This window comes from Coturnix japonica, chromosome 12 (assembly GCF_054131305.1).
Source record: "Coturnix japonica strain WE chromosome 12, WE-NBRP24, whole genome shotgun sequence".
NCBI classification, from domain to species: domain Eukaryota; kingdom Metazoa; phylum Chordata; class Aves; order Galliformes; family Phasianidae; genus Coturnix; species Coturnix japonica.
The window spans coordinates 12366172-12505684 of NC_140674.1; the positions used below are offsets into that span (position 1 = coordinate 12366172).

A 139513-nucleotide genomic window follows, 5' to 3' on the forward strand; every position below is an offset into this window, starting at 1 on the left:
TGTTGGAAGAGCCGTCATGTCGATGCAGAGCTAATTACACTGACACCTTTCACTCGGGATGAGGCAAATCTGGAAAACAAACTGCCAAAAAACCCCATGGCTGCTCAGTGCTCCTGCGGTGCCTCCTGCGGCTTCATCCGCCCCGTGCACTGGAACTGACCATGATGGCCGGGAGCTGCTTTGCACAAGCACAGCACACAGTGCCAGCCCGTGTCACTGGGCAGACCCCATGCAGAGGTGGTTGAAAGGAGACATTACTCCACCCAGCAGGAGACCCCACTGTGGGGCAGCCATGGGGCAGCACCACAGTACAGCACAGGCCCCATTCAGTGCCCTTGAGCACACTGAGGGTCTGTGGGATGTGGGACAGGCTCTGTGCAAGGCCGGCTCACCCAGGCGCACAGTGATGGGGCAGTGCAATAGGGCTGCTGTGCCTTCTGCGGGGTTCCCCCTCCTGCTACGTGCAGGGAGCAGAGCAGAGTCGAGGGGTGCTGTGTGCATGGGTGAGCAGCCAAGGCGCAGCCCATCCCTGGCCTCGTACCAGCTGCGGATCCAAGGCAGCTGACCGGCCCTCCGCAAAGCAAAACACGTCCAGGGCCAGGGAGTGGCTTGTGCCGGTGCTGTATAATGAGAATCCCGGCACGCTTATAAAACCAGGGGCGGAGAGCTCCCTGCAGGGCTGTTCTGTGCCGACCTGGTCCTCCGCGGAGCATCGCATCACTGTGCCTCGTCAGCCAAGGTACGTGTCTGAAATGGGAGATGCCGTGTGTCCGCAGACGGACCGTGCCCTGCGGCTGGAGGCAGACCGGGATCATCCTCAAAACTCGGGGAAATGCCGCTCCTTGCTGGACGCAGAGCAGCTCCGTGCCTGGAGCATGTGGGCAGGGTCCTGGGGCCAGGTCTGTGTAGGGTGGGTGGCACAGGTCTCACCCTGCTCTGCACTGGTCAGCACATCACACAGCTGCATCATGCCTGGGGGCTGTGCTGCAGGAAAAGTACCCCCTGCCTCCTCACGGCACACCTCGCAGGGGGCAGATCACATTTATTTGGTGTTAATGAAGCTGTGAGCACTGGGGCACCTGAAGATGCACTGTCCCTCCTGTCGCCCCTCAGGGCCAAATGCAGCTGTTTTCCTCCTTCCCAGGTCTGTTTCCCACCAGCACGGCCATGCTGGGAACAGCAGTGCAGCTCTCAGTCCTGCTCGGTCTCCTCGGCTTGGGGAGTGCACAGATGTTCTACATGGGACCATGCCCAGACCCACCAGTGCAGGAGGACTTCAATATCAACAAGGTGTGAATTGATTCTAAAGCCTCACAGCAGGCGGTGAGAGGGGTTGGGTGGCACAGGAGCAGTGGCACAGTGCTCAGCTGTGGGCCGGTGCTGCCCTGGATGCCCCATGGCAGCAGTGATACTAATAACGCCCTGCTCCCAGTCCAACCCAACCCCGTGCAGGAGCAGCTGCCCTGCTCACATAAACCCCATGGGCTCAGCCGTTCCCACTCCAGCCCCTGTGCTCCAAGCTTCTCTCTTAACTTTCTTTTCTCAGTATTTGGGAAAGTGGTACGAGATAGAAAAGCTGCCCTCGAATTTTGAGAAAGGAAGCTGCATCCAGGCAAACTACTCGCAGAAGGAGAACGCCAAGTTTAAAGTGATCAACAAGGAGTTGCTGTAAGTGCCGGTGTGCAGCCTATGCCTGTATTGGTTGTGCTCCCACCGCCCCTCCTCCTGTCCCAGGGGGTGATTTTTCTCCACATCCCCTGTTTATGGGGAGGCACAAAGATGTTGATGTATCAGGCTCCATGGTAGCCCTGGTGCCATGGGGTGCCAGTGACAGGAGGAGCACGTGAGCAAGCAGGGGGGATGTGCCGTCCCTGCGCTCCCTGGCATGGCATGGGGACTTTGTTCTGCCTCACAAGAACAGCAGTGTGGCAACAGGCACCTTGTGGCCGGTGGGGAGCTGTGCCCGTGCCGCTCTCCAGCTGCACCACATTGTCCCTGCAGCTCCCATGCTGGCAAACAGCTGTGTGCTGTTTGTGGGATGCAGGCGGGTTGCCAATGGGGCTGCGCACTGCTGTCCTGGATGTTCCTGTTTCACAAGAAGCAGTGAAACTTTCCTGCCCCATGGGCAGCACACAGTTCCTGAGGTACGTGGCGGATAAAGGCAATTATCAGATGGGTGGCCAAGTGGCAGAGCTTGCTACCAGCGACGGGCCACTGGTGTGTGAAGGAGTGCGCTGACCTGGAAAAAAGGCAGGTGGTTAAACAGAGGTGAACACACACTAACAGGGGCTGGCAAGCCCTGGCATGCTGCTTAAAGTGCTGGGCTCTGCCTGTCTTGCATGGGGAGGTCTGTATCCTTGGTGTATTCTGTGCACAGGACAGTAGGAGGGGTCTGCCCCTGTTGGTAGGGGAGGTTTCTGGAGGGGAAATGTCCTGCCCGCAAAGTCAGGAAATTGAAATGTGATTTCAAGCATATCTGAGATGATTTCACACTGCACTGTGTCCTCCTGCCCTTAGTTCCAGTGGCAAAATAAATGAAATCGAAGGAGAAATGCTGCACACAGACGTGAAGGAGCCAGCCAAGCTGAGCGTCCGCTTCAGCTGGTGTAAGTACTGCTGATGTGAGTAGGCTGAGCTCGCTTGTACCAGAGGAGCAGAGCCACAAAGTGAGGGGTGAGCCTGCCCTGGGGCCTGGCAGCACAGTGGGGTGAGGGCAAGGGGCTCAGAGCAGGCAGGGGCCTGAGGCACTTAAGTATAGACAGCATTCTGCCAGAGGACTGGCAAGCAAGTTGGGTCATGGTGTGAACTCCCAGCCACAGCTTCCCGTGCAGGGCTTTGTGGCATTCTTGGGTCCCTCTGTGCAGAGCAAGGAGTTCCAATGGGGCTTTGTCAACAAGACCGGCAGTTTTACAGCTCGGCAAAAGGGTGCAGGAGTAGCTGCCTCCAGTGTAACCGAGCCTCTCTCCCCCAGTTATGCCCCCTGCCCCATACTGGGTCATCTCCACTGACTATGAAAACTACGCGCTGGTGTACTCCTGCACCAGCATCTTCTGGTTTTTCCACTTCGAGTACGCCTGGATTCTGTCCCGAGCTCCTGACATGCACCCAGACACCGTAGAGCACCTGAAGAGCATGCTCCGGTCCTACAAGATCGACACCGACAAGATGATACCCACAGATCAGCTCAACTGCCCCGCCGAGATGTAACCGCAGCCCCGCACAGCAGGACGGCTCCCAACTGGGTCGCTTCCCTTATTAGCCAGTAGTGTCTCTGTGTAAGTGAGCAAAGCGATGTTCCCTTTGCTCACAGTAGTCTGCCAACCCCGGGCACCCTGTGCATCACTCCCGCTGTTGCTGTTCCTGATGTTCCTCTCATTCCATCTCATCCCACCTGACTTGTGCAGCGTGGCTGACTGCAGGCTGATGGGGGAAGACAACCAGCCCCGATGTGCAGGCGTGGGGCTCAGCTGCTGCCATGGGTCCTGCAGCACGTGGATGCAGAAAGCATTGAGACGCAGAGGAGACGAATCATGAACCCAGTTTTGGTTCTGATGCTTCTAGGCCCGCTGGGAGGACAGGGGGGCAGGCATTTTGAGTATGCTTCCTCTGCAGGCTGCTGCCACATCTGAGCTCCTCCCTAGAATTCAGATTTCGTCTCTTGTATTTAAAGTCTCCAAGTGCCCCAGAACCTCATCTCAGCTCCTTCCCGTGGTCTCCATGTGTCCCCATGTCTCCCAGAGCATCAGGTGCAGCACTCACGTTCTGATGCACATCCCATAGCAGCTCCTACCTGTACCGTGCCATACCCTGCTTCTGCACCCTGCCCTGCTCAGCACCTCGCTCCCCCTGCAGCTCTGCTCGCATCGCACCACAGCAACTCATTAAAAATGAAACCAAGCACCCTCTCTGGGCCCTCTGTGCTTCCATGCGCCTGTGTAGGGGCTCGGATAGCCCCTGCCTCCCACCTCTACCCCCTTGTTGCCTTGGGGTCCTGGGGGCACCCCACAGCCGTGTAGGGCCGCCCCCCACAGCCGTGTAGGGCCGCACCGCAGTCCTCCGACCGCCAGGGGGCGCTGCAGAGCAGGCGGAGCGAGACCTGACCGCCGCCGGCGGAACTGACGCAGCGCAGCTCGGGGCGGGCCCAGGCGGGGAGCGGAAGGCGGCGGGCCGTGCGGCCATGGAGGCGCCTTCGGTGCCGGGCGTTTCGGCGGAGGGAGCAGCGGGGCGGGCTCCCATCAAGGGCATCCTGAAGAAGGGCGGCAAGCAGCCCGCCAGCGACGGGTCTGGAGCCCGGCCGGCCAGCCCGGCCCGCGATGACGACGAGCACGGGTGAGGGCCGCGCCCTGTCCGGCGGTGCGGGGCCGAGCGCGCTCCGGTGTGAGGCGGCTCGGAGCGTGGAGCTGCGTTGGGAGCTGCGGGGAGCGAGGGGCATTGAGGGGTATTGAGGGGCACTGAGGGGCATTGAGGGGCTGTACGGGCCGGGGGGGCCTCAGTGGGGCCTCAGTTGTGGGTACAGGGCCGTAGCGCACAGGGCTGCCCGATGTCCGGCGGTTTGACGGCTGAGGTGGTTCTTTGGGCGACTTAATAGTTGCCGCAGCTGGATGTGTTGTTTGGGAAATAGATTTCAGTGGGTCGGGTTTGTTTTCAGCCTCCTTTCAAGGCACCTGTTGGGCTGTAACAGTGTCTGTGGGGCTGGAGCGCAGGGAGATTCCTGGTGCTCAGCAGAAGCACACGCTGACATCGCTCCCAGACTCCCACGGGTTCACCTGCACCCCATATCTATAAACAGACTTCACTGTATCATAGTAATTCCTTTTCCCCTTTGGCTGGTCAGTCATTAATACAATCCGAGTCTGCAAGGCAGGACAGAAAGCTTTTCGCTTTCTCAATTGCTCTTGCTTTCCAAGGATAAATTATTGCAATGGAAGGAATGACACGATGTTTTGGAGAGCAGAATTAAGTGTCAGTAGGAATTACGAGCAGTACTGCAGTTATTTTCCTTTAAGACTCACAAATGGGCTCATAGATTAACGTCTCTGTTTTCTCAGTGCGGCTCTATCAGCTGCCTCCCTGCTTCTTTCTAACATTGAAATTCAAATCTGAACGCCTTTAAAAATAGCAGTAGATAAAGGAGCTCATTGTGTCAGCTGTCATCTTTTAAAGTACCGTGTTCTCGTGTACTTTCATCATCAGCCTTGCACTATTGTTAGCAGTGCTAATGTTCTTTGGAAGATGCCCTTAATGAAGATATGACTCAAGAGAGAAACTGGCAAAGTTGAGACATCACTGGGACGGCATCTGCAGAGCTGAGATGGTGGCTCAATGGTAGAGACGTTCTTAGCAAACCAGAGGTGAAGTATTTCTTGCCTTCACACTCCTGGCAGAGGTTCAGTGGGGTGGCACTGTACAGAGTGGCTCCATTTAGCTGGATGCGGTTCCTTGGCCCTGTTTGCTGGGTAGTCCTGCAAGTAACTGTGTTGGAGTTGGAGTAAGAGCCAGGCAGTGTGTTCCTTTGAGCAACGCTGCAGCACAAACCTCTGAGCTGTTGGCTTGTGGTATTAAAATAAATGATTTATATATTTGAAGACATGAAAGAATACAAATGAACACTCGTGGAATGTTTTGTCTTTTCAATCGGATTTTACTAAGGGAGAGTGTTTCACATATAGAAATGTGAACCTGCCGCTCTGAAGGGATGTCAGGAAGTGTTTAGTGGTGATGGTCCTAAGCTTTATTGTTAATGCTGGGCTGCTCTGGTGTGTTTAAGCACGTGGAATTGGAGGCAGCCAGGGGAGGTGTGTGTTTTTAGAGCACTTAGTCACCCTCCTGCGCTGCTGTTTTCCATAGAGGGCTGAGATGACATGATTGTCTCTTTGTCACTCATGATCACTTTATCCCCAGCTGAATCTTAACTTTTGTTCTGGGGTGTGTGTTCCATAGCCAAGGCTTCTCCTGTTGAAATGTAAGTTTAAATATGTGACCGTGAAAAACAGGGCCACTAAAATCTCTTTCTGTGCTGTGTTTGTGAGTTACTGAATTGCTGGCTCTGAACCATCTCATTTCCAGGCTGGTGCATGAGACAGAGATTGGGTTTTGTGTTGAGAACTGGTGCAGGTTGTACCTGGATGTCCGCTGGGTGAATGCAGTGAGCAGTCACTACTTAAATATGAATACATGAGCTGAATTCCTTCAGCCAACTGTCCCTATACAGGGAGAAGAAGCCTGGAGCGGAATTCAGTGCTGTTCTAGGGTTACATTTCTTGGTTTAATCGAAGGGAAAGGCCACCTCTTGGGAAGGTTGTGTTAATGCTTTAGGAAGAAATGTGGAACCTGGTAGGTCCTGTTGGTTAAATCTTTCATAGAATGGCTTTGGTTGGGAGGGACCTTGAAGATCCAAGCCCTGGTGTGGGCTGGTTGCCAGCCACTAAATCAGGCACTGGATCGAGTTGCCCAGGGAACCTTTCAGTGGCTTCTAGACCAGCAGAGCAGGGATTTTTCCACAAGGCAGTTGCTTCCCTTGTGGCTTCCATGTTGTGTCAGTCTGGGGAGGCTTTTGTTTCTGCAAATACATATAGAATGGTCCATTCTCTGACTAACTGAGGAAATTCTAAATAAAGCAGCACGGCTGGTGGCTGCCTGTGTAAAGCACGAAACTCCCTTTGCTTAGTTACAGCAGTGAGTCAGTTCTGTTTCATGGTTCCAATTCCAGATGACAAAAGCAGTATTAATAACCACCTTGTTCACTCCAATTAGTTTTAGTGCAGGAAGTTGTTTGTTGGTCGGTATTGTTAGTGCAGTGGTTCTGCAGATAGGCCCAGCAGCTCACTGAGCAGCGGGGAAGTGGAAGTTGGTTATTTCTTTGCATCAGGTGTTGTGGGCTGTAATGATTGTTGCAATAACTTGTAACGAGGAGCTGGTTAATGGGGCGGTGAGTGGCCATGACTGGTAGTCTCTTAAAGATATGCACAGGTATATGGACAAATTTATGAGCACTGGGTTCATTTAAATACTGTGACTTGTTGGGGAAAGGTAAGTCACGATGGTAATTTGTCATGACACACAGAAGTTTGTATGAGGTGGTGCTAAATAACCACGTTTATAATTTGAATGTGCCCCTGTGCCTTAACAATGTTTTTTTTCCATAGTGAAGAATAGAGGCTGAAAGTCATCCTCAGTGTTCATTTTCTGTGGCTGAACACAATGAAGTGATTTCAAGGGATTAAAACAAAACCACTTTGCTTTCTTGTTTCAGTAAAAAATCTCAGAAGTGGGACGAAATGAACATCATAGCTACGTACCACCCAGCGGGCAAAGATTATGGCTTGATGAAAATAGATGAGCCCAGTACTCCTTATCACAGGTAGGTTCCTGAGTTGCCATGTGACATGAGGCAAGTAGCAGGGTAGTTTTGCACTGAATTAGACTTTCTGCATCATGTATTATTTACCGTGCTGTACTATTCAATATGTGCAACGTACTAGTTTTATAGCTATCAAGAAGGACTATCAGTACAATTTTGGAGGTCTGTGTGTGCTGGAAGGTGTATGTATCCCAGCTTTCACTCATGTAATTAATGTCTCATTTGTTCTGTTTGTTTGGTTTTTTTTAATAGTTATCATCTATGTTCTAGAATATAAATTGCCACTCGTCAGTATTTAAATAGATTTGGGAAGCTTTCAAAGTACTACGGGAGTCTTTTAATTGAGCACTAGGATGTTTTGATTGTTTCATCAATTGAATTTATGCAACAAATGATTGATAAAGGCTTTGTTTGCATTCCAAGCATGGTAGGAGACGATGATGAAGATGCAGTGAGTGATTCGGAATCAAATGAGCCCTTAAGAGCAGATGTGTTGAGTAAGAAGTAAGTATTGTCATAGAAAATTGACTAAGTGTTAGAATCGTGTTCTTTCTGGTGGGGTGGTTTGCTTTTTGGAAGGATATTTCCTTTTTATCTAGATGCCAAATTTTGGCTGTTGTCAAACAAAGTGGTTTTCTGGGTTGACGGTCCCACTGGTACTTGAAATCTCTTGCAGATTGTTAATATACATAAGTAGAGCAAAAATAACAAACCAAATTTGCATGATGTTCTGAAATCCCGTGCATTTTATACAGTGGTAAACTGGATAGTTCACGGTGTTGTGCTTTTTTTTTTATCTTCATTAGGCTGGCTGCTGCAGCGGAGGGTAAAGGACCCAGGGTTATAGCAAGGCAGGAGGAAAGCAGTGAGGAGGAGGAGGAAGAAGAATTAACACCTGAAGAACGAGGTGGGCATAAGTCGGTGGCATTTTTATTATTATACATATATATTTTCTTGTTTCTGTTGTTGTTGCTGGATTTTTTTAATGCATGCAGTTTCTGCCATTCAGTAGGAAGGATTATTGAATAAAAAGTACTGTCCAAGGATAATTTTGTGTTTTGTAAATGGAGGTTTATAGTCTTTGAAGGGTAAGTAAAAGATTAGAAGCAAGCAGATCAGTTGCTCAGTCAGAACTGTTTGCTTTGGGATTTACATGAGAAGGGGAGTCGAATGTAACGAGCATAACGTATAGGAATTCCTCTTGAAACCTGGGCTTCTCAAATGGAAAGCTTTTCAGTTTTGGGGGTGAGGAAGTATTTCTTAATTTTGATATATTTCAGGTAGACATAGCAATTTAATCAGTACTGCTGCAATTAAGACTCTACTGATTGCTTGCAAATAATACAGGTTTGGGTCGGTTTGTTGTTTTCCTTTTTAATTATTATTTTCAAAGCAGCTGGTAGATGGGTCCAGCAGGATATCAGTTATCCCTAATAAAATTCTCTCGTGGATCTTCAACACAGCAGTAATGTTACATTAACTTAGAAAACAATAAAGCTAAGTTCAACGATGAGACTTCTAAAGTTTCAGGTGTGTGTTGTTTAGCTGTGGCTTCTCATCTTTCCTGACCTCAGTCAACAAGTTTGAGTGTGTAACTTTACAGTTCTAGAGGAAGAGAAAAACAGTGTTGGGGTCACCAATAAACAAAGTTTAATTATAAAATTTACTTTGGGGATGTTGGATGTACGAAGCAAAGATAAACTTCAGGCTTACAGGGAAGAGGAGAATATTTTCTTCTATGTGCAGTAAATGTATCTCTTACAACTAGCGTTTGATAGCTGGCCAGGAGCCGTGTTTGGGCATCTGCAGAAGTTGATTTTCTGTTCCACCAGTATGTCTTAGTTTGCCCTACAGTTTCCTTGGAAACAAGGTTTGTGAAACTTCAGAATTTTTTAGACCATTACTGCTTACTTCTCTTGATTCAGACTTCCTCATGCTCGCAGGCAGTTCTCTTAAGAGCCCTTCAGCCATTCCAGTCCATTAATTACTACATTTTTTTTAAAGTCAAACTCATTTAACAGCAGGGATTGCTTGGTCATACAGAGTATATGCTTTCATGGTAGGAATAAAACAGACTTACAAAGCACTAGATACTGGTATTTCTCCAGAAGCATAATAATTGATACTAGAAGTAAAAAATAACTGTACGTATTGGCTTTATCCACAGAAAAAAAGAAACAGTTTGAAATGAAGAGGAAAATGCACTACAATGAAGGACGAAACATCAAACTTGCAAGACAGCTAATTGCAAAAGAACTACAGGGTGAAGATGAAGAGGAGGAGGAGGAAGCGAATCAAGAAATGCGTGATGCTGCAGATGAAGAAGCGATGAATACAGAATCTATCGAACATGGTGAGGTGCTGGTTAATCAAGTACCACATATAAGTGTTGGTTGTCCTTTTACCTGTTGGGATGAATACACTGAAGTGTTAGAAGGAACAGAAAGAGTGAAGTATGTATGTAATGCTGTGTGCTGTCTTGATAGGCAGATCTGTAGTGTGATACCAAAACAATCAGTATTGTTAATTAGTCTGGGATTTCATTTGTAATAGAATAGCACAACAGAGAAACAAACACCTCTGCTTCAGGCCAGTTCTGTCTCCACAGCATTACTGGCATCACTCCACAGCATAACAGTGAAGTTGCCGGCATCCTTTTTAAAGAGACGTTTGTCCTGTAGAGGATGCTTAAAGCTGTGGCCACATGAGAGAGCCTGACCTTGTGTCATGGTGCACTTCCCTTTACTCTCCCAACTCATGCTGTAATCAGCACTGGGAAACTAGCTTGAATCTTTCCTCCCTATTGAGAGCAGTGTATCTAATGAGCTGTTACCTGTCTTGCTATAAGTTAAAGCTGTTTAAGAGTTCAGAGTGCTTTTGTCCTTAAACAGCAATGTTAGTTTCTATATGGGATGTGAACCTTTTAGCACAGCTGCTGGAAGAAAGTCTGGGACCCTTGGCTGGGAGCTGTTTCTGGAGCTTTCTCTGCCATCTTTAAGCTTTTCTCTGGGGCTGTATAACAGAAGTGTGATTTTTGTGGTGGCCTTCTGGTGAATAACTACATCTGTTTAGTACCCACATCTGTTTGGAACAGCACATTGAACATATCTGGTTTCTTAATGCCAAGAAATATCTCTTGTTTATGAGACAAGTGGTGATGAATCTGGAATCTGTAAACCTCATCTGTTGCTTGGCAAGGCTATGAGGCATTAGAACAGCACGCAGACTTGGGAAGATGCTGCATGGGTTTAGCTTTGCTCACATTTGCTTTTCACAACCGTGTGAACTAGAAATTCTTCTAAAATAAGTTTAAATTCCACCAAACAGAAAGGTGATTTGCCAAATTGACTTTTAGTATTTTAAGCTCCGTGAATTGCACGATTTACCTCCGTTATATCCTACAGGAAGGCTCATGCCTGCATAATGGCTTTGAGAGGGTCTTTCCATATGTGAGTCTGAGACCCATTCATGGACCAAATTTCTATGGTAATTTATCATACGCCTTATGATGGCTATTTACTAGAACTTCACTCTCCAGGGGAAAGGAGTACTCCAGTAGGCAGCATTATGACCTTTCTCCGTGGCTTGAAGCTGCCATCTGTCTGCACTGTGCTGTAAAACAGAGGCAACTCCGCTCTCCAGCTGCATTCTCCAGGGAACAGAAGGCACACCTTTGCAGTATTTTTTCCATCTCTATTGCTGAAGTCCATTCCACCTTGGCTCATAAACAGCTTCTGAGCCACAACTGGTAACTATCAATTTTAGGCTACTTGTGGCCAATAGATTCTATGAATATGACTGTACGCCAGTTTATCAATCTGTTAACTAACTGGTTCACTTCAGTGACATGGCATATAGAAACACTCTCCATTAATTTGATGTGGTTCTCAGTTCTTCACTTTTGTTTTATGATGCTCTGCTTAACAGGCCCTGGTGTTTTGTTATCTCCTAATCTCTGTGTCAGCTGTCATAACGTCTGGTCTCTGTATTTGATCAGGTCTTTACAGGTCAAGTACTGGGCTCACTTCTGTAATGGCTGATGAACTATTTGCCCTCAAACTGATTACATGCAATTTTTTTTTTTTTGTGGCAGGGTTGCTCTAAGAACAGTGGAATCTGCTAAGAACTGTTGATAAACAACTGTCTCCTGCCACTGCCCATGCTATAAGAAATTCCTACAATGGGATACGTGTTCAGCAACATAACCATTAAAGTAGTGTCAAAAATTGACTAGAATCACTTATTCCCAGATGGTATCTTTTGATTATTCTCTGACTTTTATTCAGGGGGTGCAAAAGAATCTAAATTATCTCTCAAAATTTAGTTCCTTTTGATTCATTTATTTTGGCTATGGAGCATTTCAAATAGCAAGTTTTAAAACCAGCTCCTTGGATTCATTGCTAATCTGTACTACTATATATATATATATACTAGACCATGTTAGGCAATCGGATATTTAAACACTGATGCAGGTTTGTTGTTTCCTTCATGGAAGTGGATCAAATGCCAATAATGTTCTGGTTCCTGAAGTTCCTTCCCTAGGACTGTAAGTGTGTCAGGATGTTTTTGGATCTTTCTGAAGCTACGTGGGAAGTTTTAAATTCATTTGGATGGCTTTTAAAGAGTCCTTTGACTCTTATAGAGTTTCTCATACAGCAGAGGAGAGTTTCCTTCACTCGGTGTGTTGGATGTTGCAGGCAGTGACTCTTGTGGTGGCTTGTTTTGGCTTCCTTCTGTTAAACTAACAGCTCTCACATTCCTTTTAACTGCAGAGGAAATATCTGTTTTATTCTGCATGTAGGTACAGTTTAATAATTCCTTTTCCCATTGACTTCTGAATTTGCAGAGATCATGTGGGGACATGACTGCTATTTGTTAGAGCTGACATGCAATGTCTGTTTATTCCAGTGGAATAGCATGGCTTCCCTTGCACCAAAGATAAATCCAGAGATGTGGCATGAGACATTTCTTGGTAACTGCTGTGACTCCGGGGCTCCTGAGAAGCTTTGGGGGCAGTTTGGGACCCCCTTGTCACTTGGAAGGTTTTAATCGGTGAAGATCCCTTTGTGGTTTTTTGCATCAATGCTCCTGTCTGCCCTCTAACTCTTACCTTTTTTTTGTTTCCAGTATAACTAACAGTACTGTCTTGATCACTGCAGATTTTCCTTTTTGTTATGTCTCTGTTGAGGAAAGGGCTGAAGACTTGAGATGGGATTTTAAGAAGTTTTCTGTCAGGTACCACAGAATCTGCTAATTTAAGTTGCGCTTCTTGATTACAGACTGAGATTTCTTGCTGATTGAAATGAAGATGGCCAGTCCAGTCAGTAATGGTGAGAACTGTTTGCACATTTATGCCTGTTTTCGTCTCAGGCTACCAAGTATTTTAAATAGATGGGTCGTTTCTTTCTTGCCTTAAGTAGTTGTACCTTATCTCGTACATGTGGATTCTGCCAGCCAAGCTTTTTGGAGAGCAGGAAAGTTAAAGTTAAGGTTGCTTGCTTCAGCATTTCAGCTTCTGTGGCGTTTCTCTGGCTACTCCTTATTTATGACTCCACGAACAACGTGATGGGCTTTGCCAGCAAAATAGTGACATTTGTTCCTCTCCAGAAACACCTTTCCTTTAAAAATTCAGTTTGAAATCACTGAAGGAAAGGTTCCGCATTTGCATTGATTAAGCGTAAGGATTTCAATGCAGACGTGTTTTGTACCACACAACAGAATCTCTCTTCAGGAAGTACAAGGTTGTGATCTATAGTAGATCCACTGACAAGCAGAACGACTGTTGTTCTCTGCTTATTTAACATTCATTGCTATAATAACCTTGCTCAGATACTGTTGACCCATTTAGCTGTCAGCTGACTGGGTGTGTTCTGTTGGACTTTGACATACAGAATGCATTGTGTTTTCCTAACTATAGTGAGCATCACTGTAAAAATGACTTATGTCAGAAGACTGGGAGTATATGCAAATCGTTTCTGCTTGTCAGACGTGCTATTTGCTTGTTAAATTGCACTTGGAACCAAGTCTAACTCTATGCATAAGCCTAACTGGCTTTCTTTAAGAAGGACCAGACATGACTTTCTGTGATCTTTGATTATGCAGCTAATTTATTTAGAAATAATAGGCAGAGTCAGTGGGCTTTTTCATTTGAAAATTGATAAGGAAAAGGAATTTTTTCTCTGACTTATTAAAGTTCTTTGATTGAGAGCTGTGAGTGGAAGGGTGCGTCAGACTGTGCTACCTCATTTATTGTTGTTTTGTCTTGTTTTGAGTGCCTCATCTGGAATTGAAGCTTGGCCTGAAAGGTGCTGAGCTTACTGGTGTTTCAGGAACCTTGTATGTTAGTTCTGCAAACTGATCTCTCAGGTCTTGGGTTAAGTCATCTCAGTTTCAGGGGTAGCAAGCAGTCATGTTGGGTATGCAGAACGATAGCTCTATTTCTTCAGAACCTGAGGGTGAAATCATTACTCTGAAGGTATCTGCACCCTGAAACTGGAAGTTGCTAAAGTAGGTTGCAAGCATTACCTTTGTGGAAGCAGAAGTGACTTCCGGAGTATATTTTAGTGATACGTGGGGTTTGCTTTTTATACAACAAGTGTGAATAGTTAACTCTTTGTAATCTTTCTTACACAGCACATGCTACTCATGACCAGCTGGAGAGCAGAGCACGCAGCATAGAAGAAATCTGTCCAGAACTGTAACTGCTTGTCAGAGACACGAACATAAACACTGCTTCATGACTTTTGCAATTAAGCCTCTTAAATATTAAGAAGCATATCAGTTACAATGTTGTGTTGCCAAGATTGTTAATTTTAGACTTGTCCATTAGGCAGAAAAACAAACCTGTCTAATTGATTTATTCCTGTGCCTAGTATTTCATGGAGAATACTGCTTCATAATCTGTTCAACCAGAATGGCATTCCCTGTGTGTATAACGCTGGTTATCTCGCGTAATGTACTGTTACTCTTCATGCTTTGAAACACAGACAGTCTCTGTTTTTTCACTATTTATTTGACAGTGCTCTCAGTGTGGTATCTCTTATGGAAGAGCTTGAGGTTCAAGAGCTTAACGGTACAGCATATATCAAATTGACACACAAACTGTCTATCAGGTGTGTTAAGCAGTTGAGAAAGGGATTCGAGTTTTACAGTTTTATAAGACGTTGACCTCTTAAACTAGATTTCAGTGTGTTGTTCCTTGTATTTTCCTAGACTCTAGAAGGAGAGTTGTGTTATTTTTCAGAGCGGTGTTTGGAACTCGTTCTTTGCTTTTGTCTAGAGGCAGTACCAACATCTGGTGGAGGGTTTTACACTGGAAACATGCTGACTTGAACTTGGAATTTAACTGTCTCTTTCTCTTCCACTGGATGTTTTCTTTTCTTAAAGCCACATCAGCTGTTATTCTTCAGGCTCGTTTCACACTTTCAGTCTTTTCCAGTTGCATGGAGAGTGCCTGTGCTACCACAAACAGCCCAGGAGGGAAATCCACATCGGGACTGAAGCTGGGCTGTGTTGAGACTCTGTGTGAGGAGCACCGCTGGTGTTCTGTTCACTTGAGGTTTGTCAGCTGCAGACTGAAAACCACTGGTCTACATCTGTCTGCATCCAACCAGACATAGAGCAGCTGCTTTCATACAGCGAAGGTGTTTGAAGGGATATAGAAGGGAAACTGCCTAATTCACATACTTGTTTACAGTGCAGAGAGTGGCTCTGAACATCCACATTGCTGTAAACAGCAACAGGATTGACTGGTGAATGTTCTAGTGCTCAAATAGTTCCTGGGCTTTATTACACAAAGTAATTACACAAATATACACTTCAGCTTCAGCTTGGTTATGAAATACAGTGTATATCTTCATTTTAGTCCGAATTCGGTATGTTGCAAAAACTCCATATGAATAAATATGGATCTATTTTAAAACGTTTTTGTCCACTGTACATGTGCCGTTTGAATAAAGGAATGGAAGTTATTTTACAGATACCCACGTTCTCAGCTGTGAGCTTTATGGGAATGACTGTGAGTAAAGCAGTGATGGGGGAACACTGAGGCTGTGTGTATGGCCGCGATGTCAGCCATTGTTGTTGTGCCATTGGCTGACCTGCCTGTCACTGCTGGAGCCCGATGCGGAAGCGGCGGTGCCGTCAGTTCCGCCCTGGAGCGTGAGGCGGGGCCGAGTGCCGTTCTCTGAGCCGTCCCCGCAGCCGCCGGTCCCTGCGCTCCGCCATGAGCGTTTCTGCTGCTGCTGCTGCTGCCGGCACCGCCCCCTCGTAGCCCAGCCCCGCCCCGCCCCGCCCGGCCGCCGGCCTCGGCGCGGCCTCGCCCCGCACTCCGCAGCGCAGCCCCGCCGCCGGGCGCTATGAAGGTGACCGTGGACTTCGAGGAGTGCCTGAAGGACTCGCCGCGCTTCAGGTGTGTGGGGCCGGGGGGTGAGCGAGGGGCACGCGGGGAGGCGGCCGTGTGAGGCCGGGCCGGACCCGGTTCCTCGGTTCCTCGGCCGCGCCCGTGTCTCCCCGTGCCCGCCGCTGTGGCAGCCAGCCCCGTGCCGCCCGATCCGGTGGCCCATCCCGCGGTCAGGCCCGGCCGCGTTCCCCTGTTACTCGTCTCGATCGGCCGCTGCTGTCACGGCTGTGTGCTCCGTGCTGCTGGGGTTTCCTGTCTGGGTCTGTCCCAGCTGCTGGCAGTGCAATCGCTGAGCGGCTTGATTGAATCATGGAGCTGTAGAGTTGGATGTAGTTGTGTTTGATTACTGATAGCTGTTAGTACACTTAAGAAAGCAATAAATCAGGGCTAAGCTTTGCAAGCAGCAGCGTGCTATCTCTTCAATTTGCATCAGTTTCTTATTGTATTTACTCCTCAATTCTCCTTTTCTCCACTCTTGAGCCTTTTCTTTCAAGGAGAGAAACTGAGCAACCCTTTGCCACAGTCTCGTAATACACAGTGCTCCTTCTGACAGCCTCAGACACTGCTGCCTTTGGAGAAACTGCAGGAGACCTTATGATGAAACTGATGCCACCAAAACGTTCTTCCAGCCTTTGAGCCCCTTAAAACCACGAAGCAGCAATCCTGCAGTATTTCATGTGGGGGAAGAACGTTTATATCTTTCATTATTCATTAGTATTTACTGTTACAACTTTGGTTGTTCTCACTGTTCCTATAGCTTGCCTAATGAGAGTCCTCAGAAACCTTCCCTGTGCGTTGGTTGTGGTGAGTGTTGCTGTGTGCTGACATAGGGAGGGCACAGCAGGAGCCATAGTGCTGCTGCAGGGAGCAGTGTCCCCGCGCTGTGTTCCTCATGGTGTAGCAGAGCTGCAGTTGTCTCCTGGCCCTGCTGGGTGCAGTCCCTGCTCCTTGACACCACTGCACCTGTTGGAGTGGTTAAATGAACCTGCTGGGAGGCACACAGGGCATGGAGGTGTCACATCATACTTAGACACACACTGTAGCTGTGGAGACAACTGGAAGGAAGTCGGTGAATCAGTTTGTGAGTCACCAAATCCCTCTTTCTGCAGGGAACAACGTAAGTCTTAACACATACTACTACAACCTACAGCTGGGGACACCCCGCTTCCCTTGCTTATCTGCTCCTCACAAACATTGTGCTGCTCTCTCATAGGCTTTGAGTTGTTAATTGGGAATGCCACGGTTGGTTGATTGAATCAAAGGGCCGTCTGTGAGTCTACTTAAGATGCATATAAAATAACACGAGCTGTGGCTGAAGTAATGATTGATAATGGGTGTGAAGATTCACATTGGATGTGTGGTGTATCGTGTCTTGGTAAGGCATGTTTCTTTTTCCCAGTGGATATAGGAATCTGTGGATGATAAAACCTGAAGCGAGGGCAGCGTGTTGCATCGCTGGGTTAGTGAGCTGAGTCATACTGAATCTGTTTGTGTTTGGAACTGGAGGTTGAGAAACTGATTTCTGAGAGGGCAATAGAAAAGGCTGGGAATTGGAGCTCAGCTTTGCAAACTGGCGATCGTATTTGTTTTGCTTTTTTCTTCTTCTTTCTTTTCAATGCACTCTTCCTTTGAAGCTCTGCAAATAATTGCACAGAAGTCATGTGCTTCTCCTCCACGTCTCCCTTTATTGAAGGGACTGAGTTACAAGGAAATGTGCTTGCAGTTCTCCCGCAGTGTTGGTGGCTTCTGAGCAGATGAAGAAGTTGCTGAGGGAGGGGCTGTGCAGCAGTTTTGGGCAGCAGGACCTCAGCTGTGCTGACAAGTTCCTTGTGTGTAATCAGGAATTCCTGGAGTGCTTTTTAATACGCAAATAGTGTTGTGAAATAATACGTCCCCCTTATCTTTAAACAGTGAGAATTTCAGAGCTTATTGGAACGGCCTTCTGAGCTCTTGTTACTACAATGAGCAGATCAACTGATAAATGAAGCGTGCTTTGATTTGGATGTGGATTGCTAGAAAGGACAGGTATGGTTCTTCACTAGGAGAGTGGTTAGGCCCTGGAACAGGCTGCACAGGGAGGCTGTGGATGCCCCGTCCTTGGAGGTGTTCAAGGCCAGGTTGGACGGGGCCCTGGGCAACCTGATCTAGTAAAGGTGTATGTTTGGTGGCCCTGCCAGGCAGGGGGGTTGGAACTACATGATCCTTGAGGTCCCTCCCAACCTGGGTCATTCTGTGATTCTGTGATTAGGTGACATGGGAATGGATCTGCTGTGACAGCTGACAGTCTAATAGAAACAGCTCAGTTCTGTTCCTTGTGATGTGTGCATTTGTTAGAGCTTGTTAGAAAGAAACCAAAGCTTTTGTCTGCTCCGATCTCTGCAACACATCAGGGGAGTGTTTGAATTGTGGGGATAATATTCCGTCCTTATCTGTTGCTCTGTCACTGTTGCTGAATATTAAGGTTCTGTTTTTGTTTCTCTTTTGGTGAGCCTGTGCTCTTAGGGGAAAGATGAGTTCCTGAGACACAGCTGCAGAGCAGATGATGGGTCCAGGAGGTAGATGAAAGGATGTAAATAAACTGTTGCCAAATGTTATTCATAGTGGAAATAAATGAAGGGGCAGTTGGAGGAGAAGGGGTGGTTATGGTGTATCCTCTTCAGTGGGCCCTGTCTGAGAGACCTGGGGGAGATATGAGTGAAGCTGAGGGTGATTCTGCCAGGCTGGGCCTCTCTGTGAGGGCAGAATAAGGCAGAGCAGCACGGGGAGGTGCTGGGAAGCTCTGATTGCTCCTGCTATGGAAATAAAGATCTGCTTTCACCTCCAGCTGCATCTGATGCAGCTCATTTGCCTTTAGATAAGATCGAATCCCTTGTCTTGCACGCAGAACAGGAAGAATGGGATATGTGAATGGCAAGATTGCTTCTCTATGATGAAGGACGTGATTTGCTTAGGTTTGATTTTAGTGTATCTTATGTTTATAAATGTGTGTATTCTACTGTGAATGGGTTCTTTTAAAACCATTGATGGTTGTTGTGACTGTGAATCTGCCCTGTCAGCTTTGTTTTTAGGTGTTGCATTTGATCTCTTCTGCCTCCAGGTCAGTGTACCTTTAAGTGCAAGCTCATAATGCTCAGAAGGCAATAGATTGAAAGGAATCATCTGCATTTGGTAGCTTCATTTTGCATGAAATTATCACTTAACTCTTATTGGGAGACCAACTGTCCGCATGTCCTGCCTTGAGAGGCTGATTTAGGACGGGTACTTGAATAGGTCACTTGTGCCACGTAGAGATTACCACATTTAGGGTCATTTTTCTCTACTCTGTATCATATAACCCAAGTTTAGTCAACAAGCATCTGTTCCCCACGTGACAGGAAGTGCTCTGTCACATAGGGATGTGGAACAGAGCGTCTTGCTGAGCTCAACTCACATTGGCCTGCCACAGAACATAGCCTGTCACAGAATGCAGCCTGTCACAGAATGCAGCCTGCCTCTTGTTAGGGCTGGCATGGTACTATGGCATAGCAGGGGCTGGCATGGTACTATGGCACTGCAGCTGCCTCCAGGCACTGGGAGAGGTGGTGTCCCAGCCTCCTGTCATGGGAGGGAAGGGCTGAGCAGATTCACAACCCATCCAGCTCTTCCAAGAGCGGTTGTGAAAGAAATCCTCTCTACGAGCTCTCTGCTCTTGGTGTTAGGGTTGAAAAGAGTGTGGTGATGTGAGGAACTTGGCAGGGTAGCCTGGAAAATGTTGCAGAATAAGGAAGTCAGAAAGATGAAGGATGTGTCAGTCTGCTTTAGACACAGGACAGGTTGGGTTCTTGTATCAGTTGCTGTCGTGCTGTGAGGGGCTGTGAGTGCACCAGTGTCACCGGGGAGTGCGAAACTACAGACGTGTGGTTAATTCCTGTGATATCTTACAGCACCTTATGTTTACGTGGGCAGGAAGCGAAGACTCAACTCTGATAGAGTTTTGTTTTAACTCACTTGTATATGCAGAATTCAGTGTTAAAGTGTGGCCAGAAGTTTAAACATGGTGACTGCGGAGGTAGTTGTGAGCCCATAGTGTGCTGTGTGCTGGGGGTCCCGCTGTGCTTGGGTAGTGCTGTGGGCGGCTGTTGTTGGAGAGTGGCAGGTTGAACAAACAGCAGCAAATGGAGCTGCCCGTAGTGGGAGATGTTGGAGGAAATAACGACGTGGTCTGTGGTGTTTATTTTAATGTCTGTAGGAGTTTTTCCTCAGCTGTCTGCGGGGCACTGTAAATCCTGCGTTGGTTGCTGCTGCTTTATGTGGCTGAAGGATGGAGAGCAAAGCGAATAGCAGGTAGTGTCACCATGAACACAAAGCATGCAGCTTTAAGGAGTGCAGTAACAGAGATTAAACACTGCTTTGCCTTGTGATCTGTTTGGGGGAGTCCTCACACATTCAGTAGAACAGCTATTTTCTGGGTAGCATTCAATCTGTGTAAATTAAAAGTAGCCAGGCCTCAGATCTGGGGTAAACACTGTTTGTTACATTGCCAAGCGCTGCTCTGCAGGGGCAAGAGCTGCCTTGTTTATGGAACGGTGCCCTCTCTGTTTTCAAATTGACAGAGCTCCAGCATACACTAAGAAAATAATTTGCTACAAAGCTTTTTCTTTTGGTGTTTTATGCCCGAGAGGAGGATCCAAGCAGAGCTGAGGCCTGTCAGGGATGGCTGGCTGCCTGCTGATGTGGCAGGGCCCTTTCTGGGATCGAATCTTGCTGCTTGACATTCACATGGCTGAATGCTGCGGGGTGCAAGCACGGCGCTGATGAATAATGTTCAGAGTTAGAATATTAATAGTAATGGGGATTTCAATTAGCTGCGTGTGGCTTTGTGCAGGATATGCAGCCCAGTGGTGTTCAGTGCACAAGCAGAGAGTGCTTGATTTTCGTGCAAGAGAATAATGTGAGCTCAGTAGTCACTACAAGGAACTTCTGCTGACGTTTTTGTGTGCATAAACATAAAGCAGAGTGTGCGACCCGTTTGTATGATGTGATTTTGAAGTTTCTAAACCTCCTGAATGTATCTTTGTGTCACACACTGGTTATAACAGAGAAACCGGGGAGGCCACATGCAGTGAAATGTGTCCACCTGCCAGAATTCAAGAAGGTTCTGCTCTCAGAACTCCAGGTTTCTGTCTTTCTGAGCGCCAGGTGTTTGTTTAAGGAGAACCACGTGGATATCAAACACACTAACATTTCTGTGCTTTTATCCTAAGTTCCAATCACTGGTGAGCTTGTGTCTATTTGCAGTACGACTTGCAGCTTGTGTAGCACAATATATCCTGTAAGTTTGTGCGGTGATGTTTTGTGGATTGAAATTTGCTTCCAGCTCCCCACTTAGCAGAAGCAGAGCTCGCCTCCCTTTGTGCTGTGGTCCCAGGTGGCTTCTGGCCTTGAGTGTTATCCCTTCTGCCCAGAACAGGGATGAGGAATGTGACTGTGCTTTCTGCCTTGTGGGGCCCTGGGGGGGGGTCAGAGCTCTCCAGCCCTCTCCTGCTGCCTGCAGTGCCCTCAGCTGCCCCATGCTTGGATGGGCCGCATCTCCCAGGGGTCCTCCATGCTGCCTTCCTCACCCAGCAGCAATGGCAGACAGAACGCTGTGTGTTAGGGCAGAAAGATGTGGTTTGTGTGCGGCTTTGGTTTTTGCTTAGAGTACTTTCTGCAAGCATGTTGCTGAATTCTCCTGGTGAATTCAATGTAAGGAATGTGTTGAGCATTACAATATTGTTTTCTGTTGTATTTTTTAATAGTAGTTTCTAATTTGCTTTGGGTGTCATCTAAGTAAGAACTGAGTGGATGAAGAAGTGGATGAACTGTGGATGGAAAAGTGCTGGGGCTGGCAAAGGCATTCAACACCCACTGTGCTCACCTGGCAATGTGGGCAGTATCTACAGACTCTGTATTGCTCATGTGAGGTTGTTGGAGCTCCTGTCTTTATCAATAATTTATTAATGAATGAAATAGACCCCTCCCTTCATTTCCTTGGGGAAAAAAAAAAAAAGAAGAAGAAGAGGATTTAATGGATTTAATCTCATCTCAGTGCAGTCATTGCTTTACTAAGGGAAAACTTAAGCTGTGCTCCTGGAATTCTTATTGAAGAACAAGAGGTGTATCTCGAGTGCCTCCTGGTTTGTTTTAGCCATGCATGTCAAGATAAGGTGAACTGCACCCTGGTAATGATGTGTCCTACGCCATTGTTTCCAAAGGAGCTTTAGGTGACTAACTGGGGTATCTGTGTGCAGATAGCCTGCTCTGGTTGGGTAAGGTGTGTGTGAGGGCAGGACAGGGGCATTGGCCTTGCAGGTCAGGGTTACTGAGGATGAAACCTGCTTAAGGGACTGAGGAGTCTCTGATGTGTCACTGAGGATGCAAATGGCAGCCAGACTCGTGTGGTGTGCGAGGTAGGTGTCTATGTAGAAAGTGTAAGTGTGTATGGATGGCCTCTCTTTGGGATTCTTCCCCACAGGGATCTCCAGTTTGGGGTAGAACTGCATTGTCAACTATTCATTTAAATTCCTGGAATACCTTCTTCTGAAGTGACTGATGGTAAATATTGATCTCACAGAATTCTGTCTGAAAACATTCACAGATGATGTGAGATGATGTGTCATTTATAAAGAATATGTAAACTCCTGTTTTATTGAGAAACGCCATACCTGCAATCAGCTTTGGTACAGGAGTGAGGGCCTGGGGTCTCCAATCTCCTGGGGACTAAAAGTTGTCGGGGAAGAGATAACTAAATGTACCCTAAGTGTATTTAAACCTCTTCCAAGGCTGTGTCACTTATGGGAGGAATGGAGAGACTCACTTTTCTGACTGTGATAACAGTAAACTTGAGGAAAGCACCCAGCCATGCTGTATATTCTCCTGCACCTCATGCTTGTGTTTTCTGTCGTCTTGAGATTGGATTCAATTGTCTTCTTTAGTGCTGAGGCATAAAGGGCAAAGAAAGATCGTCACTTTGAAGTAGCGTATCTGATAAAACCACAATAAAGTCACTCATTTGCATGTTACATGTGGTTATTGTATCTGTGTGTGAGGTCTGTATGTGTCAGCACCTAAAAGCTGAACAAAAGTTTCAGGTTAGAGCTCATCTACTGCAAAACTGCTGCAACCTCCCATCTGACTTCAATAGGACATCTCAGTGTGGAGGAAACATACTGCAAAATACGTGTCTGTTTGTGACATACACGAAGTACTTGCTGAGAACTGCCTGCACAACGCAGCTAAAACTTTCCTCTGGTTTCAGTAGAGAAGATCCACCTGATTTAACTAAGTTCTACAGAGCTAATGCTCCTTAGCCCTGTTAATGCCCCATAAGCCCCGTTATGGAGGCATTGCCTCTTATGGTGGTTTGAACATGACAGTACTTTTCTAACTGTGGTTCTGTATAAGCTGAGCAAACTGCCTATTTTTGTGTTATACTATTTTGAGATGGTAGCGCTGCCTCCTTGTCTCATAGGAAGGCCCCTTAGAAAGCTTTGGACTCATGCTTGGTGTTGGTGTTACCAGTCAAAGCTGTCCAGGATGGAGACTGTGATGTGCTGCATTCATACCTGAGTTTACTCCTAGCACTATCATCAGCTTTTGGTCCTGTTTTGTTGCAAGTTCCTAGAAAATGCCTAGGATTTCAGAGTGGAGATAGAGTGAGCATCATTTCTGGTTCAGGTTGTGAAGCTTTTCTGAGCTATTGATAAAACGTTTTGTGGCAGTGACTGAAGAATTAATAATGCAAGGCATTCTAATGTGGCTGAGGCAGCTCATCTCAGCATGTCTTGGAGCATTCATCATCTGTCCTGCATGGAGGGGCTCTGTGCCAGCAGGGAAAAATCTTTGTGGTGCCAAACCAGAGCTTCAATGTGCTCAGTGACAGGCTGCTACAGCCTGCTCTCTTCAGCCCCCACCCATAAGTCATACCAAAAGTCATTCAGACACTCTTGGATGCATCCCTGGTGTTTCTCATAGTTTTGGGGCCCTATTGGTCAGTGTGTGACTTTTGTCCCTCAGTGTAACACGCTCCCTTTTAATCTGTGATTTTCTTATACCAAAAGTATTCCTTGGTACCTTGCTTGAGTAAGTTAATTATAGGTACCTTTCAATATCTAGTTATAGGTGAAAGAGATCAGATTAGGTACATGGTGGAAGGAGGAAATGGTTGACAGGCCTGAGAATAGATCCTAAAGGTCCCTTCCAACCCCAACCATTCTGTGATCTGCCATTCAGAGGAACGAGGTGAAGTAAAGAACTGGTGGCAGCCTCCCATTTCTCTGTGCAGTGGCTCTAAGCCTTATTGAAGTGTGTTTCCCCAGGCCTGATTTTTACCCTCAGCAATTATTGTGTATCTGTTTCTAAACCTACATGCAAACAATTGCTCAGCTTCTGAAGTGTGATAGCAAGGAGCAGCTGCTCATACTTGTAGTTTGTCCTCTGATTAATGTCTGCTGGCCTTTCTGCTGTTATGGTGGACTCTGACAGAGAGGTCAGAGAGGAGCTGTAGCTGAAATCATCAGGTGTGAACCTTTATCTTGCACTTCTGCATCTTATTTCCATGTTTCTCACAGCAAGTAGGGCTATTTTTCATGTTGTTTTTAAGGTGTTTTGAAGTTTTCTTGCTGTGAATTACCCTTTCTTGGAAAACCGTAGTGATTTATTTGCTCCTATTTCCTTTGCCTTTAAGAATGCAGAATGCAGTCACTGTTACCAGTGATTCATTTGGATAATTGGGATCAGGAGTCGTTGTCTTGATGACCTTTAAATGTGAATCTCGGTGGGCACAGCAGATCTGGGCAGCACAGGTTGAAATCACAGATCTTTGTCTGTCCAAGGCAGAATTGTTCTCCACTGGCAGTGGGGGATAGTAATGCTTCCTTACTGACTGCTCTCGTGTACTTTGATTTAGCTATTGATAACTTGTGGCTAGTGTTATGTATCAGCTTTATACTACTGAACCACAGAGGATGTTAGTTGAAATAGTATGACCTCAGCAGTGAAATCAGGTGTGCACTGGGGACAATTGTGTCCAGACTATGTACAGGTAGGAGATCTGTGTCTTTCCATTCTGAAGACAACACTTCAGCAGTAATATTGTTGGAATTATAATGGTGAGAACCTGCTATTCCCAGCACAAACCCTAATACATGAAGGTAGGCAGAAATCCCAGTCTGAGTAGCATTTACTTTTGTGTAACTCTGTTCTTCTTAAAGTATGTTTAGAAGGTGAATATCAGGATTAAGATTTAGACTTCAAACTTTCCTTAATTAAAATGGGGGGAGCCCATGGGAAATTATTGTTAGGCTATTATTCTTTTGCACAATTTGTGATACTGGGCTGTATTAATTCTAGAATTAACAATGATCATTAATCATCCACAGCACTTTTGACTGCTCCAATTTATTGCCTTGTGTTCAGTATCTGATACATAATGAATATCCTGCCTCCTCGCTTCCAGGAATGCAGTACTAAATTGCAAGATAGAATGAGTGGATGGGATAAATGAGTGGAAGGCACAAGGCTGAGCTGTGGCCTTGATGCCACTCAGATATTTGAAGAACAGCTGCTTTAATGAGCTTTGACCATTGCCATCTTTTACACTGTAGGGGTAAGGAGGGGTCACACAAGCCAGGCAGGTACTTGTGTGTCTGCGTGCTTTGTGCTCAGCAGTGTGTGGTGTTCACATCTAAACTAAGTGAATTCCTTAAGATGTGCCTGCAGCTCATGGCCTGTGGGTGACTGATGATCCTGGAGCAGAGCTCAGCTGTCATCTTTTGATTCCTGAGGTTTTTGATGTTTCCTTCCCCTCCCCTCCCAGTGCCTGAGCCTGTCCTTCATCACCTGCAGAGCTAGGTACCCAGTGACACCGTCCTGTGACACCAAAGCCACCAAGTCAGGCTTTGAGTTTCCTTCCCTTGTCTCCTATATTCCTTCTGCACTGCAGGATGGCTATGCAGGAAGCTGTATTCTAGCAAACTGAGCTTTGTTTTAGGAAAGGCGAGGAGAGGAGGAACAATAGTGGAGAGGAACACATCCCTGGGTGTCCTGATTATGGAGCATGAAGAAATTGGGAGAGCATTCACTTACAGAGCTGTCCCCCACCCTTAAGCAGCTGTTGTGCTTTTGTGCTTTGCCGTGCAGTGTTTGAACATCCCACAGCCGCAGATGTTTGCCTTTGGTTCGTGTGCTGAGGCAGATCTGAAGAGTTGATCCTTAATCCTGATGGCAGAGCCTTTGGGCCAAGATTAGCCTGACGCAAACCCTGGTGGCAGCTTTGAAGCAGCAGCATTCCTGGTACATGTCACAATTGGCACTGGGTCCTCCGTGTTGTTTTGTGACCGTTTCCTGTGTTTATAGCTGGAGGTTTTGACTTGGCTGAGGATGTGGGGTTTACTCAATCATGGCAATTTTCAGTGAACTTGAATCCCTGACACAGATGTTATAGAGCAGGATCTGCACCTTTGTGGTTTGTGGCTTCGTGATCTACTAAATTAAGAAAAAATAATGTTAATGTAGCACAGCTCAGATAAAGGGTTCTTAATGTGTTCCCTAACCCAGCATGAAATTGATTTCTCTGGGTAGATGGATACTTTCATGTTAGTGCATTATTAGATGTCTGTATCTCCGTTCCAATAGGAGGGCATGCTTTCCATTCTTAAGCTACAATCTAGTGTGAGTGCGTGCATGAAAGTCACTCTTCTACTTGTTTTAATGTGGAATGGAAAATGGAATTGGTGAAGGGTGCCAGTTTAATGCAGAGAAATAGAGATCTGGGTGCTGGAACCCTCTGATCCATGCCCAGATGTACTGTCCTGTCCCTCTGTCCTGTGGCTCGGGACCAGCCCGAGCTGGGGGCTGCAGTGTCCCATCTGCAGGGAACTGAGTAACGGAGGAGCTGTATGTCCACCCACCCCCCTGACTACAACTGTAATTGCTGAGCAGATGTGCTGCCTTCATTCTACTGCTCTAACTAACTGCCCTTATCTCCCCTCTTAATCTCAAATCTCTCTCAAACTTTTTAGCTCTTTAAGTCCCGTGGAGCTAGAACTCCCTGCTAGTTAAATACACACGAAACAATTTTCTTATCAGATCTTGCAGCAGTTCTGTAAACAAACCATTTAATCGTGCTTTTCATGTCTCTGCCAGAGAGACAAATAAAGTTGGTTGCACTGTCTGTAAGCAAACTAATACAAAATAATATTCTAAATATTGAGATGTTTATCATTTCCTTCCCTTTTCTGAAGTGTTTGTTTGTTTGTGTTCCTCTCCATAGTTCTTTGAGAAACACGATTCCATTCTGTAGACTGAAATGCAAGTTAACTGTGTATGGAAGAAAAAGAAGAAAGTAAAACTGCCTGAGATCCTTTTTGGTGTCGATGTAGAGAACAGCAGAAGCCAGAATGTAACTGCAGGGGAATGTGCTTGGCTATAGAAGGAGGATGTCACTGTGGGAATGTCTTTGGATACTGAACAGGAATGTAATTCTCTATTGGGGTGAACTGCACAAAGCTGGGAATGTCATGTGTACTATTGGAGCACTGCAGGCAGCTGGTTGTGTTTTTCAGATCGGTTCTTTTAAAATAAATAAATAAAATAACTCTCCCTTAATTTGGGGCTGAGCCAGTTTTTTTTAGTTTTTTTCTTCTTCTTGGCTTGAACTCATGTGAACTGCAAAGGAATTAGCAAGAAGAGACAGTAAAGCTGCGGTCCTGTGTGCTCTCTCCTCGGTTTAAAGCTGGCTCAAGGAATTCCTGCTCCACATTGTAGCTCTCTGCCTGTCTCACTTTTTCCAGGAGGAGGTTTTTGGGGTGAGCAGAGGAGATGACGACTGAAATGTGAAATGTACCCAATCCAATTTTCCAAAATCCAATGCAGAAAGCTTCCCATTTCCTCGTGCTTTCCCCAGGACGGGCTGCAGTGGTTGAGCATTGTGCCTTCATGGGATGTGAGGTGGGAGAAGCTGACAGGGTGAACTGCCTGGGGTGGGACAAGGGCTGGGAATACAGCTGTTCCTACTGAGTGCTCTGTAACTCAGAGCACAGCCCCACTGGGTCGGTTTTGTTGTGTAGAAGTCATTGCCAGAAGTGAATACATGCAAATCTTCTCAAGGCAATAGAGCCTGATGAAACTTACGGTCACTAACTCTGAACAAAGTGCCTTCCTCTCTCGGTCTCCTGTTGGTTTTTATCCAGGTAGCAGTAAGAGAGGGGGTGTCTAAGGAAATGTCAGCGTTCAAACCAAATAGAGTTATTGTTTAGAAATGCTTTATGAATGCAGCATTTGGTGGAAGCTTGAATTTGTTTGGTGCAGAAGATGGAATCAGCCTTGACTTAGAGGCAAGGACTGTAACCGTCTTGTGCTGTATTGTAAGGCCAGCTGGTTGTAAGTGTGGCATTTTTTGTACTTTATTGCTGTAGTTGTGCAAAAAAAGGGATGAGAGGACTGTTGGCAGCAGGGGTGTCACCAAAGGATTATGGAATTTCACTCAGATTTAGTTTCTTTCCTATGTTATCATTACAATGGGTTACTGGCCGTCCAGTGGTAAATGTGGCATTCTTAAAGGTGTAACACAGTTTGATCTCAAACCCTTTTTAATAAGCTGTCTGGCTTACTACTTTTTTTTCCCTGTTTATGTGTTTTTCCCTTTTCTTACTGTCTTTTCTTTCACTGTATTTTTGGTAGTTCTTTGAAATCTGTGCCATTGTACGCCTGAGATTTAAGTGAAACCACAATGCCAATAGATGGGTTAAATGAGTGTGTCCTTATACCTTCCCCCACCTCCCAGAGTACTTTTTTAAAATCAAGTTTTACATGGAAACATTTTTAACCATGCAGGGCAGCTTTAGAAGAAGTAGAAGGAGATGTGACAGAACTGGAACTGAAACTTGACAAGGTAAGCTTTTTAATTCAACAATGTCTGCTGCGGGGGAAAACACAGGATCCTTGTTTAGGTTTGTGTAGTTGAAGTCTGCAGCTGGGAAGCGGCAGCAGCTGCTGCAGAGGGATGGATGTGGGCCGAGAACACTGCAGGGCCTCAGGGACCCGAGCTTGGGTAAGGCAGCAGCAGCAGCAGCAGCAGCAGCAGGCATCATGGCCACGTCCTGCAGCTGGGGCTGGGCTTGTGCAATCCCTGCTGGTCCCATGGCCAGGACCCTCGCTCACATGTGGCAGCCCCATGAGCTGCCGGAGAGCTCAGTCAGCTTCCCCAGGCTTTGCTATCCCTGCTCTGAGAGCTTGGGTTTTGTGAGAACTGTGCACTGAGCATGTCTGGGGATCTCTTGTAGTCTGCAGGCACGGTTATAGCTTGCTAGGTGATGTGTGTGTATCCATCCATCCATCCTGCAGTCTAGGGGGCTTAAGTGCTGTAAGATTTGTCCTGTTTTGTGCATGTGTATAAAATATACATTGTGCAGCACCCCTATATATATATATGTATATATATATAGGTGTGCCTATAGCTCCAAAGGCTTTTCCTTTTCTTGTAACACTGTTTTTAGGTTTGTGGTTAATAGTGTAGCCATTTGCTGTTCAAAATTAATCAAGGATACTTAATTTTAGATGTCCAGTGCCACTGATAGTGATGCTGATGGCAGTAAGAAACATTGTTGCTATGGGGCTGATGAGCAATACAAGTATTTAAAGACTATGAGCATCTGTCTTGGAAGTTTGTTTCCCACCAGTGTGGAAGGCTCATTTGGAGGGCTGGGGGACAGTTCTCTATTTCCATACAGGGCCTTTCCCTGCTCCCTCAGACAGGAGGTTCTGTGCCAAAAATACAAAAACATTTTGTTTGTTTGCTTGTTTTCCTGCAAAATCCCTTCACTCCTTACCCCGGGGCAGTGTCCTGTTGCTTTAAAACACAACCAACCAACAAAACACTCTCCTGACAAGAGATCTAGTACACGAGGTAAGTATTTAAGCAGTGTAATTGTAACGTGAAGCATTAGTGATTTAGTCTAATGCTTTAATCTAAAGTCAGGCTCCTTGTGTGTGAGCTAAGTAACTACGGCCTGAAGGTGATGGTGGGTCTATACTTGGATGGTAACCTTGTTGGTTGGTTGTGCACAGATCTGGACTAAATTATCTGCTTCTTCCTCTTCCCTGGAAGACACACACTGTGATCAGGATAAGGAGCCATAAGCAAAAAATGAAGGGAAAAGAGAGATTATATTGATGGCATTTAGAGAAAGTAAAAACAAAATAAGCACAACCTCATGAAACCAAACTTCTAACTGTGTCATTTTCCCTCTTTTTAGCTGGTAAAGCTTTGTATTGCAATGATTGATACTGGGAAAGCTTTCTGTTTGGCCAACAAGCAGTTTATGAATGGAATTCGAGACCTTGCACAATATTCCTGTAAAGATGCACTGGTGGAGGTAAGTTGTGGTCAAAATGGATGTAGAAAAATGTACCTTTAGACAGGCATGGTGTAACGTTTGCCAAGAGAAGTAGTTGAGGTTTATACTACTGAGCTGCTGCTCGTTTTTCCTTGGAGTACGCCTTAAGAGTGAGCTTTCTGGGCTGTGGTGCATTGCAAATGCATGTTTCACTTTGGCATTACCCTGCAGTGATGAGGGTTTTTCAAACCCCAGAACATCTTAAGACAGGAATAGTCATCTTGGGAGGAGTGGAGCAGTGAGCAGGTGTGCCCTGTTTACTTTGCTGTAGTTATTCCAGTTACAAAGTGTAAAAGCCAGTTCTGTACAGCTGAATTCCTTGAGTTGATCTCTGGGGAGCTGGGCCCAGCATGCTGTAATCCATAGAAACTTAGATTTTCAATGTACAAAGCTCACACTGATGAGGTAGTAACCTCAGACTGAAGTCTTGTTAAGCTAATTTGGGAAACAATATTTCCCATGTATTAGCATGAACTGAGTATGAAGTTATGTAATGTGTGGCTATAATTACATGCATATCTCTGTATATCATGCATGTTTAATGCATATTATGTAACAGCATTGATTGCACGTGCATCTTCACACTGGTTATAATACGTAATGCCTGTGGGCTCCTGTATAGCATTTGAGTGTTACTGAAGCTTGTTGTCTTGGAACTTACTTAAGATGTAGTACAATGATAAAATCCCCCATGTTTGTCCCAGTTTCTCTTCTAATCAATTGTTACATTTTCTTTATTCCAGCCAGGTTTTTCTTCTTTGCTGTTAGAAAAGCTTTTAGCCAAGGATGTAAGGGGGCATTATTTTCTGTTTCTAGTTGATACTTAAATTCTTCTTGGTAATACTAACCATACCAGCTGTGAGGCAGCACTTCATGCAATAAATGTGTATGTTTGGATGATTACAACATACTAACCAAGCTTTTGGGGTTACTTTTAAGCATTAATAATTATGGAGTGGTGTAACTTTATATTTCTATGTTGTGTTTAAGTTATGTGAACTTTGGGTAGTTTAGTCAGCTTAACTTGACTTTTTTCCTGCTTTGCTTCAGTTTGATCCTTTTTTTTATCAGTAGGTAGCAAAAACATTTTGTTTTGGTTGTTTGTAGCTTCAGTAGATTTACTTTGTGATATCCCCATGTTCTCCTTCTAACAAAATGGTTTTAGTTTGAACAATCATGTGCAGGGAAACCTTTTCCTAAGTTCTTTACTTCAAAGCTGCAAGTGTTGCTTTTGTGTTGTGTATTTAGCAGGACTGAATTTAAAACTACTTTGTTTTTCCTCTCTTTCCAGGCTAACTTGACAAAGTTCTCTGACACCTTACAGGAAATGATCAATTATCACAATGTAAGTGATTTTTGGCTGGAACATAACCCTGATGGCTCAGCTCCAGTTACAGTTGTGTTCTTTCTTTCTGTTCTTTCTTCTTCTTCCCTTGGCCCCTACTGCTTCTCTTCTATTTTCCAGAAAAGTGGTGGAAAGCAACTGATGTATCTCCAAGTGCTGAATCTATGTAGGGTTTTCTTTATGGCACTAGTTACTTAAAATGCATTTTAAACAGTTTTAGCTAAAATCCAGCCTGTCAGCATTAACCTAAAGTTGTTCCATGAGACTGGACTATTTGTGTGTGTTATTTATTGAGATCCATGCTTTGAAGGGAAGAGAAATAAAGCAAATTGAATGTCTTCTCCTTGTATAGTGAAATAAAGTGATAGCTTTAGAAGAGTAAGTAGACAGTGACATTTTGGCAGAGAGAAGCAATGCAAAGGTTCAAAGCAGCAGACATAGGAATGGGCTCCTTTCATGTCAGCAGTTCCTTCAGATTAGAACAGGTGAATACAGTTGTCTGTCTCTTACTGTTCATCATTCTTGCTGCTGGTTGCTCTTTTAGCCACATCTTTGCTCTGTGCTGTGTTTCTTTTGACACGCATGACCTAGGCCCTGTGTTCCTGCTTTTATTTTCTACATGATTGTGACTTGTGGCACTTTGGCAAAGATCTTGCATATCCCAGCTCTTCCTCTGGGGAAGTTTGAGTGCAGATAGCAAAGAAGGAGACATAAGAAGGCTTTGCAGGTCATAGTAGAGCTACCTGTGAGTTCTGTCCTGCTTTTCTGCTCTGTTTCCTTACTGTGCTCAAGCATGCTGAGTAGATCAGTGGCTCTTGTCAAAAGGCACGAACATAAGAAGTGAGGCATGGCTTAGGATTTTAAAGTAGAGCTTTGCCAGATTTACTCTGTGGCCCTGCTTAGCTTTGTGTGAATCTACTTAGTTCATCAGAACTTATGAGCTCAGCACCAGCTCTGCTGCTGACCAAGTTGGCAAGAGAGCTCTTGTGAGTGAGGGGAAGCTAGAGGAGGGAAAAAAGTAGCAGGCACTGTCCAGAGAAAGGAGAGAAGGGGCAAGAGATGGTCCCACTGAGATGGGGATTACTGCCAGTTTATCAGTATGTGTCTTTGCTACAAAAAAGGCTGAGACCCAGACTGATGTGACGTGTGCAGATTTGGCGGTGGCACAGTAGCTTTAACAGCTTGTAGCAAACAGCAGCTTTCTCAAATTTGGAGTGAAAGGTAACGTGTTGGGAAGGCTGTAAGTCTGGTGAAATGATGGTCTGGGCTGTGTTTTCTGTTCATTTGAGGAAAAACATGCTTCTTTTTTTTTTAATTTTTCCCCTAACATTTTTTTCCTCCTGCTTCCTCATTACTGTAAGTAGAATTGCAAGGCTTATGCTTCTGGGAGTCCAGTCATCGGTGGAGTTGCCATCTGGTTGTGTTCGTTGTGTATTGATCTTGATTGGTGCAATCCTCAGGCTCTGGCACACTTAAATGTCAGCTGTGGGAGTAGTCCCACTGTGATTTCCAGCTTGTAAAGAAGTGCTTTATCTGTTCTAGTTATCTGGTATTTTGCTTTTTCCAATGGGAAAATACAAACAGCGTTTTCTGGATGCTCCTTGTCTTACTGTTAGATTCAGGTTGGATGAGGCCTCGGGAGATGCTGGTCTGTCTGCCTGCCTCAAATGGGGTCAACCGTGAGGTTGGGTCAGGCTGAGTGTTTCTGTCCTGTTTTGTCTTGAAAACTATCAAAAATGGAGATGAAATAGTGGATGTAGTACCACTGTCAATGTGAGCTTGGACTCGGTTGTGTTTTCCTTCCTTCAGTGTTTTCTTAAAGGAGGAACAAACAAGCTGCTAAGGGGATTGCTCTGCGGTACTTGGTACTGCATGGTTGATTTTGTTTGTTTGTTTTTATTCCTAGGTCTAGTGTATAGGGAGACTAAGACTCAAACTGAATTTGTGACTTGTTCTTTCAGTAAGATTATTTCACACTTAAATCTTTACATTTTGGAACAGGTTGTGTTCAGTTGGACAGCCACTTCTCTGTATTCTTTTGACTTAATCAGGATGTCACAATCAAGCATAAAGCTCAGCATAGCAGCAATACAGGGACTGCCAGTCATCTTTAAAAGACAAAAACCGTATTTGAGTTATAATGTGGGTCAAAGCTAAGTTGGGTTAGTGAGCCTGTGTGAAGAGATTGTAATGCCATCCTCACTGCGCTTGGACTTGAGTCCAGGTGCCATCAGAACAGGCTGGAACATGAGGTACGTGTCTGTTCTGACATCATTTGCTAGATTTTTCTGTATTGCTTTGGTGAATGCAATTCCATTACAGGATGTAGGGATTCATAAACACTGTTGATGTGCATCTCAAAAATGAAAAGTGAATATCCTGAAGTTACTGAAGTATGTGTTAATGCTTTTCTTTCAGATCCTGTTTGACCAGACGCAAAGATCAATTAAGGCACAGCTTCAGACTTTTGTTAAAGAGTAAGTAAATTTGCACTTGTTATGGGAAAAGCATAGATAAAACTGAATTAAAAGCATCTGATATGAGTGAGTGGGTGAAACATCTCACCAGCAATAAGTTGAGAAGAGCGTATATGAGTTTATCAGACATCACTCAAAATCTGAGAGGCTTTTGTTTCAGCTGCAGAAATGTTTCAATGGAAATAGTTGAAAGTACTAACCATAAATTACTTGGTGTCATTCTCCAGGTTTGGAATAAAAGTGCTTACTAAAGCTTTTCCCACTGAGCGTGAGATTCATTGATGTAAATTCCAACTTTTTCCGTTCCTTGTAAGAGGACAGAGAGGCTGCAGTGAGACTTTGATTTCTTTATTTGATCTCAGCATTTGTTGAGAATGTGAAAGCAAAGAAACAAGCTATAACAGCCTAACACACGCTATAACAGACATAACACAGGCTGCTTAGTGAATCTTTAAACACTTCCTTTGTGCTTTGGAATTCATTTGCCGTCTATCTTTCCTTTGTTGCAGAGATATTAAGAAATTCAAAGATGCAAAGAAGCAGTTTGAAAAAGTTAGCGAAGAAAAGGAGAACGCTCTAGTGAAAAATGCCCAAGTTCAAAGAAATAAACAACATGAAGTAGAGGAAGCAACCAATATTTTGACTGCAACACGGAAATGTTTTCGGCACATAGCTCTGGATTATGTTCTTCAGGTCAGTGCAGCAATAATGCTGTCTTTTCAAACTTGACACTTCTGACCTAAATGTATTTTGTAAGTTTGCTATGCTGTAGTTCCTTAAATAATTAAAATATAAACTGTAGCCTAGCCTAGCAAATACAAGTGACACAAATGGTTCTGGTGTGGCAGTGTAACCTACAGGAGGGGTGTGGGGAGATTGGCAGCCGTTGCTGTAGACTGGGTCCTTGTGCCCATTGACCTACAGCTCATTTGTCTTTTGGAATTTGTATGTTCTAACATCGTACAGTTCCTATGATAAAGGTGCCTTTATAGTAGCAAGGCAAAGTTTCAGCATCTCTTAATTAATGCAGGCGAAAAATGAATTCACCCTTAGGAATCCCTTCTGCTTGGATGACTCTTTTCTGCTGGAAGAGAGGCTTCACAATAACAGCCTCTTTGCAGCTGTATTGACTTTGAACTGCATTTCAAATCCCTTGCTTTCCTATTTTATCCCTTGAGCTGGGGGGTTGTTCTGTATGAATTTAATTATTTTCACTGCAGACAGTTTTCTACAATACAAACTGTGGAACTATAGAACTACGTTCTGGTTTTGGTGTAGAATGACAGTCTGGTTTTGATTATAGCTTCAGTAAAGCTTTCCTGCTGCTGGAATCTTTGAACTGATACGGAGGTGCTGAATTACAAAATTACACATTTTTTCTTCCCATTGTATGCAGCCTTTAAAGCCAAGGCAGGTCTGGATGACAGCTTTGAGGATTAGGAGACAAAGAAGATAAAATTAAGTGAATGTCAAAAATTAAATCCATCCTTTTATCTATATAAAGTGAAATATCCCAAGCTGTGGGGCAACACCATTGGCTAGTTACTTCAGCCAGCTTAAAAGTACAAATGTATGCAAAATGTGACTGAAGTTATTGTGACCTTGCTTGTTTCAGTAGCTGGGGGTGTATCCCAGTTTTGGAACACTTTAGAAAGCATCAGCTGAAGGGAAAAATAAGCGTGGCCCAGTCCATTCTTTGTCTCTAGACGCAGAAGGCAGTGATGCTGCCAGCAGCGTGTTTGAGGGGTTGGTGAGCAGGATGAGCTCATGCTGTCAAAAAAAAGGATTTGAAATGTTCGATTCAGTTTCTTGAAAACGAGTACAAATTTTCCTTGTTTCAGAGGTTTATTGTATTCCTTCTAGATAATGGGTGCTGTCTTAATTTTCTCTTCTTGCCCAGGAAAGTTGTGACTATCACTGTAGAAATCAAGGGTTGCAAGCTTTCTATGATTGCATCACTTCAGAATCATTAAAAAACTCTCATACAGCTTCTGCAGTTCTAGAAGCGCCACGTGAAATCACATATTTGATGTCTTAAGCTTTGATATGTTTATTTGGCAGTAATCTGAAGTTTATCTCTGTGAGAGAAAATCAGCAACTTTTGATTTGATTTTATTTTTTTTAGATCAATGTTCTCCAATCTAAAAGAAGATCAGAAATCTTAAAATCGGTAAATATGCTTTAATTTCTGTATAGGATATATTTGAATACATCAACATGATAAATGACTGCAAAGCAGTATGTTAAAAATGAATTTGTCCTTTCATCCATTAAACATTACGAGTACAGCTGGTGTTTTGATGATGGTCGGCTTGGTCTTTACTATAAGCTGGCATAGAAACTTAGGTACTTTTAGCAATCCCTTGGTTCAGATTTGAACACTTTAATAAGGTTTTCATTGTTCTTTGGGGTGTGTTTCTTGGTTAAAATTGAACTTTGCTTGCCAAGAATTCTGCTATTTAAGTCTGCTATATTCATTTATAAACAATAAATACTTTTCATAGTCTGTTCTAAGATGGATTAGGCTATTTGTACAAAAATGGTATTTTTAATATAAATAGCTTAGGGTCAGCTAATATGCAATATGCTTTAGTGTGCTGTCTGCTAAATAGACCACAAAACTAAATGGTGCCTTTCTTTACAAAGTCTAAATTTGTATTTTCCTTAATTTCTTTAAGTAGCACAAAGTTCAGTTGGATCATAGCATTAGAGCTGCTTGTCACTGTGCTCTGTCTCTTCCCAAATGGTTTCCTTTATGACTGGACAGTCTTACCTCAGTTGTGTTCATAAAAGTTATTGTTTTGCATAATTAGTAAATGAATCATGTACTCTCTCTATTGTACATCTGCTAGTTAAATAGGCAGCACTAGCATGTTTTTAGGTGACAGGAATTACTGTAACTTTCTACCCTTAATTCGCTTTTATTTGCTAATGGGATTAATTCTGTAAACATCTTCTGAAATACTTTGTGTGGCTCTTTGCTGCCTTTAATTTGCGTACTTACTTACAGCATTGAAAGCAACACAACTTATTGATGTAGATTTGCTGGGACACAACACAGCAGAAAGTAACTCCAGATATTTTTTGCTGTATTTGTTTACTAAGTTCTGTTCACGTGGATTGGTTACGGGACATTTATACAATAACTGATAAACATCGAGCCTTTTCAAAAAAGTAACACCTTTTTTTCCCCTCTAGATGTTGTCATTTATGTACGCCCATCTGACCTTTTTCCATCAAGGCTATGATCTTTTCAGCGAGCTTGGGCCCTACATGAAAGATCTGGGTGCGCAGGTAAGACTTGGTAAATAATGCTTTATAACTAAACAGCCATATGCTGGTGTGGGAGAAAGGTCCATCTATGTACGTGTGAAGCACAGTGTGGATTTATTCTTCAAAAAAGAAAACATAGTGTGTTGAAGACAGAGCACATGAATTTGTTTAAAGTGGTTGGAATTAAAATTGCTAGAAAGCTGCCCTTTTCCTAAAACTAATTCTGCATTTAATATCTATTAGTTAAACAGGGCTATAGAGTGTCATTTAAGTTCCTCTGATACTCTGGATACTGGGTTTTCTTCTCATTTAGGTTTTTTGTATGTGCCGTGTGTTACAAATGTGTTTCACAAGAAGTAATATTTGTTTTATTTCTTCCTATTTCTGTGTGTTATATGCTGTGTAAGTTAATAGTAGCAAATTACAGTTAGACTGTGAAACAGAATTGTGATTTTAATTCATTCAGATTGGAGTTCTTACACTGACTCCTTCTTGCCCTGCTTTGTTCTTCAAGTGTGAGAACACATAATTGCCACACTGGGTTCTCGGTGAAGGACTCCTCAGAAGGTTAGAGGGACAGTGGCCAACAACCATATTGTTCACAACCTGATCTACAGAACAAAGCCAACCCGAATTCTAAATGTCTATTCATGTATGAAAGCAAATAAATGAGAGCAAGCAGATGCATCTGCGTTCATCTCAAGCAGATGTGTTGCTGAATGTTGATGAAATTCCCTCGTTCTGTCCTGCCATCAAGACAGGAAGAGCTGCTTCAGCTGCAGCCCTTGGCCTTTGGTAGCAAGTTAAAGGTGCAGGTGCATGTGACTGTCCTTAGCACTGGCTGTGTGCCTTTTATTCTTTCACGTCCATCCATTCTGAGTTGTAGTTGTTGAACTGTAGTGCTTTGATAGTATAGAATGTGTTCTGTACCTGTTTAGAAGAGAAGATGGGGAAAGCAGGTAAAAGCTTTATAGTTAGTGGTGCTTTATGCTGCCAGTTAGGTTTTGTGTTTCTATTTCATTGACAGTTAGAGATTCAGGGTTATTTTTGAATGGCTGATCATCCATTTTCTTCGTCTCTCTAGTAAGGAGTTTTCTGTAACACTCACTTTGGTGCCGTTATCATAGCAACTAAAGGAGTTTAAATATAGAAAACCCAAAGCTGAGACTGTTTAATTATTTTGCAAATGGAACAAAGCTGGGCTGACATCCCTATAATTGTACAACTTGTTGAATTTTCCTGTGGCAGACATTGGCTTTTAAGTAACAGATACAGACTTGTAAATAGCTCATGGAAGTGTAACCATTCATGATTCTGCAGTTTGTTTTGGTTGAATTATCTGTGTTTGACATGTGGTGAAGGAGGTCCAGTGTTAGTAAATAAATTCTCACTCTCTGGTAAATTCTGTGCTCCTATGAGATTTAATAGCACACGTAATAGGAAAATTAAAGTAATATTAAGTAGTACAGTAGTACACAACAAGGCCTGAGCAAACTAACTAACTGTCTAAGAGGATACCTTAAATCTCCTGCCTTATTTTTCCCTTATGGTTTCAAAACTTTTATTTTTTATGGTGACCTAATAGACACGGATATAGCAAGTTTTATTAGTGTTATGTTGTTGTTTTATCACTAATTTGATAGAGATATCAATGAAATCCTCTCTATTCAATCAAATCCTCTCTATTGTGACAGTCCCTCCAGAAAATCAGTTGTTTCTGAAACAAGCAGCAGTTTGAATTATCCTATCTAAGATGCTTGTGGAGCCTTGCTCAAGTACTGCTGGTGACTCGATCAAAACCACCAATGCAAAAGCCCAGTTGGAGCAATTTTCTCCTCTTTCTGGAAGGGAAAAATCACTATCATTTGCTCTTTCTAGTTTTGGCTGCTGTAGCCAATGCTGCTGCATAGACCAGTCAGCCAGCAGAAGCAGCTAAAGCATGAGTCATTCTCTTCAGAGACTGAGCACCAATGCGGTATAGGAGTCGCATATGCTTGGCACCATGCTGTTCTTTGAAACATTTCTCCTAAGGCTTACAAGAAATGTACACCTTTCATAGAGGTTAATTCAAGATGATAGTACAGTGCTTTAAGCAAGGCTTCAGTGGTTATTAAAGGTAAACACTTTAACCAAAGAGGTTATTTTTTACTATGCAAATAAAACAAATCATGCAATGTCTAGACATAATGTGTTCTATTTTTTTGTCAGTGTTATGAAATCTACAGAGCCAAATTTCTTTTGAAATCTAAAGATCCCGTTTTCTGTTTCTCTTTACAGCTGGATCAGTTGGCTGTAGATGCTGCGAAGGAGAAGAGAGATATGGAGCAAAAACACTCCACTATTCAACAAAAGGTACTTCGGAGAATGTGAAGGGTACACTGCACATCCATTTGCATGTCTCTCAAGTCTATGCTCAAGAGTGCATCTCTGCACTGGAACTGTGAAAGATGTTATCTTGAGCACAGAGAATTAGACTTGTGCATCATTAAGCATAGGATTGGATTGTAGACATTCATTTTTATGTAACAGAATACAGTATTATGTTTTATTTTGACAGGAACGTAAATAGAATATTAGGGTTGGTTTGGGGTTTTTTTTAGGGATCCCTAAACTTTTCACTAGAGTTCTTAATTCCAATCATGTCTTGGATTCAGTCTGTGAAAGTAGCTGTCTCTTTCTCCTGTGTGCTGTAGGAGTGAGAGATACACTGCAGAGTCATACAGTCTTTTGTATTGCTCTCCTCCTGAACTGTGCCAAATGAGTACAGCACTTTCCTTATAGTCTGGCAGCTGCTGTCGCCTATAAAGAGGCAGAGTAAACTTTTATATAGGCTTTGTCATGTAGGGTCTTTTCTTACATGCAAATATGAAAGTGGTAATGTGGAATTATTGTTTGGGACAGATTTGTATGTATGATAACTCTTATTTTTCTTTACTGATAAAAATGTAGATCATTCATGTTATGGGAGGAATAACTTGTTTGGATGACTCAGGAGCTCTAGATAAGCATTGATTTTACAGGTATAGTGCTAGAAGTTACATATGTGATATATTCTACTGAACTCTCTGATAGTGAGCTAATACTGCAGGTACTTCTGAAATATTTTCCATACCAGTTTAAAGGTAATGGAGCACTTCTTACTCTTGTTGAAATCCTTTATCTGTTCAAGTGTCATAAATGTAAACAAAAAAGTGTAAGTGAAATCTGGGTAAAGGAATTCAGCAATGAGAACATGGCTAGTATTCCAGCTTTAGGTATCATTAGTAGGAGTCAGTCTAAATATTACTGGGAATTGGGGAACAGGTGAGATCAATGCTTGTGTTTGAATTGGCTAGTTCTAGGAGTGGGCAAAAGTTGGGGTTTTTCCTCTTAGAGGACAGCAGTGCTTAGTGAAGGAATTTAGTTGCGAACAATTATATTTACCTGATCAAAGAAGTAATAACTTGTTACCATCTGTTAAGGTTGTTGTTGCCATTAGTGTTTATGTTCCTTTTTTCCCTTAAATGCTGCTTAAGGCTGCTTTACAGGTAAACTGTTTCCGATACTATTAGTAGTTCTTGAATCTTTCAAGCTTTGTGAAACTAGATAAGCTATAGCAGTGTGTGTGTATATATAATTATATGTTTTCTTGCTTTTATGAACAAACAGCATTCATTATGAGATGATTAATTGTTTTAATGGAATGACAATTCTGTGCTGTCACCAAAATTGATTCAGTATGTTCAGTTGTATCATATGTTGTCTTCTGAAGTTTTGTCTTTCATGTTATAAACGTTGTCTCTTGTCTCTTTCAGTGGATTTACTGATATGTTTTATGATAACACATAGATAAATGCAGTTAGGCTTTGGAAGGCATGCTTTACTGGAAATTCCTCTTATAGCTCCTCCATTATTTTTTTTTCCCCATTTTTTTTATTCAAACCTGTCTGTTTTATCTCCCACTTGCTTTTCCCAGCCTTCCCACCAAGTTTGTTTCCACTGCATCAGGAGTTCAGAATCTTGAACTGCCTTAGACCTCAGATCTTGTTCTTTACAGCACTTTGTCATCCTTTCAACCTGACCGGGATGTCAGCCTGTTTCTGTTTTCTGTCATGTTGCTTTTCACTGGGCTGCCCATTAGGGATATGTTCCCAAAATCTTCCAGCACCAAATCCTGACAAGTTTTATAACTATTGAAACTTCTTGAGTTGAATATCTCATGAAGTGTTTATGGATTTAATATACTGAAGTTTTAATCTGATGCTTCAGAATGATGCCTTTTCTTCATTGTGTGGATAGACAGCAGTTCCTTTTCTGAAATCTATAGGTAAGTGCACGTGTGCACACCTACCCACCCACTACCTGTGTTTGCATACATGTGCATATGCATGCAGAATAATTGCACTAATTAAATAACACATCACATCCTTATAATCATCATCTCCTTTAAATGGACTGTTACAAGAGTAGAGTAGTCATGGAAGGGTTTGGTCACCACTATAATTTGTTTTCTTAAGATAATTGCTGTTTGGTTTCTATTTCAAATTTGTGCTCTATTTACTCAGCAACTATACAAGAAGCCATTATTTTAGTGTAAGAAATGCTTTTTTGCTCCTCATTTTTTGAAGCAACATGTACTAGGGATTACCTGTTAATACATGTTGACTTATGAGATTTAAAAATCCCTTGCAAGCAGCATTATGGCCTTTTGGTTCCGTGACAGAGTAACATTTTGTTCTAAAACCAGGGAAATGGTACAGGAAGCATTTACATTGAGCCCCAAGTAGTGTTTTTGTTCTATTCAAATCCCACTTTCACTTGGAAAACAAACAAACAGAAAACCCTACCTGTAAAGAACTGTTCAGGAAACAGCTGTGGGGAGAGTGATTTGAGTAAATAACGAAATGGGAAACCAGATGCTACCATAGTCTTAAAGCAGTCGTTAACCAGAACTGCTGTTGAGACAAGTAATGCTTTTCTCAAAAGTGAAGATGTGCCAGTAATTCAAGTGGCTGTATGTTCAGTGATGGAGTTGACTTCTGGCCCTTTGTCTTGGATTGTAAACCTAGTTACTTAAATGTGGTGTTGTTCTGAGCTCTTCATTAAGGGACTTTCATCATGAGCATAATAACAACTTATTCTTTCAGTTTGCCTGTGCAATGGAAGCAACTTCCCAAAAGGGGGGGTTGCATGGTGAATGTCTTCTGTTTTGGTGTATGCTGGAGCAACTTTCCAAACTATTCTTTTCTTTGGTATTTGTTCTCCATTATTTACTGCCTTGTAAAAAAAGGACTTTAATTTTCCTTGAAGAAGCAGAATACAAAATGTCAAACAATATCTTTGCTTACAAATTCAAGTTTAGAACACTGATGTGCTCCTGATGGTTTCTGAGTAAAAAGGACTCATGTGGCTTTTGTGATGTGCTGGCAGTCAGCTCTGCCACTAAAAGATAGAGTTTGGGATGTTTTACTCACAGGAAAATAATGCGTGGAGAAACACAAAGAAAACGTGAGCTGTGAAATGTCTCCAGTGTATGTGATACATTTCTAAGTCGGTTTAAAAATGCATTCACTGAAGCACTGTTGAGCAGCACGCTGGGACCTACCAGCTTAACTGTAAATGCAGGAAGGAAAGTTTTTCCATTGCCAGCTGATTTCCTATTCCTTGTGGACACATTTTTTTGTGTGGACACAAAAGCTGCCATAAAAGCATGCTGTATATTTCATCTGTATAACTCATTTCTGTGTCTTCCAGTAGATGGCCAGCCTTGAATAATTGATACCAGAATAGAAACCAAAGATGTTAATTCCTTTAATCTTAATTAAATGTACAGAATCACACTACTGTGTAAGCTTCATAATACTAGTTTAATTTTCTGAATTCCAATCAGGTGAAGCGTACTCCAGACCTCACTATCTCCTAATGAGCAAATAAATGATATTTAAAATGCTCCTTATTGGCTGTGTGTTTGTTTAAGGAATATAAGACTCTGAGTCATGCAGAGTGACTGGATTTATTAACATGTGATTCTCTTATGCGGGTTACTGGAAAGATAAGGATGTATTTCTCTCCACCCCTGATTATTTTTTGTGGTACGTTAAACTTTTCCACGATCCAAGACAAAAATAAATTATGATGTGTGACTTCTTTTCCCTCTTCTTTAATTATAAATTAAGAGACGTTAAGATCAGACTAAGGTCATCTAGTTTTCCTTCTTTAATTTCTTTAATAGCAATGAAGGCAGTTAAGTGCTGTTTTACTGACTGCAACTTTCAGTGATGTTTAATGGATAAAGCACAGGGAAGCTTTAGTCCCCTCCCCCAGGCTGGTAGTGTGAGCACTGTTAGAGCTTCATGTCTGCATACTTTTGTGCTTTTATCTGCTCTGTGAAGGTGCGAGTCATTCAGGAAAGCCATTGAAAATAACCCCAAAGGCATTTCACGAGGAAGGCTTATTATTTTAGACAACTTGGGCTGAGAAGGTAGCGAGATAAATGATCCTGTTAACATGGTGTGTGTCCTCAGAGCTTAAATCAGTTTCATTGGAAAAGACAGTTGCATTTTCTGCAGAAGTTTTCCATACTTGAAGGAAAATGTGATTACATGGTAGTTTGGGCAGAAAGGACTGAGAGAATGCGTATTATCTTTCGCTAGTCGAGGAGTCCAGGAGTCACTGAGGCAGGAAGATGCAAATCTTTAGCAGGTTTCATTATGTTTGGGAGCTGGTAAGTTGGAGGGATTTGTGATTTGGGGGGAGGGAAGGGGAAAGAGTTGCCCTTTTTTTCCCTCTTCTCAGTGGAAAGGAAAGGATTTTTTTCCAGAAAAGACTTCAAGCAATTTGAGAATGTTTTTGTATGTTATATAAGCTGTAATGCTATGTTAAAACTACCATGATAAGGGCTTTGTGAGGTCTTTAATGCTCAGTACGTTCTAATCTAGAAAAAAGGCAGAAAATCAAGGTCATGAGATACTGAATAATGCAAAAGTGTTTGATTTTTGTGAAGCTTTTATTTGTAATCTGTCTATAAGAAGTTTTGCAGTGATCTTCTACCTGTGAATTAATAAAAATCTACATTTTGCATTTCAAATTTAACCCCTCTATTAAGATGGGCAGTGAAACACGTGAGTCGCTACATGAAATCTGCTGCTGTGCAGTTTGTGTGGAAAAGTGCCTGCTTTTCCAACAATGTTTATGAAATATTCAGCCTCCCCAGTATTTAAAGGATTTTTGAGTTATGAGGCTATTTTCAGTAATGTCTCTCATGCCCTCATTGAGGAGAAGCCATATGTTGCTCCTCTAACTTAAGGACATATTTTACTAACCACGAAGTTCAGTAATAACACGAATATTTTTATTTATTTTATATTATTTATATTATTTTGATCTTTGGATATAGTTTGTAGCAAATGATGTAATTCCATGTGTGCTGCTTCTTGCATCCTTAGCAGCAGTTTGTGCCTTGCTCAATGAGCAGGTAAGGTCAGCTTGTCTTAATTAGACAAGTCTGAAAGCAAGTAAGAAAGAAGTGGAAAATTGGTATTTCTTCTCTTATCTGAGGAGCTACAGAGATAAGTTGGAGATAGTTGCTTAAAACCCAAATCTATAGGGAGATATATACATTAACAGCACTGCCTCTGTTGCTGACAGAGCTCCACCACTTCAAGTTGGTCAGTTTTCTTCTCTCATTTATTTAAATGTATTTATTTGTGGGATGTAAATAAATAATACTTCATAGTTTGGTACTGTAACTTTTCAGGGAATGAGATCTCTGTTCCTTCTCCCAGGCTTTTATTTCTGAGCTTTCATGTGCACAGAAATTGAGGGAGGTGCTAGAAGTTTAATGTGTTTGAATGTCTACTTATGCTTGTCCTGATATGAATGAGATCATAGAATGACAGAGTGAGTCACAGAATGGAGCTTGGGTTGGAATAAACCTTCAAGACAGTTCCAACCCTCTGCCCTGGGCAGGTTTGCCACCCATTAAGCTCCATGCAAACTGGCCTTGAATATTTCCTGGGATGAGGCACCCACAGCTCTCTGGGCAGTAGTGACTGTGTCTCACCACCCTCTAAGTGAAGAATTTCTTCCAAACAACTAATCTAAATCTCCCTCCTTAGTTTAAAACTGAGCCCCTGCTCTGTCTCATCACTGTCTGCATGTGTAAGAGCTGAGCAGATGATTTGGACCTCTGTGAAAAAATAAATCTGAGAGCGTTGGAGAAATCCCATTTATGACTATGTGTGCAAAGCTCAGGAAAGATGCAAGGACAGAGACTTAAAATGTAGGGGATCATTACCTACAAAGTGCTCATTGTAGGTTTTCAGTAGCTGTCAACACTTATTAGGTATTAACAACATATGCTAGATATTAATGTAATGATAGCTTTTAACATGATTTTTTGTACATGGTTTAGCTTCTAGAAAATATGTTATGTGTGTTGTCTAGAACGTAGCCAGGTGTGCACCTCTTCTTTGAAATACAGCTGTTCTGATTCAGAGACTTTCCTTGTCCTCTCTTGTTCTTTCATGCACTTTGTGAAGATGGTAAAATAAATAGAGGTTTCTGACCTATTAAAATAAAAATCATCTCCAGCATGTGATCTCCTAAAAATACATTTCAAAAAAGGTGGTGGGGCTTAAAGTCAATGTTACCAGCTGAACACTAACCCTAAATAATTACTCTTTTTGACACAGCCAATACCTGAACTTCTAATTGAATCTACAATGTGCTATTGTTTTTTTTCTTGTCTCCTTCCTTTGTATTAGGATTACTCTGGTGATGATACGAAACTAGAATACAATGTAGATGCAGCCAATGGTATTGTTATGGAAGGCTATCTGTTCAAGCGAGCCAGCAATGCCTTCAAGACATGGAACAGGTAATTACTCAGAACCTCTGTTTTTTTAAGAGACTGCTTGTTAAGCTCAGTTCTGCTCTGACTTATAACCTGTGCAGCTGACTGATTCCACGGATCCAACAGAACCCTTGGATCGCTCTGTGAGTTTATGTAGAGAATACTTCTTAGCCATTTTTCTTTATTGCATCTCCTAGACGTTTTTAGGCCTTTTGTAAGAATGTATCTTGAAGTTTGGAGAAGTCCTCTGTATGGAAGGCTTGTTCATTGTCTGTGGTCTGGCTCTGCCAATGCATTTTGATCTTTTATTTTGAAACAGAGCGTTACGATTATATGTAGCTTGCTATTTGAACATGTATGCTGGGAAACTAAGTGTTAGGTGGTGGTGTAGAATAGAAGCTGCACAGCTATTGGAAGCAGGGGAACATAGCAGAGAACTCAAGAACTGTTGTTTTTCCTTAAAGATAAGCGTTGTTGTTCTTTACAATTCCTGTGCTGTGCAGTAACTTCTGTGTAGTAGTTTTGATGGTCCTGTTGGGAATTCAAAATACACTGTCAGTCTTGTCTGTTTAAAGATGTTTATTTTACTATTGTTTAAATATTTTTATTAGTGAACAGGATATCTTTCACATTTCCAGTGGTTTTTCCACATTTTTTCAAGGAAATGGATGCTTGAGCATTTACGATATAGTTGAATGCAGTTCTTCAGTTGTAAAGTTAGTTTGATATAGAGCTGATCTTACTGTCTCTCACTCTGCAGTTTTGCAACAGTGCTTCTGTTAAGCAGTTTGCTGTACTTTGAAGGTCAGGGTCTGCATTTGGCTCTGCGACCACTTCCAACCTTAATTCCATAATTCTTTAACATCTTGGAATGTCACAAGTCAATAGGAAATTGGGATTGCTTCACGTAAATACAGACTGCTGCAGTTGAATAGAGCATATTTACATTAGCAAGTGTTGTGCAGCTCGTGTAAGGGACTTGCCATGGACTATCTCTAGTCCGGTCCTGTGGTCTGATTATTTGTAATTGTGGTGTACCTCCTGCCTTAGTTTTACCCACATGAATCTAGAGTTCTCCAAGACAAATCTGTGAGGCACCAACGAATGAAGAAGGGATAAAACTAGCAGATACGTTTCAAAAGCCCATTCCTGGTCAGAGGTAAAATGTTGGTGTAAGTAGAGTAAGCACATTTTGAGAAAAACTCTACAGTAACAGGGCAGGAAACTATCTTCCACTGAATCTACAACAGGTTCAGAGAGTCCTTTTTGTGGGGTGTTTTGCAAGGTTATCTGCAGCCTCTTGATAAGTGACTGAAAACAAAACTCCTGCTTCAGGTTCTTCTGTTGTATGTTATAAAGGCTTTGCTCACTGGGAATGTAACAGAGAAGTCGTAATTAACAAAAGCCATAGTGTGAGTTTACATATTTGAGCATCTACAATTAAAATGTTTGAACAATGTCATTTAAGAGAGCCAAGATAAGCAGCTCAGTAATAAGTCGGAGCTAACCTACTTTAATACGTAGTTTATATTTGCTTGCAATTTTTTTCTGTTTGCCACAAGAGTATTCAATAGAGATAAGCCTTTAATCTGTTTTAATCTGAAGTTTCATAGCTTATCTCATTGTCCTGGGCTAGTTGGATGTGTCAGAACTAGGCAGTGAGTAGCGTTTGATAAGCCATCTATCAATGTGGCTTAGAAGCCATGGTTTTAATTTTGTGTTTCATACAGTCACAAACCATTGTTGTCTGCAGTGAAACTATTAGTTAAGCTACATAAAATAAAAACCTTAATGAAGACAGCTGTTAGTTATTTGATCTATCCTCATTCTTCATGTTTTAATAAAACAGAAAAGGTTTATCCTGTTTTTATTCCTGGATATATTTGTTACTGCTTGCTGTGTTGAAGGCACTGAAGTAACTTTTGCCCTTCTGTTGTGGGTTTCCACTGATGGAGTGCTTTACTTCCTTATTATTGCAGTTTCACCTTCACAGAGGCAGTACTGACTGAAATTCAGACAGTTTGTTGGAGGCTGGAGCGTGCTTCCAGCCACAGGAAAGGCCTGTCCCCACTTCAAACAGTTCTGAGTGTAAAAATGTACAATAAAGGAAATATTGGAGAAGGAAACAAAAAGAGAATGATGTATTTTATATGAGGGAATTCAGAGCAGAGAACTGAGGACCTTGTGACAGATAGGCTATTTTCAGTCTCCCTGTCAGGTAGGTAGTTTACTTCTTTGTGATGGACCTGTCTTTTGTGAGAAGGCAAAGGATGGAGAATCAACCAGCTGAAACAAAACCGCACAAAGCTCTTCTGGAGGGAAATGCTGGAGTTTCCTGGTGATCAGGACGATGGCGATGTCACTTATCCCAGCTAACTGCTGTCAGTAATGCCAGCTGAAATATGGTTGTTTCTCTTTTCTCTTTGTCAGTATCAGTGTTTTGATGGTTTGAGAGTTTTTAAAGTATTAATTGATAACAATATTATGAAAAGGAAAAAAATAAATAAATCACTGCATTTGCCAGTGTTAAAAACATGGACCAGGGAATGGTACAGTGAACTTCTCCTGGCTTGGACACATCACTATGATTCCATCAGATAATGTTGTGATGCTTCTGTGCATCCGTGGGCTCTGTTCTGGATTATCCTTGGACAGCTCCAGTTGCTGCAGGGGGAAAAATTTCAAATCCCAGTTATTTTTTGCTGGGATGGTGTCGTTTCTTCCCTGGGCAGTTGGCAGCTCGGTTGACTTGTCCAAAGACTGCAGTTAATTTGCACTTTTGCATCAGGTGTGCAAAATTATTTGGGACAATTCTGTTTGGTGCTCACCTGATAAATAGTTTGTGAGCAGGTTAAGATGTAAACTATAAGAGCTGCTTGTCGTTTGGCATTGCTTTGTTCTGAAAGAGCTTAAGGTTTTGGAATCTTTATACTGTATCTGCGTGTATGTGTGTACTATGAATACTTGCATGGAAGCCAGATTCAGTACTGGGAAGCCCCACAGCAACTGGCATGGAGACCTGGTTTTGGAATGTAGATAGATAGATAGATAGATAGATAGATAATATCTTTTTGTACACAGATTTTCTGGAGGTATCAGGAAATGAAATCAATTGAATTTATTGTGAAACAATAGGCGGAAGACCTTTGGTTCTTAGAAATTCAGATTGAAAATGGGTCTGTGTTAAGAAATGTACGTGTGACTAAGAAAAGCCTTTATGAAACAGTATGTTCTGAATAGTTTTTAGGTTGGATGTGTTAGGCAGGTGTTTTCCTTTTTAATTCGGCTGTATTTTCAGATCATGCTAATTCTTTGCTTATTTTGCTCATTTTGCATTTTTTCATTCCTGTTCCTCCTTTCCCTTATGTTTTAATCCTACCCCGTTTTTTCACATGACAGGAAAAAGCCAGATCACATCAGGTACCAACCAGCTTCTTTTATACCTTCCCAATGTTTCTTTGGCACGCAAAAAGCTCTAATTAACCCCGCATTTAATTTTGATTACTTGCAATGGATGTAAAGTGGCTCAGTCTAAGAAAATAACAGAAGGATTCTGCCTGGGATGCCAATTTGCTGCTCAACACTTGTAAAAGAATTAGTAAGATGGAGCTAGTTTTAGCTACAAAGGAATTAAAGTTTATGCACTCAGACTTCTGAGCATATGAGATCAATGTTTTGACTTCTTTCCTCTGTAGATTGATGGTTTTTCTCTCACCAACTACACTGGAAATAGAAATGTAACTTTTGAATGTTGTGCATTCTTAATCGCTGTTCTATGTGAATGCCGATGGCAACCAATTAAGAAAATTGTTTCCTTTTGTAAATGAATAAGCATAATTCAATGTAACATTCAAATAGTTTAACATGATTTTCTTATTGTTTAGTACTACTTGTAGCTCTCAGAAATATGAAACGATTTTCAATTAGCGGTGTTGTTTTCTATTTAAGAAACGCTTCTTTTTTAATTGCGTGGGTGAGAATGATTGGAACCCATTTAGTTTCTAAACCCAAACAGCTGTATTGAAGTACTCCCATAAACTCCACAAGGCAGTGCCAACTGCTTTAAGATTTCCCCAGAGGAGTTTTTTTCTGTTTCACTGTTCTTTTCTCCTGCCCATTAACAGAAGTTTACATCTGAAGAAACTTTCAGCAGAGCAGCACCTCTGGCCTAAAGGGGCACGAACAGGAGATAGATATACCCTACAACAGCTGCTTCAGTACATATGCTATAGCTCAAAAGTTCCTGCCTGTTAATGCTGCAAGCCCCCAGAGCTCTGTTTGCAACAGTAGTTTATTAATTAATTAGTTTGAATTTACAAAACAACATCAAACTTTTGGCCTGATTAAGATGGCTGTGGTGCTGATATGGCAGAAGGGAGGCTGCCACCTATATATATGCTAATATAATACCCCTCCCACACACATAGCCCATCCCCAAATGCTTTTTGACTGAACTTGGCAAGTTCCCTTGAAGGCTGCATTTCCCTAATGCAGGTCACTGTTCTGCGTTATTCTGCTCCATTATCTTAATGCAAAAAGTTGAGGGCTGTTGTGGTGGAAATCCAATATTGAAAGGAGATTCTGTTGTTGTTTTTAAAATGAAATACATCTGCACAACATTTGAAAGAATACTTGTAAAAAGGTAGAATCTCATCTGTCCACTAAGTATTAACTTTTCTAACAAATACTAGCTTTCCTGATTGGAATCTAACTGTCTCATGTATTTTAATTTTTCCTTTTATATTTTCTTAACAATCTCTGTGTGCTTCTTTCTATGAATGGCTTGTGGTGATCGAACACACTTACGGAGCCCTCTTGTTACTAATTTTAGTGAACCATAGCTTGATATTCACAAGTTCGTACTGCAGCGTGTCTTGCTCTTCACAGTATTTGCACACTGTTGGCACTCCAACTAGTTGGCTGTGCAGAAAACAGGGATGTGCAGTATGCATAAATGGGATATTTGTGGTAACTGAGCCGTTATGTTACGGTGAGCACAGGTTCATATTATAAACCTGTACAAAACCAATGCGTACAAACTTCACTGCAGGACTGAATTGATTTTTGTATTATGAAGTTTTTGTGCAGCTCAAAACCAATGAGAACTGGTTCCCTTTTGTGCATCCCCAGCAGAGCCAGAGGCCGATGGCCGTGTTTGCTTCTGTTTTCGTATCTGGTGATCTGACAGATGCAGTTCTAGATCTGAGATGCTCAGAATTTTTTCCAAAACATGGACTGTTCTTCCATTTGCTGTGAATTGTATCCCATCTGAGCAGGAGTTGGACTAGGAAGGGGGACTATTTTTTTCCTTTATAAGTTATCTTTTGGATTTTATTGGATGCCTTAATTTATTTTTTAATAATTTCTATAAAAAGAATGAGTAAGATCCTACTTAATAGTTGCTTTGTGTTTAGATGCAATATTTCCTATCTAAGAAACGCCAATGTTGAAAGCCTTCCATAGCATAGCAATAGTCTAGTTTTGTCTAAGGGTTAGGTAAGTTCTTTGAGAGCTCTATTCCTGACAGTATCTCAGGAGTAGTTAAAATGCTTTAGTACTTTCATTATTTAAGCTATTGTTAACTTGAAGTTGTAGTTTGCTGCTAAAATATAGATGTAAACGTTCTTTGAAATGAAAATGTTTTGTATCTTAGCTTTACTAATGTCATAACACGAATGTATTTGTTCAGGATTCAATTATTTGAACCTTGCTTTCTTTTTTTGTTTCGTCTCTGCTCTCTTTTTCTCATGAAATACTTGTCCAAACTGACTGCAGAATTAATACCATGAATTCTTTTTCACTTACAGTCTCTCTGTAGACTGTATCATAGTATATATCAGTCAAATAAGTACTGTGAAATCGGTTTCATATTGTTTGAATGTCTCTTTGTTTGAATAGGCGCTGGTTCTCCATACAGAATAACCAACTCGTGTACCAGAAGAAATTTAAGGTAGGTATGAAAAGCTGTCTTGGGACAGTTAGATGTGGATGTTGGTCTTCCTCATCAGGGTAAGAGAAGCATAGAGTTGGCATGGGTGTCCTACCTGGTCTTGAACAACAACTTGAGTACTTCATATTCTAAATGTCATGGGTTACCTAGATTTACATTACAAAACCATGATGCTAAATTAGTTGTGCGCTTTTTAAGTGCAATGTTCATCTCATTTTACAGATTTACAGAACTTGTTAGCAATGCTTTATTTGTTGTGCTTTTTGTTACCTTGTTGCAGAGAAGACTCACAGGGAGCACTGAGAGCTGCTGATAACAAAAGGCTTGTGTACGCTTGCTGGCAGACTGAGTGCTGCACAGTGTTCTTTGGGCAAGTCCGTAAGGATTTGCTCTTTCCTGTTACTGGCTGGACTCTCAAACCCAGTTTTGCAATCGTAGAGAGGAGAAAATGGCATGAAAGTATTTATTACAGATGCTCTGTACACATACCTAATACTGAAAGTGTAAGGCAACTCAGCAGTTGTTGTCTGTTGTGGCAAAGTACAACCTTTCATGTCTGCTGTGTACAACAGCAGCTAAAGCAGCTCAACCCCATGCTGAGAAGTCAGCTTTGTCAACTAGCATTTGGGCAAGTCTCCCTCTGATTTACTCTTCTAAGAAACACTTTGTGCACCCCATAGCTGTAACTGCTCTTTGTGGAAGAAAAACAGAAATAAAAGTAGAGAACTGAATGGAGAAGGCAGTAAGTAAATAAAGGGAAGTTTATCGTTACGGATTATTCGTCAGCCCAGGTTCAGAGCCTACTGCTTGTTAACTGATATGCTATCAGATCAGGAGATAAACGAACTTTGGTTTTGTGGTTGGATAGGAAACAAGTGGTGGAATTCATGTTAGTACATTTTGGGCTCTTTCTGATTGTGAATTGCAGTTGTGTTTTGATACATTTTTTATATTACAAAAAGCACCTTTAAAATTGCATACTTCTAGAATGGATATATTTGGAGTTGTATCAAGTTTTCAAAACCACTGCATTGTGGCTTCTCAATTTTGTACTTGGTGCATAAAATGTGTCTTATTTAGGTGTAACCTGTCTGATTTCTGTAGAAGTTAGTAGCACATCCTCTCAGGAAGTATCTTTGAGCTCCTTTAAATGCTGTTTTATGAGCTGTTGATTATTTACTAGATTGGGTTATAGATGGCAAGACAACCTCAGAATTCTCACAGAATATGACTGAGCATGGAAATTGAAATAAGTATTTCCTGCCAAGTATGTCCAATATCACTTATTTCAAATTTCATTTCTGAAGGAAAAATGTATGTGAAGCAGTAAAATTAAATGAGAAATAATTTGAGGGCATCAGCAACTTTCTTTCATCTCTGCCTATTATGTTTTCTCTCCTAGGATAATCCCACGGTAGTTGTTGAAGACTTGCGGCTTTGCACGGTTAAACACTGCGAAGACATAGAAAGACGTTTTTGTTTTGAGGTGGTTTCTCCAACAAAGTAAGGAGAAGTGATGGAGCGTGTTTATTTAAAAATTAAATGGATAAATAACGTTGTTAGATTCAGTTGCCTTGGAACACAGGATGAACGCGTCTCTTGGGACAAATCAAAACAGGAAAAATATCTGAGCAATTCTGTTCTCTGAAACTTTGGCTGGGAGAAAGTGATGCTGTGTGAAGTATTCCTAGTATTTAATTTACTTCTGGCATTAAAATAAACATGTGTTCCTATGCTTTATGTCTTGTAGTCATGGAGCTGTTGTGGTTTAGTTAGTAGTAGCTGGTTTTAATTATCAAGCTGCTTAGTAGCTAGAAAGTAGCTAATGAGAAACAAGCAAAGAATAAGTTTTCCTTTGACTGTCCATATGAAAAAATAGTTTTGCTTTGGTTTTTTTCCTCATAGCTTTCAAGTCATTTTCTCTTTGTTTTGGTGAATGAATTAGGGACTGATAGCTGCCCCTTGTGTAGACACTCATGGAGGTAAATCATGTATGAGTGAGGACCAGAGATTTGGAATAAAAAAAAAATTAAGGAATAGGAGATTAAGCAATTCTCTGGGTTATTTGAAGAGTCATATCCATGTATTAAGGTTACCTCTAAGTAGTTTTGAAACCAGGAGTTTGCAGGTCATAAAGTCAGCTGCCTTATCTGGAAATAAGTGGATTTATTTCATGGTGCACAATAAGCAATAAACATATGTTGACAGCAACAAACTTTGACAAGGCTCTATGTTGGATTGAACTTGTTTGATGTCAGCTTCTTGTTTGGCCTCTGTGTCTGAGGGCATTATGTGCTTCTCCACAGAAGCTGCATGCTCCAAGCTGACTCGGAAAAGCTGCGGCAGGCATGGATTAAGGCTGTTCAGACCAGTATTGCTACAGCATACAGAGAGAAAGGGGACGAATCTGAGGTGAGTTTAAAAACCTACCAAACAGCAACTATTTTTAGATCTTAAGGAGTGAAAATAGCAGGAACTTCTGGAAAGAAGGGAACTAAAAATAAAATAAAACCCATTGTTTGTGTAGTGGAAAATGCAACGAAATTTTGAAGACTGATCATCTCATTTGTCTTCCTTTCCATCTTACTGCATTTCTTTGGCCTGTGTGTTTTGAAGTTTTTCTGTTGCATCATCATAATTTGTTGGATTGTCGGATACTCTCACATTGCAGTCTGTGTTACTTCTAAAAAGCTGAAGATATTTTCCAGTTCAGTGGCTTTCCTTACCTTTAAATGCAGAGGCTTTTTTTCTCGAATTCTAGCGTGCTGTCAGTATTTCATTATTCACAGGATCTTCTTTAACACTGTGCATTTTTTGTTTCTTTTTCAGAAACAGGAAAAGAAATCTTCCCCTTCTACTGGGAGCCTGGAATCTGGCAGCGAGACAAAAGAGAAGTTGTTAAAGGGAGAAAGCGCTCTACAGCGAGTTCAGTGTATTCCTGGTAATGCTGCCTGCTGTGACTGTGGTTTGGCAGATCCTCGCTGGGCCAGCATCAACCTTGGAATCACGCTGTGCATCGAGTGCTCTGGGATACACAGGTTGGTGGGCTCTTCAGAACTATAATTCATTTAAATTGGAAATGCGATGTTTGCTTCTTAAAATGCACATTAAGGCAAGGTTGGAAACTCCTTTTAGAAATCAGAGTGAAAGTAACATGCTTTATTTGCATAAACCAATGCAAAGTTATCTGAAATAAGACAGAGCATGTTGTTACAAGCTGCTGTTTCTTTTTGCTATTTAGGAGCTTAGGAGTCCACTTCTCAAAAGTAAGATCCCTGACCCTGGATTCATGGGAACCTGAACTTCTGAAGGTAGGATGTTCTTTTTGAAACAAGAGCTTCTATCTGCTGCTCAGGTTATTGGTCTAAAGCCGAGGCATCTGAATGTTCATGCAGGAAAAAATTGCATTTGTACTCAGTGCATCTCTTCTGCTTTTGAGTAGAAAGTTTGTAATGATGTATTTGTTAACTCATGCTGCTTTTATACAGCTTGCTGGATTAGTAGCCATTCTTGATGCATACTTTCCATGTATGTGTTGATAATGAGGTGGTAGAAAGAAAGTCAGAAGAAAAATACTTGCAGTGCTCCATGTCCTGTTCACATACGTAAGATCTTAATGTTCTACATGGTAGTAGAAGCAAGTAATCTTTCCACTCTTGTCTTGGACAAGATGGATCAGAATTGAGTAAATTGTGTCTTGCCAGATGGGATAAGAACTAACAGCAAAGCCTGATGGAAAGCAATGCTTTTGAGGCCCACAGCTGTCATAATGATTGCAGGAAAAAAAGATTATTGATATTCATTTTCTTAATCCTGTTTCGGAAGGGGATTGTACTTAACAAAAATACAGTTAATGTAATCTTACACTGTTTGGTCCCTTTATTTGCTGATATTTCTTTATTATGAAATAAACCCATGCATATTTTTCTAAGGGAACTCATAAAACTTAGTGAAAATACCGAGCTTTAAAAATAGTCTAAGGTAAAACTACTAAATAAGTAGATAAAGCCATTTGCAATTGTATTTGAATTTATTTATTTTTCTTCGTAGCTTATGTGTGAATTAGGAAATGATGTTATAAATAGAATATATGAAGCAAAGTTGGAAAAAGTGGGAGTAAAGAAGCCTCAGCCTGGAAGCCAAAGGTAGTAATGTGTTCTATTTTCATTTGTTCATCCTTTCATTATAGTGATAAATTATATTAAAATAAGCAATTTATGTCATCATTTAATACCAATGCTACTAACCTTCCCCTTCTTAGGTTATGATTTTTTTTCATTTCCTCTGAGTCTTACTTTGGATGACTTCAACTCCAGTGGTCTAATAACTGTGCTGATTTCCTTTGTCTTGTTACTTCCTCCAGCCTGATAAAGGTGCCGCCACTTGACTGTGTTTAACACTTCAATTTGCTCTTCTTTTCTCCTTATAAGCAGTGCATTTCTCCTGCTTCTTATCGGTATTCCTTTTGTTAGTTCCCTTTGGCTTCTATAATGCACTTCTTTTTCTGACCTCACTTCCTCCTCCTGATGCTCTGCCACATCAGTATGGGCAGATTGGGGTTGTTTCTTGTTTGCTTTGCACCATCTCAGCCAGCTCTTGTGTAAGGTGCCCTGGAAGGAACTTATGGCTTTGACTTTTGTGTACAGTGACTTTGTTCTTTCTTTGATTTTTGTTCCCTACTCCCCTGGAATGCTTTTTTCTCTTTCTTACTGTTGTCTACCATTTCTGTTTGTTAATGTTTTTGAAGGTAATTCCTAACATTTTGTTTCACCATAAAGAATAAGTCTTTTAAAGCTTTTTTCTAGCTTTCCAATTCTGTGCTGCTTGCTGTCAGAGTTTCATGCAGTAGAAAACTGTGATTTATAAGGTACTGACAATTTGGTGATGTTATAATAACATTAATACTGTAGGAGATGTGCCAGGTATTTTTTCTAGTGATAACTGCTTTTCAGCTACTTCAGCAGCAGCACTTTTCTAAGCTCTTTCATCATTTTGTCCCAATTGGCGTGTTGCATGAAGATAATACTGGGCTCAAGGAAAAAAGTACATAGCATGCATTCTGCAGCTGGTGGTTGTACCTACCTGGGGCTTTCATTTTTGCTTTCGCATACAGTCTTGATGGTCCTTTAAGAAATGTTGTTACTGAAGCACCTAAATGTGTGTGATATTAGTTGGTTATTGGCCATATAGAAAATATGCAGAAGCGCTTTATATCAAGAGTTAGCGTGCAGTAACTAATGTTTTTCTCCCACATGCTGCTTTCTACAGTGTCTGCCTGAAAGAGAACGTACTTATACAAATATAGCATTTTCTTTTAACTTTCTCAACTTTTCATAAGCTGCATTCTTCTGAGGCTTATACAAAATTTCACCAGTAATCCAGAGAGAGTTGGATAATGTGCTCTTCACCGTTCTGAAACTGTCATTGAGTGTCCTACATGCAGAGCCAAAGTGCAGTTGGATTACTGGCATTAATATGAAGTGGGTGTTCTTGTAGAAAAAAAATAATAAAATCTGAGCTTACTAACTGCAGGCATTTTGTGTATGACAGACAAGAGAAGGAGGCGTACATCAAAGCAAAGTATGTGGAAAGAAAATTTGTAGAAAAGCAGCCTGCAACAGCATTGTCTCCGCTTGAATCCAGAACAAAAGTTATACCTCAAAGTCAGGAAGAGAAAAGGCACAGTGCTCCTGAAAAATCCCTCTTGGCAGTAGAACAAGGTGCGGCATCTCCAAGAGGTATCTACAAGTTTCTCTCCTTAGCTACGTTACACGTGTTCTTCTTAAAGTATTTGTAAAGCTTTTTGTATTTACTGACTTCCTGCCCCATGCAGAGTAGTCCTATCTCCATCAGTGGGTCATAGCTTAGTTCAGAGGTAGAGGGGGGAAAAAAAGGCATATTGAGAAATGTGCATTATTTTAGGTGGGAAGTTTGTGGACTGGGGATGCTTTACCATTCAGAAACATATTAACCACTTTCTTTCCTCCGTATTTTCATCCTTAATTTTTCCAATAATGTTCTTTCCTGCCCTGTTCCTTCCTTACTGCCTGCTTTGTGCTTTGCTAACTTGCATGTCCCAGCGGTTGCTGTAAGTAGCGACGAGGCGAGGCGGGAGTCTCTGTTCTGTCCTGATGAACTAGATTCACTCTTCTCCTACTTTGATACCTCTTCAAAGCTACGTAGTAGTAAGTACTACAGCTGTGGCATGTTCAGTATTTGCACTAGTGATCCATTGTGTGTTGTGGCCATCTCCCTGCCTTTAATCCACTGTCTCCGGGCTACGGCATTGCTCAGTGTTTTCATGAAATAATTTAAGCTTTTTTACTTATCCTGATTTTCTACCCTTATGATAATCTTTGATACTACTGTTACGAATTCTATAGTTGTTCTATAGTTGAAGTGTGTGACTTCAGACTTACTTGAATGGTTGTGTCATAAAAATAATGAATAATTCAGGACAAAGTATAAGAGCTTGCTTTATTATCATGGTGTCTGTGAAGAGTGGGTAGCTTATAATCTGCATAGTAATGCTTATTTCTCCCCAAAACAGTAAGAAGCAGTGACAGTGGGATCCAGCAGAGTGTTGATGACAGCAGAGAACACCTTGCCTCTACTATATCAGCTAACAGCTTGTATGAACCAGGTGTGTTTGACTTTGTCTTTCAAGACAAAGACTTAATCTTTGTTTTGCTAGCACATCCTGTCAAAGGGTTTAGTACTTAATGGTAAAGTTCACGTGTCTTATCCCAGTATGATGGAACATTTTAATAAGGGCAATAATTGCCTGTGTTGCCTTTCTCTCCTCCATACTGGGTAGCAATAAATGTCACATAATCCTCCTAAATAAGTTCAGAGAGTTTTTTAGCCCGTCATATTGAGCCAGAACTTCTTTCTAGCAGAATGGAACACTGCTTCATTTTGATACAGAAAAATCTGCAGAGAGATGCACAGTTGTTTCATAAAGTTACGATGTTGGAGATGGAATTCCTGTTAAGTCACATATTATAAACTTTGTGTGTTACTTCAACATTCTTGCTTAATTTTTGTTTTCTACTTACATGGGAGTGGTCATACCTTTAAACATTAAACCACATATCTAAAGCTTTTATAAACTGATAAAAGGATCTATTATCAGTATCCTGGGCTGACTGACATATTGAGTATAGCTTGTTAAAATATGCAAAGCATTTAATTACAAAGCAAGCTTTTGCTTCTACATCATAGCACCCCTCTGAGGTACATTTTAAGTACAGTAGTTCACAACTGTGGTTCGTAGGCAAGCAGTATGTGCCTTAGATCCTCTGACTGCATTGTAGAAGCAGTTATGAAATGTATATGAGTGCTGGAATAAGTTAAAGGCACATATGAAGATTTCTGGTAGAATGGGGCACCAGTGCAGACCTTTCTGTGAAATCTGAGCTACTTTATGCCAAAGGTGTTTTGGTTACAACTCCAGGAGGTACCTTACAAAAACAGGGATTACAGATAAGGTTTTTCTTTTAAAAATTTCTTTCAGAAGCAGAAAGGCAAGAATCTTCTGTGTTCTATGACTCCAGACAGCTTAATCCAGGATTGCATCTTTATCAAGCTGCCTTTGAGAAGAATCTTCCAGATATGGCAGAAGCATTGGCCCATGGAGCTGAAGTAAATTGGGTCAATATGGAAGAAAACAAAGCAACCCCACTCATTCAGGCAGTGCGAGGGGTATGTGATATACAGCATCCTGACTGATGTGGGAGGAGGGGAGGGGGAATAATAGGGATGTTTCTGTGTCACTGCTTCTTTTGAACTACTTGCTCTGCTCATGAATGATAACATGATACTGAAATTGTCTTTATAAAGTTCTTTCAAAGTTATTTCTGAACTATTTTTCCCTGGCATTGTGGTCAGTTTTTTGTTGGTATTTTTGTTTGTTTGTTTGGTGGTTATACAGCCTTGTAGTGTTCAACACAGAAGCAATCCCTTTAGTTTCCTTTACCCTAAGACTCAGTGGTAAGAAGGCAGGATGGTTTTCACTCTGATTCTAGAGATCTGGTGCTCAGTTGTTTCTTCTGCGCTTCTTCCATAGGGTTCATTGGTAACTTGTGAATTCCTGCTGCAGAATGGTGCCAATGTGAACATCAGGGACATGAAAGGAAGAGGACCCCTACACCATGCCACAGTTCTAGGACACACAGGGTACCTCACTGTTCCAGAATTTGACAATAGTCACTGGTTGCTGCCTTTATTAATGCAAAGTTTCTTCACTTCCCCCATATGTTCAGACATTTTAATTTATTTCAGATTTTTTCCCTTAAACTTTCCTGATGAAAGTTCTTTAAAACATTACTTCCCCGCTCATCTCCTAGCACTGTAAACACTGTGGTCCATGTTGGGAAAGTGTATGTTTGATAATACTTTTGATATAATTTGGGTTTCTGGTAAAGACTTGTGAAAATTTTCCTATGAAAATGAGAAGCAAGTAAGAGAAATAGTGGTGGGTGAGGACCAGAGCTGTTTCTGGTTCATCTCACACAGGTATTTCATTTTGAAATGAAATGTACTACATCACGTGTTGAATTTTGCAATCAGGGCTTCAAACTGAAACCTTGTGCCAGCTTAATTCAAATGAGGACGTAATCTGTTTTGTGGCACCCTTTCTCTTTGCATACATGAATTCTGAATAGAGTGCCAAGTTGACAGACTGAGAGAGTTTAAGGTCTAATCTTAGCCATCATGCCCTGCTTGTGTAGGTGATTTACATATACTTATGCATATACACAGGTAAATAGATGAAAAATAGCCAAGAAAAATGAAGACAGCTTCTACTTGGTAAAACATGCATCTGTGCCTAGGGATTCTGTACTGTATTAATTTATCCTGCTCAGCATTTCTCTTCTATCACAGTAAAAGGGGTGAAGTTTTATGTCTCTGTGACCTCATATGGCACAGGAAGGAAAAGATTTACCTTCTGTAAAATATATCGCATCCTGCTTGGGTTTTTCTATTAGCTTTTTCCTCCATTATTGTGATGGAAATTATTCTTAAATTATATCTCCAAACAGGCAAGTGTGTTTATTCCTAAAACGAGGGGCAAACCAGCACGCTACTGATGAAGATGGGAAAGACCCACTGAGTATAGCTGTAGAGGCCGCCAATGCAGATATTGTAACGTTGTAAGTTCTGTGTTTCATTTCTAACTAGGTGTTTTTGAGTGCACTGAACATAGGTGACCTCGCTGTGAGGTCTTTGAATGGCAGTCTTTTCACTGCTTTAAAAGTGACATTGTTCTTTTTCTGTTTCCCAAATCGCAGGTTGCGTTTAGCGAGGATGAATGAAGAAATGCGTGAATCAGAAGGGCTCTATGGACAGCCAGGTCAATACTCTACTAATAACCATACCGAGATGCAGTATAAGAAATGTATTCAGGAATTTATCAGTTTACAGCTCGATTCTTAGGGTCTGAGGAAAACTTAAGATAGCTTCGTCCAATGTTTTTTTTAAACAGTATATACACGTTAAAGCTTCATTCTGGTGCAGCTTTGTCAGGTTATTTAGGAGACCTTAAAGGAGAGTGTTTAAAGCACGTAGTGATGGTAGTTTGGTAGTACAGCTGTTACCAATCTTTTTTGCTGCTGGTTGTTTGGTTTTCTCCTACTGACATTTCTCTGAAACTGACGTAACGTTAGGATTTCTCTGACACAGATGGGCAGCCTTGTAAGGCAGGTTGCTCAGAGATACCTGAGAAGTTCATCTTAGTGCAAGATACCATTCTCCTCTCTTTAGAATGGATCTCTTCTTTTTTTCTTCATTTTTTTAAATACAAAATATTCTAAGCCAGTGTAAAAATGTGCATCAAATATTTCAAAGTATCTCTGGATGATTCTGAAAGTATTATTTCTTCCTTTTAAATTGTATTTTATTAGTTAATATCTTAAACGGGACATTCACTCTTGATTATGTATTTTTGTATGCATAGTATCTGACCATTCAATTTCTTGAAAAGCATCTGTATCAGGCACTTGAGTCAACTCATACTGGAAAATAACAGCACTTAATGAGTATGTGCAACTTATCCTCAGGCATTCTGTCCCAATTTATAATATGTTCTGATATGACATTTATGCAAGCCATTTCCTCTGTTACGATATGCTTCCATAGGAACCTAATTTAATTTCATGCAAATACCAATAATGAATGTACAGTTAATTGTCAGGTTATTCAAGGCAATCATAAAAATATGCTATCCCAGGCAGTAGTGAAAGAAAAAACTTCTTAAGGCTGAGTGCCAGGTACTCTTGGCTCACTTCCCATCAAGCCTTTATATTTGTCACTGATTCATAAGGACTGTGTGCTTATGTCTCTTACCAGTCTGGGGCTGGAATATACTCAACGGGCCATATTGAGTGTCCAGTATCCCAGACAGATGGTATCAAATGAATGGAACTTACATATTTCATGAAGCTTCTCCTGAAGAATGGTTGTGTTTCAAATTTATCTTCAAACAAAATTCTTAGGAAATTCAGAGTAAAACAATGAAAGTATTGAAGCTCACTCAGACATTTACGTGCTCTCTCTGGAGGAGCAACAAATTAATTAGAAGTAACTCATAACAATTATGAACATGATATGAAAGAATCCTCCACCCAAAATTCAGCAGGTTATATATGTCAATGAAAAGAAAATCTTTTGTCTGTTTGCTCACGTTGCATTTGAGTAGAGAAAACAAAAAGCTTGGTACATCTTTATCAAAGATACCTGAGCCTTCTTAACAGTACAATACAAAGACTGCAGCTGGTGCAATCTGGTCCAGATATTTTTGTGTAGACAATCTCTGATAACTGTAAAGGGGCAAGATTAATCATGGAAAGTGGAGCTGGCACAAGGCATAAAACTTGCCCTGAATCAGAGGGAGGGTGGCACTATAATAGCTGTTATATCTCTGACCATGAGCTGTACAGGACAGTGTCCCCGCCAGAAGATCTGACTGTCTCTTTGTATACAGCAGTTCTTTACTTGCTGAAGTTTCCTAGAAAGCTGAACAAGTATTTGAGTGTTTTAAATGTTAATGTCTGCTAGCCTGCTAGGATTGTGAAACTGTACAAATGTAAGCACAAAGCCCCTCTCTGCTGTTAGAATAGAGTAGTTCAGTTGGAAGGGACCTTCCAGATTCATTCTAGTTCAGTCATTCTGATGGATGTTCCCCTCACTCGGCCATAGGCAAAGCAGGTCTTTTTCACTGCACAGACATACTTAAGTATCTGCGCTATGCTTATTTTAGAACTCCTCTTTTCCAAAATTGTGTTTCTAAAAGATGAGGATTTTTGAGACAATTGCACATTTGCTGGGAGATATGTGAAGGTAAACATCGATGGAAGAGTTTGTCGTCAAAACGAAGCAGACTGTATATTCCTCTGCTTCAGTAATGCAGTTGATAAGCAATTAGTAACATAGCCGATAGCGTCAGCATTTCTGATTTTAATATACCTGGCTGGTTTTAAGCTACTTATGGAATGTCTGTGTTGCTTTGCAAGGTATAGTTGGTCTTCCAGAATAATATTCTTAAAGTGGGAACTGGCTGAAAGCAGCTTGTTCCACAAAATGCTCATTTCTGGTGGTAGAAGCCATACGCACCATTGTACTGATTCTCGTATAATACTTGAGTGCTCATCTTCTGGTGCTGCAGTATGTCTGCTAACTATTTGATATTAGAACTGCTACTCTTTCTTCCTATCTTTTCCTGAATGTATCATGTGTGCCTTTTAATTTATTCTGGTGTTAAATGGTAAAGCAGTGTTTTGGTATTTTTGTACATAAAATCTGCACTTTAGTGAAAACATTGCTTGGAATATCCAGAAATAAACTGTAAAGTAAGGTTTTAAAACAATAAGGTTTACAGCATTAAATATTTTAATGCCGCATACAAACTAAAGGGGCACTTTATTTTACTCTATTTTTGTATGTAATATTTTTGTTATGTAATATAGTAAAAAACCAGAGCCACAACATATCTTACTAAAACAGCTTTTTTTTTTCTTTCGAGATTATTTAAGAGAACTAAATATAGCAACTTGAATTACGGTACTAGTTCACAAATGGAACCCGTGTCTGTATTAAAAGCCTCATTTCTTGCATCCTACTAGTTTGATTCTGGTTTGTGCTCCTCAAACATATTCTTGGGATGGATCTTGCAGCTTCTTTCATTCTGTGCTTATACTCCACTGCAGGCAGTAACCAGAAACTTGTCATAAAGTGTGTTGTGTGCCTGTTTCATCTCTAGAACGTACTTGAATCTAAAGCTGAAAACCAAGGGATTTCACTAGAATGAAAGCTTCCTAGCAGAGTAGTGTGGAATTGATTTGTCCTTTAAAATCTGTGCTGAGTTATCACTACACTTCTGTGTAACCCCACATACCGTGTGAAGTATTTGCAGAAGGTCAGTTATCACTTCTGAATGTGTTTTTGAATGAATGCAGCCTCATCTCCAGTATTTGAAATGTGGAATGGTTCTGATATTGGAAACATGCATTAAGAAGGTGGAAAAGCAGAGCAGTGTAACTTCTCACACATAAGAAATCCTTTTAAAGATTGTCCTTTGGAAAGGAGTGGTGGGATCGTGATTCTTGTGCAGTCCTGCAGTTGGGGGGGGGAAAAGAGGGGAGGGGGAAAGGAGGGGCTGAGAATCACATTGAACCTATGTGACAGTAGATATTGTTAGGTTGATTTCCTTGTCGTATTATTAATCAAGTTGTCAGCAGGGAGCTGTAATGCTGGGATCTTGGCCCATGCAGTCATCTGCTTTGGGAAGACAGGAAAATCTGGATGGCTGAATATTTCCTGACTGGACCGAATGCTTTACGCATTTAGTTCCCTTTGAAGTCAATGGGGTGTGGTTAATGTTTTAAAATGAAACGAGAACTCAAGGCTCAAAATGTTGCAGTAGATGGAAAACAAACAAACAAATTCTTCTACCACTTAAAAACGATAGAAGAATGACCTGGCAATGCCTCAAGGAGTAATTTCTCTTGAATGTCATTTTCCACTTTGGAAAGAGAAGGGGAGACAGAGCAGGTGCAAACTGCTGCCCTCCCTTACTCTGGAATAGAGCTGTGCTTGTTTGTCAGGTTGTTCTTAAACACACGAAGGGTCAAGATAAGAAACATGGAAAAATGAGGTATTGTTACTCTTAGAGATAAACCTAGAGGATATAATGGATGTCCAACGATGCAGTAAAAATCTATACTTGCTTAAATAGTAGTTGAAAAGCTTTTATGACCAACAACTAATTACTTAGGGTTGCTTTTTATTGCTTGCTGACTGTTTCTTTGGTGGGGAGCTCTGTCTGGTTGTTAGACTTCTGGCCTCTGTTTCCCAACAAAGCTTCATTTACGCCGTAACTAATTTCCTGAGGGCAGTCTTGGTTAGCAAGTCCTTTCAAAAATGACTTTTGTTCTTCAATAGCTAATAAACATCTTTTGTTTTACGTTGCTTTAAAATGCTTGCACTTTTCCTTTCTAACTCTGGACTTTCCTCTGTGTGGCTGCCTTTGAGGTACTATTTCAGGTATAGTTTGGCTTTGTTTAATTTGCTTCTACAGAACGTGCATGCAATTAAACAGTCTCAGAGTTCACATCAGCATCATTCCATCTCCAAGCAGTCCTTACACCATTAATATGTGTTCTTACAGTGATTGGTAGCATGGTAGGGCATTTGTGTTGTGATGGGCGATGTTTCAAACATTTGTGATAATGAACTGTTTCCTTTCTTCTCTTCTTTTAGGAGATGAAATTTATCAGGACATTTTTCGTGACTTTTCTCAAATGGCATCAAATAATCCAGAGAAGCTAAACCGTTTCCAGCAGTCAGATTCCCAGAAGCCTTAAGTGTCAAGAAGGAAAAGAACCTGCTCCTCATAGTGCAAGTCGTCTTTATGTTAACAGAATGAGTTATATGCGTTTTGTTAGTTTGGATAAAATGACCACTCTTAAATGTAGCTGTAGATTGCGGTAGCTGGGGAATTGCATACAGGTTTTTATGTTGTACAGTACATATACCTCAGCAGCTGAAAAATAAGTTTATTAAAACTAAAAAAAAAAAGGAATACCTGCTAGCTCAGTATAGAAGTAGTACCTGTTAGCAAGTACCACGTTCATCTGTGACTCATATGTGAAGTTAGCAGAGCACAGCTGTGTGTGTTGCAGATGGTGGCTGAGGGATCGGATCAGTTTCAATCATCGGTATCCTCTGCTGTCACCTGTCTCACTATTGCCATAAAGATGCACCTCTGACAACAAGGTCTAGGTTGCATTTTCTTGGACTGTTTGGAAGGGAAATCAGGTAATGACTTGCTGAATTGTCCTTCTGCCTGTGGGCCTGTAACTTACAGGATTCTCTTGTTCCTATGCTGACACTGGTTAGAGGCAGGCTGTTAATAACAAGGTGTGGGAGCTTTTCTCTATTTCAAGCTCGTTGGCAGTGAAAGCTTTAACACCAGGCTGGCCTTTATGCTGGTGACTGCAGGTCAGTCACAATAGGTGTATATCCCGAAGGACCAAATTTCTAAGAGTAGTTTATTTTCTTTTTTATTTCCCTTTCTAAAATTAAGACTTGCTGTGAAGGAAGTAACTTTTAAATGAGCACTTGGAACCTTTCATGAGGAAAAATAAATGTAATCCTGCTGGACGTTCTGTGGGTTTTGTCACTATTTTGACATCTGGACATGAAAATAGAGACATTAAAGTTAAAAAATGGAAAGCTGAGGTTGTTTGTGCAGATTAGTCACACAAAAGCTGTTTGTCATCTTTTATCTTTGCTGTTCTCACTGCTAGCCCTAAGCTGCGTATGTAAAACTTCATATAGTAATACAGCCATCCTACATTTAGGTCAGTCAAGCATGGTGTAATGTACATATACTTCCAGATTTTATATATGTGTCTAAGCTAACATTTGCAGAAGGAAATATAGGAATTTTGCTGCACGTTCTTGCAAGGTAACAAATGAGCACAGACTGCAGCTGTATTGAGGGCAGCAACACAAACTGTATGAGTTTGTTTTCAGTGAGCTCTACTCTGCTGATGTGCATGCCTATATGGTGTCTGCAGGTACATGCTTGAGTGTTAGGTAGTGCCTAGGTCATCGTCACCTGAAGCCATAAACCAGCAGATGCAGTTCTTTACGCTCTATTTGCCCTAAGGAAAACTTGAGGAGAATTTTTAGTTACAACATCCTTGTGAGTTTTCTGTAGCCCTGTAGCCCCAGCACTATGTTAACCTTCTGTATACGTAGGAAATCAATGGGGTTTTCTCCAAGTTGCTTGATGGCCAAAATTGGGCAAAGAACTTTTATAGGTTATGGTAAAATTAAACTTCCTAGCATGTTAATATTCAACACATATACATTATTTTGCAGAAAATATATAGCCATGCATTTAATCTGGATGATTCCTGACGCCAAGTTAACAGCATCTGAAAAGTGAGCACTAAGTTTTGCTCCATGTGAGGTGCAGTTATGGTAGGAAAAGCAGATTGTGCCCTCTTCAAGGGTGCGTTTAGTTGAATAATAAGCAACGAATAGAAATTACTGCTTGTAGATGATTCATAACCTTTTTGAATAACTGTCTATGAAATAATGTACTTCCTAATCTGTATTTAGCAGCGGTGGGTGCTTTGTTAGTAGATTTTAGAGGAAGTTAAACGTTCCATATACAGACAGACCATGTAAGATGTGGCTGATCCCACAGCCTTGTTCCCTGATCTTTTTAGGTACACTAGGAAGTCCAATATATAAGTGATGCTTTTCAGGTCAGGTACAATGCATACATTAAGGTCTTGCTCATCAGCAAAAATGAACATGTCATTAAGCTGCATGCCATGCACTGAGGGTGTCCCAGCGGTTGCTGGTAGGCTCAGCATTCCAGCACCTCTGCCTTGCAGGATTCAGCCCTTAGTGAGAGAAAGCACGAATAGCTCCCATGCTCAGAAGGTCTGGATTTCCTTCAGTTCTGGCCCAAATGCTGATGTTCTGTTCAGTAATTCTAGGCAACTTCTATTTTTATAACGATACAAATCTGAGCAGAACTTCAATAGTAGACAGTAGGGTTTCCCTGCCGGTTAGCACATTGTACCTTATAGCAGGTAATGGAAACCTTCAATTGCGGTTCATGTTTCTCTGTAAGTATGAAATATTACATGTCTTACTCAGTGGGGTTACAAAGCAGTAGATTCCTTTAAAAAAGAAGAAAGAAAAACCAATTTCACATCAGCTTCTATATGAATTCGTGTAGTGATTTACTACATAGCCCATTAACAGATTGCACAGTGTTCCTGCTGGGCAGTTAGTTCCAAAAGCCTCTTGGGAAGACAAATGTATAAGAAAGAGCTCAGCATCTATTCTAATGCATCTTAACTTCAGGGGTATCATTTCCTTACGTTGCATGTGCAGACAGTATCTACAGTGTCTCTTTAGCGATCCATATTGCTTTGATTGTTCACAAGCTTTCATGTTTTGTTAACATTTACATGCATTGTACCAACAAACTTATAAATGCTCTTTCTGCATAATGATACTACATGATCCTTGAGGTCCCTTCCAACCCGGCTCATTCTGTGCACTGCAAGCTGAGTGCGTTTTGGCTGCTCCTTGGTGCATTGGAAGCCTTATACCTGCTTTTTGCTTGGCTCTAACCACGTCTCATCCCTTAGCTGTATATTAAGGGTGCTTTTTTCACTGCTCTACCACGGACAACCCCACACCGCAGAACAAAAAGCTCCCGGGCAGGATCCCAGCAGGTCCTGCCCCCTTCCCGCTTTGTTCCGGGGCGGTGCCGCATGATGGCGGCGTGCTGCGGGTAGCGGCGGGATGGGCTGGGCTCGCTCTCAGCCGTGCGCTCTGGCGCTGGCGGCGGCCGTGGCCGTGTGCGCCTTCTACTACCTGGGCGGCGGCGGGGAGACCTTCTCCAGCGCCACACGCCGCCTCCGAGCCACACCGCCCGGCCCGGCACGGCGAGACAGCACGGCGGCCTTAGGAGACAAGGGCCGGGCGCTGCACCTCCTCATGATGTTCACCAAGGCGGAGCGCAGCCCCGCGCTGCGCACTAAGGGACAGGCCGCGCTGCGCTCCCTGCTGCGGCACGGCCGGCTGCACCGCGGGGAACAGCTGCACCTCCACCTCGTCACAGACAGCGCCAGCAGAGACATCGGGCACGGGATGTTAAAGGACGAGCTGCGAGGAGCCGCCATCCGGCACCAGGTGCGGGGAAGGGGGAAGGGAGGGAAGGGAAGGGGCGGCCGGGGGGCGGTGCTGGGCCGGGCCCAGATCAGAGCTGTGCCGGCAGCGAGCGGCAGATGGAGCTGGAGCTACACAGCGCTGTATGGAGCCATGAGCGGCCAGCGAGCAGCATTGTGTTCACAGCTCCATCCCCTCTGGGATGTGGTTAGCACCCATAGGTGAGAGCCTATGGGATCCACAGCAGGGCTGTGGAGGAAGACTGGGCTCTCCTCTCTGTGTCTGGCACACACCACCAAGTTGCCATCATGCTGTTCTTATGGGGTTGCTGCAAAGATGCCTCGCACCAGAAGAGAAACTGAGTGTATGGCAGTTGTTTACTGCTGAACCAATTGAAAAGGGCCTTTCTCAGCGTGAGATGTGTTTATAAAACGTGTGTTCATGCAGGAAACCCACAGAACTCACTTTTCATGATGTCCTCAGTGAACTCACTCAGATTTAGCTACAGGGATTTACTGAAAGCTGCTCCACAAATAAATAGAGGAGCACAAAATTAGCAACAGATAAACAGGCCTTGCTCAGTGAGGGGAGAGGAGAGGCCTCTGCAGTGCTGCAGCTGCAGGAGGAAGGTTCCTCGTGTCAGGAGTTTGCTATGCAGAAATGCAGAGGTGACTAGAATTGGGTTGAATTCAATAAAAGGAAAGAGCAATGCTCTGACCTGTGTGTCTACACGTATAGTTCACTCTTCTGAGCTTTTAGGCAGATGAGGTTTTATTAGGGAAAAAGAATGAAACCGTAGAATGATTGAATAATTGAGTTTGGAAGGGAGCTGTGTGGATCATGGGGCTGGCAGGGCCAGCAAGGGGAAGTATCTCAGCATCCCTCAACAGAAATTAAACACTGCTGCTGTGTTGTGTCCTGTGTTGTGTTCAGTCCCTGCTGGAATTTTCCTGCTTTCTCCTGCCTGCAGAAGGCAGCATGACCTCAGGTCTCTAACGCAGAGTTGCTGAACTCTCTAATCTTCACCAGGGTCACGTTCCTCGGGTCTGTTCATTACGCTGGAAGTTCCTGCAGTTATCTGGTACGATTCAGTGACCTGCATCATTCTGCGTGTGTAATAATGAGCATCAGCCCGCAAGAAAGTTCTCACTCATCTGACTTGGGCTGAAATTAATTATAAGCTTGTAAAATTTCATTTGCTGACACGGTTTATTTACAGTTGCTCCTGGTTTTGGAGCAGATGTGGTTTGCTTTACTGCTGAGCTTTCCAGTGACTCCTGGTAAGTAAGTGCAGTGGGCTGCTGAGATTTTTCATTCGGTTATTTGCAGCAAGTGTGCAAAGGTTTGGTTTTGCTTTATAAGTTTGTCTGTGTTCTGTTGTGAGTCCTAACACAACACAGGCTGTAATGGAGTGTCTCAGGCCCATGTGCCCTGGGGTCCTGGTTCTGGCCATAGCAGTGCTACCTGCCTGGCTCCAGCATGGCACAGGGTACCCAGTCCCTTGGCTGCTTGTCACAACACGGGGAAGTTCCCACCAGAAGAGACTCTCAGCTCTGCAGTAACTGCTCAATGTCTGGATTTTCCCCAGCTCGTCCTGCCCTCCTGTCCCTCCCAGCCCCAGTGGGGACATGCTGTGCAGCTTTCTTCACTGCTGAGCTGAGGTTCAGGAAATCCGGGCTCGGTTCCTGGCCATGTCACGGCCTGACTTTGTGGCAGGGAGCAAGTCTTGGTCCTCAGGGTGTGTGACGTGGGCTGGCTTGCCTCAGAGCTGCAGGATGCCAGAGCCTGGAGCAAGCTGTCACCTCACTGATTGACTCCATATGGAGACCAGATATGTGGTTACATTTCAGCAGTGTCAGCAGCAGGGACCAGAGACTGCGAGAAAATATCAGTTGAACAGATTTGATGGAGCCACTCCACGCCTGCCTCACATTTATAGCATGGCCATAAAAATCCTCCCCCTTATATCCCCTCCTAGGTATATAGGTCCCCGCTATACCTAGCTGCCTGTTGTGGCAGGTGTGCACATTATGCAGCTGGAGCAGCAGTGAGCTGCACTGGGGCTTTGCAGCTGTGTGCTGAGCTGCTGGGGGTGGCTGGGTGTCCTGGCTGAGCAGTGCTCCTGCTGTCTCTCCTAGGTAATAATCCATGATGTCAGCGAGCTGACTGAGAAGCTGTTTCCAATCGTTGAAGCCATGCAGAAACACTTCAGTGCTGGATCAGGGACCTACTACAGCGACTCAATTTTCTTCTTGTCTGTCGCAATGCATCGGATCATGCCCAAAGGTAAGTCCCAGCCGAGCTGCAAGCACAGCCTGTACATGTGTGCTATGTGAAATGCAGAGTTAACAGGCTTCTGTGAAAGGAGGCTACATCATCAGGGGATGGCTGGAGGTTTCTGTGCCATGCAGCAGGATAGTGCTGCCCTCACACCTCAGGATGTTAGAGAGGGCAGCACTGGAGCTGGCCTGGCCATGTGCAGCTGTGTGTTTGTCATGTGTGTTTTTACAACCTCCCTTTCCCTCGGTGTGTCAGCAGAAAGAGGTGTGACGTGCTGTAACACAGTGAGGGTGCTGCTTGCTCGCCAGTGTCAGCAGTGTGGTTACCGAGCGCACCTTCCCTTCCTGTGGTTTTGATGAGCTCTTGGGAGGCTTTGCTGGTTAACAGCCACTGATCATTTAACTTTTCTTATTGTGTCTTCACTGTTATTGAGCGAGGAAACAACAATAAATCTGCAAGAAAACGAGGCAGCTGGCAAAGGGAGCTTGGCTCAGTTGCCCCACTTTCCTCCCCAGCTGTGTGTGGTTATTTCTCCCAGACCCTACGTGCTCTGTAGCCTTGGATCAGTCAGCAGTTCTGCTGTCTTCCCCGTCTCTCCCATTTTGTAGGTCAGGATTGTTTTTCTTACACTGAGGTCAGGGCTGGGAAAAAGGTTGGAGGCTTTTCCTTAAGACCAGTGGCCAACGATCACGTTTCAATTGGTGTTTATTTCCTTAGAGTGCTGAATGTGAGCAGTCACGCATCAGCGCAACAAGGGCTGAGCCCTGGGGCACAGTGTGAGGGGTCTGTGCCCTTTGCTCAGCAGGATGGATCACACACCCAGGCCCTTGTCTGGAGCTCACCCAGCCCTGCCTTGGCAGCATGGCTCCTCCCAGCGCGGTGCATGTGGTTTGTGTTCAACTGGGCTGCCTCCTCGTAGGGTCTGGTCTGAGAGGGAGCCACTTGGGAAGCCCTCCACATGAGAGTTAAAAACAGAGGGGCCTTCTTGGGGCCCTGGTATGTCCTGTAGCCACTGTGGTTTCAGAAACAGTGTTTGCTTGTCAGACAAAGAGGAAGTGGAGCAGACGCTCCTTTCCTTCCTGTGTTCCCAGATCATCCTTTTGGGGAGGGTCACCGTGTCCATCTTGTGCTGCAGAGGCCTGGGTCACCCCACTGCAAGGCCTGCAGCCCACTGCCCTGCTGCTGTGGGGGCACAGGCAGGTGGGTACAGTGTCTGGGGGCTCCCTGCTGTCAGTGCTCCCCACAGCAACCTGATGCTAAAGCAGGCTGCCCACTGTGCTGGTGAAGGCGCAGCATTAGCACAGATTGGGAATGGAACAGCCACTGAGTTCAGAGGTTCGTTGCTGCCGAGAATGGGAGTCAGGTTTTCTGTCTGTAGATGTGCTCCCCATTCATCACATTCCTTCCTGAGCTGCATGGCGTCCATCCAAGAAGCAGACAGACACCCTTCTCCCTGGAGTCCTGGGAGGCCTCGTGCTCACCCATGATCTGTGTGTCCAGGATCCAGCAGCCACTTCCCAACATCTCCTGAGCGTGTGCTGAAGGCAGCAGATTGCTCCTGGCCACTCTACCAGCCCCCAGCTGACCCAGCGCCATGCCTGGCACACTGCAGGTACAGGCTGCACTGTGCTGCAGGCACTTGAAGCTGCCTATGAGCAGTGCAGCTGGGCACGTGGCAGCAGCCTGCTCCATGCCGGTAGCATCGCTCTTCCCTCAGCTCTCAGCTGGCACTCACAACTTCCTCCACAGCCGGAGCAGAAAGTTGTGTTGGCCGCTGCCCAGGCATAACATTTCCTGCAATCATGCCACCACAAATTTCAGGCAAAGCCTTCCTCTTGCTGAGCTGTGAGCTAAATGCGGAGGACGCTGGCTTTGTGGTCATGTGTCACTCATGACATGGGGCAACGGGGACAAACTGAAACATGGGAAATTCCACTTAGCCACAAGGAAAAAGTACTTTTCAGTGAGGATAGTGAAAGATCAGGCCCAGAGAATGCTGTGCCTTCATCCTTGGAGCTCCTTAGAGCTGAAGTGGGTGATGGCCTGGGCTCTGGGTGAGCTGCTGTGGGCAGAGGTAGGACTGGACACCCTCAGGAGGTTCCATCCAACCTTGACTGTGCTGTTATTCTCTGGTGTTAAGTGAATGTGCTGTACCCAGCTCTTTATTAGCCATTAGTCTAGTGATGTCTGCACCCTGAGTGCTTTGAAGTCTGTTGAATACAAATGACAGTATTAGTTCTGTCTAGTTCACTTGCCCTGGTACTTCTGCTGCATCTTTACAGTGTGCTGAAGACACCCATATTATATGGTCTGACAGCCAGAAACTGTTCAGATATACTGTCTGTCCTCAGTTCACCAACCATAGGCAGTTTTGCCTCCTGAAAAGCTTGCTTGCTGTCTGTCAATCTGACAGGGGCTTGCAATGGCCTCTTTGGCTCACAGGATGTATAAAGAGGCATTTTACAGTTTCATGAGTTTAGTTTTTGTTTCAGAAGCCGCTAGTAAAGCTGATTTATATTTCCTTTGCAAGGGAGGTCAGATGCAGAGCGGGGTGCCTGCAGAGCCGGGTGATTTACAGCCTGGCAGGGCTTCCCAGCCTGCTCCCTGATTCCCAGCTGTGCAGTGGGGCCTGGCAGGATGCAGCAGGCACACAGCCACAGTGTCTGCAAGCCAGGTTGGGTGCTTGCTTCTTCATCTCCACTGCAGCTCAGCCACCTTAGATGTGAACTGCTTGGAGGTTGGTGCTTCTGGCGTTTCTGCTGTGCCTGTATTTTTGCCCACCTGTTCTTATGTGTAAATGTAAGAACCTTCTGACTGGCGACGGGGAGGGCTACGCATCTGCTGTCCCCTGAAGACTCATGCATGGTGTGGGAATGGTGCTGTGCTCCCAGCTTCCCTCCTGGCCATGCTTCATTTCTCTGGGAAAACAATCCCTGGTAGAAGCTGCTTTGCAGAAGGTAAGTGTTTGAAGCTACATTTTCCTGCATCACTAGCATTCCTCCTGGTGCATTTTGGTTCCACCTCACCCTGTGTCTTTGCAGGCGTGGCTGGCTCCGGAGCTTCAGCACCAGTTTTTGTGGGAGCTGGATTTAACTGCAAGCTTAAACACGCTCCAGCAGAAATGAAGGCTGTGATTTGAATATTAAATTCTCTCTTGTTTGTTTGCATTTGTATCAATGTCTGAAGGTTTTTATGAGAGCTCAGAACGTTTAAGTTACCTGGCTTTAGGTTCCCAGGTTCATCATTTTGAGGCGACATGGTGTTTTTGGCCTACCATAACTTAGTGCTTTGCTTGAAGCTGCAGGTTTGTGATGGTGCACCAACTTTGCAGATTGATGGGCACTGAACAGCAGTTGTTGTGTGGTTTTTTTTTTTACAGATTTTTGTAGAACATATGTGTGGCTGTGTGCGTGTTGCACTGAGAGTAAATGTTTTGTGCCACTCAGCTGTTCTGGTTTTCACTGCTGCTTTGGATCCTTGCCCACAAAACTTCACATCTCAAACTTGCAGCTGCCAAACTATAATATAACAGCCTCTTAGCTGCTGTAAATCATGTAACTCTCTCGCCTTAAATGTCTTACATTGGTGGAGTTAACCTGATTTAAACCAGCTGGGGAGCTGGTATGCAGCGTGCAGGCTGCATAACTCTCATCTGTGCCTGCGACTCATAAATCCTGTTTTAATGCAGTGTGGCCGGGCCTGAGGGGCTGGGGGGGGGGATTGCTGTGTTTCAGTGATTCTGCGATGGAGAAGTGGTGGGAAAGGTACACAGAGAAGGGCAAGCAGGGTTCAGACTTAGGAGGAGCTGATAAGGTGAAGACAATGCCAGAATGAAATGGTCTTGGGGATCTGCAGAGCTCAGGCTGGTGAGGCTGTCTCCAGGCTAGAAGGAGAAACTGGAATGGCAGGGAATAAGGCAGACAAGCAATCCATAGTCAAGCAGCCCTTTTGTGGCCCAACTCAGCTTGGTTTCTCTGTAATCCTAGTGCTACAGGGCTTGGTCTCAGTAAGCCTTAAAGCAGGACCCCAGCTCTTGGCCCTGGAGCTCTCAGGGAGAACTGTCTCAGCAGCATCCATCTTCCTCATGCTGCCCTTCTTCAACTCGTGCATGTTAAGCTGCAGCCACATCCTGGCTGTGTGTGAAAAAGAGTCACTCCTTCTGTTTCACTGCCATTCTACATTTCCATTCAGGTTTTCTGGCGCTGGATGAGATCATCTCATGCTGAAATGCCATGTGACTGAGGGAGGACGTCTGGGGAGAGCAATCAGAGCTGAGGCAGTATGTGTGCTGTCTGATTTCTGTGGGCATACAGCTGCTGGAGGTAGCACAGCACAAGAAGTATTGCTTCTCTCTGGTGCCAGATTCTCTCTACCTGCTCAGCTCTCTCATAGTGTCATCCAGGAAACCTCTTCCCTGCTGTCCCCGGTGAAAGCTTTCTTCTTCATTGAGTGATCGCATAGGGTCTGCAGTTCAGAGCTGCTGGCTCTTCCTTCAGCCATGTTCTGGGGAGGGTTTTTAGGCACAGGTGCCTGGCAATGAGCCTCCCAACAAGATGAGCTGCTGCTCCATAGCAGAACTGGTCCCTGCATGAGCTACCCAAGACCTACTGCATGCTGCTGCCAGCGCTTCACAGCTGAGCTGGGATATCCAAATAACAACAGACAACAGCTAATCTGGGATCTAGAAAGGTGGTGCAGTGGCAGAAGCCATAGGCAGAGCCTGTTTGCCCTGGTTTTGCTGGCTGCTTGGCAACAGAATCACTGTGTTGGACAAGAGGGAAGGAGCAAAGAGGAAATAGGGCTGGATGAAAAAGTGAAGTCCAAGTGAATTTTGTCTGAAGCTTCTGCAGTTATTAGGCTGATGTTCTCAATGAAGCATCTCTGTGGCTAAGCAGAGCTGCAGCTGGGATTTCTGCATGGAGAGAAGAGTGCCACAGAGGAGAGGTCCTTGCTCTGCTAATGAGGCTGTCTTCACAAGGGCAGTTCAGAGCAGGATGGAATGTGAATATGTGGTTTAATTCAGCTAACAGTCTCTTACAAGCATGTGTCAGGATTGGAGATCTCCAGGAAGGCGGCTCAACAGGATAGTTCCTCCCTCCTTGTGCCGAGCCTCTTTACTGTTTTGATGTCTGCTGCGTCCTAGACACGACCCATGTGCGTGTGGGAGGCTCTGAGAGCAGACGTCAGGTGTGAGAGCTGTGATAAGGGTGTTCAGTTGGCAGCCAGGGGAAGAACACCATTCAGCTTGCTCCGTTTTAAGTACTTGGAAAGCAGGGGGCCAAGGAGGGGAAGAGAGTAAATTGCCTCCTTTATTCAAGTGTTAGGATTCTGAGTAAGAGGCGAGATGTGTTGGGAAGTAGTTGAGAGAAAATCTGTGGTGAGAAAATAACCTGAGGTAACTATCACTGCTGAAATTGGTGGGGTGATGCTTCTGACCAAACTATTAACATCACTGGTTGCAGTGTTTGGTTAAGAAATGTGGTGGATGGGAGCAGGAGCTGGGTGGTGCTCTGCAGGGAAGGCACAAGGAGGTGCCTGCTGGATGCACACCCAGGAGCCTGATTTCCAGGTGCATCTGGTAAAGGCTGTTCATCAAAGGCTCATGAGGAAACTGAGTAGCAGTGGGAAAGGTGGGTAAGTTTTCATATGGCTAAATTAAGTGAGGAACTTCTGGGGAAGAACAGGGTGAGCTGGCCATAATGCACTGCCTAAATTTATGGCACGCAATGTGGTGTGCTGCAAAACCTGGGAGAGGTTCTGAGGAAAGCAGTGGCTTCATGCAGGAAGGAGTGACGGAGGGGCCCCTCTGCTCCGCAGACAGGCTGGCTGAGGGCTCACAGCTGGGGCTGCATAACCACGAGCTGCAGAAGCAGAGTTGTAACCAGAGATAGAATGGGCTTGTTAGTTCACAGTGCTGTTGTGATCTGTGGAGCTCCTTGCCGCCACATGTTGTAGGTGCTAAAATTTATCTGGGCATATGGAGATTTCTTGTGAAAGAAAATCACTGGAGGTTGCTGTGTGATAGATGCTGTCGTGGGGAATAGGGCTGTGTACATTGGGGTGATTCAGTGCAGGTGAGCAACCTGCTCAGTGTGGGGAAATGGCCCCAGCAGGGAACTGTGCTGCTGGCTTTGCAGTGGGTGCTGAGCATTGCTGAGATGTGGTGGCCTGGAACCCCAGGATGGAAGTGGAAGAGCCAGTGGTCTCCCCTGACCTCGGACTCTGAACTGGATCATCTCTCCGGCTCATTATCTACAGTCATCCCAGTTATTAAATGCAGACCAGATTGCAATGATGTTTGTCCAAACTGTCTGTTAATGACAAAGCCACAAATCGCTTGGGAATTGGTACGGCTTGGAACAGGCTCCAGCTGCTGGCTGCAGCTCAATGGAGGGGACAATCTCCCACGAAACTGCTATCTGCCTTGCGAGTGCTCTGGGAGTCTCAGCCTGGACACAACAGCCTTTGTGAGCTTCAGCTTGTGCTTTTCCCACAGAGCTGAGCTGGGGAGAGGGCAAAGGGCAGGGTGGGAAGGCTGCACCGAACTGTGCTGCATCATCTGGCGGCAGCAGTGACTACAACCCCTGCAGGAAGACAGGCAGCAGCAGGATCCCACAGCTGCACTGGTAGCATTTCAGTGCCCAGAGGTAAGGCACAAGCCTGGCCAGGTGCTCAAAGCACTCCCTGCAGTTAATAAGAGGCAATAGGCAATGTGGGCAGCCTTTCCATCAAGCCATGGAGGACAGGGTCCAGGAGGAATGTTATAAGCAAGAGCATTAGGAATAGCAAACACAGTTGTCTTCTGTTAATGTAGTTCTGTGAAAGCAGGGTTGTACTGTCCTGAAAATGTTGTACTTTGTTCTTGTAAAACATAGATCTGTGTATGAGGATTTGCAATTGCAGCTGCAGTGCAGGAGTGCCCAAGTGGGTCTGCAGGTCTTTCTTTGTCCCTGGAAAGCAGGTAACTCCATGCAGGTGCTGGTTCCTTGCTCAGGCACCTGTTTGCTGGAAGTTATGGGGTGATAATCTGTGTCACACACAGAGACAAGCATTAAACGTCTCTAGTGCAGAGGCAGGCAGCAGCATGAACTCCTCGTCCTTCTGTCAGCTATGCAGCAACACCTTCTGTGCTGTCCAGTCACCTGCATAATTCAGTGATTATTAAATTTTAATAAATGAGCGTTTTCAGAGCACTTCACAACTGGCCTTTTGCTACTGGGAGAGCTGCTATCTCTGCTGAGCTATGTTGTATTAAGGCATCCAGTGATGCAGCAGCGTTGAAGTGCCTGCATCCCAGATACTCTGGGCCTGACGATGTTTTGTGGGAGTAGAGATGTTGGTAAGGGATGCAGAAAATGTTGGTCTGTGCTGGAGCCATCTCCAGTGCTTCACAGCTCCCAAATCACAGATCCAGCTTTGGGACAGTGGTGCAGGGCAGCCCCAGTGCCCATGTCCCACAGCACCATCCCCACTCAGCCCAGTACAACCACAGCCCCTCAGGGAGTGTCACTTCTCGTTACTTCCATCGGCTGCCCCTCACTGTAGTGCTGGCATCCGTTATTTGGGGTGTCCTAGATCTGTCAGGCTGGGGCAGGCATGTGCAGTGATTTCACCTCCTGTGGAGAGACAGGGGTTTGTGTTGGCCTGGTTGGGGCAGCTGTTTTGGTGTGTCAGGGGGGTGCTGGAAGCTTCCTCCTGGTCAGTCCAAAAGAGAGTTATGCAGAGAAAGAGCATAGGAGCTGCTGGGACTCACCCTGCGCTGAAATCCCAGCCCTGCTCAGAGCTGGGCCAGCTGGGGAGAGGGCACTGCTGGCCCTCAGGTCTCACTGGTGGCTCTGCCTCAGCTTTGTAGGGTTTTGCAAGGAGAAGCAGATAGTACCTGCGGCTCTGCAGCACCCTCCCCCACCGTTAAGATGTGATATCATTTATCTTGCTGCTTTTATTGTATCTTTTTGGTTTCCCTTTCCGTCTCACCCGCCCATTACTTTACAGCTTGCCATCCATGCTGCTTTATCATCTATGGCAACCTGGAATTAAACCTTATTTTGTCTGATTATAAGGTTTCCCGCTGCTCTAACTCCAGCTCCAAGAAATGTCTTTGTGCTCCTCCTCCAGTGGCACTGTGTAATAAATACACAGCGTGCAGTGTGACGGCTGCACCCTGATTGCTGCAGGGTGCCCCTGGCCCAGCCATGGATCTGGGGGATGTAAATGCTGTCCCTTGAGTTGGAGGCAGGTAGGATGCAGGAGCAGGGAAGGAGGCACTGGGCAAGTGGAGCAATGCTGCTGGGTCCCTGCTGCTCTGCCCAACACTTCAGCTCACGTGTGGGCTGCCCCAGGGCTTCTACAGCATGCTGCTGGCTGCTGAGCCAAGCTGCTGCCTGCCCCGGTGCTGGGGCTGCTGGCTGGAGCTGCTGAGCTGCTGTGCTGTGCCAGTGCTGCTGTGTGTGTAGCAGGGGTTTGTCATCTCGCTGGCAGACAGCCTAATTTTTTAATTAGCTGATAGGCAGGAATTGCTGTGAAGGAGCTGCTGTTCTGCTCCACTGGGTGCATAATAGGTGTTAGAGAAATCTGCTTAATGGCATTGTTAGCCAGCCGGGGCTCTTCTGCCTGCCTGGAAACGTCCTCCTTTGACTTCTGCATGCTCTTGGTTCTGTACCTGCAAGTGTGCATCTGCCCTTCACCCTCCTGCTGCTCTCTGAGCCAGGCAGGGAGGCAGGAACATGGCTGGGGGCTGCTGAGAGGCAGGGCCCTAAGGAGAAGGGCAGGCAGAGCAGACTGGAAGGATGCTGCAAGGTGCTCCTGCTCTCATCATGGCTGGAAGGCCCCGAGAGGGCCAGCCTTGAACCAGGAGGTCAAAAGCCAGGCTGGCCAGCCCCACTGAAGCAGGTTTTCTGGGCTGTTTATTTCTGGGGGAGACAAGCTGCAGAGCAACACTAGATGCACTCCCTGCTTGTACCCCAGATGCGATGGGGCTGGCAGTGGGTCACATCCCCACACACATACGCTCACCCCAGCCTTGCTGCCTGCCCCAGGGTGGGGCTCACTGGCGGCAGCGGTGATGAAGACTGGAAGTGGAGGAGCAGACTTCATCTGCCAAGAAAATAAGGCCTGGAAGGGGAGCACGCAACAAAACAGGAAGCGCTTGCAGCTCTGTGACAGCAGAGGGAAAGCTGACGGGGATCAAGCAGGAGTGCAGGGTGAGTCAAACAAAGGAAGCCTCTAACAAAGGGCAGGCAGAGGAGTGGAGCGTGTCTATGTAAGCAAGCAGTGTGTGGCCACATCTGGCTGAATGTGGCTCTGACATCTCCACTTGGCACTGCATTGCCCTTGTACGCTGCAGCAGCTATGATAGGAGGCTCTCAGCAGCGGCTGGCCTTGCCATTCAGTGTGCCCACGTCCAGTCTTGGCACTGCCTGTGAGGGAAGTATTTCTCTTGGCTATGTGCCCCCCTGAGCCACTGGAGGATCTGAGTTTCACAGCCAGCGTAGCAGCTCTGCAGAGTTGTGTGGTGCTGACGAGGTCAGGACTGAGTGCAGCCAGCCTGTGTAGGGCTTGCCCTCATTTGAGGCTGGGCCTATGGTTTGGCTTTGCCAGGCTAACAGACAGACTCATCCAACCCATCCAGAGCCAAGCTCTGCCTTTGCATCTGGGCACGCCAGGACTTGGACCAAGCGTGCAGGCACAATGCAATGCCTGCAGTTGGTGTGCGGAACCATGTGCCCCAAGCTGCACAGGAACAGGGAGCTTCTGTCTGATAGGAGAGTAACTTCTGGCTGACAAAAATCAGCAGAGTCAGAGACAAACTCAAAGCACTGGAAAATAGTGAAGAAGTGGCTGTCTCGATGTGCCTAGCATTTGCAGACCCCTGCTCTGAGAACCAGGGCAGCCAGCAGGGGACACTCCTGTCCTTTGGCTGGGTGGTGTCACTGCTGGCTGCAGCTGCTGCTCTCATTGCAGAGAGGTCCGAGTTGTTTGCAGCCAGCACTGTCTATCCCTGCCCACCACCGTGTCTGCTTGGGTCATGCAGCCAGCCAGGGCAGGTTGGCAGTGCACCATTGGGAATCAGGGATGTCAGCTTGATCTCACCTCTTCTGCTCTGTAGGGCAGCAGGTCGAGGCACCAGCCTCCACCTATAGGTTGCAGCTGTGATGTGGAGAAGGTGCAGGGAGACTGTTGTGTGCTGCTGCCGTGTGCCCTCACTGCACATTTTTCCATTGATTAGCATGTCATAGGCCCTACAGTATATACCAGGAGTACCTGGCTAGTACCAGCTGGGGCTGTGTGCTATTGGTGATGCCACAGGTGTTGGAAAGGAGCATGGAGTAACATGGTGGTTTGGGCAGATCTGGGAGTACTCAGACCAGGCTTTGCAGGTAAGAGCCCATGGCCCAGGTTGCCTTGGTTGTGCGCTTGGCTGGTAGTATCTGGTGTGTGAAGAGCAAAGATCACCCCTTATGAGCCTGACTTGTATATCACTAGAAGTCATCATCCACAGCCTGGTGGAGCCATGGTCCTTCTGTGAGCAGGTGAATAATAAGACTCAGTCTCGAACAGATATTTCAGCCACACGGTTCTGCTCAGGCACACTACTGCAATGGAGTGTGGAGAGCAGGCAGCTTGGGAAGGTGCATTGCCCTTGTGTGCAGCTGGGCTGGCACAGCCAAGGAGCATCCTTCAGGCTCCATCTAGAACAGCCAAAGCAGCTCCTCCTCCTGCGTACCTCAGCTGCCAGACACATTCACTCAATTACTCAGGGTAAATTGCCTTTTTTTGAGGAGAGTGATTTGCTCTTGAGGGATGCGTTGCATCAGACTTGTTCCAGAAGCTGCTTCCTGCCAGAGGTGCTCCTGGCACTGCTCAGAGCAACTCGCCTACCCTATGTATGCACCCAGCACTTGTCCTCATGCCTGCACCCCTGTGCCAGGTCCTGGGGGAGCACTGTGGATATGTCAGCACTCCTGGAAGTGACCCCTGTCTGTGTCCCTTTGCTCTGCTGAGGCTCACAGGGGAAAGAGGGAGTGCACACGAGAGAGGCTCTGTACCAGCATCTCTTCTGCTTTGGAATAACACTGATTCCCCCTTCTTCTCTGACAGCCAAGCACCAGTATGAGATGTCTTGGGCACTGCTGCTGGCTCACTCCTGCACAGCAGGAGAGCAGCAGCTTGTAGCACAGCAAGCCCTGCTCTGGGATCAGGCATTCCTTAAGCCAGTCTTCCAGCAGCTGGAGAGAGGCTGTGAGCTGGAAGGTTCCAGTCAGCATAGCAAAGCCAGGCATTGGGTGCTGAGTCAGCTCTGCAGCCGTCCTTGTGGGCCAGTGTGTCCCAGCCTGCGAGGCCATGGCTTGGTGGGAGTGTGAGCAAGCTTCTGCCTACTGTTATGAGGCTGCAGTAAGATATTACAAGTTTTAGCTGGGGTCAGCCTGTGTCATTAAACTGTCTCTGCTAATGGAGATCTCCTCCGCTTTGAGTAGTTTAACTCCCCTTTATGCACAGTGGCTGGAAGAGCCACGGTTGAATGGAGCGAAGGGTAAAATACATCATGGCAAAGTTAGAAAACTGAGTTTCCGAGCAAAACACTGTCAGTGTTTTTGCACATTTCCAGCTGGACTCCTCCAAGCAATTTGTGCCAAAGAGAGGGAGAGCATGTGATTCTTCCCCCCCCCTGTGTAGCAGTCAGGGTGAAGTGTTTGGTGTAAGGACAAAACACAGTGATAAATCATGAATATTAGTGCCTGGCCCCTTGCCAGTCACAGGCAGCGCTTGCAGAGAGCTCATCTCAGCCATTAATCTGTTCGTGCGAGCTGCATCTGGCAACACAGTGGTTAGTGTTGCCTGCGTTCATCTTTGTCTCAGTGTTGCAGTTAATGCTCAGTTAATGCTTGCCTTTAAAAAAAAAAAAAAGGAGTGAAAAAGAAGGAGGAAAAGTACTCTGTGCTCTAATTTGTTGGCTTTTCCCTGCAGGGTTCTGCCAGCCCAGCATGGGGACCAGGGCAGGGTGCTGGTGCTGTAGCAGGCAGGGATGGGAAAATGGAGGAGTCGGGGACTGAGAGCTTCCCCCCAAGCTTAGCTTTCGTTCTTGGTTGTGATTAATTGCAGTTAGTGCTCATCTGTAATTTTGGAGAACAATCAGATGACGTGCCTTGTGGTTGGTTTAATTGAAACCCGATGAGCCAGCTGAAGGCTGCTGCACACTGGGGTGAGCTGTGCTGAAACGCTCCCTGCCATGGCCGGGGCTGGGAATGGTGCCCAGAGCATTCCCCTGGCCCTGCAGCACTCGGACATCTCCGGCTCCCCTCCCTGTTCAGGCTGAGCTTGTGCCGTATCGTGCTAGAGATGTCTTTCTCCTGGGCTCAAGCTGCAGGTTTGATAACTTTCAGGTGAGATCTGGAGGCTCCTGCTACATCCAGCAGTTCTGTCTTTGCCCCTCACATGAGGACAAGTTGCGAGCTGTGGCTGTGTGACCAGGTCTGGATGTGCTTGAGGGCAGTGGTGCTATAGATTTGAGGTTTTGCACTGCTGTGCTATGGACTGCTCAGGAGGTTTGTGCTTACTTCAGGAAAAGCTTTACCAGGGAATTAGATTTGAGTATTTGGGATCCAGATCTCGTTCCCTGTTTCAGAAATCCTCTGCTCTGCCTGTTCATCTGCTCAAATTGTGCTAGCAATTTCAAAGGCAGTTAGGAAGGCTGAGGGAAATTGCTTTCGGGTCGAGACCTGCTTTAGCCTGTGGTGAATTACTACGCCTGGGTTTTAAATCTTTGCAAACAGAGGATTACGGTGGTGGTAAACACGAGGTAGGCCTGGGGATTGCCATTCTGTGGGATGAAGTGAGCATGGCCTTCCCCTTCAGCAAATAGCGAATGATGAATGGTTAAAAAAGCAAATTGAGATACAGCCTGGATTGTAGCTTAGATACTATTTCTCCTTGATTTATATTTCTGCTTTGATACTTCACAGACTAAGCAGTATATTTCTTCCTTAACCTCATGGGGCTTTTTCCATCTTAAACGCGGACAGCGTGTTAGATGCAGCCAATTGCTGAGAGCTTGGGATTAATGCAGGATTTACAAAAAATTCAGAGCTGCTGTACAGCCCAGTGTTTGGCTGGAACACAAACATGAAGTGATGAATGCATTTGAGATGGAAGAGTTACGTTCCTGTGCTGGAAGACAGCAGTGTGTGCCTGATGGCTCTCATGGTCTCCAGTCCCAACAGTTGTGTTGGAAGCTGAAGACAGAGCCATTTTGTGGTGCTGCCAGCAGCACAGCGACAGTAGGCAGCCTGTCCCCACACTGGAAAGCAGTGGGTGAAGAACCACAGTAGTGTGAAGCTACAGCATGGGCAGAGCCATGGAGATGTCTGTGCCCTGATCTCCTAGAGCACCAGCTGACCTGGCTTGGGGGATGCTCACAGATGTTGCAGCCCCACCAGCCTGGTGGGGGGAGGATGTTTGACATGGTAACATGCAGGGTGACATCCTTCTATCTGGAAGTACTTGCCAGGTGGAAGGAGGCCTTTATTTTGTAATTACTAGGAAAACCATTGTAAAAGGCCCATCTGGCCTACAGAAAGCTGTCATGGCACCTCTGTATGGTAAGTGGGGCTGAGAAGGGCTGACAGGCTGTAATCCAGTTAGCACTGAGTGCAAAGCATCCTGACCAAGGTTCTCCTGGCTGTCACAGCACAGAAATAGCTGTCCTGTTACCTACCAGGGTGGCCTTGGGAATCACTCAGATGCTTTGATCTGAAGTGGCTGCGTGGGCTGGAGCTGGGAAACACTCGTTGGGTTTGTAGCGTAAGGTGCATGTGGGATGTGGCGTGGCTGTCTGCAGGAGCAGTTCTAGAAGAGGAGACAATAACTGCTGTGGAGATGGAGTTAAAGTTCCCTCTTGCTTTTTTCAGTCGTGTGGAAAACTTCTGGAAAAAAGGAAGGGGTTAGTGGAAGCAGAAAGGCACCAGGAGTGTTGCTGAAGGAAGGCAGTACAAAGTAGTGAACAGTACAGTACAAAGCAGTAAATGCCTTGGTGATGGCAGAAGGATGGTAGCGGGAGCTATAGGTTATGTCTGGATCACTGCTGCCCTGAATCAGCTGAGTCTGTGCTGAGCTCACCAAATCCCCATCGGGTGCGATTCATTGCACCACCGCTGCTAACTGCTGGTTAAGGCTTTGTCTCACATTACTCATTTTTCCTCTTTTGTGCTTTCAGAAATAACGCAGATCATCCAGGTAGACTTGGACCTGAAGTACAAGGCCAACATCCGCGACCTGTTTGAGGAGTTCAACAACTTCCAGGAGGGAGCTGTCATTGGGATTGCCAGAGAAATGCAGCCAGTGTACAGGTACAGCCGTGTGCCCAGGGTGCAAGTGTGGGGATGGGGGCTTTCATGTGTTCTGTTCAACTCTGATCAGTCTTTGGAACAAAATCTGGGGAAAAACAGTATTTCTGCTGTAATCCCTGCAGAGGAATTTAATCTGAAACTTCCAGGCCAGTCTGAACAAATTGTACAGTGTGGTGTGATTTCCTTGTTCTCCCACACTGCCACAAGGCTTTCCGAGCCAAGTTCCTGATAACAAGTGCCTAATCCATAAATAGATTCATCACATACCTGTTAGAGGTGTGTTTGGCCAGCTGTTCTTGTTCGGGTGCTCTGACTGAAGCTTGGCACATCGATCTGTGTGTTGGGGCTCAGAGGTTTGGGCTGTGAGTATCGCTGCCCTGCCCAAGCAGCAGGGACACCTCCTGTTGCAGGCGGACCCAGCACCAGCACGTTTCGGCCATACTTAGATTTCCACTCATGTTTTCCACAAAGTACTTGAAATAGCGTCTGGGGAATCCCTCTGGCGTGACATTTAGGTGGAGCAGCCTGCGTTCCTTTATTATTGACTCCCATACAATGTTTTGAGCTACCTATGAGAAATCTTCTGGCAAGTGCCAAAAATGACCAGCACACTGGAGAGATGGGTCCTACCACGTAGATAGTCCTTCATTGTTTGACCCTGTGCTTGTCTTGTCAGGTTAGCAGTGGGTAGGTGCTGTTTTCAGTTGCTGTGCACATTTTATTGAAGAGTTGTACACCCAGAGAAGCCTAGCAGGGATAATTCTTGATGACCTGGGTTTGTGAGCATGCAGATAGACCCATGTTGTGCCATGCAAATGTTGAGATTTCTCCCAGAGCTGTAGGAGCTTTGGGACTTCTTCACTCCCAGAACAGACCTTCAGCCTCTCAGAAGCAGCAGGCAATTCTGGCTCAGCTATTTGCAGTGTTCTGGTGCTGCTCCATTGTTCATGCACAGCTCTGGAGCTGCCTGGCAGAGGCAGGCTGCCTGCTTTCTGAATGTGCTCACAGTGGATTCGTTCCAGCTGTGCTCGAGGGTTTATTTAGTGCTGTCTGTGTCTGGTGTGAGACGTGCGCTAGACAAAATCCCAACTAGGAGATCTGGAGGGGCATTTTCTGTTCACACACAGATACTTGGCAGAATGAGTGAGAGGCAAAGGGGCTCTCCTAGGGCTGCTGGGAGCTGCAGTGCCCTGCACGGGCTGGTGTGGCTGCTGATGGCTCACACTGTTTTGTTGCCAGAGCACATCTGTAGCAGAAGTCGGGCACAGCCTTCTGCCCCAGCCTGGTGCCTCTTATTAACTCCACCTGCTGCCACTCACCTTGTCCCTGCGCAGCCACATGCGGCACAGACTGAGTTAGAGGGGTGGGTGAATGTGGAATAATCTTCAAACATTACAGGATGTTCTGGGCCTCAAAGAGAGAAAGACAGGAGAAGGGTTCATATTTGAGCAGGTGCTGTGCTGAGCGGGATCAGGTATTTCCAGGCTGTTACTTACAGAATTTGTTTTAACATGTGTTGTTCCAAGGATGAACCTCGGTTTTATTTCAATCCAGAGTGAGTCAGATCATGAACTCAGGGTGCCTTAATGACTTTTCATCTGAGCTGAGTTTGAGTGTCTGAGATGGCTGGGCTAGATTTGCTAATCCTAATGGAAATGTTCTCAGAGAAAGATAAAAAAGCTTAAGAGCTCTCTCTGTCTTTTCTTTCCTTACTGGAAACCCCTGTAATGAGATCAATAAGTGAACCTCCTAAGACATATCCAGCATAACTCTTGGGCAAGGGCTGAGCTTGGAGCAAATGTGATTTAGCAGAAGATGCAGTGTGCTCCTCTGTAGGCCTGGTGTGGGACAGCCTGCTTGCAAAACCGAGAGCCATCCCTCTGCACTGGGCTGTGCAGAATGGAGGCAGATGGGGCCCTGTGGGAGGATGTTACTGGGATATGAGTTTCATCCTGGCGTCTCCATTCTGAGAGCCTTGCTCCACTGCTGATGTCCCATGTAGCTGTTCATCATTGTTTCCTAGAAGCCCAAGCCAAATCATCAGCATACCCAGGAGAGCATTTCTGGTTGTTCCTACTTCAGAAAGAAGACGACGACATCTCTGTGCTCCTCCTGGCTGGTGGGCTTGGCAGTGAGCTAGAACCAATGGACTGCAGGTACTGAGTGCTCCACAGTGCAACACCACACCCAGAGCACAGAGGGCTCCTGTATCCGCTTTGGGTCCCCTGGCAGGATTTGGGTGCCCAGAATGGTAAATCCAGTCCCAGCTAATTACATCCAATTGTTAGAGCTTAAAGTAGAATACAGAGAACAGCTACAGCTGAGCACTACAGTGGGGCTGTGTCAGATTGTGAGCTTAAGCCTGCCTTGCCCAAGAGGGCAGGTCCCTGCTCTTGTAAGAGTTAAGCAAGCGGGGTAAAGTAAGCATCTGTTTGCCTGCAATTAGTTTGAGGTGTTATTGCTCCATGTTTCTGCCTGTGCACGGATCAGCCTTGTGTTATTTCCGTATGTTATTGAGTGGGGATGATGGCCAGCTCCTGGGATGTACAAAGGGTAACCCTGGGGGTGCTGAGTTAAGCTGCAGGGTGCTGGGCTGAGGGGGAGGTCTGCAGCACAGCACGGACAAGGCAGGGCTGAGCCATGTTGTTAGCAAATACCTGACCTGAGTTGACCCTGTGCTCCCCGACCCTTGTTGCAAGCAGGGGGTACAAATGAGCCCAGGAATAACAGCCCTCCCAGGCTATGTTTTGGGGCTGAACGTTCCTTCGGTGCAGTTTTGATGTTCTGGGTCACTTTGGGCCATGTTGTGTTTTCCTTGTTGTGGTGTTTTGTTCTCCATGTGCAAACAAGTCCCTGGTATTTCGTGTCAGCAGGTCACCTTGGGAGGGGCGAGCCTCCCCCCAACAGGACCTCTGCAATGGGGGCTCACACCTCCTTCCTCCAAGGGCTTCCAGACAGCAAAGTGAGCTGACAAGGCGTGAGTGACTCTGTAAAACTCTGGAATTTTTACACTTCTAGCAAGATAAAAACATGCCCTAGGTGTGAAGCAGAGGTGCCAGCTCCAGCCCTGTGATTTATCATGCAGGTTGGGAGCATCAGCCAGGATGTGGCGGAGCACTGCTGGGCCCTTGGTAACCTTTCATCTTTCCCTCCCCACTCAGGCAGCTTTCTGTGCACCCAGCTCTGCTTGTGTGACACCTTCCCCTGCTTGTGCAGGAGCTCAGAGCTTCCCTGAGCTTTTGCTGCTGACGGAGCATTGGACTGACACCTCCGGGCCTTGGTGAGCCATTTCCTGCGTGTAAAAGGGCAGTGTGCCTTCTTCCCATGCCTTACATAGTGATGGGAAGTTGAACAGAGATCAACTGGGTCACTGGTTGATGCTCAGTCTTAATGCTTGTTACCTGTTTGGCCCACCAGAGGATGTAGCTGTGTACACAGAGGCATTTTTTGTGTGAATGATACAGCGCCTTCTGAGAAGCAATTCTGTTCTATCCAGCTGCCTGTTTGCTGCCAGTGCATGCTGTGCTTTCCAGGCAGTGGCTGGGACTTGCACAGTGCTTCACTTCTGGGACAGGGCTGCACGCAGCACGGGATGCAAATGCTTACAGGAAACAGGGCAGCGAGAGAACAGCAGATAGGAAATGTCCCAGAGCCTGCCGGCACATCCTGGAGGTAGGGGAAACCTCCAGACAGCAAAACAGGATGGCACTGGAGTGTTTCCATTCAGTTGACTCATGCTGAAACAATGCCCGGGTGCTGTTTGTCTTGGACAAATGTGTTTCTGTGAGCAACGAGATCTCCTGGCCCTCCTGCAATAATGCACATGCTAGGATTTAGTTGTTGCAGAGGCAGAGCTTCAGCCTGCAAGGGGCTGAGTACCTGCAATTGTGCCCTGTTCCAAAGGAGTCTAGCACGTTGATTGTGGTGGTGTGGTGTTCTAGGCTCCTGGATGTCTGCAAGCTTTCATCTGGCTCCTGCTCCCTCTCAGGATGCAGACAGAGTGTCTTCACAGCACTAGCAGACAGCTGCTCTTGTGCCTGCCTGCATGGGATCCTGGCTGTGGCCAGGACTGGGACCTCATTCTTCGCTGAGGGAGATTTTGGTGGAAAGATTAAAATCTGCATCTGATATTCATCTGATCCAAAAGGTTTTCTATGCAAGGAAGTGCTTCTGCACAGTCATCATCTTAATTTTAAATCCTGTTGTCCCCTGCAGCATTTCAGCTACTGAAGCGTGCTGGCAGCGACCTGCTCACCAGACTGCAGAGGGCAGGTGATGATGCTCTTGTTAAATATTTATGTTGTGCTGGGGCTTCAATGCCAGATTCTGAACAAATTTTGAAACCCAGACTCTCTTGTGCTCTGGTGTTGGCAGCCCTGCTAAGAAACATAGGGGCAGATGTTGCATATGCATCATGCCAGCAGGTTGTCAGATGGACAAGCAAGTCACTGTCCCCAGGACATGTACCAGATGTGTTTGTGGTCTGAAGAGCAGCCTGGCAGCACACACGAGACCCCTGAGAAGGCAGAGTCTGCATGGACAAGGGCTGCAGCATCTGGGCTTGGGGTTGTCCCACAGGTGCAGCAGAGGTCTCTATTGAGACACAGCCAAGGCTCCTGAATGAGGGTGCTGCTGCAGCCTGTCCCCCTCCTCCCCACCCTGTGGCCCCCTCAGGGCCTCCTGCCAGCCCTGGGCTCAGCACTTGTCCCTGGGTGTGGTGACTGGGTGCTGGCAGGTCTCAGGGTAAAGCCCTGCAGTGTCAAAGCAGCATTGTAGCTGAAATGGAGCTGGGAACCATTGTGGCACTCCCAGAAATGTTCTTTAAACTCTCCGATTACAGAAAGCTTGAACCTGATTCCTGTTGAATTTCCTGGTTGTAGATCACCCTGCTGGCACTTCAGATGAAGCAGGACAGTGCTAGTGATGACACTGCAGCTCTCAGCAGCCTCAGACTGACCCCAGCTCAGCACACCAGCCAGGCTCCTCGCTCTCATCCAATGGCCATCCCAGCCTCTTCACTTCAGACAGTGGGGATGTCCAGCCAGGGGGCAGCAGGGGGGCCCATGGATGTAGTTTGTCTCTGGGAGCTGGTGCTGCAAATGTCCCAGCAGCCGAGATGCTGAGGTCCCCTCCTGGCATAGCCTGGCAGGGACTATTGGGTTCTGCTGCCTCTTGAAAGGTCTCAGACCTTCCCATGTCCAAGGTGCTGCTGGGGCCGGGGAGGTCCCTGCTGTCTCCGTTTCTCCTCCTTGGTGAGATTGCCACTGCTGGCCCTGATGACAAAAAGATATTAAAGACAAAAGCATCTTGGAAATCAGCAATGCTGGAAATTAAAGAAGTTTTTCTTGCAGGAAAGAATGTCTACATCAAAGGACACCTACTGACTGACTAAAGGACTGACACTTGAATCCTTTTATAGCTGCAAGGTCGTTTGTCTTTGCTTCTGCCTAAAACCTAGGGAGAGCTCAAATAGGGTGTTTTTTCATAGGAGTCAAAGGGGTGAGAAGTGTTTTTTCATACTGTGGTCATGCAGGAGCTGCTGTAGCTGTGTTGTGTGCTCAGTCTCACAGGTCTTGGTTGTGCTCTTCTGCATGTGCTTGCATCTACCAGGGTCCGATCACACTGCCCACACCACAGCCCCTTTTGCTGCTGGAGAGTGGGGAAGCCTGTCACTCCTCCAAGCCAGATGGATTTACAGCCACACAAATAACCCAGAAGGTAACCATGGCTCAACCAAAAGCCTCAAGAAGGGGTAAAATAGCCCTCAGACATCCATTACATTGGAGCCTGCCACCTTTGGTGTTTAATGTTTACTGGAAGCTTAGTGGCAGCTGGATTAAGTCAGTTTGTCAAATGTTTAGAGGAGAAAAAGAGTTAGCCTGGGCTGCGAGCAGTCTAATGCTGATCCTGCAGCCAAACTGCGCTGTGATGAGACAGTACATTCTGTACCCTCTCTCTGGATTTAAAAAGTAAAAGCAGAGTTGACAGCTGCCAGCAAGGTGGAGCTGCTGAATTCCCTACATGTCAATTAGAGTGGTGGTGGTGTTCCTGATATTTAGGGCTTCACAGCTGCATGGAAATAGTCACCAAGTAAAGCCAGAGAGGAGTTGTAGCACAGTGCAGGAGGGCTGCTTGGGATCGAGCCTTCTGAATAAGGAAATAATCATCTCCAGAGGGCAGCTCCTCCTGCCTGTCTTCTCTCCTGGCTCCACAGGCCCCTCATACAGGCAGGCTGCCCCAAGCTGGAGGCTTTTCTCTTTTCCAGCTGCTTTTCCCCTGGGGAGCAGGGAGCTCTGCCTTTCTCAATCCTGTCGGAGAAGGCAGCAATTTGCCTTTCTGTGTTCTGCCAGGCACAGTGACGCCTGTGCTGCCGGCAGCCTGCTCACAGCTGGGAGGCAGAGCCAAGAACCCGCTGCACTTTGGGTTTAAAACCATTTAGAGGATTGAATTGATCTGTAGCAAGTAGCTTGATGTGAGGGGGAAACGATTCTAGGAATTCTTTGGCAATTGCTACCAAGAAAAAGCCAAAATTACAGAACAAGCAGAACCTGCAAGGAATTGGCAGCAGAGTTGATTTAAGGAATTCAGCATTACTTTCTGATATCTGAAATCCAAGAAGGCAAAGGTTTTCATTGCATACATCTGTGCACATCATGAATATGTAGGACCCGTTTCACTTACTCCTATTGCCAGCTGAACTTGCAATGTCACTTAAAAGCAATGAATAAATTTGGCAAGATCTAACAACCGCAAATGTGCATCGATTAGCATGAATGCTATTAATAATGTTAGCACTATTATAGTCCCTTTTGAGATACTGAGTGTTACAGTCCCTTTTTTCAACAACCACAATACTTGTGTGAGTGGGTAAGGCAGCTGGGATTCTCCAAAGCTGAAGCCTTGCTTCTCATTCTTCCCTGGCTGAGAACTTTGCTGCAGTTTTGCTGTAGGATTTTTGTTGGTCATCACACACATGACCAGAGTGTGTCAGGTGAGTGCACAGAGGTTACTTTATCTGTACTTGTCTTCAGCTCCTGAGTTTCTCAGTTTCTACTCCTGAATGTCTCAGGTTCGGTGTCTAGAGGTATCACACCGCTGGCATCGTTCCCTTCCCATGGAAGTGCCTACCTGCAGGAGCAGGGATCAGGAAGAGCAAGGATGGGCCACCCCCCAGCAGGGACTGCAGTCATTGCCTGTACTCCCTTAACCAGGGCAGCTTGCTCCTTCTGGGGACACAGTGTCCTGCTGCAGGAGCTTCCTGCACTTGCCATAGGACCTTCAAAAATGGCCTCTGAGACTCACCTGGTGTGTCCCTGCAGCTCCACGCTCCTTCAGCCTTCCAGCTCTTCTTTTTAGGTTTGCATGGTACAGGTATTTGTGACTATGCACCTGAAGAAAGGCTTTGCAGTGCTGCAGGGAGCAGAGCCATGATGCCTGCAGGGTCTCAGAAGATGGTGAAGTGGATGTGGCTGCTCTGGCTGCCACAGCCTGATGCCAAGCTGCATCTACAGGCTTCTCACCAGTGCTTAGCGGAGACGGAATATCCAAGGAACTGAAGCCCTTTGATAGAGGAACAAACAAACAAATAGCAGGAAATTGAGAGGCTCTGCTGCATAGCTGAGATGTTTCTGGAATGGTGCACAGGGCCAGCTCCAGGCGGTCTGCTTGGCAGTGTCCTCTCAAGGGTCTCTCGGTGCCCCTGGCTCCCTGGGGCTCAGAGGCAGCCCCTTTCTGTGCAGGCAGGCTGCAGTGCTCTGTTTCTGGCCAGCAGCACCCCAAGCAGGGCAGCATGTGCTTCACATGTTGGTAGCAAAAAGCATTGCACTTGCTTCTGTTAATCACCAAATAAAGACCCGTGTTCACAAGTTGTTACTAATCAGCCATTTAAGCAAGGCCGTTTTCAGACTGCTAAGTCTGTGCAGGAGTGTAATCACCCAGCATTGATTTCCTGCTCCAAATACAGCCTTGTAAACGCTCGGCATGCCAACTGCATCCTGATAGAGACCGCTGCTGTACAGGCATCGTTTGTGTGCTACGTGAGAGATTTATCAGGGAATTACTGGAGACTCATTGAGGTACTCAGTCCTTCACTTTGTCATTGTTTCCGGGTGAGAACTGGTGATGGAGAGCTATGAGTACCCTGAGTGCTGGGCCCTGTGGCACATCCCTGCATGAGCCGTGTTGCATGGCAGTGAAGCTAGGATTTCCTGGTTACACAAGCTGCTCAGCTTTAGCTAAGGCGCTCTGGACCAGGCTGGTACTGAACCTGTCTCCTCAGCTCCTTAAAGGGTTTAGCATTTGCACATGGGAAATCAGCAATTAGCAACAAAGGGCACTTTGTTACAAAACCTTCAGCAGGACTGCTTGTGCTGGCAGTGCCCAAAGGGGAAGGGAAGCATCCTTTGTTGCAGAAGGGGCTGTGGGGCTGTTCAGTGCATCAAAGAGCAGGAGGAGGTCACAGAGAGGTTTCTTGGCCACGGGAGGGAGAATGATTTGGGAAAAGTGCCTCTGATTGGCAGTAAGGGACAGCAGCACCAACCAGAAGGGAGGTGGCAGTTCTGTGCGGATGTGGTGATGGATGAAAGGCGCATCTGTCTGCTCAGGAACAAGCAGTGTTCAAAGGGCTGGCTCTGCTCAAACAGCATTGCCATCTGCACTTGGTGTCACCCAGTTTGCAGCTGAAATGGCAAAAACTGGGCTCCTTTAGGAAGGCTTGACCTCTTACTCTTGCATTCTTTGCATAGTTAGAAGTAACAAGATTTTCACACTTGTTCTTTTAGCTGGTGTGGCAGGGCTGCAGCTCTGTGAGCATCTCCCTTTTTGTAGAGGCACACAGGCACTGTTTGTGGGCTGCATGAGCCAGGGAAGAGCCTTTATCCAGCATGGTACAGAGCCCCTGAGGGCAGGATCTGTTCTGGTGCCCTGTGGCTTTGATGATCCTGCACTAATGCTCTTGTTCTGTTACTGCACTGGGGACAGAGCCTGGGCCATGTCCTGCAGCACAGCATGCTGAGTGGCTGCTGCAGCCATGCTTGCTGCAGATGAAACCTCCCCACATTTGGTTAGGAGGCCTTTAGTCCCATAACCAAAGGAGTTGGTAGCTCAGGCACCCAGGCTGGGTGATGCCTTGGCTTCATGGCAGTGTCCGCTGCTTTGCGACCTTGCTTTGAAGGCTGCCTTGTCAAGGCTGGTGGCAGGGGAGGCCATCTGCACGGGGGGCCGGACCGCAGGAGCGTGTGCTGGGCCAGCAGGGGAAGTCCTGGTGGAAGTGTTTTTTATCTGGACCCCGTGTTTGAATGCTTGGAAGTGCTGCTCTCCAGATGTTTCCTAGCACACGCGGGCTCTGTTTATAAAAAGCTCCTCAAAGCACGACCTCTCCGTGCAGCCCAGGGCATCGGGCTGCAGATGGACACTGGCAGCCACAGCCCCGCACTGTGTCAGTGTCAGGGGCACAGGGTCACATTTGGAAGGATTTTTCCTCTCCCTTCTGGAGGGGCCACGGTCAGCCCCGTGGTTAACAAAAGCCTGAAATGCCTTCTCTTCCTTTTCTCTCCCCTCCTCCAGCAGTTTCCTGCTGCTTTTCATCCCCATGGTGGCTGGAGTTTCTGGGCTGCCTTCCTGCCTTCGCTGGAGGCCGCTCTGCTGGGGGCATGAGCAACAAATTGCCAAGGCCAGCAGTGCTGCACGTGGAGCCCCAACGCCAGCACCACTGGTAGCTTTGTGCTCACCAATGGCCCCAGCTCTGCCTTGGCCTTGTGTCACATTGGGGTCTTCACAGAGCAGCCCTGTGAATCCCATCCCTCACACACCATCCATCCTGCTGCTGGGCTGGTACCGTCCTGCCACGTGGTCTCATGATGCACTGCCGGCTGCCTTTCCTGTGTGCTGGGAGAGCTGTGTGTTTTACACAGCTTGTCCTATTGTTGCCGAGCACCTGCTAACACGTTTTTTCCAGGAGCACCAAGATGTTTCCATGTGTGCTTTCCCCATTTAAAAACACCTGCGGACTCATTTCCCACAGGGAACTTTATGCAGAATACAGCCCAAAGAAGATCACAGGTGGTCCCCAACACCAGCAAGGGACAGGTTGTAGCAGCCAGCAGTGCCCGCAGCCCCTTTCTCACAGAGGCTCTTTGCACAGCACAGGCCCTGGTTCATGGAGGAGACAACAGAACAACGGGAAAGCCACCGTTGGAAGAACAAAAGCTAAGTGAATTCAGGCTGAAGGAATGCTGACAGCAGCCCTGCCAGGACACCTTTCCCTTCCTTGGCCCCAGCACAAGGAAGGACAGCACGGTGCTGCAGGCAGTGTCCTACGGCGCCGTGCTGTGCTCCTCGCATCCTGCAGCCCCTCTTCCCCAGGGCCCCCATTGCTCCCCATCCCACCGTGCTGTGCCGCCTGCGTGCTGTGAGCCAGAGCACGGCTTTTGTGTCAGCCTGGCTGGGGCTGGGAGGAAGCACTGGAACAATTGCTGCTTGTTTGTCTGTCTCCTCTCCCCGCGTTGTTACCTGGATTAGCCATCACGGGGTAATCCACTGGGGAATGGCCTTGCTCAAAACTTGAGTCATTTGATACAGATCTGCTCTCCTGCTCTCGGCTGGGAAGCTGCAGTTTGCAGTTGGGTGGTGCTGGAGGTCACAGCGTTCTCCTCTTGCAGCCAGCAACTTGCAGGGGATGTAATTTTGTCCCTTTGCAGGCAGCCTGGCAATAGCTTGGACAGCGTGTGTTTTTGGAATTAAAAATGCACAGCAAATGATTCGTTCCAATGCTCTGGAGCTGGAAAGGCACCTCCCTCTCAGGCTGTGCACCACACTCTGCAAGTCACTTTGATGGTGTTTTGGGACTGACAGTTACTTTCAGGGAACTACTGGGGGTAAGGAGAGAAAGCAGGATATGCAGAGTTGAGCTTGAGCCAGACTCTGCTCAGAGCCTGGGACTGCGCAGCTGCACTCAGTCCTGTGCACACCACTCCAGCCTGGATCTGAGCAGCTCATGGGCACAAGGCTGGGTCTTGCTTTTGCACATTGAGATTCCCTCTAATGCCACAAGTCATCTTTGCAGGATGTAGCTGCTCTGCACTGGCAAAGCTCTTTTATCCCTTCTCTCCCCATCAGATCTGTTTGCTGCCTGCTCTCTCCCAATGAAGCAGTGAGCCCACAGCGAGTGCTCTGCTCCCCTTCTTGCCCAGGAGGCCTGGAGGCAGCTGTTCAAAGCTGAGCCTTCCTTCCAGGGGGAAACTGGCACTTCCAAAAGCCCATTCCATCCTGAATCAGATGAAAGGGAATGGCATAAACACCCTGAATGAAATAAGAAGTTTCAGAGTTCTGAATCTGAAGCATCTGAATGGAAGATGGTAAGGAAGGAATGGCATGTTACAGTTCTGGTTCTCCTGCCTTTATTTCTCAGAAAACTAAAGCTGTGTTCATGGCTGACGTCATTAATAGAACCACTTTTTCCACCGGGATCACTCAGCTGCTCACTGCTGCCTCCCAGCCCCTCGTGGTGACACCTGATCAGGGCTCCAGACCTGGGCACCCAGGGAAGGCCAGAGGAGGTTTGCTGTCTGCTCTGCACAGCCCTGGGATTCCCTGAGCGTTTGAGCTGAACACAGCTCAGTATGAGAAAAGTTTTGATTTACATTTTTTCCAGTGCAGGAGAACCCACCAGGACTCTTAAGCTGTTCCAGAGGCTAATTTCTTTGCATCTTCTTACAGCTGAATTAGTTCAGCTTCCGAGCCTGGAAGCGTATTAAACCTTTGGGTGCTAAATCCAACCACATACCATCAAATTCTTCTTTTCTGTGTAGGTGCAAGGAGGCTGTGGTCAGTGCCTGAGAAATTCAGCGAGGTATCAGACATGCTTGATGTATTCTTTGTATCCTCAGCAGTGTTTCTCCTTGACAGCTTCACAGCAAGGTGCAAAGACGTGATGTAGCTTTGCCCAAGGTGTTAGGGCTGGAGTGAGAGAAGAGCTCTCTGGCTGTTAGCAGAGGATGCTGCTCAGGGGCAGCAGACCTTCCTTCTGAATGAGGGTGATTTGTGGGGTGGATTCAACCCCAGCAGAATCTGCTTGGATAACAACATGGGATGGATTCAATTCCTGCAAGTGGGAACAGCTTGTTTGTGGTGGGGTGTGCTCACTGCCCCGGGGCTGTGGAAGGAGCCAAAGACATATTTGTGCTGCTTACTGAGGTAGTCTAATTTTTTCCCAATTGAATCACCCTCTCGAGTTAATTCTGTATGTTCCTAAACTTGCAGCACACTGTTCTCCATGGCAGCTGGAAATCAGCTAGTGGGGATCATGCCTGCCAGAGCTACTCCATCTGAGCCTTCCCAGGCTCCCTGACCTTCCTGCCCCCCCGAAGCACAGTGCTGCCAGGTGGGAGCAGCTCACCCCCAGCTGCAGCTCGACATGGCAGTGCTGGCACATGGGCTGAGCCGAGCTGACCATCCCCACGCCACTGCAGCTGGGTTTGCTCCATGTTTGTCCTGAGCAGAGCCTTTGTTTGAGCGGAGCCCGCGATATCACCGCTCGCAAAGCCCTGCATTGTGTGTGGCACAAACAATGTCCCCGCAGGAAGGGCGGTGGTCAGGCTGGACCGCTGGTGGGGCTGCACCAGGCTGCCTTCAAAGCGTGCTGCTGGGAAGGACCAGGCTGCTGGCCACACTCGGGGGATGCTGCTTTGAAGGTCTCCATGGGATCAGTGTTAACCTGGGCCTCCGAGACCATTTTTGGCAGGAACAAGAAAGGGCTGAGCTTGTTCCACGGGGAGCTCCCGTTCTGTGGTTCCTGCTGGAGCTGGAGGGATGCTTTAATGGCTCCTTGCCGTGTGAAGAGCTGGGGAGCGGTTCCTGCACTGCACACGGGGCTCATGTAGAGGGGCTGCGGGTGACGCTGTGGCAAGACAGTGAGTGCTGGGGCAAGGCGAGGCCTTCCCCTCCCTCACCTCCCTGTGCAGCAGCGGCCCCAGCCTGCTCAGCCACTGCTGATGGGTGACAGAGATAAGGACGATTGTCTCCAGGAGGCTGAACCTCAATATATGAGACCAGACAATGTGGAAAATGCATGCTGTATGCATACTTAAGAGACACCAAAAACCCTTGGCTCAGTGTCAGGTTTAACTCTGTCCCTGATGTTTCCCATCTGCTGGTCTCACCAGTGAGAGACACATAGAGGCCAGCTCTGCTGTGACATTTGTGAAGCACATGGATGTCCTCAGGCAGGTTGTGGGGCTGCGGTCACACTCCACCAGCCGGAGCATTGCCAGCTTGTTGGGCAGCAGGGCTGCAAGGAGAGCAGTGGCTGCAGATGCAGTAGGTGAGGTGAGGGCAGCTCTCCTGACACCACTGACTTCTTTTTGTTGTACTCAGCCCACTTCTGTTCAGTATTTTTACCAGTGCTCTGGAGAGAAACAAGAAGTGCTGATAAGATTTGCAGCTTGCACACCAGTGCCTGAGACTGTCCTGCAGACAGAGCTGACCTACTTTGTGCAGCTCACTCAAACACCTTGTATTGCAGCGGAATGCCAGGACCAGGGATCACCTCCCTTGATATGCATTTGCAGTGTGCATCCCAGAGGGCCGTGGCCCAGGAGGAGCCGTGGGACCTGGCGCTGAGCAGCAGTGAGGCACGTGTGGTCATTTGACCTAAGAACGTAGGATGTGATTTCTTCTCCATGCACAGCCATGTGAGCAGCCACACAATCCCGTGTCCAGTTCACTCGGCATAGGATGCTGATGCACACAAAAGAGGCTTTAGGAGAGAGCAGGAAGAACGATTTGAGGTCTGGACGGTATCCCATGCAGGGAGGCAGAGAGCAGCAGCCACGAGGCACCAGGCGGGGTGTGGGAGGGGGGCTCATTTCCAGCCTGCCCAGTCTTTCAGTGGTGGCTGCTCTTCAGCTGTGCTCACTGACCCCACTCTTGTTCCCCTCTGTCCCCAGGCACACATTCTGGCAGTACCGCCGTGAGAACCCCCAAACCAGGGTGGGGGAACCTCCTCCTGATGGGCTGCCTGGCTTTAACAGCGGCGTGCTGCTCCTCAACCTGGAAGCCATGAGGCGCTCCAAGCTCTACAACCAGCTGCTGGAGCCCAGCATGGTGCAGAAGCTCACGGAGAAGTACCACTTCAAGGGTCACCTTGGGGACCAGGATTTCTTCACCATGGTGGGGATGGAGCATCCAGAACTCTTTCACGTGCTCGACTGCACATGGAACCGTCAGCTTTGCACGTGGTGGAAGGAGCATGGATACAGCGATGTGTTTGATCAGTACTTTCGGTGTGAGGGTGAGGTCAAAATTTACCATGGGAACTGCAACACCCCTATTCCTGAGGATTAGGGCACCCCGTCCTCCAGGAGCAGCTGTGACTGCAGGTATCCGGCAGTACAGGCTGTGGTGCCCACACCAGCGGTCCCTCCTGAAGCCTGGCCAGCCCAGTCTGTTCCATTCCAGGGACACCCCTGATCCCTGGCAATCCCTAAAGCATTCGGTTTCCCACTACATGTGGTCCCACCCGTCCAGAAGAAGGCTCGGTCCTGTAGCTGGCACAGGACATGCAAGATGCCTGGGCTTGGCTCCATTGCTCAGCCTGGGATAAGAGCACAGTGCTCCTCTGTGCTGCAGCCCCCGATGGCAGGAACAGCTGGCAGGCCTTTGGGTGACCTTGCTTTGGCACCTTGCAGGGAGTGCTGGCTCCATGGGTGCTGTGCAACACAACGTTGTTAGCCAGATTTCAGAGCCAGGCAGTTGGGTTTTGTTTAGGCAATCGTGGTGACCCATTTCTGTAACTCATGCAGAGCATCAGTCTGCTCTGTCTTGAGAGCAGACACTGTCCTCAGGTCATCTTTCTTTTCAGCATTCCAGAAAGGCAAGAAGGCTTTAATGACTGAAAAGCTGCTTTAAATTTGTGTTACTTGTGAACAGAAACTGAATGCTAGATGAACTCTAAAGCCTTCCACTTGTCCTTCTTAGCAATAAAAGCTTTACTGCCATATCTTGTCTTAAAAGCATTCGGTGAGCGTGTACAAATTGGTTCATTTTTCTAGCTTTGACTTTAACCTTTTGTACTGTAATAAAGCTGCAAAACATAAAACACACTTTGGTGTTTTTCTGTGGCACAACTGAAGTCCTGTGCCATGGGAGGTTTTGTGTTCTTTTTATCACGATTAATAAGTAGCTGATATATATCTGTTGGGCAGATGAAAACGGTGCCCTGTGTAGCTTATCACTGTGCTTAATCACCAGTCTGTTCTGAGTGAGTGGTGCAATAAATTGTACCCTGCTTGGGCTCTGTGCTTATCCCAGCGTGTGTGTGAGAGTGGCAGTAGCCAGTAGGGGTGGCACTGATACAGCTGTGTGTGTGAGAAGGCTCTTTCCAGGCTTTAACCCGCCAATCCTGGGTCTGTGTGCCCAAGGGATGGTCACTGAGCTGCCGTGTGTGTGTGTGTGTGTGACAAGAGGGGGACAGGCACATAGTTACAGCTGAACCTACTAATGGCACGTCCAGTGTGCTCAGGAGGTAACTGACTTCCTCCACCTGTACTTCTGTTTAATAAGAGAGAGGCTGTCCCTCTGATTGATGAGATGAGGGCAGCAGGCCGAGCTGGGCTGCAGCCCTAAGCCTGTGCCCTGGTGTGGAAATGCCACCATGTTCCTGTTGCATCCTGCAGAGCTCTGCGGCCCTTCTTCCATGCAGTGCCCCATGGAGAGGGTCAGAGCACAGGGCAGAGCCCCAGCCCATCACACTGCCCCACACACTGGGACAGGGCCGTGCTGTCAGGTTGGAACCGGGGCGGTGCTGAGAGCACTCCATTTCATCTCTCTGTTCTTGGTGTTGTTCAGCATGCATGAGGAATTGCGCATAGAGCAAACAGTATCCCCTGTTGTCCGGCCGGCTTTGCTTTCAGAGCCGTGCTCGAGCTGCATGGGATTGTTGCTCGCCCCTTCTGTGTTTCGTAACGCTGTCAGTGTTTGTTCTCTTACTCATTTGTACTTCTTTCCCATCTGAAATGATCAACTGTTGGTATAAACTCACCTAGGGAGCAATTACTGTAAGCCTAACCCAAACAGGCGCTGGGGGTGATCCATTAAGCAATATAACAGCCCTCCCTTGCTCGCTGCTCCCAGAGGATACAATATTTGCTTTTCAGCTCTTTGCTATTCGTACCGAGCGCACTTGGGTCAGCGTGCCAAGAATAACACAAAACATAACAACAGGCTTCAGCCTTAAGATGCAGTTTCTGAGTCTGCATAACAAAAAAAAAAGCCAACCTATTATTTCTCCCTCCTCAGCAATGCCCGCAGTGCCCTCTGCGGCACAGCGAGACGCGCTCTTACCCACCTCTCCACCTTCAGGAGAGCGGTGGGTAACCTGAACTCTGCCCCACGAGGGAGCAGGAGGAGGGAGGAAGGAGGTGTTAGGGGCAGTAAGGCTGGCACCTGGCATCTTTGCTTTGCACATGGGTTTTTGCCAGGTCTCTGCTCTGCTCTGTGAGGTTTCCCTTAATGCTTTCTTTCCCCTCAGACAGGCACCTGGCTCAGGGATATTTCAGCCAGGATATATAGCAGCTCCATCTCTTACCATCACGAGCCTCCGTGGCTTAATTCCTAACTGCTGACAAATTGCTGCCTGGTCCTGTTATTCTTTTCGATGCTGTCAGGGTTGGCTTTGTGAAATTCACTTGCTCTGAAACTTATTTGTTTGCCAAGCAGCTGCTAATAGGGGAAGCACTTTGAGCAAATTACATCGTGGAGATATTGCACGGGAATTAGCTTCATTGTGCCTAAAATTTCAAAGGTAATTGAGGCACTTTGCCTGTTGGGCAGCAATATAAAAATGAAAGGAAAACTGAGACAAAGCGGAGTTCAGAGCTGCCAGAACCCACTGCGCATTGATATGGGTTATCTTGAGACACAAACTTGTAATCCTCAAACATTTTCCATCAGATGCTGCTACAGTTCTTTTGCCACTCATCACTGTGCTGAAGGTTTTCCAGCAAAGAACAAAGGTGATAAAAAAATGCAGAGTGTTTGATCTTCCTCTTCCCTCCAGAGCTATATGGAGTAGGATGCATTATCGAGTAATAATAGGGGGAACATTTAAATAGCACCGGGGTGAGGAGGGAGTGCCAAAGCTGTCATACTCTTGTCACGGAACCAAGTGCCAGAGTGTTAATGAATACGTGTGTCAGCTAAATCTGGGCAGGAGCAGCACCAGGCGGGTACGTGCCTGCAGCATCACCTGGAAGTCACTCCTCCAGGCACGGAGTGATGCTGTGTGCCATCCTGCAGCCCCTGCTGCCTGAGGGTCCCTGCAGGCCATGCTGGGGAAGCAGAGGAGCTGGAATGTGAACCCCGCTGTCCCCTGAATCACATCTGGGGCAGGACAGGAGCCGGAGCCGCCACCGGGCTCTACAGTCAGCAGAGCAGGAATGCTGTGGGTAGATGTGAATTATACGTGATGGTCTCGGCTGCATTTATCCTTCTTGAAATAACTTGGCTTCTTGCGGATCAGTTGTTTGAAAACCATAATTGATACCCTCTGCACCCTTCATAGTTGCCTGTAAAATACAGCCTCGTGGAGATGCAAGAGTGGGTGTGAGCCTGACCGGAGGTGCCCAGGGCTCAGCACAGGGATGGAAGCAAGGAGGGCTCTGTCTGTCCTGCTCCCACCAAGGAAAGGTCTGTCCAGCTCTTCTGCTCTGCAGCTGTTAGTGGGTGCTGGGCAGTGCAAGGGGACTTGGGCACAGCTCCTCATACACATGGCCCAAGCTCAAACAGTGACAGGCACACTTCTTCCCCCAAGCTCCAGATTTGAGGAGCAATCACCTCGTGTTGCCCGCAGAAGCCCTACAGTCAGGCATCCCGCTGTGCTGCAGCACTGAGGCCCTTTTAGTTACAGTCCCAACTCATTTGCTTCTGTCTAATTTTGCCTTCAGAGAACAGACGGAAGATCAAACGGCATTATTTTTAACCAGGTCTCATAAAGAGGAAGAGCATCAGGGCCACAATGAGGAGCCAAGAGGAGCTGAGTGTGGGGTGGCATTGGGTGTGAGCACAGCCCGGACTGCACGGCACAGCAGCAGCGGCAGCACACGGGGCAGCAGTTCTGCTGAAATGATAAACGAGGCTGCAAACTATAAACGAGTAAATTCCAAGGTTGGTAGCACAGAAGTGATTAATCACCACAGTTGTGTGTGCAGCGGTGGATGTCCGCTCCAGAGCCGCTCTGAGCACAACACCATCCCACCTGCCTGCTTTGGCTGTCCCGGGTTGGGGTGAGGCTGTGCTCCCACATCCCAGCTCACTGCCCACCCCGCAGCCCCACATTGCACACCAACAAACACCTCTCTGTGCTGGGAGCTGCCAGCAGAGCGCTGCAGATGGCAGGGCACGCAGACAGACAGCTTGCCGGGGCACGCCTCTGTGTTTCCAGAGCCGAAAACATGAAATCTCCCCTGTCATCCCGAATTCTTTTGATGATGAGAGAAGGCAACTGAGAAGTTTTGTTGCACAACCTTCAAGATCAAATGGTAATTTATTTAGAACGCTCTTTGTTTCCTTGCACAACATACAGGCTCGGCAATTAGCTGGAAGCAAATATTCCTCCTCGTTTTGCTCGAGTGTATTTGGAGCGGTGTCCCACAAGCTTAGCATTAACATTATCAGCTGCAAGCATTGTTGAAGCTCAAACCATTCGCCTGCGGTCTGTTTTTATATGCTGGAGCATTCTTAATGCAGTCTCGTTGCTGCCTGGGAAAGAAACCAGGCAGAGGTTCCTTCTCCTCTCAAACTGCTGTAACAACTGTTGGAAGTGCTCTGGAGTGCAGCTCAGTGCAGTTAGGACAACATGGTAGGAAAGCTTCACACAGGCTCTCATGGCAGGCTTTGTTGTTCCCATCCCATGTCCTACGCAGAGCACCAGGTCCCCTCCTGCACTGCTCAGCGTTACCCTCCAGTGCTTTCTCTGTTGGGTTTCTCCTGCTCAAACAAAGCCGTATCTTCAGGATAGGCCCTTGCACACAGCAGCCATCTCACAGCAAAACATAACTGGTGTGAGCAGAGGTTCATTGCGTGACCTGTGCTCAGCAGGGATGAAATTTGGATAGGCCAGAGATCTTCAGTCAACAAATGTTTGATGATGGACAACAAGATTGCAGAGCCATGTGAGCAGCGATGAGTGCTTCTCACACAAAGGGCAGCTAATCCCAGAGGCCTCTGCTATTTCCCCCCTGCTTTAGAATGAAGGGAGGTGAAATTACCTGCCAGCACCTCCACTGTTCAATCTTGAGAACTAGAGAGTGAAAGGAGGACGTGGTGCTGACTGTGCTGATGGCCCAGAGCAATTTCAGCACTTCTCTTGTCCTTGCATCAGGAGTCTTTGGATAGAAATCAAAGAGCAAAATTAAGTCACCCAAGCACAGGAGTGGTGCAGAGCCCATTGCTGGCCAATGCTGGGGCTGCACCCACCTGGGCAGATCTGAGGTGAGGCCATACCGGCCTGGAGCACCTTCTTGATTAGGCAGATTAGATAATCATCTTTAACCTCCCATAATTGGGTGTTTTGGGGTCTGGGCATCTTCTGCTGTAGGTCCCAAACTCTTGCTCCTGTTTTCCAGGCCATGTCACAGCCAGGCCCCACTCTGCACAGCACATGCTGCATGAGGAGAGCATTAGCTGTGCCTGCAGCGTGGATTTATGCTCACCATCTCTGAATCTACAGCTCCAGAGGGAAAAAATGATAGCATGAAAGATAATAGCTGCTGGCAGCTTTTGCACCAGCCAGAAGGAGGCATGAATCACCTCTCGTGTGCGCTTTTCCCTTTGCTGTGCCCAGGCTTCTCACACTCAAGCTCAGCCCCACAGTCCATGCTGGCCCCACTCATGGAGCTCAGTGGATGTGAGCTCGGCAGCAGCACTTCCTGGCAATCAGCAGCCAGCCGGGCTCATCAGCACTGCAGGGCTGAGCCTGCCGCCAGGAAGGGCCCACGCATGATCTGGTGCTGGGAAGCACCGTGGGTGCTCGCCAAGTGCAGGGCAGGGAGAGCAGCGGAATGCGCTGTGCCACAGGTGGGTGGCAGCAGGGCCATCCCTGTGTCCTGGTGTCCTGCTGGGCTCCTCCATGCTGCCGGCTGCCTCTGTGGGGCTGCCTGGCATTGGTGTGAGCTGTCATGGCACGTCATCACATTTAGTGGTGGCAGCAGCATGGGGTCTGCCAGCAGACAGCCCAGCCTGTACCTGGGGCGGTACAGGGAGCTACTGCAGCACCAGCATGTAGAGCCTGCAGACACACACAGGTGTCAGAGAACACTGTGGCCACCACCAGGCCGTGTTCATCACCCACCTGTAATCACCTTTAAATGTGAGTTCAGCTACTTGGGAGCTCACATTCATTTCCCTTGGTGGGTCTCTAATCATGCTCCTGACAGTCACCCTCTTAACCACCCTTCTATTTCTGGCATGCATGTCAAAGATGACAGGATATTCATCAGCCAGGTATTCTTTATTGCTCCTTGTGATTTTTTTTCTCCCCAGCAACCAGAGCTGCTCTGCCAGGGCCCAGGTAACTGCAGCACTCACTGCGGAGCTGCAGTGGTGTGGAATTTCAGGTTGGATGTTAAGAAAAGCTGCTTTTTCAAGCAGAATGGTGGGGCAGTGGCACAGGCTGCCCAGAGAGGTGGTGGGGACACCATCCCTGGAGGTGTTTGACTACAGAGATGTGGCACTGAGGGATGTGGGCAGTATTGGTGGTAGGTGGATGGTTGGACTGGATGATCCTAGAGGACTTTACCAACCTTGGTGACTCTGTGATCTGTGACTACAAGGAGTGAGGATCAGCTCTGTCAGCTCCAGCGCTCCCTCCCAGCTCGCACTGCCAAGCACCATCCGCACACTCCTTCCATCAGCGCCATCGCAAGTTTGACTGACACAGGTATATTAATAACACAAGAGCCAAGATCTCTTTTCCATAAAGCTGCACTAATTGACTCTGATTACATTTCCTCACTTCAGGACTGCTTCCACCAGTGCTGGCGGCTGCCGTCCCATCCCTCGGTGCGGCTGGGTGCCAGTGGGGCTGCACTGACGCAGGACATCCTGTTTACTTGCAGGCGGTGATGGCAGGTCGTCATCCCAGCACCTGGGGACGCCCATTAATGGGCTCCTCACCCACTCCTTTACACTCTGCCATGTGTCAGAGCTGCTGATTTGAAAATCCAAGCTCTGCAGCTATTGTTTAACACCTTCCTGAAGCTCTCATAGGGTGGGAAGCGTTTTGTAGCTATTATATTTTATAGCGCACTGTATTGTTTGGCTTTTGCCCTCCAAACGCTGAACAGAAATTATTGAGTACCTCTCCTTTATACGTGATTCGTCATCCCCTGGATGGGCTGGCAGAGGCTTTTTCTTGTGCTCACCGCTCCTTCCCTCAGCACAATGTGCTCCCCGGTGTCATGAACTCACACCCTTTACCCCGCTCTATTTGGGCAGCTGCCTTATAGCGTGAATCTCATGCTCAGATGGACACAACCACAGCCCCACACTACCAGCCCGCCACAGCACAAGAACAACACGATGCTCTGCTCCTTATGGAGCCCAATTTGGGGTCAGTGCCCCTCCCCGTCCCACTGGGACACCTCCAGGAAACACGTTCAGCTTCCAGCAGCAGGAGGAGCACACAAACAATGTAGGAGTCACCACCCTGAGCAGCGTTACAACCTGGTCATCACTAAACTCACGTGCACCCTAAAGGAGGTGCAGACCTTTTATCTGAGTGCATGCGATGACAGCTTGGTTAGTTTGTATTGGCAAAATCACCCTCCTTGCACAGCCCACAGGGCAGGGTGCAGGCAGGGACATCTCCTTGCCATGGCTCCAACAGCACCACTGCTGGTGCACCTGAGCAGCTGCCATCAAAGCAGGCAAAGGCAAGATGCATGTAGCATTTAATTCCTTCTCCGCAGATGGTCAAATAGGAAACTTGCTTATTAATTGCACGCTCTTTGAAGGAGGTCACTGTGTGTCTGGGCCACAGGGCAGCATGTGGGTCACCTGAGAGCTGAGCTGGCAGCTATTTGGGGAGGCTGGGAAACAGAGAACTCTGTGGCCACGCTCACCCCAGCAGATTCATAGGCTGCTTCATACCCCAGTCACCTGTGCCAGCCCTTCCACCTCCACCAGCACATCCCAGGCCACATGCAGAGAATGGTGAAGCCAGGGCTGCCCATCATCAGACAGGTCTGGCTTGCCCCTTGTCACCATCATGCCCTGAGGTGCTTCCAGCAGGACTAAGCAAAAACTCCTATACTGCATTTGCTGCTGTCTCCCTGCTTGTGCAGGGGCTGACTCAGTGTGAAGAAGGAAATAGGAAGGCACCCAGGGGAAGGGCACATCCCAGAGCACGTGGTGCTGCTTCCCCGCCACAGCCCCATGCCATAGAAAGCTGTGGTCATGAAGGTTTGTAGGTATGAACAGCACCAAATCAGCTAATGCCAAGGTGATAGAAGACAAATCTGGTGAGCACAAGAGCTTTTCTGCCCCAGACAGCTGCTAAAAAGCAAGTATAACTGACAGCTACCCTAACAACCAACCCTAACACAGCTCACCTGTGTATTGCCCTGCTGGCTTTTTTATTGGGCATCCATGGGCTTTGTTCTGTGATTCATCCAGCTGGTGCTGGTCAGGTTATTTAGGTGATACCAGCAGACACAAGTGCTGCTTTGCCTATGAGGAAATGAGGGGTTTTCTATATGTTGCATCACCCAGTGCTTGGTGGCTGTGACCTGCTCCTGGCTGTGCCCAGGTATGTGGCAGGGTGGGGTGCTACTGTAATGCCTGTCTCCACCAGTATTTAGAAGCTGGCTCATTGGGAGAGGCATCAGTAATTTGGGCTTAGGGGGCTGGGAACCTCTGGGGCATTTGAGGAGCAAGAGAGAGGCTCTGGGCAGGGTGGCAGTGCTGGGAGGGGAGATAGGAACTTTATGCCTTCATAAAGAAAGGAAGAGAGATCTGAGGCTTCCATTGCAGACTCTGAAGCTGGGTCATGCCAGTTCTTAAGTACGTATAGCTTATCATTCCACCTTCCTTTTTGAGGAGGATGCTAAAGACCTGCAGTGGCAATAGGTCCCCCAGTTGCTGTTAAGATGCTCAATCTTTGACCTATTCCACTTTGGGAAAATCTGCAAGGCATTTTGATAAAGGGCTTGTAACCCCACCTTGTGTGTCTGTGCTCTCTGACTGTGGCCACAACATCTTCCTTTTGCTGTTGAAGGCTCTTTGTATCAGCAAGGCAGCTTTCCTTTCAGATATCCCCCCTCCATCATCTTTCTGTGCCAGGGGCTGGTGCAATGTTGGAACAGGTCATCAAAGAGGTGTCTGTGGGGTCCACATGCTTAAGCATCTCCATAACTCAGGTGACTTGTTCCAGTGTTTGTGATAGCCCTGCAGAGAGCAGGAGGTTGGACCAAAGCCCTCCAGAACTCCTTTCCAGCCTGTGCTGCTCATTGTTCTCTGGAACAGGACCATGACTTAGTGGTGCTCTTGCCACCATGCCACAGGACAGCCTGGTTTTGAGTATTAAGAGGTTTCTATGAGTGGTGACCCTTTGTCATGTCTCTAGTTGCTACTTCCCTGTACCAGACCTCTCATCCTCTGCATCATTGTGCTCTCAGCCTGACCTGCCCTCATAGTGCTTTAAGGTGCTCTTGGGGCCGTGGCCACCTCCTGGGTGACTCAGGTCTTTGACATAAGCCATGCATCCTCTTTGCTGTATGCAGCACTGTTAGCTCTGTCATCTGCTTGTTTTACCACGAAAGATTTTTCTAGGAGTTTAGTTATTGGTTGAAGAACTAAATTATGCAATACCAGGAACCGATCCCTTGTAGCAACTCATAACAACCAAATAGCATCTTTAATGCATCTTTAATTCTTCCCCGTGCTTCAAATTTGGTGCAAGCATCTGTTTGCATGCAGTGTTTTCCCTCAGAACGTCAGGTGCCATTAAAAACCTGGAGGAAAATGGACTACAAGGCAGCAGCCCAACTTTTCTTTCCAAAAAACAAACCCAGGAATGACAGCTGGTTCACAGATCAATCTGGGTGGCTGAGTGTGATGTGTTTGGCAGTGGGGAAGAATTAGTGGCATCTGGGTACTGGGTATTCTTGCTTTGTCTGATAGGGCTGTGGTGTAGGGGCTCTGGGAATCAGGCCCTGAATGAGGAAGCCTCCTGCAGTACAGTTTGTCCCCTCTGTGTCAGCTCCAGTGCTCCATGGAATAAACTGTAAAAGCACGGCCCTGATGTCGATGTAACATGATGAATTATATAATGCCGTGTCACAATTGCGCATTTATGAAAGAGAAGTAGGGCAGGGAGCTGCTGGAGAAAGCAAGGGCTCCTGGGTCAGCAGCCCCCATGACCCCGCTGCTGGCTGAGCTGTGATTGCTGCAGGCCACCTCTGTGTGTGTCCTGAATACCAGAGTTCCCTGCAGAACCTGTGGGTGCCTTCAAGGCTCGTGTTTTTCTTAGAGGTAGTGGAAGAAGCTGGCAGAGAGCTGGTAGGCGATTGCTATGGGCAGCATCAGCCACTGGACAGAGCATGGGTCAGGTCAGACTTTCTGCATCCTCCAGCTGCAAAGCTTCTCTTGATGGTTTCTTTAAGTGTGCACCCAGCACTTGTGTCCCATTGCTCTCACTGTTCCAGGGGAAGAGTAAAAGATGTCGTGATTTCTGCAGACTGTCAGCAGTGTGCAAAAGAGGTGCAGGGGCTGAACCAAATTGACTGGTTTGGGCAATTCAGAGCCTGCAGGAAGAGCCAGGGAAGGCTGTGCTTCATCTCTGCTGCTCCTCCAAGCAGAAATGGGAAAAACAGGAGGAGGAGGGAGGGGAGGTGGGGAGTGAGAGGAGAGGGTGAGAGATCTGGTACAGCATGAGCAGTGCTGTTGGAGCAAGCTGAAGCTTTTGGAGCAAAACTGCACTTGGCAGTGATGCGGAACTGGAAATGGCTTTCGAATCTTTCTGTTATGTTGTTCAGTAAATGGCTGGGATACGTTTTTGTCCCCTCTAATAGTGAGGATGGAGCTGGCTGGCTGGCTGAGGCTGTTCTGCTGCAGGCAGGTGCTGCAGAGGTTGCTGCAGTAGCAGTGCTGTGGTCCCCACAGGCTGCAGCATCCCACCCACTGCTCCAGGACAGGCACCTGGGTTTAACACTGCAGGAAGAGCACTGCGCAGAACTGAGGTGCCTGAGAGAGAAACCAGTACCTGTGCTGGGAGGAACTGGGGAGCTGCTGTTCTTTCTCTGCAGCCCTGGGTTGTGCATACAGTCCTGAGGCCAGAGGAGCAGGGCTGACCACATTGTGTTACACACATCACATACCTGCCACAGCCCTCTGCACAGCTGGGGAAGAGGAAGCCCTGCCCAAGCTCACTGGATGCTCAGGGTATTGCCCAGAGCTCAGCAGGCAGGACCTGTTTCCATCGTACAGAGGTGCACTGGGCTGTTACACGTGTACTGTGCACGTGAGCACTTGTGGTGTCCATAGTGGAAGAGGTCACTCGGTTGGCTGTGTTGGATCAAGTCCCGAGAGCATTTCTTCAGGGTGGAAGAGCCTGAGCCATGTTGCTCCTTTTCTGACTCCTCCAAAGGCCATCAAAGTCCTCCAGGTAAAGCAAGAAAGTCAGGATGTGGCAGCTCTAATGTAAAGCTGTAGGAAGAGGAGTTAGCTGCTTTAAAAAGCAACCTTTGCAAGGTCGTCTCTGAGCAACACAGAGCAGCAGCACAGAGCTCAAGCACTTTTCTGCAATTCAGCTTGAAAAGGCTGCAACTTGCCCTTCTTTTATGGGAAAGAACACATGTGATGACAGGTCCCCGGAGCTTTTATTTTGAAGCCAAATGCTTAGAGTGCATGAAGACAGCAAAAGCCTTTTCCTTCAGGCGGTACAAATCAAATAAATGGAGACTCTGCACTGCAAGTCTGTGCAACAGTCAACACAAAATGCACTTGTGCCTGAGCATCCGAAATGCAGCCCTGATGGGAGCTGCTGGGTGCTGCCATCAGCCTTCCTGCCCCACATGTTTCTTACCTGCTTGGAGCTGGGATTGTTTTCCCATTACTCGACTTTGCCACGCTGAACAAATGTTCTGGAGCGTAAATTGAATTGTAAGCTACACTGAAGATGAGGGGAGGAAAAAAAAAAGCAAGTGGATTTTGTAGCAGCTACAGAGCTCTTATCCTTTCATTAATGGGGTTTTACAGCTGTCACATAAGTGATCCATTTCCCTGGAAATGGAACATTTTCTGTACAGATAACACTTTAAATGTTGCAGGCTATATAACGGGGCAGACTTGTTTCTAGCTAAAGCCATCCTTCCCTTTGCTGATGTGGTTTGTATGTGGGCCACCTGCCGCAGACAGCAGTGGGCTGTTGGAGGCCACCATGGTCTTGGGTACCAGAGCTCTGCTGGTGGCACTCAGCTGTCCTGTCCCCATGCAGCTCGTGGTGTTCCTTCCCCAATCCACTGGCCACGTGCTGGTGCTTTATTTATCCACATCACAAACAGCACAGAGAAGATTTTATTTAAGGCCCCTGGAAGTGAGAGGGAGATGAAACAAGGCTGCTCAATGGTGTTGGCATAACACCAGCAAAATAAAAAGCACTTAATCCTGCAGCAATGAGTCTGCTGTGTCTCCCTCACCTGATTTACAGGGCCAGTGCTATGCAGGCTGTGAAATAACCAGCAGCTCTTCTTGTCCCCCTGCCCAGCTCCTGCCAACAGCTGTGAATCACTCCCATCTCCCCGGTTCTGCTGGAGGTGTGGGGCCCTGCTGCAGGACGTGGCCGTGATAGTGCCACCCTGCCTGGCACTGACTCATGGTACAAAGCAAGCAATGCTGCAGCCCAGGACAGCTGTGCAGCCTCTGGCTGTGCCCAGCAAACCCAACCTGGTGCTGTAGGGCTCAGAGCTCCTGCTGCCTCGGCACGTCTCCCTTGTGCTGCTTGGATGGGGTCCAGGCAAGCTCTCATCTTCCTCCCCACTGCAGGCTGTGCAGGCTCATGCTTGCTGCTGTCTGAAGAGCTACTCTCCATTTCAAAAGAAATCGGGCCATCTTTGTTTCCCATCCTGGAATAATCATCTTTCCCAACTCTTGTTCTAGCAGCCATCTCTGTGTGGCCGTTTGGGCTCAACCTGGCCTGGCTGCAGCCCAGCTCCTTGGTACCACCCCTTGGTACTTTAGTCCTATTGAGTTCTTGCTGCTGTGTCCCTGTGGTTCTCATGTGGACCTGGAGGTCGGGTGTCATGGAGAAGGGTCTCACCCTGGTGGTGAAGAGTTAAATGGTGGCTGGCATCCCGTCCTGCTGTCATTTGTCAGCCTGGACACATGGAGTCGGTGGAGAAAAACAGGCAGGGTAATTTCCTGGTTTAAATGAATTTCAGAGACCACCGCAGGAAGGAACTTGGGAGGTGTCCAAAGGGTAACCAGGCCATGGAAAAACACTGGGAAGGGGCAGGGGAACTGGGACTTGAATTTCCCTGTGTCACTGCAGAGGTGCTGCTGCCATTGTGCTTCCCAGAGACATATCCAGCATAAGGAATTTAGAATGCTCACAAAGTTGGACTGTTGAAGGATCAATCAGCTGCAGTGACACGGATCTGTACCTCCACAGCCCGTGGGATGCTGCAGGGAGCTGTCAGCAAGGGGCTGTGCATGGCTGTATCTGAGGTCTTCTGGGTGCTTACAGCCAGCACCGAGTGAATTTATCATCCTGTTTGCAATGCAGGAGTTAATAGAATAAAAGCCTTGTAGACAGTACGGAGCTTATTATTTCAAGCTATCATCAACCTTAACTTAAAATCCTCATTCTAGAAATGCCTGAGTGAAAACCTGTGCTGTGTTAAAAGCTGAGTAAGCCTGGCTTTTCATAAATCCTCTTGCTGTTTTCCTCTTTCTCATGGCATAACTGCATGGTTATTATCTAAATGGCTTTGTAATCATTTGCTTTTTTTTTAGGGTTTGAAATCCGTGGAAAATGTAGCAGGATGGTAAAGGACTCCATTTGCTGTCCAGGACTGGGTTGTTGTGTGTGAAGAAGCTGTGAAACACACGTGGGAATCCTTTAGCACAAGGGGTGTTTGTAGGCTCTCACACCAGGTCCATATGCATGAGCTCGCTTTTCATGTTGGCTTGGCGCTGCAGTCTCCCTGGTTTTTCCTTTTCCATATGGAGGAGCCCTTCTTTCACATGGAAATGCTCTGTCCATTCACACAGGTTCACCTGTGGCTGGGTTTTTGGGCCTGGGCTGTTTCTCAGAGGCCTGGGCCTTCAGCTGGAGAAGGCAGCTGTCTGCTGGTAACCTGGAGCCTGAGGTGGCACCTGGATGCTGGGAGTTCTGTGCTGGCCCACATCAATTCACCTGGCCACCTTCCCCCTCTATGACTGTGCACAGAGATAAAACCCAAAGAAGCCCCAGCAGTGGGATCCTCTGGTTGTCACAGGGCAGCTCCATGATTCCACAAAGGGTAGGAACGCAGGAACTTGGGAGGCAGCCAGGCAGCAAGGTTTTCCTCATGGCACCTCAGAGGAAAGCAGGACAGATGCTTGCAATAACTTGCAGTATTGAGCTTAAGGGCAGCTTCAGCATCTTGAAAGCGAGTGAAGTAATTTGTGGTATCCAGTGCTTGCAAATGGAGTTCTGTGCAACCGGGAGGGACAAGTCATTAATGGCACTGAGAAACCACTTGGGGAAAATCTGCACGGATTGATCTGCTGTTGCAAACAAGATAGATTCTGCTGTCCCTTAGCAAGAGGCTGCGTCTATGACAGGCTCCTGCTTAGTGTGTATTAAAGATCCCACTGAAACCTCCCAATTTATTTATGAAAACACTCCTGGGGCACTGGCTGTGTGCTGCACAATTCCTTTCAGGCTTCTCAGTGGGCAGAGCTGGAATTCAGTGTGCAACTGCCCACAAAAAGCCATTTGTTTTATTGCTCTCCTGGTGAAATGACACAGAAGCGAAGCTGAGGTGCAGAGAGCTGCACTGCAAATCCGCCGTGTCTAGACAGAAAATCAACCTGGTGTTGGGGGATGTGGCAGGAAGAGGTGTGTGGTGGAGCTGCTTTGCAGGGCCGTCCCTCCAGCCTGTCTGCAGGGCTTAGTGCGGGTTAAACCTTTACCTGCCGTCAGTTCTTCAGACCTCTTTGGCCTCAAGGATTCATTGGGGTGCTGTGAGAGCCTCATGCTCCCTGTGGAGCCTGGAGATTCAGCATCCCAGAGTGCTGTAGGGGATTTGTGCTGCGTGGTGTGGCTCAACTCCTGCCTGTCCCAATGGGATGCCCAGGTACTGCATCTTGTGAGGGCTGGAGCACCCGCTGGTGCCATGCACTGAGCTCCCACACACTGCTCCTTGGCATGGCCATGCTGCCAACCAGACTGCGCCAAGGCTGCCTTGGCTCTCACAGCACATCTCTGCCCTATGGCGCTAATTAAACACCCTGGGAAGAAGCCCTCCCTGTAATTAGAGGCAGCCACCTGCACTGGGTGCAGGGATGTGAGCTGTGGCAGAAGCTGGCTCTGGAGCAGCTCTCCTTGGCTCCTGAGTGCTGCTTTGGATGGCAAAGGCGTTGGTGGGCCTGGTTCCATCTTTAGCCCCGAGGCTACGTGTTATTAGCATTTCTTTTAACAGTAGGGATGCATTTTAAAGGAAGTCTAATTTTACATCGTCTGAGCATCTTGGACAAAAGCAGAACAGCCCTGGACAGCAGCAATGTGCTGGCTGCTAGTGGGGCTATTTTGGTGCCCCAGAGCAGCAGGGCTGACAGCTGGGTCTGAGTGGTTATTTTGGTGCAGTGGGGCCAGGGCTGCATGGTGGGGATAGACTCAGTGGTCCCTGAGCCCACAGCCAGCAGGGGACAGCTACATGTGGATCACACCCCCTTTTCTTACGCAGGTAAATGGGGCTGCTATAGGTCACAGCCCCCAGCACACAGCCCTTTATTTGGCTGCCAGCTGCAGGAACACTGTGGAGCTGCTCCCACCAGCCCAGGTTGCCCGGCTGCCTGGCAGGAGCAGAAATCTTCTGGCAACAGCACAGAGGAGAAATCCCATCCGTGTGCTAAAAGTCAAAAACATTAATTAAACCACAGTATCACTGATGGTTATCTCAGGGGAGAGGCAGAGGGTGAGAAAAAGCTCGGGGGAAGGAAACCTGGAGGAGGATCTGTTTGGAGCCTTCCTTCCCTTTGGAAACAGGGCAGGTTATGTCCTGGTCCTCGCCCCATGAGACACTGCCAAGCCCTGTGCAGAGGCAGCACTGGCACAGCAAAGCTGGGGTGTGCAGAGCCATGGCTGGGCTGCCTCCACCTGCCTCGTGGTGAGGTGATATTGCTGGATAAATAAATCTGAAAGTTGACTTACGATGGATTTAGCAACCCTAAGGCATCCCACAGCTGGGAATGCACAGAGCAGGGCCAGCTGGAGGAGCACAAATGCAGAACAAGGACGGTGCCCAGCTGCCCCACATCCCCACAGCCCTCCTGTGTCCTCCATGGAGCCGTGTTACACAACCTGCCCGCAGCGTGCTGCACAATAGGCACTATTTTTATAGCCTCTCTGCTTGTTGCAGGCAGCACACAGCTCTGCAGGGTGGAGGCTCTCCTCATGTTGTTATGTAGGATGGTTCAGTCTCTTGTCCCTGTGACCTGCTTCTGCCTGTCCTCACACCCAGATGTGCAGGGCAGGGATGTGGGTTCTGTGCTCTTAGGGAACAGCCACAGGGATGAGCTCTCATTGGCACCCACCTGCAGAGACCATGCTGGATGTGAGCTGCATTGCCAGTGATGGTGTTTTTGCTCCTCCTTAGGCTCATCCCAGAGCAGTGGAGAGCACTGCACTGTGCTCATTTGGTGCAGAACTGAGGAGCCCTTCACCTGGCCCGCTGTGTCAGGGCACCACTGCTGCTTACCTGGTGCAGAAATTCCTCATGGGCTTGTTGTGGATCAAGCAATTTTCTGCACAATTACTCCAGTTTATTCGGGGTGATAAACTGGATGAAAGGAGGAGATGGGGCATAGGAGTGATCTATCTTCCTTCTAACTTATTTCATGACATATAACGGCACCTGAGCACTTCTAAGGGGCTGGAAGAAGAGGAGCCCTGCAATGTGGAAACAGGTCAGACTAGGCACACTCAACCTTTCCACCTCCAGCATTGTACATGGAGCCAGAAGAGAGCAACGTGCTCTGCAAACCCACAGAAATTAGGAAATGGGAGCCCAGGAGCTGTGCATGTCAGCCTGAGCCTGGAGCGCAGCCTCAGCAAAGCCCGTGGAACTGCTGTTGTCCCTCTCTGTATCTCACATTCTTCCTATGAGAAGAACCACCTGCCTAATTAAACGGCACTAACGAGTTCTGCATCGTCAGTCATGCCTGAACACACTGAGCTTCAATGGCACGCAGAAAAAGGCAACGTGCTGCTTTCTGGGTCTCTGCGCCTGTTTAGAACCTGACAGCTGCATCCCCAGCCCAGTCGGCACAAGGTATAATTAGAGGAGCTGCCTGAATACCACTGCTAGGAAAGCGATGCTAAAATAGCGGTGTGGAAGGAGAGCTGGGCCGTACGTTTCTGGGGTGTGCGCTGCACCAGGCGCTGTGCAATGATACGGTTGAGGCAGCCTCTGCTGAGGGAAATTAGCATCTTTGAGCTGTAGCAGGGTACACGCTGTTCTTCGGATGCGAGTTTGGAGTCACATTTAAAGCCATCCAATGGAACATTTTCCAATTTTTATTTATCAACAAGCGTCTACATGTATTCCTGCTGAATGAAATATTTATCCACACACACATGCACACAGAATGTGAGAGCACCGATGTATTATTTATTGCCATTTCCCTCCCGTTGCTCATAAATAACTCATCATGCCTGGTTTCAAGTCCAGCCCATGGCTGGCTACCTACAGCCAGCGCTGCTCGCCATGCCGGGGCATCTCTAAGGAAAGGGGTGGCAGAGGGTGGCACTGTAGGTGGCAGTGCCCTGGATGGGGACACTCAAGCACAAATCCTTGCCCATAGCTGTGCGGGGTCATGGACCCCCACCTGCAAACAGGGAGAGGGGACTGAGGCTAAGGGAATGTGTTGGGTCTCAGGCGTGCAGAGCGTGGGGGCTTCACCACGCTGTAATGTAAATGCAGATGTCAGATAGTGAGAGCTGCTGTGTGAATATCATCCCCTGTGGTATGAGATACGTCATCCGTAATGAAGCTATGAAAGCTGCAACCGGGCACGACGTGCTGTCTGGGAAAGGAGGCAGCAGATCAAGTGGCAACTCACTCAGCTCCCAGCGGCAGGCTGGAGAGGTCCCATTCCACCCCAGCCATTCTATGATGCTGCAGTTCTGTGCCTTGGATAAAACAGAGCTCGGGGAGCAGGGGCAGCCATTGGGATGTGTGTGTGGTGCTGTTTGTCTTGGCTGGGAGTGCACCCCTTGGCACAGCAGCACAGCATGGCACAGCACAGCACGCACCAGCAGTCCCTTGGAGGCTCGCTGGCTTGAGACCATCACTCCAAAGCTCCTTGTGTGCCCTTTGGCAAGGTTCATGTGGCTCAGGTTTCTGGGCCAGGCACAGGCCTGGGTTCTGAGCAGCACCCTGCGTGGAGGTAGCCTGTGGTTAAGTAAGGCAAGAGGCTGAAAGTGATTTGATTTTGCAACAATGTCTGAGAACACAGTATAGATTTTACCTTTTAAAACTGGGACAAAACTGGGCTGGAAGGTTTTTATGAGTTCCTCTGTTTTAATCCCCATTTCCTTTTTAACATCAGTAGCCTTTTAAGAGTGGAATGAAACAGGGTCTGTAGCCATTGCCTTATGCTCCAGTACTGCTGGGATTTTCTCTTCTATGTCCCAAGTCCATGTGTGAGGTCCAGAGGACTTGCAGCAATGCAAATGATAAACCCTGAGCACAGGCTGTTGCACAGCCAGCCCCATGACCTGTGCTGTCTTCTGTGCCGTGCTGAAGGGTGGCTGTGTGTTTAACAGCTCCAAGTCAGCACTGCTGTAACTGTTCTTATGGCAACACAGCAAAACGAGCTCCTAAATGCCCTCCTTGCTCCATGTATCTCCCTCTGCTGCCATGTTGCCTTGCACCTGCACATCAGGCCCAGCCCCTGATGTCAGTAGTGGCTGCAGAACTATTCCCCTTTTACAGGCTGAATTTTATATTTCCCCAAAGCTTTCAACTTGCAAACACGCAGATAGTGCAAACCTCATTGTGCAATTTTGGGTTGCAAGACGAAGAAAACAAGTTCTTCTTTTGAACAATTACCAAATGACTCCGTCAAGCAATTTCCCTACCTTTGCTTTTAGCAGGCAGTATTCCTCAGGGAGGGAAAGCACGGCTGTGCAGGCTGCTGCTCACGGGGCTGCCATGGGGGCTGGGAGCAGCTCCCAGCACCTCTCCTGTCCCAGGCTTCCCACTGGTGCCTGCAGGGGCTGTGGGTTCCTGGCGGGGTCCCCTCTATGTCCCGCAACCAGCAGCAGGCTCTGCTCCAACCCCTCTGCACTTCCTCCATTTGTTTCATTGGAGATATCTGGGGGGAAGCAACGTGTTGTTGTGTCTTCAGCTCGTGGTTATTTGGAGAAGGAGAATGCCATTGTGGGGGAGGACAATGCAAAGATTAAATGCCTCAGATTCTCCATCTCTCGCTGTTGTGGTTATGGGGGGAGCAGCTGGGAGCTGTGCTGGGACGATGTTCATGCTTTGCCCAGGGAAGCCATGTGAGCACTTGGGATGTTTTAATGTCATTGTCCCACCGGAGCCAGGTGTCAGGGGACTTTGCCCTTACAGGATAGAGCTAATTGGAGCTGACATCAGGGAGCATTGTGTTGGATCCTGAAATAGCTTTCTGCACACAGATGTGCCACGAGGAAGAGCAAGTGTCAGTGTCCGCTGAGCTCGTAGAGCTGCTCCAGCACTACATGGACCAGAGCTGGATCCATGTGGGTACTGGGGAGCACAGGGCAGGGCCATGGGGTGCTACTGATGCTGAGCCAAAGTGAGGAGGACAGAGGTCCCTCCAGTGGGGTGACACTGTGACCAGCCAAAGGCAGGTGGTGTGTTGGGGAAGGGCTTCCCATGGCTCTGGCTGCTCTCTATGGTCTGTGCAGAATGGGAACATAGCACACCCCCCTTGCTCATGTTGTCTCCTGCTATGGTACCTGCCTGGGGACTCTCCTGGGACACTGGATTGGAGCTGGGGCTGCAGAGGAGGAAAGCATCCCTCAGTCCCACATCCCCTCACTGCCAGCTGTCCTTGGGGTGAGAGGGAGAGCAGGCAGCTGCATTCACATAGCGCTCTATTGTCTTATAATTATTAGCAGAGAGACTGAAAATGTAATGATGATAATTAAGCTAAATCACTTAAATCTTCCTACAGGAGCTACCGAACTATTCTTATCAATTTTCCATCCTAATTCCCTTAACCATTTGCTGCTCAAAGGAGCCCTTGCAGCCCTGTGCAGGGAGCTGCCTCCATGCTGGGACCAGTGCAGAGCTCAGCACGTGTGTCTGCAGCCTGGCTCTGTGCAGTGTGGATGCTCGCCATCCCCAAGCAGCAGCAGCTTTGGCAACACTGCTCCCCCCAGAAGCACTGTCAGCTGCAATCAGTGTCACCGCTCCGCTGGCTCATGCATCTCAGCAGCTCTGTGGGAAGAGCCGCGATTCCCATCCCCCTGGGATGGGGGCTTTCTGGAGGTGGACGTGACATGCAGAGTGTCCCCCTCTGTGCAGGGGTGGCTGTAGGAGGCAGGCTGACACAGTCCCACTTTGGAGCAGCACAGGAGCAGCACAGCACTTTGCTGGGGGCAGCTCCCCAGGGCAGAGCTCACATCCTGAGCTGGGGACATGCTGAGAAACAGGCATAACCTAAGGAGGCACCAAAATGTGCCACTACTGTGACCAGGGCCCATGGGGTGGAGCCGAAGGCAACAGCATGAGAGATGCTCACAGCAGTCAGCCTCTGCCCCTCGGCTTCCTGGAGCAACGTCCATCCCAGACCTCACCCAGCTCCTGCCTGGTAGGACCTGGCCCCGTGAGACTCCCCTGTGCCCAAACCCGTGCAGTGGGTGCTGGGCTTTGCCTCACCAAGGCCAGGACAAAGCATCCTGCAGCTTTTCTCCTGTCCTCTGCACAAAGCACAGCCCAGCTCATGGCTGGAGCCAGATCCTGGAGGTGCTGGATAGCTGCAGCATGCGCAGGAGCTCTGTGCTGAGGGCAGGATGGGGCCACATCCTTCCTTATGTAACCCTTTTCCTTGTGTTTTCATGTCTACCCACCAGGCAGAGCTCCCACCAGCAGAGGGGATGTTATGTTTTTGTGCATGCATAACTCAGATTTCACGCTGGCTTGTAGCAACACTCAGCCCACCCCACAGCTCCCCTGCCTGGCAGGGCATGACCTGAGCCGCAGTCCCTTTCCTCCTGCTGTGAACCCACTGACAGCAAAGCCCCAAATGTCACCTTGGATTGAACTGCCCTTGCATTCCTGTCCCACACATCACCCCCTGCCAGCAGAGCGGGGCCCTGCACTGTCGCAGCATTCTGGCCCTGGGTTTGGTGTGATGGCCAAGATTTAGGCAACGGGCCCTGTGGCCTGGCTCACACAGCTCAGCCATCGGCTACTTTTTCTGGTTGTAAATGGTATTTTCTCCTGTTGAGAATGAAGAAGGACTGGAGAAGTGTGTGCTAAGAGCAGAGGAGAGCAGGCAGCTGCAGGGGTTGGGCTGGGCCCCCTCCTTATCAGGGGAGATGCTCCCCCAACCTTGTGCAGAACTCACGAGGCTCTTTCTCTGCCCACGTGCATTTGTGCTGCCTGGGGCAGGGCACAGCACACACGGAGAATCTCACACATCAGCTCTGCACAAAGCTGCCTGCGTTTTCTCAATGGTTCCAACGTGAAAATATGACATAAGGTTTTGCACTCCCCATTTGCAACTCATGTGCTGTACCAGCCTCTTCCTCTCATGAGGCTGCCCAGGGGTTGCTAATGGCTCCAGGGGGAAATGCTCCAGGCCTGGCTGTGGCTGCTGGCGGAGTTCTGCTCTCAGCGCAGTGTGCCGTATGAATGTTCCCTCACTTTTGCCAGCACAGAGGCTCTTCTGGAGAGGGGAAAGGCATTGACTGAGCTAATGCCATTAACTGCCCCTAAGCACACACAGAGGACGCAAAAGCAAACACTACGGTGTGCTCAGAGCAGCCCGCAGGGCTCTGAGCTGCGCTGCTGCAGCAGCTGGGACATGACCTGTGCTGTGGGGGAGCTGGGACAGGCAGGGTGCATCAGGCTCCCAGGGGCAGGACTGCCTGCAGCTCAGCCTGGGGCAGCACTGCAGCACTTTCCCTGCCACTTTCACCCCATTGCCTCCACCTCCAGTCCCCGTGATCTCCTCCCTGCAGACCATTGCACTGCACTGCCCTTCTCACACCGAGGCAGTTCCCGCAGCTGCTCGCTGCTGCAGTGGCAGGTTTTGCAACGTTTTAATGAGATATTACAACTTGCACAAGGTGCTCACACCGGCCCCAGTGGTTGGGCTCCTGGGCAACATTCCTTCAGCTTGCCCGATTGCAGCACCGCGGAAAACACGTACACATCACAAGTGCCACATTCATTATCTCTTAATTGATACCTCCACTTGGGGATGAAACCAGAACATCCCTCCTGCTCTGGGAGCTGCTGCTTGCAAACAGATTTACAGCTAAAAATACCCTGGCGGTCCTGTGGTCAATCTATGGCACTGCTTACCCTGGGCAGGTTATGAAATCCTCAGGTGTGGGCAGCAAGGGTCCGGAACTGCCATTTGTGGAACTGCCTGGCTGCAAACCTGCAGTGGGAGACAGCACAGGTGCAGGCAGCCCCAGGGATTGCTCCCAGCAAGACCCAGTGGTGTTAACAGCAACAGCGATGGCACGAGAGCCATGTCCCAGCGACAGGGAGCAGCAGACACGAGGCCTCGAGCACGTTGCGGTCCCTATTGTTAGAGGCAATCTCAGCCTGTGTCTCAGAGCTGACCTTAAACATTTCCCCAGTGCGTTTCCCACCCCGTGCAGGACACGTTGTTCTACCCCCCCCCCAGCTCCTTCCAGCAACACACACAAATAAGGTCACACGGCTGCAGCCACCACACTTCTTTTAAATTATTGTCATCTTTATTTTTGTCACGTATGTGCAAACAGAGGAGATCGCGATGGTGGTGTTCTTAAAAATAACCCAATGTATTTGCATACATTTCCCTATGTACAGGTGAACAGCCACGAGTAAGAGTTTGTCTTTTGCACAGCAAAAGATGTAGAGCACTGAGACCGGGGGCAGGACCGGGGCCCAAAAAAAGGGTCTAAATTATAAACGGTCATAAAAAAGAAATTCACAACAGTGCAAACCTTTCGGACACGACAGCACGATGGAGTGACTTGAATGTAGAAAACGGCACCCCCTCCTCGGATGTGAGATTTCTAATTGTAAACAAGGCGCAACACCTCCCTCCCTCCCTCCCTCCCTCCCCCGGGAAAGCTATTGCAGGAATTTGGCAGATCTTCAAGGGCCGGGAAGGAGGTAAACAGCCCGCAGACACCTCCCGTCCGCGGGCCACCACGGCGCCGCGGGGCCACGGAGCGCTCGGAGGGACCGTGCGCTGCCGGCGGAGCGGATCCGACGTTCCCCGGTGAGGTCTCGCCCTGCCGCCGTTGTGCACCCGGCGCTCCCCAGCGAACCGGGAGCTCCCGGGGGGCACCACGCGCAGCCGGCAGAGCGGACCCGATGTCCCCCCGTGAGGCTGCGGGCTGCCGGTACGGACCGAGCGCCGCCGGTGCAGGGAGCCCGGAGCTGCCGGGGTGGAGCCGATGCGCCCCGGCGGAACCGCGCGCTCCCGGAAGGGCCCGAGCGCCGCAGAGCCGTGGCCCCCCGTCCTTCCCCCCCCGCCCCGCCATTCATCCGCTCTCCGGGTCGCCGGGGGGCGGCTGATCGGCGCCGTTGCAGGGCGGGGCGGCGCCGTCGGGGCCGGTGCTCTCCAAGGAGGACTCGCTGCCCGTGCTCTCCCCCGAGAGCAGCCGCCGGACGCCGAGGTCGGCGCGCAGCGAGCTCAGGTCGTTGCCCAGGCTGAGCTCGCCCAGGTCTCGCAGCAGCCGGCCGAGCTCCGCGCCCTCCCCGCGGCCGGTCCCGGCACGCAGCAGCTCGCCTTCGGGCTCGCCCAGCGCCTCCAGGATGTCCTCGCACTCGCAGTGCATGGCGCGCTCCTCCTGCTCCTCGCCCACAAGGTCCTCCGTGATGGAGCCCAGCTTGGGCGCGCTCCTGCTCCGCTCCACCGGCGGCTTGTAGCAGCACTGCCCGTTAAGCAGCTTGCGCAGCGGCACCAGCGGGATGCTCTGCTCGCCCACCAGCTGCTGCTGCTGGTGCCGCGCGTCGTCCCGCTTCTTCAGGCGGCGGAACTCGGCCAGCGCCGTGGCCGAGGTCTGGTAGAGCAGCAGGGCCATGGCTTTCGCCTTCTCGGGCTTGGAGACGAGCACGGCGTGGCAGCGCAGCATCACCGCCTTGTGCTTCAGCTCGTGCCGGTAGATCCAGGCGAAGACTCGCGGCAGGCGCGGGTCGGCCACGCAGTAGGTGACGCGGTGCAGCAGGTAGAGGTGGCCGGGCCGCCTCAGCCCCTTGTCCTCGGCGTGTGCCATGCGGATGCCCTGCGCGCTGATGGTCAGCTTCATCTTGGTGCCCTGGCGGCCCGCCTCGCTCTTGCTCCAGATCTTGCAGACGGCCAGATCCGTGCAGCCCTCGCCCTTGGACTGGATGGTGGTGGCGTTGCCCAGGTAGAGCACGGTGTACGTGGGGTCCTCGCTGGTCACGCGGAATTTCCGCCGCTTGGAGCGGAACATGCTGCCCACGCGGTGCAGCGCGCTCTCGGGGCAGGCGCGGGCCAGCGAGGTGAGCGCCGAGTAGTGCACGCTCACCGCGTAGCCCTTGGGCTTGCTCTGCCGCCGCGCCTCGCCCGGGACCAGCTCCACCTTGCTCCGCTTCCAGGGCAGCATCGCCCCGCGGAGCCGCGGCTACGCGCCGCGCCGACGGCTCCAGCCGTAGGACCGCATGCCACGGCGGCGGCGGCGGCGGCGGCTGCGCTGCCCGCCCGCCTCACATCCTTGCGGGCGTGGGGCCGCCGCGCCGTAGATATAGGCGGGCGCCGGCGCTCCGCGGGCGCGGAGAGGGGAGGCCCCGCGCACCGAGGGCGGAGCGCCCGCTGCCCGCGGCCCGCGGAGCTGCCACCGCGCTGCTCGCCGACCGCCCGCTGCCGCCGCTCTGCGCCTCCCGCCGCGGAGCCCCGGACCCGGCCCCGACGAGAGGCGGGCGGACGGCGGAGGGCGGCGTCGGCCCCGCCCGGAGCCGGGGGGAGCGGAGCCGTCCCGCCCCGTCCCGCCCTGCAGCCCGTCCACGCGTGAGCGTGCGCTGCCTGCCCCGCTATTGCCACACCGCGTTCCCTCCGGTCCGCTGAGTTCGGTGCCTGCAGCGAAGCCCGGCTGTTACGATGAGTAATGCTTGGCGCAGTCGGTGTGCAGCGGCGGAGCACAGGCAGCTTCTGGCTGAGGTTGTGTGAACACGCTCACGTACCTTATGAGAGCTGTGGGAAGCTGCTCTCTGGTCGTGGCGGAGCTCCTCGGGCCGTGTATTGCATCCTCTGTCAGAGAAGGTGCATGTTCTGGAGCCGCAGAGATCGGTCCTTCATCAGGACTTGAATGAACGCTGTACAGAATGGGAGCAGTGCTACTTAGTGCAGTAAGAGGTACGAAAGTACACTTACTTGTTTCCTCATCATTTCTAGAGTCCGGATCAATTGCAGTAAAGCGATATTATTTATTATCATGACATTATGCCATCTAGCAGGTTCCTCGGGAACTGCACGGTGCCACATTACCCACAATTTGCTGTTTGCTGCCATCCCACACACAGCCCTGCACCAGGAGCAGCTCTGTGAGCACGGTGCTGGAGCACTGTATGGGACACCCTGTGTCTTTGCTGTCTTTGCTTCCTCACACACTGCTGGATGTGTGCCTGCGGTGCGGGGCATTTCCTGCCCTAGCCAAGCCTGGTGTAGCACCTTGCAGCATTAAAAAATCCATGTCTGGCTGTGGGCAGTGCATGGGACAACCACAGTCTCAGGGCTGCAAGCAGCTGGGTGCTGCCGCACATATGAGCACAGCAGGAGTCACAGGGTGACACGTGGCATTCCGTGCTTGGCACCTCCATTCTGCACGGCCTGCTTGGGCTGTGTTTGAAACACAGTGCTTGTCTCCAGTGCTCGGCAGAGAGCAGCCCAGGCACGGCTGCAGGTTGATTGATGTCTTGTGGTTAAGGGCCATCTGGGGATGGAAAGTATCTCCGCTCAATTTCTCGCTAGGCTTCCTCTTCACTTGCTGTGCCTCACCACTGCAGCCCCCCTTGCTCCATTAATGCTCCCAACGGTGGTCACTCTCTGCTTCATTGATCTGTAATTGTGATAAACTGAAGTTTCAGCCCTTTGTTCCAAAGCAGGACAAAGGGAGTGTCAGGATTTCCCATTACATGGAAAGCCCGAGTGGGTCCCAGGCCCAGGAGCAGGTACTGCATCCCCTGTGCCAACATTGCTCCATTGGCTTTGTCTATCTGCTGGGTGCTCAGGCAGCCCGAGGTGTGCCAGCCAAGCAGGGGACAGACAGCATGAAACGTGCTCTGCTTTCAAGGAAAAGGTCATTAAGGTCATTAATGCCTTTAACTCACAGCTCTTGCCTACATGCACGGGTGCCAAAGGGCAGCGTCACCCATCCTGATGGACCAGAGCATGGAATGAGCGATTAGAGGATGGAGTGAGGACCATGTGGTGACAGCCCCATGACAGCCCATACTGTGGGCTGCTGCTGCTTCTGGGTCACACCTCTTGCAGTTGTTTTTCAGCCACCCAGGGCAGGCACACCCTGCTTCCTGCACGGGCAGCCCCGGCATTTCCTGCTGCTATAATTAGTAGGGCAGTGGGGAACGTCGTGCAAACCCTCCCCAACCTTTGGGGATGAACACAGGGCTATAGCAGGCACCGTCCTCCTGCAGTGGCCGAGGGGCAGAGTGGCACTGGGGAGCTGCAGCCGCCCTGCCAGCTTCCTGTGGTTGACCTTCCCTCACTGCACCGGGCAGGAGGGTGATTGTATCTGTGTGACTGTGGGATAAGCACAGTCTAAGCAGCTCACCCGTGGGCTGCAGTGGAACTGCTGCCATCCTGGGGCCCAGCCTGCAGCACACAGCTCCCTCCATCCCAGCTGTGCTATGGACCCATAGGGTCAGGCCAGCACCCCGCTGTGCTGCACGGGTTGGGATGCAGCTGAGGACAAGGGGGTCGTGCAGATGCAGCCCCACACAGGGAAGAATTGTCTTTGTATCATTGTGTGTGTGGGGGTCATATAATATCATCTGCTGGTGGGGCTGGTGACGGCGCTGAAAGGAGCGTTGTGAAACTACATGAATAATGAATGGCCGTCACATGAACGTTGCAGACACAGTCCCGAGCTCTGCCAGAGCTGCAAAACGGAGCAGAAGCTGCCCACAAAGCGACCACTAAGCGACCACTAAGCACCTCGTGTAGGCCGAGCACCTCACACACAGCCCGGCTCGGAGCCCCCGCGCCCCCCGGCGGCGGTGAGGGCACGTCCGGAACCTCAGCGTCCGGAACGCGGCTCCGGGGAGCGGCGGAGCGCTGTGGGCGGTGCGCAGGAAGCGGGGAGGCCGCAGTTCCTGTTCCACCGGGCCGCATGGGGAGGAAGCGGGCCGTGGGGCTGGGCCGCTCCCTGCAGCGGCAGCGCGGCTCGGAGCGGCGGGGCGCCCCGTCATGGGTACGGGACGGGGTGTGGAGATGGGGGGGGGAGCCGGGATTCACGGTGTAACGGCGGTGTCTGTCGCGGCAGCTGCACGTCAGCGAGGTGGGGGACGAGAGGGGCCCGGAGCGGCGATCGGCGGTGGAGCAGAGTCCGCTGGAGGAGTTCCTGGCCACTGCGGAGCTCGCTGGGACTCGGTTCGTGGCCGGTGAGTGAGGGGCTGGAGCCTGGGAAGGGGCGGCGGTGGTGAAGGGTGAGCAAAGCCCCAAAATGGAGGTAAGGGAACGCTTTGCTATAGAAAGGGAAAGGGGGACTGCACAGAAACCAAGACAAAGGGTAACTGTAGATAGTTTATATTTAAAAGGGCAGGGAAAGGGGGGATTACACTTAGTCAAAATAAAACCAGAGAAGAGGGCAATAAAGATAAGAAGAAACTGTCCGGAGACCTCTGACAAGAAGGATTAGATACCCCCGGGCAAGATGATGCCGACATGGGAGAACAAAAACAGCAGATAACATCAAGAAGAAAACAGAAGAATTTCACCCCAAAACAACGGCAAGGGTCAGGGGGAATGAGGGAATGGGGCCATAGGGAATGTAATGAATATGTAATCAAACTGAGGAGGAGACTATTGATTATGTATTAGCTTGACCTATATCTGTAACACACTTTTCTCCTTACGGTGTGCAAGTTTGGAGGAGCTATCCCCCTTGCACCAGGGTGTACGCGCATCACTCATTAAACATATCTGCTTTATAACTACTTTGTGGTTATGGAGTTTGATTCCGCAAGTCGGTGGCTCTGGGTGACGCTGCCATGGTCTCTCCCTGCCTCTCCGCAGAGCGCCTGAACATCCAGTTTGTGTCTGCCCAGAGCCGCACCGGGCTGCTCACTGCGCAGGAGGCACAGCGCGTCCGGCAGCTGCATGAGGAGAACAGGCAGTTCCTGCGCATCCCAAGGAGGTGGGTCCTGCAGGGTCGGGATGAGGCTGTGCTGTGCAGTGGGCTGAGCTGCAGGCCCGGGGATGGCCTGTTAAACCAGTACTATGAAATTAGACCTGAGAGTGGCCTGTCAGTATCTGCAGGAGGGCTGTAAGAAGGAAGGGGACAGATTCTTCAGCAGGGTGTGTTGTGACAGGACAAGCAGTAGTAGTTGCAAAATAGGAGGGGGGAGGTTTATGTTGGGTGTAAGAAATAGGTTTATTTTATGTTAAGGTTAGTGAAGTATTGGCATGGGTTGCTTAGAGAGGTGGTGGTGTCCGTCCTTGGAGACACTCAAGGTCAGGCTGGACGGGGCTCTGAGCACCTGATGGAGGTGTAAGTATCCCTGTTCATTGCAGGGATTGGACCAGATGGCCTTTAAAGGTCACTTCCAACTCAGGTGATTCTGTGATTCTCTCTGTGTGGTGGACCCTAATTCAACATGCTGCAAATGTTGGCTGCAATAACCAGTTTTGTGAGATCTGTTATATGTGGGACAGCAGCGTGTTGTGTTACCTGGTGGGATCTAGAGAGAACAAGGAAATGGAGGGGTACGTAAAACTGCAGAAAAGAGATGTGTACATGTGTGAACTGCAGCCATATCATCGTAGCTGAGTGTGTGGTGCCTGTGTTCTTCATGAATGAGTAATGCAGCCATGTCTGTAGTATAACTGCTAAAACTGACCATTCACTCCCAAACGTGCTTGTTGCAGGCCATATTGGGATAGGACAACCAGTTCTGAAGACTTGAAGCAAGCTGAGCGAGAGAGCTTTCTTGAGTGGAGGAGACAGCTTGCCCAGTGAGTATGCTGAGTATGCTGCTTGTGTCTATGGCAAATGAGCTGATTGGACTCTGGGATACAGGCAGAGGTGAATTGTGTTTTTAGAAGTCTAGCAAGGGTAAACAACTTATTTTCAGAGGCATTCTGCACTTATTCTTGAAGTCTGGACATCTCAGCCACAGTTCAGGCTCATCTTTATTACAAGCTTTATGTACTTCTCTTGTGCATACGTGTTCATGTGCTGCATGTAGCCAAGATTATTGCTGTGTCTGTCCATAGTTGCTGCTTCCCATTTTCCAGATTCTATTATCTAGTTTGTTAAAAACTTTTCATTAAGTTTTGTCCCTGTGATTCCCTGATGTTTACAATGGAGCATTACATTCTGTTCTTGCCTGTGAAGTGAGGAATGTGTTGTCTAAGAGCAGCAGTGCTGCCCTGAATTTCTGTAGCATGGTGCTGCCAGCCCTGTCTAGAGCAGATTGTGCTGCTCGCGTGCTGCTTTGGCTGCCTTGGCTGCCTTGGTAGGTTAGGTTGTATTATTGCATGCGCACAGCAAACCCACTTTACCCTGAGCAAAGTCACTCATACTCTAGTAACAGTGAGTTAAAGATTGCATGAACCAGTTTCAAGTACTGCCCAAAATACATTATTTTCTCAAAGGTGAAACTTGGTGGCTCTGAAATTTCACAAGCATTCTTTGTGTTTTCCATAACTTAATGCTTCTCCTTTGTTACAGTCCGGAGCCATTGTGTCCCTGTTGAACCAATGTTCTGCTAGCAGAAATAGTGCCCACTGCTCGAGTGATTATTATAGCTCTCTCTGCAACTAAAGCCTCCTGGGTCTAAGGAGGTATTGCTGTCGTGCACATTGCCTGACATAAGCCAAATATGTCTTTTCTCTGTTTTGCCATAGCCTTGAGGAAGAAAAAAAGTTAATTCTAACTCCGTTTGAAAGAAACTTGGAATTTTGGCGTCAGCTTTGGAGAGTCATTGAAAGAAGGTAAAAAGAAAACTGTTTCCTTCTTCAAATTATTGTGTATTGTTTTTTTTTTCACCTGAGTTGAAGCCTTTAAGTCAAGTCTCAAGTGTCTGAGCACAGGAAAAGCCATTACAATAAGGAATATTTCACTGTCAGCTCTGAAGTGATTTTGCTTTGAAGTGATCAAAAGTTGATGGCAGGAGGAGCAGCTGATTGCAGTGCATGTTGGGTCTCAGCATGGCAGCTCTGCGGCCTGTTTGTTGTGAGTCTCAGGGTTATTCAGATGTTGCTCTTCCAGTCACCACTTGGGAGGCATCTTTTGGGGATGTTTCTTTGAGGTCTTTTGCCAAGATTAGCCCTTGCCCCTCTCTCAGCCACACAGCGGTATCCTGACTTTCAGGGGTGAGAGACAAGGAAAAAACAACTAAGTAGCTTTTGGAAAGAAAAAGCCTTTTGGTTTTTGGCTTCTTATCATACAGAGAAGTTGCAACAGTGCACAAGAGAACAGCCCGTCATCACAGAAATAGCTTTGTTTGCTCTGCAGAGCTGGAATACAGTAGGAGTGCTGTCTCCTAAGTTAATCTGATGGAGGCATTTAATTTCATTAGCAATTAAGTTCGAGAGCATCTCTTCTGATTTTCTCAAAATTGAAAAATACTTCAGCAGTGAGGTCATGGTGAGCTGATCCTTTCACAGAAGTGGCTTTGTACTGGGTTCCATTGTGGCTCTGAGTGTGTGAGAGCTGGGCTGGGAGCATCCACTGCAGTGTATCACTGTGCGCGCTGTGAATGTGTATTTTGAGGTGGATGCAGTGTGTTGTTAATTCCTTTCTGCTCATATTGTGACTTCCTATTTCAGGTAGGGTGAGTACATATACCATCTTAGAACTCTGTGGGAAAGTCTTCCAGTCCCTTACATTGCTTTCTAAATTTGATTCCTTGTCAGCCTTTTCTTGTTGCCCAGCTGTGTGATTGAATAGTTTTCTGTATCCTATCAGAGTACGTAGTGTCACCTTCTTTCAGTCTTTGTTCAGTACATCTTTGTACCCATGTTACTTGTTCGATGATTCCCTTGGAGTGGAGGGGATTATATTGTTTGTTTGTTTTTTTCTATCCAACTGCATAGTGATTAATGACTTAATTCCTCCATTCAACCTGCTGTGCTCTGAAGCTACTCTGAGCTAACAAAAATGGGCAAGCAGACTCATCAGAGAAAGAGAATCTGTATACTTGCTTTCCCTTTGCTTACTATACAGGAGGACTAGCTGAGTGAGACAAGCACTGTATAGCAGAATTCGCTAATGGCATAGACATGGCTCTTTTTGGGCATGTGGGATGCTAACATACTTTGTTAATTCAGTAAAGGTACTTAATAGGTTAATGCAGTTCAAATAAGTGAAATTCATAACAAAGCTTGAAAGTGAGTAAAAGATTCTTTCTTTGTGGCAGCATGAGGAGGAGTATTTCACGGTGTTCCTTTTATTTTTTTTTAGTGATATTGTAGTCCAGATTGTGGATGCTAGAAACCCCCTTCTTTTTAGATGCCAAGATCTGGTAAGTAAACCATCTTCCTGGTGGGTTTCATTTTTATTTCTGAAAGCTTATGCATGTGGTTTATTTTTTTTGTACATTAAGCCATGTCACACCTTGAAGCCATTCTACTCCTGTGCTTAAATGTATACCTTAGGCAAGTATTCTAGCATCAGATTATTTTTAAGTTCTTTTTCATGTTTCACACGACATATAGTCAATTTAAGGACAGTTCTGCAGGCATGACGTAGCAGATGGCATATTGCTTCCCCTTACCCTCTAGTGCCCATGCTTAATCACCTCTCCTTTAATTCCATTGCACTGCGGGTGGTGGAATGAGCAGTGTGATGGAATAATAATGGTGATCATCACTGTAATGAAAAGAAAAGATTTAAAATTATTGAAGGAACCACTTTGTAATGAAAATCTGTAAAATACTGCATTACTGTAATACAAAATTGCTCAAACAGCTGCTCTTAGGAGTCACTGCTGTGATGTGTCTTGCCATCAGTCTAAGCAGACAAGATGTTGGCGTTTGTGGCCAGGAACAGCGTGTACTGCGGTAGTTGAGTGCTTCAATTTAGTGCTTGTAGCTGTCTGCACAGCACCAGATCTATCTAACCCAAGAGACAGTAAATCTAGTTACACTCGCATGGAGCTGGATGGTGCAACTTGTCCTGCTGTTTTTCTGTTACCTTGTGAGGGAGGAGTCAAAAACGTGGTAAGAGCTTATTCTTCCCTTGTTTTCATCAGGAAAGTTATGTTAAGGAAGTCAGCAATGACAAGGAGAACATGATCCTGATAAACAAAGCAGATTTGCTGAGTGAGGAGCAGCGGGCTGCCTGGGCACAGTTCTTTGAGAAGGAGGGTGTTAAAGTGGTGTTCTGGTCGGCGTTAGCAGAGAGCAGACGGCTATCTGGAGAAGTAAAGGTGGGTGACCAGTTCAAACTGGGCATGTGCTGGCTGCCTCCAGAAACTTGTTTTGCAGTTACATCTCTGGTATATCTAAGCTCACTTCTAGGAAAGGCACAGTCTCAGGGTACTATTTCTCTCAGGACCTGTGTGGCTGTAAAACAGCATTTTAGTAATTGGTTTGGGAGCTAAAGTGGGGAGGGTAAAATGGAGAATGAACTGGTGCATCTTTTAGTCACTGTAACCATCATGGGTTGGGTTGGAAGAGGCTGTGAAGATCACTAGTTACACCCCCTGCATTGGGCTGGCTGCCCCCCACCAGCTCAGGCTGCTCAGAGCCCCATTTAATCTGGTCTTGGGTACCTCCTTGGAATATTTTTTTCAGTCTCCTAAAATGGACTGGTTGTTTGTATGTCCTACTTCAGCCCACTAAATCAACTAATTAATGCAACATTAGGAGTTAATTGCCAGCCCTTGGGATCTGAATGACAAAAAGATGATTGACTTGCCCTGCAGCAAGTGGAGTAAACAGCTGCGCTGTGTGCTGTCTTTAACTTCTACCTATGAAATACTGTTTACACAGGAACTGGATGCTGACAGTGTAGCAGATGACCTGAGTGATTCTGAGGAGGAAAGTTCCAGTCAAGAAGATGTCACTACGGGAGATGGTGCAGAAAGCACATCCACAGGCAGTGCTTTGCAAACTGAAAACCAGTGTTTGCTTAGTGACGATGACAGTAGTGATGAATATGAAGACTGTCAAGATGATGAAGAGGATGACTGGCAAACCTGTTCTGAGGATGAAGGTGGGGACAAAGTAAATGCTGTTGCCCCAAAGAGTATGGAAAGCAGAACTGATATTGTTACAGTGCAGCATGTAGTGCAAGACCAGAACAAGAACATCAAGAACTTTAGCCATCTGGTACAGAGAAATGAGCTACTGGAGATATTCAAAACACTGCACAGCGGACCAAGGGTGAAGGATGGGGAAGTAAATGTCGGACTGGTGAGTTGGACCTCATGCTTAAAATGGGACTGGCTAAATCTAAGTTTTAAATCCCTAAAACTTTGCAAGAGAAGCAGTCATGCTGTAGCCTGGCTCCCTGTAAGGGTGAAAAACTAGCAAGTGCACATCACTAAGGGTTTTGTGGAAAGATCAACTCTGAAGTTGCTAGAATGCAATATTCCACACTACTTGTCTATATTTTCAGTACTTATTAACATGCGTGATCCTGCCTAGTAATCACTGTTACCCTTCCACTTGTCATCTAGGTGGGTTACCCTAACGTTGGCAAAAGTTCAACAATCAACACAATTCTTGGAGATAAGAAGGTGTCGGTGTCTGCAACTCCAGGCCGCACAAAGCACTTCCAGGTATTGCTGACAAAGAGCTTTGCTGTATTTGTTTATGGTAGAAGAGAAATTCATAATGAAATATTAATTACCACTTGAACTTACTGAGAACTGTTTTGCCAGTCTGACTTCTGCCCAGCAGAGTTTAGGTTAGAAAGGTTGGTCTCAGTTTATATCATTTTGTAACTTCAGGCCTTGTTTCTAAACTCCTGCTATGCTTTGAGAGTGTCTCAAGAGAGCTGCTGTGCCATGGAGATATTTTCCACGTCCTGATCTTATTTAGGTAGCTTGACTTCCCAAAACTAAATGGTGCCCGTCAATAGCTGAGCGTCAAGCTTCAGATCATCCTTTCTTGTCCTTACTGCTGTGAGCATGCTGAGTTATGCTGCTTTCTTCATATTAACCAAGCACATGATTTTGAATTGGCAACTCCAGTGATACAGTAGACACTGTGACATTTGTACTTCTGCCACTGATGTCTAAATGTCCAACACAGTTAAAGATTTCTGGATTGCTTTCTCCTCTGACAGTGGCCCCATCAGACTGGAGAGCTGGAGATCTGCCTACCCAGATCTGGGCACCTTGTTTAGGAACCTTGGAAGTGCTGCTGTGTTCTGCATAGGATTTTCTTAATTCACTGGCTGGGGCCAGCAGGGCAGACATCTATGTTAGTAAAGTTTCTTCTTATTCTCATCTGCATCTCTATTTCATGAATGCATTTGATCTCTTGTTCCTTTTTCCTCCATGGACGCTGACTTGCCTTGGTGAACTCATCGTTTATTTGTTGTGCAGACTCTGTATGTGGAGCCTGGCCTGTGCCTCTGTGATTGCCCTGGTCTGGTGATGCCATCTTTCGTCTCCACCAAAGCAGAGATGATTTGTTCTGGAATTCTGCCCATAGACCAGATGAGGGACCATGTTCCACCCATTTCTTTAATATCCTTTGCATGAGGTTTGTGTGAGTGGCTGCAGGAGGATCTGAAATGTGGGATGTTGCATGTTGCAGCCCTTCTATGTGTGCTGATGCACTGAGAGCAGTGGGGATGCATGTTGTTTAAAACAGCCCTGCTGTGTTTGTCTTTTGTTGTCTCATTTTAAGTTTATCCTGTTTATCCTTTTATCAGACCTGCATTGCTTTTCTGGTTTGCAACAAGATCCCAAATAATTTTTAACCCATGCTCTTAGAGTGCTCTTAGAGATTACTTTTGTAGCTGAAGATCACAATGTGGTTTCCTTCACTAGTTTATGTTTGCCAGCATATTCCACGAAACATTTTGGAAGCAACCTATGGAATAAATATCATAAGGCCAAGGGAAGATGAGGATCCAGATCGAAAGCCAACAGCCGAAGAGCTGCTAACAGCATATGGATGTGAGTGATGATCCCTTCAAAACCTGTATCCTATACTACATGCATGGTCCTGAAAAACTGCCTTAGAAGATTTTAATGTCAGGTTTGTTATGCGCTGAGCTTCCCATTCAGACGTATCCTCTTCTCATGAAGGGACTCTGCTAACAGCTACTCTCATGTGTTACAATGGTGCGTTGCCAATTTCATCCAACAGATGCAGTGGATGTGTTGTGTTGGTTCATGAAATGCCCTGCCAGTCTGTAGTACAATGCAATATCTTTTAAGTTGTTCTGTGGTGCTCTCATTGTTTTAGATAATTCACATTGACTGCATCTTGAATTAGATTGAAAAATGCAGTAAAGGCTTATCTCCTTTGTCTGATTCTTTTGATGCAGTTAATCTTCTCTGGCCTTAAAACAAAAATGATAATACAGCAGATTCTCTGGTGGCAGGGAGATGTCGGCTCCTTTCAGGTTAGGATGTATCTGCATTTCCTCTACAGGCATCGATGTTCTGTTTTCCTCCATGCTTTCCCCAGCAGAAGCCATTTTCAGAGGGAGGGTTTGTTTGAGGAAGGATACAATGTGCAGTTTGGCAGCTGAGAGGAATGTGTTAATTCTCTACTGACATCATTTTTTCTGTCTTGTAGATATGAGAGGCTTTATGACAGCCCATGGACAGCCAGACCAGCCGAGATCAGCTCGATATGTGCTAAAGGACTATGTCAGTGTAAGTTCTTCCTACATTCGGGTTTTCTTTGCTGCTGGGAGGTGAACTGAAGTTTTTACTGGAGCATGAAGGGTCACAATAAAGTGAATTACGTTCTTTTGGATAAAACTGGTGTACATCAAAATATGCTTTAAATCAGGTTATTTTTATGTTTTAAATAAATGGAATCATCATCTTTTTAAAGCAGACAGAATCTCTTCTGGAAGCATAACCATTTTATTTAGTTGAACCAGTATTTATATATTAGAGGACTGCAGTTCTGAGTGTTGTGGTACTGCATGCTTGTATAGCACCTGTTGGCAACTTAGTGTTGAGTATTAATAGGATCCTCCAGTACTCCTCAAAGAGACTTGTATTGCGTTATCTGAAGCTGGATGTTGCAGTTGAAACAGCTGAAGGGTGGTGCTTTGGATTAGAATGAAGCTTTAACTTCAAACTTGAGCCAGTAGATGCCTGAAAAAGAGACTAAATGTGCTGACAGTCTACCAGCATGAATCCCCTTAAGTTCCAAGGCCCTTCTTGGCTGTAGAATTGTTCTCTTTATTCTATAGGTCTCTCTTTTTTTTTTTTTTTTTTAGCTAACTTTGTACCATTATTTCCACAGGGGAAGCTGTTATACTGCCATCCACCTCCTGGCATTGACCCAGATGGTTTTCAGCACCAGCATGAAAGGTATCCAGAGAGCAGAATTGTCCAAGCCAGTGGACCAGAGAAGCCTAAAAAGAAAACCAAAGCAAAACAAATTGAAAATGTGGTGGACAAATCATTTTTCCACCAGGTAAATTTGGGGGGGAAGGGATGATTTTTCAGGAGTTATTACAGCAGCATTGATATGTCACAGATACTGGGAAAAATGGCTTTGGTAAAGGCGCACTGAGTTACATTGATTGCTGTTTCATACTATGAGCTCTGCACGTAACTTCTACACAAGATGTCTTTGTTTTGTTTTTTCTTTTATTATCTTATAAATCACTAGGAATGTCATAGATAACTGGAAGATAGCTAATGAGGTACACAGAAGTTCATTTTAAAAGGGCAGCAGGGTTGCCCTTGTCATTATGGGCCTAACCATAAGCCTTGAGCAAACAAGAGAAGGACGAAGAAAGGACACAGTAACCAAGACTATCTGGTCCCCCAGACTAACTTTCCTGTCTTATGATCACTTATTTAGGGGACATAATAAGCTTCTTTAAGGCAAATTGATTTAGTACCATGTGGTTGTTTTGATTCAAAACCTAAGATCAGAATAGACAGTGGAATCTGAGTTAAAATGTAGATAAGAAATCTGAAAGTGAGGTAGAAAATGGCAGTTTCTCTGGTGTGCTTCTTGTTAAATCCCACGGGGATCCATTTTGCCCCTGCACTACTGAAAAGAATTATTAATGACTTGGAATGAAATGTCAGATCCATAACTGATGGAGTCTGCATACCTGACAAAGATCAGAGTGGAGTGTTTAGCAGTGATGAGGATGTGTCAGACAATGTGATCCATTCTGTTTGATTAGCTGGTATGAACGGTGTTTGTTACAGCACAGCTAATGATAGTCATGCATTTTGAAACCAAGAACTTAGGCTCTTTTCAAAAACAGCTTTTCGGAAAGCTGTGACCTGAAAAGAATTTTTGGGATTACCAGACTCTTCCTCTGTCTGGACAAAGTGCTGGCACGTCTGGCTGTGAGCCCCAGCAGTGCTACCCACGCTACAGACTTGAGCAAGTTATTTTAGTCTCTGGCTTTCACAGACGCCAGATTTGTTTGCAAAGACAATGTGTTGTGTGCAAAGCAGAGACTGTGAGAATCGATCTCAGCGCCGTGGCTCATGTCTGTCGGAGCTCTGTGTCTGGTAAACATTCCGCCTCTGCTTGCAGTGCTGAGCACTGAGGACCTGGCTCAGTGAGGCATGGCTGCAGGCAGAACTGGAAAGCACTGGCAGACTTCACTCAGCTGTGTTTTTTGACCTTTCCTGCAGCTCTGGAGCTGGGGACTGAGCAAGTCTTATAGGGTTTGAGCTCGCTTGTGTCTGGTTTTATCAATGTATCGCAGATCCTTGTGATTATGTATCTTCTCATCAGTCACTGGTGACTGTGTCTCCCCTTCCAGGAGAATGTTCGTGCTCTGATGAAAGGCGTCCGGGCTACGATGGGATACCGGCCTGGCAGCGGCCTTGTGTCTGTGCCTGCACCCAATGCTGGGAGCGTGGTAGGAAAGCCCTGGAAAAAACACGGCAACAGGAACAAGAAGGAGAAAATTCGCAGGATCACTAAACATCTGGAGAATTAGCCATGGCCCTGATACCCAGCAGTCCCAGGGCAGGCACTGCTCTGTCCTGCAGGCAAAAATTGTAAGTGGGCATCACTAGCTCACCTTGGGAGCTCTGCGCTGTGGGTTGGCCTGGGCAGAGGATAAGAGTGGGCTCTGATACTTGGGAGCTCATCTTTTCTGAGAGAAAAAAATGGACCTGGCCATTTGTGTTACCTGGAAGCTGGCCCAGTTATTTGGGCACCACTGAGATGTCCTTTCAATGGAAGCAGATGGAGCTGTGCAGGAATGTTTTTTCCTCAAGCAAGCCCTGTAAAACTGACTAAAATCTTCATAAACAGTTGAATCTTAATGAGTGATGTTTGTTACCCTGTGAGATGCTATTGCTCACCTCCTGGTTTGTGTGCTTTTTTTAAAGCTTGTTTCTTGATCTGACCGGACACTTGAGTGGGTTGAAAAAATTACTTCAAAGATTTTTATTGCCTTTTTCCTTTTCTACTCAGCCCTATTTTATGAAATCCTGAAAGCACTCCCTGTTTCCCAGCCTAAGGCAGTGCATGGGACGCCATGTAAAGGAAGCACTGCCTTTATGTCCTTCACACTGAGCTGGTATCAGTTGTTTATGTGATTTCCTATTGGTATTTTAAAACACTGTTTTCCACGTGGCTGGCAAAAAATCTGCTGGTGCTCATTTGTCCTAAAACATGGTGAGGATTTCACTTTGTGTATTGTTGTGTATATCGTCTTGCTGCCTGTTGTTACACACTATCTGATCTCAGAAGTATTGTTAGCAGCAGATTTTAGTATCTACGTTAGCATTTGATGCTAAAAAGATTCTGCTTATTTGGGGTTGGACTTAAGCAGGACACACTCCTTGTTTTCCCTGCTCAGAAAATATTTGTGTACATGG

General features: G+C 46.9%; 6 protein-coding genes across 31 annotated transcripts; 5 read left to right on the top strand and 1 right to left on the bottom strand.

The window, feature by feature from the left end:
- Positions 1–675: 675 nt before the first annotated feature.
- On the top strand, positions 676–3905 carry APOD (apolipoprotein D). The gene is made up of 5 exons (XM_015871676.3): positions 676–739; positions 1145–1290; positions 1547–1668; positions 2518–2606; positions 2972–3905. The coding sequence occupies exons 2-5, from the start codon at positions 1168–1170 to the stop codon at positions 3205–3207; spliced, it is 570 nt and encodes a 189-aa protein (XP_015727162.2). The 5' UTR covers positions 676–739; positions 1145–1167; the 3' UTR covers positions 3208–3905.
- A 238-nt stretch (positions 3906–4143) lies between these two features.
- Positions 4144–27386, top strand: PPP1R2 (protein phosphatase 1 regulatory inhibitor subunit 2). 8 transcript variants are annotated; one of them, XR_014933233.1, is made up of 8 exons: positions 4144–4329; positions 7253–7360; positions 7784–7864; positions 8167–8267; positions 9528–9713; positions 10899–11108; positions 12520–12690; positions 13994–15341. XR_014933233.1 is itself a non-coding variant. In XM_015871675.3 (7 exons), exons 1-6 carry the CDS (start codon positions 4178–4180, stop codon positions 12642–12644), a joined length of 633 nt encoding a protein of 210 aa, XP_015727161.2. In that variant the 5' UTR covers positions 4144–4177; the 3' UTR covers positions 12645–12690; positions 13994–15341. The 8 variants fall into 8 exon arrangements, 4 of the variants coding, with proteins under 4 accessions (XP_015727161.2, XP_085369185.1, XP_015727158.2 ...); XR_014933232.1 differs by having other exon boundaries at positions 12640–12690; XR_014933231.1 differs by lacking the exon at positions 10899–11108.
- ACAP2 (ArfGAP with coiled-coil, ankyrin repeat and PH domains 2) lies at positions 15663–66714 on the top strand. Of its 13 annotated transcripts, none has more exons than XM_015871661.3 (25): positions 15663–15770; positions 28614–28671; positions 30035–30154; positions 31467–31520; positions 33939–33997; positions 34507–34690; positions 36123–36167; positions 37196–37291; positions 39548–39622; positions 46015–46127; positions 49503–49523; positions 52002–52053; positions 53456–53556; positions 54360–54465; positions 54883–55091; positions 55295–55364; positions 56104–56198; positions 57604–57791; positions 58134–58238; positions 58604–58696; positions 59570–59757; positions 60122–60231; positions 61098–61208; positions 61347–61408; positions 65812–66714. In XM_015871661.3, the coding sequence occupies exons 1-25, from the start codon at positions 15718–15720 to the stop codon at positions 65913–65915; spliced, it is 2472 nt and encodes an 823-aa protein (XP_015727147.1). In that variant the 5' UTR covers positions 15663–15717; the 3' UTR covers positions 65916–66714. The 13 variants fall into 13 exon arrangements, with proteins under 13 accessions (XP_015727147.1, XP_085369179.1, XP_085369180.1 ...); XM_085513046.1 differs by lacking the exon at positions 15663–15770 and adding an exon at positions 27604–27728; XM_085513047.1 differs by lacking the exon at positions 15663–15770 and adding an exon at positions 27604–27728 and having other exon boundaries at positions 57604–57773.
- Positions 66715–68840: 2126 nt separating this feature from the next.
- On the top strand, positions 68841–100971 carry XXYLT1 (xyloside xylosyltransferase 1). Of its 3 annotated transcripts, none has more exons than XM_085513057.1 (5): positions 68841–69279; positions 71394–71541; positions 85745–85877; positions 87901–88033; positions 99821–100971. In XM_085513057.1, exons 1-4 carry the CDS (start codon positions 68890–68892, stop codon positions 88010–88012), a joined length of 783 nt encoding a protein of 260 aa, XP_085369183.1. In that variant the 5' UTR covers positions 68841–68889; the 3' UTR covers positions 88013–88033; positions 99821–100971. The 3 variants fall into 3 exon arrangements, with proteins under 3 accessions (XP_085369183.1, XP_085369184.1, XP_015727350.2); XM_085513058.1 differs by having other exon boundaries at positions 87960–88033; XM_015871864.3 differs by lacking the exon at positions 87901–88033.
- A 22070-nt stretch (positions 100972–123041) lies between these two features.
- FAM43A (family with sequence similarity 43 member A) lies at positions 123042–125250 on the bottom strand. Its single transcript, XM_015871926.3, has one exon. The coding sequence runs from the start codon at positions 124927–124929 to the stop codon at positions 123841–123843; it is 1089 nt and encodes a 362-aa protein (XP_015727412.1). The 5' UTR covers positions 124930–125250; the 3' UTR covers positions 123042–123840.
- A 2024-nt stretch (positions 125251–127274) lies between these two features.
- Positions 127275–139322, top strand: LSG1 (large 60S subunit nuclear export GTPase 1). 5 transcript variants are annotated; one of them, XM_015871840.3, is made up of 14 exons: positions 127592–127749; positions 127822–127939; positions 128574–128694; positions 129426–129512; positions 130407–130493; positions 131965–132025; positions 132755–132931; positions 133497–133919; positions 134186–134287; positions 135059–135202; positions 135514–135637; positions 136266–136345; positions 136950–137123; positions 138445–139322. In XM_015871840.3, the coding sequence occupies exons 1-14, from the start codon at positions 127669–127671 to the stop codon at positions 138622–138624; spliced, it is 1959 nt and encodes a 652-aa protein (XP_015727326.2). In that variant the 5' UTR covers positions 127592–127668; the 3' UTR covers positions 138625–139322. The 5 variants fall into 5 exon arrangements, 3 of the variants coding, with proteins under 3 accessions (XP_085369199.1, XP_015727326.2, XP_085369200.1); XR_014933236.1 differs by lacking the exon at positions 138445–139322 and having other exon boundaries at positions 127516–127749; positions 135514–135719; positions 136950–137078; XM_085513073.1 differs by lacking the exon at positions 130407–130493 and having other exon boundaries at positions 127591–127749.
- The last annotated feature ends 191 nt before the right edge of the window (positions 139323–139513 follow it).

Coding starts and splice junctions, on each gene's coding strand:
- LSG1 (XM_015871840.3), top strand. CDS start 127,669: ATGGGGAGGAAGCGGGCCGTGGGGCTGGGCCGCTCCCTGCAGCGGCAG. Junction 127,750..127,821: donor GGCGGGGCGCCCCGTCATGG/GTACGGGACGGG, acceptor CTGTCGCGGCAG/CTGCACGTCAGCGAGGTGGG. Junction 132,932..133,496: donor GGCTATCTGGAGAAGTAAAG/GTGGGTGACCAG, acceptor CTGTTTACACAG/GAACTGGATGCTGACAGTGT.
- XXYLT1 (XM_015871864.3), top strand. CDS start 68,890: ATGGGCTGGGCTCGCTCTCAGCCGTGCGCTCTGGCGCTGGCGGCGGCC. Junction 69,280..71,393: donor GAGCCGCCATCCGGCACCAG/GTGCGGGGAAGG, acceptor TGTCTCTCCTAG/GTAATAATCCATGATGTCAG. Junction 85,878..99,820: donor GAAATGCAGCCAGTGTACAG/GTACAGCCGTGT, acceptor CTCTGTCCCCAG/GCACACATTCTGGCAGTACC.
- PPP1R2 (XM_015871672.3), top strand. CDS start 4,178: ATGGAGGCGCCTTCGGTGCCGGGCGTTTCGGCGGAGGGAGCAGCGGGG. Junction 4,330..7,252: donor CGCGATGACGACGAGCACGG/GTGAGGGCCGCG, acceptor TTCTTGTTTCAG/TAAAAAATCTCAGAAGTGGG. Junction 7,361..7,783: donor CCCAGTACTCCTTATCACAG/GTAGGTTCCTGA, acceptor TTGCATTCCAAG/CATGGTAGGAGACGATGATG.
- FAM43A (XM_015871926.3), bottom strand. CDS start 124,929: ATGCTGCCCTGGAAGCGGAGCAAGGTGGAGCTGGTCCCGGGCGAGGCG.
- APOD (XM_015871676.3), top strand. CDS start 1,168: ATGCTGGGAACAGCAGTGCAGCTCTCAGTCCTGCTCGGTCTCCTCGGC. Junction 1,291..1,546: donor AGGACTTCAATATCAACAAG/GTGTGAATTGAT, acceptor TTCTTTTCTCAG/TATTTGGGAAAGTGGTACGA. Junction 1,669..2,517: donor GTGATCAACAAGGAGTTGCT/GTAAGTGCCGGT, acceptor TCCTGCCCTTAG/TTCCAGTGGCAAAATAAATG.
- ACAP2 (XM_085513046.1), top strand. CDS start 27,619: ATGTACCCAATCCAATTTTCCAAAATCCAATGCAGAAAGCTTCCCATT. Junction 39,623..46,014: donor ACTCCACTATTCAACAAAAG/GTACTTCGGAGA, acceptor CCTTTGTATTAG/GATTACTCTGGTGATGATAC. Junction 54,466..54,882: donor AGAAAGGGGACGAATCTGAG/GTGAGTTTAAAA, acceptor TTTCTTTTTCAG/AAACAGGAAAAGAAATCTTC.